Source organism: Monodon monoceros, unplaced genomic scaffold (assembly GCF_005190385.1).
Source record: "Monodon monoceros isolate NGI ecotype Baffin Bay Population unplaced genomic scaffold, NGI_Narwhal_1 Super_Scaffold_3, whole genome shotgun sequence".
In the NCBI taxonomy this organism is placed as follows: Eukaryota; Metazoa; Chordata; class Mammalia; order Artiodactyla; family Monodontidae; genus Monodon; species Monodon monoceros.
In genome coordinates, this window is record NW_021703780.1 from 55,994,433 (window position 1) to 56,123,401 (window position 128,969).

Below are 128,969 nucleotides of genomic sequence, written 5' to 3' on the forward strand. Positions count from 1 at the left end.
TATTCTGTGATAACCTGTATGAGAAAAGAATCTGAAAAAGAATGAATATATGTATATGTATAACTGAGTCACTTTGCTGTACACCTGAAACTAACACAACATTGTAAATCAACTATAATCCAATAAAAAAAATTTTAATGGTTTACAGCCAAGAGACTGATTTGACTGGGCAGTCTTGTACCACACTGGTTGTTAATATATTGACTATTTTGTGTAAATCTATCTTTATCTGCTGTATAAACTTCCAGTATGGACATATATATACAAAAATAAACTCTAAGTGGTTTAAATAGCTAAACATAAAACCAAAACTCTAACCACACCTTTATTTCCTTTATTTTTATTGTCCAAAATAAAAAGGTTTTCTTTTCTTAATCATACGGGGGGGGGGGGGAAGCTCATTCTGTAAAACAGTCAGTTAGTCCAAAAATGAAATTACTTGAAATCCTACCACCCAAAAGAAACAGTTGGTATTTTGATGAATTTTCTTCTAGGATCTCTCAATGCACATATGGGCACATATGTGTACATGTATTATGTGTACATATTAGACTAGACTGAATTCTGCAGGACATAGTCTATTATATCTCTTCAAAAGGTTCCCATTACCTAAAAATCCAGTTCACCCAGTACTATTCTTACTTACTTTAACAGATACCCAGGCTCCACACTGCCTTCTGATGGCCAATAACAATGGCAGTTGTGATTACTTAAGCTCTTGTTCCAAACGAGGCCAGAAGCCCATTGCATACCCTCTGAGGAAACACTTAATCACCTTTGCAATGGGTCTTCCAATAATTTACTATCAGTTTCTGACCGCTACACCATTAGAGCGTCATACTTAGCAGTTCAGCAAGTGGTTTCAGGGTGTTCCACCAGATGACTGCAGTTTAAGTTCATGTGATAAGAAATTACTGAGACTTCCCTGGTGCGCAGTGGTTACAAACCCGCCTGCCAATGCAGGGGACACGGAGTCGAGCCCTGGTCCAGGAAGATCCCACATGCCGCAGCTAAGCCCATGCGCCACAACTACTGAGCCTGTGCTCTAGAGCCCACGAGCCACAAGTACTGAGCCCGCATGCCACAACTACTGAAGCCCACATGCCTAGAGCCGGTGCTCTGCAACGAGAAGTCACTGCAACTAGAAGCCCATGCGCAGCAACAAAGACCCAACGCAGCCATAAATAAATAAATAAATAAATAAACAAATAAATTTATATTAAAAAAATTACTGCACACTCTGATCTATCCTATTACCAATTACTCCATAGCCTTCTTTCACAATAAGCCACTCTAAATCTGATTTAAGTAAGATGGTCCCATTTCTGGGTGGTTCTGTGTTTTCAGTCTGCAGGGTTTAGGTATAGTGGTCACTGCTGGGTCCCACCTTAGGTCTGCCTACTGAGCAGCCCCATCTTGGGCTCTCTAGTTAGATTTCACTTACCCAGAGACAAGCTGTTAGGAATACAAGTGACTACAGTTTGTCTCCTGGGGACTCTTCTCATGAGGAAGAGCAGGAATTTGAGGCACAGAGGGAGGAGAAAGAGCACCCATAAATTGTCAGCCTACTTCCTTCATACTCTGGATTCAAGGGAATCCAGGAATAGCCCATCCCTAACCAAATGAATATTTTAAATCTGAATGAATGTCCTTGTTCTCGTAGGCATGTATCACCAATGACAAAAAGTCAGTGAGATGTGACAATGCACAAAGAAAGAGGGCAGGTGCTCTAAAGGACCAAGCATCCTGGGGTAAAAATTCCTCCACCAGAGATAAGACTGGAGCCCAAAGGCACCTCCCCACCCCCAAACCTAATGGAGAAGTCACTGACTTCAGAAATCAAAGACTATGGGGCTACAGTAAAAGGCAGTGAGATAAGCAGTGGACTCAGTCAAGAGGTCTGGGTTCTAGTCTCTGCTCTGCCCCTAACTTGCTTAATGACCTGAAGCAAGTCACTCAATTTCAACTGTGACTTTTTAAATCTGTGAAATGAAAAACTAAATGATATCTAAAGCTTCCTCTAGTACCAACACTTTGTGATTCTTTGACTCTAAAAACAGATGGAAAAGAGCAAGAACCTCAAATCAAGCCCTTCCAGTCCCTCTTTGATTGAAGCTGGTTATTCATTTCTGTGAAAAGTACTAACTGAGCAGCTACTATGTGTCCAGCAGTGAGATGCCCTCTTGTTAAGAATAGGCTGAGTCAATAGCAGGGCAACACCCCAGCACTTAGTCTCCCACAATCAGAGGCCTATTAATTTCAGGCAAATAAGACTGCCTCGGTGTGAAGCAAAATCTCCAACAAAAGACAGGGTTGTCTGTTGGAAGATGTTAAGAACTCCTCCTAAAAGGAAAGGTTTTAAGAACCCCTCTGAATAGAAAGGAAAGACCACCATATCAAAAGGCAGTGACCCGGTTCCCAGTCTAATCCATCCCAATCCACTAGCACATCTTGACACTGAACAACTAATTATCTTCAAACTTCTAACTAGATTAAGTTACTCTACTAAACAATTTTAATATTCAGGTCAAGTATGAACCACTACATTTCTTCCTTGAGGAAAAGTTTTCTTCAGGCTTCCAAGGCACTTCCTCAACATTCTGGAAAAATTTCACACGTCTCTACTATAGCTCCTTCCACTCTGTGTTTAACACTCTGATTACATCCCGCTTTCCGCTACCAAACTTGAAAACAAATATAGCATGGGCTCGGGGCTAGTGGTCTCTGGGTTTGAATCCCTGTTCCACCATTTATTAACTAAGTGATATTGGGTAAGTTACTCTTTCTGTACTCCATTTTTAACAAATGTTAAATGGAGCTGATAGTAACTACTTCATAGGGTGATGATGCATAAATGAGTTAACACATGGAACGTATTTAGAAGAATACTGACTGATAAGCATTCAATAAATAGTACCTGCTGTTAAATTATTATTGATGTCTTTGTACAGCACCTATCCTGTTGCTATTAGAGAGGAATATAAACTTAATGAAAGGAAAGAGATAACTTGCACATATACTTAATCAACCCGTACAACTCTGTGAAGTGGCAAAGCGAGGAATAGTATTCGCTTCTGGAACACAGAAAACGGAACTTAGGGGTTCGCTGGCTCAAGTACATGCAAATGCAACCCCGGTCTCCCGACTCCCAGACCAGGGCTCTGGGACAGCCTTCGCCCCTCCCTCTTCAGGTGAGCCGGTCCCGGTCCCCAGGCCTCCGCTCCAAAGGGCCCTGCTCGGCCGGAATGAAGAGCGTTTGCGGCCGGCTGGGTTCCTCCTGGAACCAGCCGCAGCCGGGTACGGCCGACTCCGCTCACCACGCGCTCCCCGCGGCACCGCCGGCCACACCTCTCCACCCTCTGTCATCTGCGCGCTCCTGGGCCGCCCGCGCAGCTCTTCCTGGGCGCTCTGGGCCGCCATGACGTCACCAGTCCGCGCCGCGCCAGCAACCGCAGCTGTCTCCCTAGGAGGGCAGGGGGCTTCCTCCCCGGCTCAGAAACAGTGGCAAATCCATCAGTATACCTCCTCCCAGAATAAGGAGGCTGACCTCCTTATAAGGAGGCAAGTGAGACTGGGGGACGCCACAGGGAGCTCTTACTCCAGGTTAATTCACCCAGCAATTCGAACACACTGATCTTCCTAAAAACTTTTCCAGGTCACGGTCCTTTGGAGGTCTTCTAAAGGTTTTCCCAAAGCTTATAGAACACTCTTATACACATTCTCACCTGCTGGATAATTGGCTTCCTCAGAGGAACCGCAAACACCCTTCCGGATCTTTGTTCAACAATCAGCCAAAAGACAAGAGCTCAGATTCTCAGTGTGTGAACTTGGGCGTTACTTTACCCCTCTGTGCGCACTCCTTAATGATACCAAGTTTCACAGGGTTGTGAGGATTAAATGAGGCTAACTCGTGTAAATTACCAAGAATTTCTGGTACTTGAAAAATGCTCAATAAATGTTCGTCCTATCATGTTCCCCAAATCCCAGCTCCAGTCCCCCATTGACTGAATTGGCTTCCAGGACGTTTCAAGTCTTCCAGGTAGCACCTCTGCCCCCCTTTGGGGAAACTTTAGATCCTGCTGATCTTCATTAAGGAATATTTGCACATAAGGGCTCATCCTGACAAATGTATCCCAGGGATGAAGGCATGGGCAATGCGGCACCTGACCTACTTCCAGGCATTCCCACTGATCTGCAAGCTCAGGAAAATAGGGCTGTCTGCTTACCATCATATCCCTAGTGTGAGTAGGCTCTCAGTAAACAATTAATAACTGAATGAGATGCAGCAGTTACCTGCTCAAATTTCCAGATGGACTGTTTTCCCAACATGGAATCCATTTAGGATGCTGAAAACAGGAGTGGAGATGCCAGACTGAAACCATCACTAACCATCTTCAGCTAAAAGGGGACCCTTTGTAGAACTGTTAGCTGACATGCCTGGGAACAATGTTAGGCCTGCCAATGTCAGTCTCAGCAAGATAGCAGGTTCTTCCTCCATAGCCCTAACATCCCACATACCACAGAGCCTAGGCCTACTCATTTCCCCCCTAACTTTTAGGCTTCAAAGAATCTCTAAATCAGCAGGCTCCACTGGGTGGAAACTATCCCTGGAGTGGGGTACCCTAGGCAGAGCAGGTTAGAAACAGGAATCTGGGGCTTAACTGCAATTTGGGTTGAGATTTTTCAATGAGAGGTGGAAAATGGATTTGAGGAATGGACACCAAAAATATTCCACAAAACTAAAATGATCCTAGCCCTGCTCTAGATAGCAGCTGCAAGAGAGTGAAACTAGAGCTACCCGGGGTCAAGACTAGACTTCTGCATTATGTGGAAAGAAAGAGGGGGTCAAAATGTAAAATCAACTTATTTCTCACCCTCACTTATATGCAGTAAGGTCTTATTCTGTGGGCCAAAAAGCTTCTTGATCTAATGTGAGCTTCTCCTATTCTCAGGAGTAGGGCCTAACAGACACAAGTAAAGAGGCGTCATGGAGCAGAATTACAACCAGTAAAGAGAAATCTGAGGGGAAAGAAAGGACACTGGAGTTTCAGTTTTACCTGAGACTAGGTGTGTGACCTTGGGCAAGTCCAACCATCTTTCTGTTTTCCCTTCTGTTGTTTTGAGGATCTCATGTGGCCTCATCCCGTGTCCTTCTGAAGTCACAAATTACATTTCGGCACACTGAACATAAGCAACACATTCTAATTCTTTATCATTCCAGAGCCCAAGGAAAGACATAAACTTCCATGTTGGGGTTTCCAGCTCAAATGCTCTCCTGCCAGGCCAGCATCACTGCTCAGCTCCTGTCTCTCTTATTTCATGGATATTCCAATTGACATAGCTGTGCTTCTACACCTGCATGGATTTTCCTCTTCCTATTGACCCTGACATCAGTATATCTGAAAGCACTTTGTTAAACTATGATGCGACATTTAAATGCCTAATTTGTAACAAAAACAAAAAAATTCTTTGCTACATATTACTTTTTCTTATGAGATCCTCTCTGTAGGATCTCATAAAAAAAAGTATCAGAGTGGACCACACACTCTGTACCTTGGAGGAAGGTGCAGAATTCTTGCTTCTGGCAAACGCTTCATGACACATTCATGTATTCACCTTTCTGCTCAGGTATACTCATGTATACCTCCTTTCTGCTGATAACTGTGGACCTAAGTCATGACCTGTAGGTGGGCATGGAGAAATGTCTGACTTGATTTTAGTTGAGCTCAACAAATATTTATTGAGTACCTACAAAATGCCAGAGACTGAGGATACAAAGATGAATAAATTTCACATGGCTCCTGCCCTGATGGAGCTGACAGTTCAGTGGAAAGAGAAAGATTTGTAAACTAGCCATTACAACCTAACATGATACATGAAATGATGAAGTTACAAAACACAAAAATAATACAAAAATATGTGAGGTCAGAAACAGCTTTGAAGAGATGTTGCCTGAGCACATTCATAAGTGACTAATGGGAGCCTCCCAGGCAAGCAGAAGCAAGGAAGGCAAATAGGCCATAGAAAACAGTATGTGCAAAGGTGCCAAAGTAGAGTCCAGAGATGATGAGTCACAGGAACTTGCACTATGGAACAGAACATGCAAGGAATGTCCTCTGAGGATGGCAAAGGGGGCCTGGGCCAGATGAGGGGCCTCAGATGCCCGTTGAGGCTAGCACTTTATTCAGAGAGAGAATAACAGAGCTGCCACAGTTGTGTCTTGCAAAGACCACCCAGAAGAAATGTGAAAGATGGCCTAGTGGGGCAAGAAACTGCAAGACTGGTTGGGAAAACATAAAAATCGCCTAGGAAATAAACCAGGGAGCTGGAATAAAGCAGCAGCAGTAGAGATGGCTTCCAGACTTAGGAGTTACGTAATGTCAACAGGATATAGTTGTTGATTGGATATGACGAGGGAAGGCTGAGGAAGAGGACAATTCCTAGACTTGGGGCCAAGCTGGAGTGGCTAGGTATATGGTGGGCCAGCAACTGAGAGAAAATAAGGAGCAAATATTGCAAGGGTGAGAATATAGGATGAGAGTAAAGATGATACGTTCCTTTCCTTCCTGCTTCTCCAGGAAGTAAAAATGGTACTGGACACTCTTAACCTGAGGATTAAAAACTCCACTTAATCCATGTTCTCCACTCCATTTTAGAAAATCTTTCTAACATCAACTTAGGCATCTTTCACCCCTAAGGTTTTCCCATTTCTGTAGTGGAATAACTGAGGACATGGAAAGGAGACGTGACCCATGAGCTCGCCCCCCCCCAGCAAACTGGGGACTGGTGAATAAGCCAGAACTGCAAACAGTCCTGATTGCTTTGAGCCCCCCGCCCCGGCAAACCGGGGGCATGAGAATAAGCCAGAGCTGTGAACAGTCCTGAATGCTTTAAGCCCCCCCCCCCCCCACGGCAAACCGGGGGCCTGCGAAGAAGCACTGAGTGCTTTGGGCACTGATCCATGAGATGTCCTCAGTATAATCAGAGTGGTGGGAACTTTGTGCTGCTTTTGTGCTCAAGGACGAAGCACGGCATGTTTTCAAGAAAGCCTATTATTGCTTGTATAATTAATAAAAACATAGGTTGCTGCTTTGGCATTTCTGAAATGTTAAGAAAACAAGTCTTAAAGTGTAAACCTAGATAATGCTTTAATAAAAGCTACCACAGCAGGACAGACGGCGCTGTTTTGCCTGAGCGAGCGGCAGCCCTCTACTGCTGTGCTTCGGCACAATTCATCTCGTGTGATAAGCTTACTTTCGGCTCTGTCATAAGATAAACTACAACACATTTCTTCCTCAAGAAAATTCTCCCTTTCCTCTCTAATCACCACTCAAGACTCCAAAGATGGTAGCATATAAATATTACTCTAAATATCAGGAAGTTCCTAAAGTTTTTGGTGGGCAAAGTTTGACTAAAATATATTAATTCAACAAATAAAAATTTATTGAACATTTACTACATGCTAGCAATGAGTTTAGTGTTTTTTTTTCATTTAGAAAAAAAATACATTGACATTTGCTTTCAGTAGACTATATTTTTTTTCCATGAGCATAAAATGTAAAGTTTTCATAGGGTTATTTTTCCCCATATTAATTTACTCAATTATGAATTGTCCTATGGCAGATTTGAGAACATAATCTTTACAGCTGGAGAGGGAAAATATGTTATTTCTGCCACATTCCCATTATTGGTAATTAATTGCTCAAACCAATGCTTGTAAGATACTTGCTCTGGAAAAAAAAAATCGATGCTGAGTTCCAAATAACCATTCCAGAATTAACTTACTTTAGTTTTTAAAATCATATTTTTAAAACTATGTAAGCTTCAGAGCATAGAAACTATTTCAAATACTAGTCAAAGGCTAGTTTAAGATCACTTAATCTTCCAGAGCTGAATCTCTGAGTAGCAGTTAAGAACATGAAAGAGAATGGGGAAATAAAGGGGAAACATGCCCTTCCTTTCTCTCAAAAGAATAAAATACCATCACAGTCATGGCAAACCATGTTATCTCAATTTTCAGGGATTTGAAAAAGAGGTAATTCTCTCTAGAATTCTTTCCAAATTCATCCCACAAGAAGTGTTTCCCTAGATACTCCTAATCTGCAGGGAATGATAAATATCCTGGAAAAAGAGGCCCAATAAAAACAGAAATATCTGAGATCTAATGAATCCATGGTTAGAGCCACCAATGCCATGATTACACAAAACCTAGCCATCCCCATTATGGTGACCACTTCATCACTAATGCTTTCTCCTCTCTAAAGGCTAACAAACCAAGTCCCACTTTGTTAATCCTAGTGGGCCCCTCTCCCCTGGTCCCTGTGCACTAGTGTCCCAGCCAAACTTACAAGAGACAGGTGTATGCCCTAGTCTAGGACAGGGATATGTGCGTAGCTTGCTCAGTCACAGGCAGGCTTCCTGCTCTGAGGCTTCTTAGCACTAGCAGTCTAGCACAAACCATTTTCTTTCTGGGTAAGATAATATTCCTCTGGGAAAGAGGTTAGGTCTTCCTCTCTGTGACCCTCTGAGCAGATCTGACTTCCTTCCCACAAACTGACATCATTCAAGAGAAGTCTCTCTTGATCTCTTATTTCCTTCTTAGCCCCAAGTCACCCTCCAGCTTGAAAGGATCAGGAAGCTCTCCCTCACCCTGATAAAAGCCTTCTTCACCAATTTTTCTGTAGCAATCAGCCCAGCTCTTGCCACATATCCCCTTATTTGCTGAATAGATGAATGACTAAGGATTCTGTTTTCACTTGTTTCTATCTCCCCTTCACGGGAACGCCTCCACAGATGGGCAGCCTCCCCACGGTGGCATGGTCAGAGCGGCCTCAGGCATCTGCAGGCTACTCAGCACTACCTCAGAGCTGCTGCCACTTTCACACCGACAATCAATTTGGAAAAGCACCTCAGCCTATGACCAGTGAACACAGGTGACAAGTTGGGAGGGTGAAGCAGGGGTGTAATAAGGGAAACCCAGTGCTAACTTAAATGGCATCTCCAGGTATGAGAATGCCATGGAGACAAAGAAATGGCAAAGAGCAAGGATTTCTGTGAAAAGTAGGAACTTCTTTCCTACCCTGTATTCCCAGATGCCCACCTGGAGTAGGCTCTGCATTCTCCAAGCTCCCACCTCCATTTCTCAAAATACCCTCCTGAGTGCAGTATCCAAGGCTTCTTTATCCTTTCCTCTGGGAACTCTTCCTGTCCCTCTTCGCCAGCCAGATTCCTAGTCACTGTCTCTAGAGAACTGTCATAACCTGAATGCCAGGTTTATTCACCACTGTGAAGTTTCTGATGTCTGAAAAGGACTGAACTATGTCTGAAGAATTTTCCACATTCAAAGCATTCATAAGGCTTCTCACCAGTGTGAATCCTGTAATGTTCACTAAGGTGTGCATACTTGCGGAAGGTTTTCTCACACTCACTACACTTATAGAGCTTCTCACCAGTGTGAGTTCTATGATGTTCAGTAAGAGACGTGTTGTGAGCAAAGGCTTTCCCACATTCTTGACATTTATAGGGCTTCTCTCCAGTATGAATTCTCATATGCTGAGTGAGGCAGGTGTTCTGGTTAAAGCCCTTCCCACATTCGTTGCATTTATAGGGTTTTTCTCCGGTGTGGCTTCTCTGATGCCGAATAAGGCAAATGCTCTGAATGAAAGCTTTACCACACTCACTGCATTTGTAGGGTCTTTCCCCTGTATGAATTCTCTGATGTTTAGTGAGTGGGGTGCTCTGAGCAAAAGCTTTGCCACATTCCTTACACTTATAGGGTTTTTCTCCAGTATGAATTCGCTGGTGTTTAATAAGGGATGGGCTCTGACAAAACGCTTTCCCACATTCCTTACATTTATAGGGTTTCTCTCCAGTATGAATTCTCTGATGCTGAGAGAGGTTTGCCTTTGTATGGAAGGTCTTCCCACATTCATCACATTTATAGGGCTTTTCACCGGTGTGAATTCTCTGATGTTGTGTAAGATTTGAGTGTTTGCGAAACGAAGAGCCACATTCATTGCATAAATAAGGTTTCTCACCAGTGTGAATTCTCTGATGATGAATGAGGTGTGTGTTCTGACTGAATGCCTTCCCACATCTATTACATTTATAAGGTTTCTCTCCAGTGTGAATTCTTTGGTGTTCAGTGAGATGTGAATGATTGCGGAAGGAATTCCCACAGTCATTACATTTATACGGTTTCTCTCCAGTGTGGATTCTCTGATGCTGAGTAAGAAATGATCGACATCGAAATGTTTTCCCACACTGCTCACATCCATATGGTTTCACTCCGGTGTGAATTCTTTGATGTCGAACAAGGAATGAGCTACGACTAAAAGTTTTCCCACATTCCTCACATGTGTAGGGTCTCGTATGAGTTCTCTGATGCTGGGTAAAGGATGAGCTCTGATTAAAAGTTTTTCCACATTCACTACATTTCCAAGATTTTTTCTGTGTAGAGAAGATCGGACATTTACTTTGGTCTGAAATCTCATTGGTGTATATGCTACTTGTCTCCCACTGATGTAGGCTCTCTTCTGTAGAAACCCTGAGATGTTTAACAAGGCTTGAGGTCAAAAGCAGGCTTCTCTCAAAATTATATTCTTGTCTAATCATTTCTGGAGGTGCTTCCTTGTGGATGAAAGCTATTCCCCCAAAACCTTCTTGGAAAAGGCATGGTCCAGAAACCTCTCTGGGAGGGTTTTCCTTCATGCTCTCACATCCATATTTTTCTTCAAATGTAGAATCCTGGTATTCATCCTCTTGGGATCTCTTTGATGCTATCCCTGGCAAATCAATTTCAGAGCCATCCTGCTCTGGAGCAGGCTTGTTCACCCAACCTGAAAAAAACCACCACAGTGAGTATCTCTTGTGCAAGGCAGAGTGCAAGCCCCTGAACTTATAGGGACCTAACTTTGACAGGTCTCAGTAATGGCCTATGAGTAATGGCCAATAAGAGCAAGTGGGGGTAGGACTTCCCTGGTGGCACAGTGGTTAAGAATCTGCCTGCCAATGCAGGGGACACGGGTTCAAGCCCTGGTCCAGGAAGATCCCACATGCCGTGCAGCAACTAAGCCCGTGTGCCACAATTACTGAGCCTGAAAGCCACAACTACTGAGCCCCTGTGCCACAACTACTGAAGCCCGCATGCTTAGAGCCCATGCACTGCAATGAAGAGTAGCCCCTGCTCGCTGCAACTAGAGAAGGCCCGTGTGCAGCAACAAAGACCCAATGCAGCCAAAAAAAAAAAAAAAAGAGCAAGTGGGGCAAGTAATTCAGAGTTACAACTGGTGAAAGAGATCTGCATCAGGGTAAGGTGATCACCATTAATGAAAAATGAGTAGCTGCAGACACCAAGGAAGTAACAGAATCAGAGACCAGGGAGATAAAGGGAAAAAACAAACAATAACAGACTAAGATTCGGGCAAGACAAGAAACATGGATGGTTTGTATTCAAAGAGTGGAGAGTGGGAGAATGTAAAAGTGCAAAATAGTGGAAATGAGATCAAATGAGTACCAGGAAAAAGCTGGCCTCAAGAGATGCTCACTCAATAGATGCTCACTCACATTCACCCCAGCATTCCTAAAAGAGAGGGTAATTTGCTCTCCTGAGCTTCATTCAGTTTTTCTTGTAAAATTTCCAAAGCCCTGCTGTTTCTTCCACTGGTGATCCCTTGCTTACTCACCTGGACAAATCTCTCTTTCAATCTCTCTCTTTTCAGCTCCTTGCATATTCAACATCCACAAATCTTCTCTTTGCTTTGATTGTAAAAGACTTCAAGGTTGAAAAACTGGGAGCCCTGCTCATAGAGGAAAAAAAGGTGGGGGAGGGGATATCACTGTCCCAGTAAACAGAAAAATGAGATAGAGCTGTTGCCTAAGGATACTATCTGGTAACTCACACAAAACCTGTCAGGACAGCAACGTGCCTGCATCACCAAGAGTCAGGGGTGGCTTCCAGCTTTCTAGGTTAACAAACTCCATTTGTCAGCTGTCCAAGAAGTGGCAGCCAGACAGACTGACATATTAGCAAACACTCAAGTACTTGAGAAATAAATCAGAATGTTATTTATAAAGATAAAAATAACTATGAAGTGAATGGGAATATCCATGTCAATTAGTGCACTCTTTCCACTATACAATAATCTATATGAAAAGTCAATTAATATAGTCAAATGTTGTGTTGGGAAATGGCCTCATAGCAAGGCTAATGCATTAAGTCTGATCCACCCACCTCCCCTATATGTCAAGGAGTTGGATAGTAATTAGGGATTTCTATTTGATACAACCTAGAGATATGCTGATTGTCCTTTCTTCAAGATGTCTTATCAATTCAAAATCTTTTCTTCAGGCATAGCTCAATATAAGAGTGTAGGCTGCAGTTGAAAAAACAAAAACACTCTGTGAAATAATTTTTGACTTACAAAGAGTTGCAAAAATAGTATAGAGAGTTTCTGGTTTTTGGAAAGTCAAAATCATAACTGTTCATCCAAAAATGTCTCTCTGTATAACCCTGAAGTGAGAAGTAGAATTGGAAGCATTATTTCAAGAAAAACAGAAGGTAGAGAGATGGTTTACCATAATCAAGAGCTCAGAAGGCATGGAAGAATAGGATGTCTGGTGAAGTATATAATAAGGCTGGCCCTGTGAACTTCTCTTCAAGGTCTGTGCCTCGGTGTTGAGTTTTAGAGGTTTAAGAGGATCCTATCTGGGATTTCCTGATCCTCTTCCATAGCAGGGACATAAAGTGGACCCAATGCAGAATCCTACAGAGACTCATGAAGTAGGGTGGGGGTTTGGCTATAATCAGAGCTAGACAATGGAGAAAAAGTCAGAAATGCCCCCGCCTACCCAGAGCTTATGTCACAGCTCAACAAAGACACTAACACCAGTAGTTACAAATAAGGGAATTATAAAAGGAGAAATATTGGGTCCTGTAGAATGCAGAGCAGAGGGGACCTAATCTAATCTGGGATAGAGATAAGAAGATAAATAAGAATAGATAAGAAGAGATAAATAAGAATTAGACAGGTGAAGAGGGAAAAGAAGATACTAGAGAGATGAAACAGAATATACAAAAGGAATCAAGCCCCATACTTTGGAAGAATGAAAGAGATCTAGTAAGGCCAAAGTATTAGGCACTAGAAATAAGACATGAAGCCCAGGGCAAGCAAATATAACCCTGCAAATCACTTTAAGGAATTTACCCTAAAGTGAGCAAAAAGCCATAAAAAGTATTGGAAAAGGTTTGAAAAATATGTGACATGATTAGATCTTCTATTACACTTACACACACACACACACACACACACACAGACAACTTATCCTTTTGCTCATAGAGCAAAGCGTACAAGGGGTGGAAGGTAGGAGGCAAGGTGAAGGCTGCAGGACCCCTTGGGAGGTTGTTTCAGCAGTCCAATAAGGGGACTTGGATGACTAAGAGACAAAAACAACAGGACAGGATGACTACTGGAGCGAGATGTGAGGGAGAAGGAGAAGTTAATGATAATTTGTTGGTTTGGGGCTTGAGAGATGACAGTGACCTTTAGTGAGAGTGGTAACACTGGTTTGAGGAGGAAAAAGATACATTCAGTTTGAAATATCAGGCATACATATATGGAACAGAGGACAGAGGTGTGGGCTGAAAACTTGTATTTAGAGTTTTTGTCATAAAGAAGGTAACTGAAATTCTGGGGGTAACAGATAAAATCATCAAAAGAGTGTAGCTAGGAAACCTCAACAGGGAGTTTACACATTTATAAGGAGGTTTAACTCTGGTTTTTAATTTTAGAGATTCCTAATCCCTAAGAGAAATAAGTAAACTAATTTAATATATGATAAAAATTGGCATTTCTAATCAGAAAAAAATTGATTACTCACAATTTATGTTGGGACTGTTGCTTAAGTATCTGGAAAAAACAGTGAGATTCCTACCTCACACAACATACCAAAATAAACCAAAACCCAGTAAAGGGTTAAAAAATGTATTTTTGATTTATACATCAAGGAGTAGATAGACCTGATAGATAAAAGACTTCCTATTAACGAGTAAAGAAAAAAGATGAACTGACAGAAAAATGCAAAGTACAACAAATACACCAAGAATTACAAAAGGCCAATAGACATACCAAAACAAAGTTTCACCTCACTGGTAATCAAAGAAATGAGAACTGAAAGAATGAAGAATCAATTTTTATATCAAGTTGGAAACTCTTTAATGCTAAAACTCAAAACGGGCAAAGGTACAGGGAAAGAGAGCTTCTCACACACCACTGGTGGGAATGTAAACTGGTACCATCTTTCTAGAGCTAACTGGCAATATACTGGGTTGGCCAAAAAGTTCGTTCGTAAGATGTTACAGAAAAACGCAAATGAACTTTTGGCCAACCCAATATATTAGGTCTTAAAGTTGTAGGCTGAATGGCAGTTGGGACACCACGATCACCATTTTGTAGGTACAGAAAGTCAGGACAAAATTCTCAATCTGTACTATATACAACACCTGCAATGGATCTCAGAATATCCTCAGTCATCAGTATGTCATAAAAATGCCTATATTATTTAACCTAGTAATTCTACTGTTAGAACTTTTTCATAGAGAAGGAACCTCCCAGAGTGGGAGAAAAAAACCCAAGCTGAATTCTTTTGTTACCTGTAAAAAAAAAAAAAAATCCCCTGAAATGTTGTTGGAAAACACAATTTTTCTGTTGATGGACACTGAGGCTTAGCAATTTAGCAAAGTATGGTACTTCCACTTGGTGGAAATTATACAGACATCAGATAATTGAAAATGAAAATATGTGACAATGTGGAAAAATACTTATAGGCAAATGTGAAAAAAAACACAGGATATTAAAATTTCAAATACAATCTAACGTTATACATGTATGTTAAAATATACATATGAATAAGATCAAGAAGGAAAGGTAATCACCACTATGGTGATATAAATTATGAATGATTTTCTCTTCTATTTTCCAAATTTCTTCAATTATCTATATTTTGCCTTACTTTTAGAAAACTTAAATCTCTCAGAATATCTATCAATTTGTTAGCCATGATCATCTTGAGGAATAAGATTATGGTAAACTTTTTTTTTTGCAGTACGCGGGCCTCTCACTGCTGTGGCCTCTCCCGTTGCGGAGCACAGGCTCCGGACGCGCAGGCTCAGTGGCCATGGCTCACGGGCCCAGCCGCTCCGCGGCATGTGGGATCCTCCCGGACCGGGGCACGAACCCGTGTCCCCTGCATCGGCAGGCGGACTCTCAACCACTGCGCCACCAGGGAAGCCCTAAACTTTTGTTTTAAGGCCTTTCTTTTTGCAATGTTTGAAAGTTTTCCTGTAGAAATAAGTAAATAACTCTAATCACAGAAGACAAGTGAAAAAAATATAATCAGAGATAAGCACAGAGATTTATGTACAAAGATCACATTGTTACTATAACTGTAAAAATACAGGCAAGTAAACATTGATGGCATATCAATATGATAGATTATGAAACTATTAAGAGTCATGCTTTCAAAGAATATTCGTGAGAAAATACAATATGTTAAAACAGGAGACTACAAAACACTGAAACAAAAAACATGCACATATACACCAGTACTAAAGTAAGCATTCAATAAACAGAAACTATTATTGCTACACAGATATATACAAAACACACATAAAAAAGGACAGCGGAAAACCCACTAAAATGTCAACAACTGATCTCTAGGTCATTTAATGGGTTACTTTATTTTGTCCTTTATATCCTTCTACATATTTCATTTTTCCTGCAATAAACACGAATTACTTTTATAGTCAGTAAAACATTTAAAAATGAGAGATCTCACTCAGGGGTTTAAGCACCCCCCCAAAAGAAAACCTTTCTTTTTAATGCCACACGTAATGGATATGGTATTGGTTTCCCTTTCAAAATAAGATCAAAGTGGCAAAGTGGACTGGGCTGGGACTCAGGAAACTATGCTCTGCCATAGCCCACATGAGCAGGCTATTTATCTGAAAAAGGTGAGAAATTAGATAATATCCACGAGTCCTTCCAGCTCCAACATTCTGTGAAACCCCTAACTAAATTTTTTTTTTTTTTTTGGCTGTGCCGCACAGCTTGTGAGATCTTAGTTCCCTGACCCCAGGGATTGAACCCAGGCCCTCAGCAGTGAAAGCTCAGAGTCCTAACCACTGGACCACCAGAGAATTCCCTAAATGAGTTAATTAATTCACGTAAAGCATTTATAAAGATATCTGCCACATATCAGGCACTCAACAGGGGTTAGGTATTATTATGTTTGAGAAGGACAGGTTGGTGACAACCACTGTCCTCCAGTCGTGGATCATCTGAGCTGTTTGTCTACGCCAAAAGTTAGCAAACCTTGCCTTTGTAGTTTGAAAACAGAACTAGACAATATGTAAACAAGTGATCTTGGTTGTGTTTCAATAAATTTTTTTTAACAAAAACAGGCGGTAGACCAAAATTTAGCCCATGAGCCACAGTCTGCTGTCCCCCTGGCCTCTCAGTTGCCCAGAATAGGATGTATAGGTGGTTCCACAAATACATAATGTGGAATAATCTGTTGGTGATTTTAAGATGCTGAAAGGATCTATCTGAATCCAGATTTGGGGGAAACGGGTATTATGGTGAACGGACATATATATCTCCATCCTCATCTTGCTAAACTAAGAGGGATCTGGCTTCCTCCTCATGCCTTGTAAGCTTTCTCCCTGCTGCCACTTCCCTATCCCTCTAGAAGGATTCTGGGGAAGCCAGGTGGGGTTTTCCAAGAATTTGAAACTACAATTCCTTCAATAAGACCACACTTAAATGTACTCTTCTCTGAAGCCCTTCTTGATTTGCCTGTTGGCCCCAAGTAACGTATTCTTCTAGGCTGCAGCAGCACACTGGATCTATCTCTTCTGCAGCTTTGGGTCATTCAGTAGCAATGTGTCCTCGGATAAGTTACCTATTCTCTCGTACCTCAATTTCCTCACTAAAAACTAGATAATACGTTGCTGTGAAGGCTAAATAAATTAGCACAACTGCTTAAAACAGTGCCTGGCACACATTAAGTGCCAAATAAATGTGTTTTAAAACATTACCACAGAAATCTGCTCACACATATATCTTCCAGCACTACAGTGGAAGCGTCTTCCCATTTGGCAGGCTCCGAGGTCACTCATCCTGTAGCCCCGCCTCTAAACCCTGTGTAATATTTGGCAAGTAATGGATAGTAAATTTTTGTTGTTAGACGTTAACATTTCCATACGTGCTATCATGTACATGCTATCAACTGAGCTTTAGAGAGAAAAGAAGGTAGTGACAGTCCAACTTTATAAAGATCAAGAAACCGGCTCTACCATGGGTAATTATAACCCAGGTCTCGAGACTCCTTAGCTAGTGCGCTTTACACTATTTGCCTTCTGCTTTTAAGTCGGTCCCTTAAAAAAGTTTGAGTTGCAGGACTGGCTGGGGGAAGTAGCTGGTATCCAGACCGAGAACTCTGGCCCCAGGATTTCATTTCCGAACACGGGTCCTAGGCCTTGATCATTTATCCATCACTCAATCATCATTCATTCATTCATTTATTCACTCCACCATCTTCTTAGGCGTGTCCTCTGTGCCAGGCCCTGGTGAGTGCAGTGTTGAAGTTGCAAGCCGGGCCGGGCCGCCGGGAGTTCGGAGCCGCCACGCAGGCAGCAACCCGAGGAGAACGAGGCCCCGGCGGGCTTGCTACATAAACCTGGGCCGCCGCCACAGCCGAGACGCACCCGGAGCCGCTGCCTTCCCCTCCCTTGGGCCCCGCCCGCTCACCGTGATGTCCCGCGGCTCCCAGCGGGGCGGCGACCACGGTCCCGGAGGTACACGGAAACCCAAGGCGCAGGCTCACCCGCCCGGACCGGAAGAATAGCAGCGCGGCCGGTAGTGCGTCATCAGCGACCCCGAAGAGCAGCCCTCGCTCGCCTCTCTAGGATTCGGGAGGAGCCTCTCGATAGGGGCCTCAAAGAAGGCGATTGGGGCCTGGTTTCCTTCCAAGCCCAGTGCCGTGCCTGATGTCCCATGAAAGGCTGCCTTCACCTGGAACACAGTGACCACCTCATGTCTGGGGAAAACTGTAGATGGGGGCGTTAGGGTTGGAAAGAGTGCTAAGTGGGAGTCAGAATGGGCCATCTCGGGCTTCCCTGTTGGCGCAGTGGTTAAGAATCCGCCTGCCAATGCAGGGGACGTGGGTTCGAGCCCTGGTCGGGGAAGATCCCACATGCCACGGACCAACTAAGCCCGTGCGCTAAAACTACTGAGTCTGTGCTCTAGAGCCCGCGAGCCACAACTCCCGAGACCACGTGCCACAACTACTGAAGGCCACGCACCTAGAGCCTGTGCTCTGCAACAAGAGAAGCCACCCAATGAGAAGCCCATGCACCGCAACGAAGAGAAGCCCCCGCTCGCCACAACTAGAGAAAAGCCCGTGCGTAGCAACAAAGACCCAAGGCAGCCAATAAAATAAATAAATTTATTTAAAAAAAAAAAAAAAAGAATGGGCCATCTCAGCAAGGGAGTAGTACATTCCATGTGCTAAAAATAGCTCCTGATTATGAACCTTGACCTCAACTCTGGGCTCTGACCAGGGAGGCCGGCCTGGTGCCTCTTCTGGGTGTGAGTGGTCTGGTGGCAGACGAGATGGGAGCTCTGGCCCAAGGCCTTCCTGCACTGGGTGTGGCAATAGGTCTTGCCTGTGTGGCTCTGCGGGTGCACCAGGAGGCAGGGGCTTCAGCTGAAGGCCTTGCAGCACTCGGCACACGTAGGGCTTCACCCCAGTGTGCACCCTCTGGTGCAGATCAGGTGGGAACTGCACGTGAAGGCCTTCCCACACTCCCCGCACCCACATGACTTCTCCCGTGTGCATTCTCTGGTGGACCATGAGAGTGGAGCTCTGGCTGAAGGGCTTGCCACACTCAGTACCGTGGAGAGATTTTTGCTGGGGGCAAGAAGTGTTTTGTTTTTGTTTTAACTTTCATATACCCCCTGATAAAAAGGGAACAAGATTGGAAATGCACCATGCAAGGAAGTAGAATAACACTCCCTCTGGGATAAAGATATATCAATAACTGGTCTTTCACGGGCCTTCTACTTTTTCAGAATAAAATGAAAACACACACTCATTCACAAGAGAGGTACTTGAAAAGAGGTGAAAAGAGCAGAGTAAAGGCACCCATCTATCCACAAGTCTATCTGTAGCATCAGTCATATAATGATTCTACGTACATTAAATCAATATATTCCTGAATTGAATTCCCTTTGAATTAAAAATTACCATTGAAAAAAGTTCATTAACAAGTCTCTCCTCACTTACTTGTCTGCAGGCTGTTCAGAAAGCCCTGCTGTCCTGCTCCCCTCTTCTCTGGCTTCCCCAACGCACAGACCTCTGGAATCTCGCCCTGGAGTCTTTCAAAGAATTCTCCTTTCAGTTTGCTCTAGAATCAAATCCTCCTTTTCAACTTTGGTCTCACTATCTGAGCAAGGCATAGAAGATAAAAACAAATAATATATAGCAAAAAGAAAAGGAGAATCAGCTTTATATTCTAGACAGGTAAAAGAGACTATATTGGGATTTGAGGAAACCCAATAAATGACTTCTCTCTTTAAAGAAGCAACATGGGGGAATTCCCTGGTGGTCCAGTGGTTAGGAGTCCGTGCTTTCACTGTTGAGGGCCTGGGTTTGGGGAACCAGGATCCTGATCTTTACTTTAAAAGTAAAGAATCAACATAGCACTGGGGCCAGACTGCTGAGGTGAAATCCTGCCTCTGTCACAAGCAGTTACTTGACCTCTCTGTGCCTCAGTTTTCCTATCTGTAGAATAGGTTAATGCTAGTACCTATTTCATGATGTTTTTAGAATTAAAAAATTTAATGTCCATAAAGTGTTAGCTAGGTAAGTGTTAGCTATTAGTAAAATTCTCTGCTCAGTTGACAAATAAGATATGCAAAGACCAATATATTATCTTTATTACTGAAAAGCTGATATTGTTGAATGTGCCTTATAGTTGCAGGCAAGTGAGGTTACTAACACCGAATCCCAGGATTAGAGAGCACTAAGCACCCAGGAACACAGTGCTGGGCAACCATGGGTTTGCCCCTGTAACACCTGCAGCAAAGAAGAACAGGGCAGACACATGGTCTCTGTGGAAAAACTGGACCCTAAGGGTAGGAAGGAGGAGGGCTGGCTTTCACACAGTCCACTTCTTTTCCAAAGTCATCAATCAAATCCAATCCCTTTTTGTCCTAGGGCAAGAGTGAGTGTGGGATCAGAGAGAAGATACAAGTGTTACACCAGTGAGCTTCCTGAAACATCAGGAGTGAGGGAGTAGAGTACTTAAATTCATAATTTTTCTATACACGCACCATGGTTTCAGAGTATGGGCAGAGGAAGAAAAAAAAAAAGAAAGAAAAGGCAGTAAAGGAAAGCTTGCATTCTGGGGAAGAGGCAGAGATGGCTCTGTCACCAGAGATGTGCCCAGGGAGGACCAAGCCTGCAGATGTAAAGACTGCCAAAACAGGAGGGGACACACGGGATGTCTTGGGAACTGGCCAAAGCAGCAAGTGAAGGTCAGAGAAGGGCTTGGATGTGGACTGTGGGGTCCTAGGAGTCAAGGAGCTTGAGCACATCCCCCTTGCCAGCGAGAGAGAGGCAGGACGAAAACTCCTGAGAGGGAACTGAGGGGTCCATGCAATCAGGTAGGGCAGGGGAGCAGGGAGCTACGAGGTAGGCAGGGTCAAGGGCCTGCTGTGGGCAAAGCCAGGCACTGGGATTGGCAGTGGGGCAGGGAGGTGGTGCACAGAGGTGTGGATCCCCAGCCTCACAGCCTACAAGCTTAGTCTAGGTGGGAAGAGAGAACAGAGTGGCCGACCCTCCAAATCGGTGGGGATGGACACACTCTGCCCCTTTTCACCCCACATCTACAGGAAATAGAAAAGGAAAGAAGACCCACTCAAGGAGGTCCAGGAGACGGAACTCGGCCTTTGCTTCCAGGAGGGCTGCAGAAGCAGGGGAGCATCAAAATGCCAAGGAAGGGCTTCCCTGGTGGCGCAGTGGTTAAGAATCCACCTGCCAATGCAGGGGACATGGGTTTGAGCCCTGGTCCAGCAAGATCCCAAGTGCCGCAGAGCAACTAAGCCCATGCGCCACAACTACTGAAGCCCGTGCGCCACAACTACTGAAGCCTGCGCGCCTAGAGCCCGTGCTCCACAACAAGAGAAGCCACCGCAATGAGAAGCCCGTGTACCGCAATGAAGAGTAGCCCCCGCTCACCACAACTAGAGAAAGCCCCTGCGCAGCAACGGAGACCCAATGCAACCAAAAATAAATAAATAAAATAAATTTATTAAAAAACAACAACAACAAAAAAACCGCCAAGGAAGCTCCTTAGCGGAGCAGTCCTGTTTCCTCCGTTTGGGACTGGGAGAGCCAGGGAGGGAAGACTCAAGCCCAACACCGGGAAAGAGTGATACCTGGTCAAACTGTTTTTGAACACATTCTCGAAGAGCAAAGAACAGTTTGGAGGGTAGAGGTGGCCAGGGTCTACCTCAGTCCAGCCTGAGCCCTCACTGTGGTCTTATCTCCCATTCCCTAACCCCCTTCTCGGCTTCCCTGAACTTTCTGGTCATATTCATGCTCCCTAAAAAAGATTTCTTGCCTGTTTCTTTTCTCTCGTCTTCCTCATGGCCTGGAGCAGTCAATACCTGTCCTTCTACTCACCACAACTGCCCAGCCACCCAGCCATCCATCACCTGGGACTGGCTCAGGTCGCACCTGCCTCAGGGAGTCTTGGTCTGCCCCTCCCCAAGCTCCCAGTGACTGCCCCCCTCCTGTCTCCTCAACCACCTCGGCTATCCATCCCCACTGCTTTGACAAATGACTTCATATTTTTTTGTGAATTAGCTTTCTCTTTCCCATCTGTCCATTTTATCTTCCCAATGAGGCTATGAGTTTTTGCAGGGCCACAGCTGAATCCTACGATGCCTACAGCCTTCCTAACCTGGTGCATTGGTGCAGGTCTCCGTGAGGACACAGTGCTGGCTAGGCATAATCCCTGCCCTCAAATCTGCCAAGAGGAGGGACTTCCCTGGTGGCGTAGTGGTTAAGAATCCACCTGCCAATGCAGGGGACACAGGTTTGAGCCCTGGTCCGGGAAGATCCCACATACCACAGAGCAGCTAAGCCCGTGTGCCACAACTACTGCTACTGAGCCTGTGCTCTACAGCCCGTGAGCCACAACCACTGAGCCTGCATGCCACAACTACTGAAGCCCGTGCGCCTAGAGCCCGTGCTCCGCAACGAGAAGCCACCGCAATGAGAAGCTCGCTCACCGTAACGAAGAGTAGACCCCACTTGCCGCAACTAGAGAAAGCCCGCGCGCAGCAATGAAGACCCAGCACAGCCCAAAAAAAACCAACAAAAAAGAGGCATATGCTGAAGATTCATCTCCAGCAGGGGATGTGGGCCCCATACAGTCACAAAAGCATCCCTCCCAAAGAGCACACCTTCTCTTCTTGGACAGGGAGCTCAGCCTGACTAATGATCACAGCAATGCGACATGACTGACGGTTCACAGCCTCATCCTGGCCCCGTCTCCTTGAAGCTCACCACCCTGTGACGCTGTCTGGGCAGGTGAGGAAATTGACTGGGAAGCTGGCTGGGCTGGTGAGGAGTCTGTGGCTTCCCAGAGATGACCCAACAAGTCAGAGGAAGAGCAGGTCCTCAAAGGACCCTCAGGGCTGCCTGGCACTCAGCACTCAGTACGAGCTGGCCACTTTGACACTGGGTTAATAAGAAAGAAATGAGCCCAGTGCATCTGGGCTAATACACCTAAAGGTCCAGGACCCACAGGGAAACCAAGAATGGCTTATGAGAAGGCCAGAAGGTGAGTCCCACCCCTGCCCCGGCAACCCCTGGTCCTTTTCTCACCCTCTTCTAGGGCCAGCCTGTCTCCCCACCTCTCACGGCCAGCGATGGTCCACCAGGCTCCAAATGGGAGCTCCGCTCAGCCCTGCCGGTGGTGTTCCCAAGGCTAGAGCCACTGCCAGGGCTCCTCCTCTGTCAGGCTCACGGGGCTTGTGCTCACTCGCGCGCATCGCATTCTCACTCAACTCCCTGATGGCAAAGAAGAAACCCTGATGTGTTCCTGACTGTGACTTCCTCGGGCTCAGGGAGTGTCACCTGAAGGGGCAGTAAACACTGTTCAACACAGAGCTGGCCCATCCTGGGAGCGTCACTGGCTCTTGAAGGAGGCAGGGCCAGCTTTGGGACCAGGCCTCCTGTGAACACAGCTCACGACAGTGGGCACCCATTGTTCCAAAGGCCCAGTGGTGCCCAGCAGGCTGGAAGGAAGGACAGGTGCTCCAGGCCACCCCGGGCACTGGAAGCCACTCCAGCACCCACAGCTGTCTGGGACCAGGGCTCATCCATCCTGCTCTTGCCTCAGTCCAGACCCTGCCAGAGACTCTTACTTCCTGAGACATCCCCTCATGGCTTCTTCTGGCCTCAGGGGTCACAGAAGCACCTGGCTCCTTCCTCAGCACAGTGGTTCCTTGGACTCTCGTCTAAACAGATTCTACCTTTTGGGACCTGAGTTATGACTTTGCATCTCCCCTCCCTGACCTGTTTCCTGTCCTCTCAACAGCCAAGGCCTCTGCAAGGCTCTGCTTCTTAGTCTCAAGCTTCAGGTAGATTTGGTGTAACTTCCAGCAGCAGTGATGGGGGAATCCAGCCCAGCTCCAGGGGCAGGACTGAGCTTGGCTAAGGCCTTTGCGGTCCCCAGCTGCCCAGCGGCTCCTGCCATTGATGTCTATGCGTGAGGCAGTCAGCAGGAACTGCACCCCATGTTGAACTGCGAAAGTAAAAATGTTTTCCCAGTCAGGTAAAGCTTGGCTTCCTTTATCCATGCCTACCCTGTCCTCCAGCAGGAATATGGCAGGTCTCTGCAACCAGGCAGCTTTTTAACGGTTACAGAGCCATTTCAAACTCCTCATTTCATCCCAGCCTCCTACCTGGAGTGGAAGAGAGGACTTACGTTCGGAGACGTTAGGGATTTGTCCTGGGTTGGAGGTAAGTGAGGGGCAGGGCCAGTCTAGAATGCTCTCTTCCCCAACAAGAGGTTTGGGAAAATAATCCCGTCCGCAGCGGCACGCCTCCTTCGTGTCCACCAGCCCGAGGCCAGCGAAACAAGCTCAGCAGGACCGGTATCCCAGGGTCTCGGAGGAACCCGCCCTTGAGCTGGTATGAGCCCCTCCTCTTCCAACGCCCTGCCCCTCGCCCTCCCAACCCTGTCCGACCCCTTTCCCCGCCCCGGCACTCTCTCCTCCACGTCTCTGCTCTTGCTCATTCCCACCGCATATTCTCCCCGCGCGGGCCCCGGCCCCACGCCCACTGCCCCCACTCCCCACCCCCGTGGCAACCTTCCACCTCCCCTTAAGCTGACCTCAGGCTGCAGCCCCTCCTTCGCTTTCACAATACACACCCCGCCCCACCCCCCAGCGCCGGACTGCAGCCGCGTCCTCTCTCTCCCTCGCCCAGGACTGCGGAACCCGCCCTCTCCTCCATCCCCAGCAAGCCTGGCCCACCCCGCCCCTTCCGGCTATCCCTTCTTTCTCCGGCAGCTGCCCCTCCCCTGGGCCTCCACTCCCGGCTCATACGGGCGCGAGCCTGTCACTCCCAGACCGCGGACCCTCGGCGACCTGAGAACGGCCCAGGGAAACGGCCGGGGTGGGAGCACTCGGCTGCCGGCTGCTGCACCGCAGCTTCAGGAAGCAGGGAGGTGCCTCCGTCTTCGTGGTGCTTACGCTCAGTTCCCCCTGCTGGACTCCGAGGAAAAGGGGAGGGCTGCGGGGCCAGGACCCAACTCGGCCCTTACTACAAAATGGATTTCAAACGGACCTCTCAAAGACTAGGCGACATCACGGGAGAATGTATAATCTTGAAGAGGGCAAGTCTTTGATTTGACATTAAATCCTAAATATCCGAACAGCAAAAACTAAAGTAAAAGGACTAACTGTAAACTGGGGAAAATGTTTGCAACACATCTAGCAGATGAAAAGAGTAACTTCTTTACTACAGAATTGGTAGAAATAAATTCCTAAGAGGATCAACAACCAACAGAAAAACTTGTTAAGAACATGAACAAGCAATTCACACAAAAAAGAAATACACCTGGCTTTTAAACACAAGACATGATATTCAGTTTCACTCATAATTGAATGCAAATGAAAACATGAGAGCATTTTTCATTTATCAGATCAGAAAAGACAAACAATAGTTCTATAGAGGAGTCAGGGAAGTGAGCATTTTCCTACACATACTGTACTGGGAACTGCATTTGCAATTTCTATCAAAACATCAAAAGTACCTACCCTTTATCAATATATCCTGCAGACAAAGTCGTGCACATACCAAGGACAGTGTGCCGGAATATTCAGCATGGCATTGTTTGCAAAAGCAAAAGATAGAAAAGAACCTACATGGCCACCAATAGGACCCTTGCTCATGAATCATGGTACATCCATACAACAGACTATCACACGGCAGTGAAAAAAAGAATGAGGTAGATCTTACAGGGTAACACTGAACTGTCTCCAAGACACACTAAGCTTAGTGAATCCTAAGCTCGTGTGTGTGTGTGTGTGTGTGTGTGTGTGTTTAAGGGAGAATACAAAAGACTGTAAATGCATGTCTGGAAGGATCCCCAAGAAATTGACAACGGTTATCTCTGGGGTGCTCCTACCTAGGGTACTCTGGACTGGGAGGGAGATGACTTTTTCATTGTCTGCTCTTGTACCACTGAACTTTTCACCCCAGGCAAGCCCTGTTCTTCCAATTAAACAAAGCACTTTTAGATGAGGAGAGGGGTTCGTGGAGGCGCACTGAGAAAGTAGCTTGGGAAAAGGGAGAACGGGCTTTGGCCTCAGTTATTCTAATCCTCTGACTACTGACTTTGAAAATGGAGGTGAGAGAACTTCCCTCCTCAGGTGAGGTCAGAATGAGATAAGAAACATTTGGCATTTAGCACAGTGCCTAGCACACAGGAACCCCTCAACTAACAGAGCAGTTACAACCTTGCTATTGGCCCAGCAGGGGGACCTGGGTAGCCAAGTAGCCTGCTAGGACTTGGGTTTCCTCCTTCTACCCATGGCGACACAGGGCAGCCCCACAAAGAAACCAGGACCTCTCGGGCCTGGGTCAGGCCCCATCTGTCACAGGTCATGTCGTACAGGGTGTGGAGGGCTGGATTTCTGGCTTGGGAATTTGCTGCTTGATCTTCCATGCCCCAAAGGCAGCCTGCTCATCCCCTCTGTCCCTTCTCCTCTGGCCCCCGGTGCTGCTTGGGTCAGAATCTCAGGGTCTCTCTCGGACTCTGACAAAAGGTGTCTATATGGTCTCCCGGATCCTTTCTCCCCTCACCAGCCCAGCCTCCACAGTCCAGCCACAACTGCATGTCACAAACATTGGGGTTACATATATGCCCCAGCTGAATCCCTTCGCCTGGCATTAGGTCCTTGGTAACTGGCCACCTTATTTCCCCAGACCCTTATTCTGCTGTTCCCTACGACCCATTCCATACCCCACAAGGATGCCTTACCACTCCAAACAAGCCATGATCTTTTTATTAATTTTTCCCTTCTGATCATAAAAGTAATTCAGGTTCATTGTAGAAAACGTGGACAATGCAGGAAAATTCAACTGCTGTTAATACCTGATGCACTTATTTCCTTCCAATCTTTTCTATACATGTACATTTAAGGAAACTGCGCTGTCTGTACACACCACTGAATTTTATACTTTGCTTTTTTTATTTAATATTATTGTGAACGTTTTATCATATCACTAAATACTCTTTAAATTATGATTTTTAGTGGTTGCATAATATTCCATCACAGTGTAATTTAATCATTCCACTGTTATTAGTCACTTGGGTTGTTTCCATTTTTGTAAAATATGGACATTGATAAGTATATATACCATTGTCAAAATATTCATTTTTAGGATAGCTTTCTAAAAGTGGTACTACTGTATCAAAGGATATCAACATTCTTTTTTAAATCGTTCAGCTTCCCCTAAAACAATGATGTATTAAAATGGTTTAAAATATATAAATAACAATGATGGGACAAGGGGAACAAATTTCTGGAAAATGGAAAATGGATGAAATGGTAACTGAGAAAGTTGGGTGGAGTGAGTGACAGCTTGAAACACTTGTTGAGGGCAATATAGTGGAAGGATGCAGCTGAAGTACCTGACAAACCCCAGCTGACTTGGGACTTGGAAACCCCAGGTGCAACAAAGGGTGAGAGGGAGAAGTGGAGCTAAAAATAAGGGCATTAACTGAAGGTATGTAATAACATTTGATCCCCCTCTCTCCCACTCTAGAGAAGCACTTACATCATCCAAACCCCAGACAAAAACATCAGAGGATTTTTTGCTAAGAAAATGTAAGCACCCCAGCCAAAAGATCTCTGCATTCTGGCATTTAGAGGTCACCAGGGAAACAGCTTGCTCATTACCAACCACTCTAGAGGGAAGCCTTTTACTGAGCCAATCCCACTACCCACCTTCCCACCACACAGATATATCCATGTATTTGTGTGTGTGTGTATCACTAAGAATCACAACATATTTGAGGAAAGTCTCCAAAGACAGTCAACAAAATAAAGAGAAAAAAGGACCCAGAGCAGGCGAACGAAGATGGTGAGACAATTCATGTGACAGAAGAGACTTTTCGGAAAATCCTTGTAATTACAATACTCAGATTTGAGAGGTATCTCTAAAATGAGAAAAGTACACTACAAAAAAGGAACAAACTGAAAACAAGACTCTTAGAAATTAACTACTGCCAAAAATAAAAAAATTCACTAGAAAGGTTGAAAAATAATCAAGGTACTCTCCCAGAAAATGGCACAAGGAAATGGAGATACTAGAGAAAGTAGTTGACGATCAATCCAGAAGGTCCAACATTTGACTGACAGGAATTCCAGAAAGAGTGAAAATAGAAAAAAAAATATGGAAACGGAGAACTGTCACATAAATAACATGAGAAAATTTCCAAGAGTAGTAGTACCTGAGTCGCTAGATTGAAAAATCTCAGAGTACGTTAGGGAATTGAGTACATCAAGGATAAACAGGAGACTTTAAAAGCTTGAAAGGGGTGGGGAAACAGATCACAAAAATGTAAATTCTATTTATTGTCAGAGAAATAAGAATCAGACTGGAATCAGGCATCTCATTAGCAACATTGGATGTTATAAGTCAGGGAAGCAATGCCTACAAACTTTGGGGGAAATTTTTCAATCTAGAATTCCAGAGTCAAACTACCAATCAACTGTGAGGGCAGAGACAGTTGTTTTAGATATATAAGCACCCAACAATTTTGCCTTCCACATACTCTTTCTTGGCAAGTGACTTGACATGCTGCAGTGAAATGAGTATGTAAACGAAGAAAGGAAGAATGTGGATTTTAGGATGCAATGGAGCCCAGTGTAACAACTGGACAGTAGGCAGAGAGAACATAAAGGAGAGGGACTTTCCCGGCGGTCCAGTGGTTAAGACTCCGTGCTTCCACTGCAGGGGGTGTGGGTTCGATCCCTGGTTGGGGAACTAAGATTCCACATCCCACTTGCTGCAGGGCATGGCCAAAAAAAAGGTTAAAAAAAAAAAAAGAACATGAAGGACAGACTAGAGCAGAAGGCTGGAGGTCTCTGGAAGGGATATATACAGGAGAAAGGGGGACTCAGAAGAGTGTCTAATTGGACAGAGAATTTGAAAATAACTGAGGATATGTTAAAAGCAACCAGTACAAGGGAAAAAGAAAGACAACCAGAAACTTCGGTAAAAATTAAATGCTGCTCCAAAAAGGAAATATAATCACAATAAACTACTTAGGTCTGCAGTGAACAACATTTACACAGTCATAATAACATTCATGCTGTTTATTTCAATTTTCAGAACAAATCAATAAACAAAGCATAAAAGACTATGGTTTCAGAACAGAATTCAAGAATTATCAGACTTGACATTGTCAGAGGCAGAGAGGTGGACAAGGGGAGGAGACAGAAGCAGGGTGCATCCCCCATTCTACAAAATGGAGAATTGAGATACTGTTTACAGTTAATACAATAAAACTAAATTTGTAGTTACAATAAATAATTTATTTTTCCTGATTATAAAATTTTTGTTCCTTATAAAAAATATGGAAATTACTTTAAAAAAACACTTTTAATCACCCATAATTCCATTATCCCTAGGACCTGGGTTTGAGCCCAGGCTCTGCAATTTACCATTTGTATGGCTCTGAACAAGTCAACCATTTATAACATTTTCTTATATTTCCTTCATGTTTATCTATATACTTTCTCATAGTATACAGTGTACATAACATTATGTGAGAACTGTACTATATACACAATTTCGAATCCAGACTTTTTTCACTTTAAAGCATAAAGTAAAACTCTGGATACAAATATCATGCTCTTCGATACTTCTAAATATACTTCTTGGCCATAGGGCAGTCAGAGGTTTCCCAGAGATGGGCCTGAGCCAAATCTTAAAAGAAACCAAATGTTAGGCAAAGCAGACAGGGGCTGTGGGGTGTGGTGGTGAGGTATCACAGGCACCGAGGACAGTGTGAGCAAAGGCACGAGAAGAGCAAGCACGTGCCTCCAGGCTGCAGTAAAGGTGCGCGTGAAGTGAAGCGATGAGGCTGGGAAGAGCTCAGTAAATCATGTTGAGGGATCCAGACATCTTTCCCATGAGAGACATGAAAAGGGGGTATGGTAGGCCTTGTTTGCTTTGGCAACCCAGGACCTAGCACCATGTTTGCCACAAAGAGAGTGCATAATAAATATTTTTGTAATCAACGCACGATACATCGGAAGCCAGAAATGCCTCCTGGGTTTCCAGTCTGGGTGCTGGATAATGCCATTTGCTGAGGGAGGGAAGCCAGGAGAAGCAAGACTGAAAAGGTTATGTATCTGGGCAACATCCTCAGAGATTCCGTAATCTGACCTCATTTTTTAAAAAGCCACCATTTTGTAGCATGTGAGGGCAATTATGTAGTGCATCCCCAGGTGTGACTTGAGGCCCTGGAGGCTCCACGGATTGGCCTCGGGGAATTTATATGCCTCCACAAATAAGCACAGAACTGAGAGTGCAATCCGAGTTTCTCCTGAAGAGGGTCCACAACCTCCATCAGATTCTCAAAGGGGCTGTGACCCCAGAAAGGTTAGGCACACAACGGGAGAAGTGACAGAAGCGGGAGAGGGATGACCACCTAGGGGAGGGAGGGGATCTAGAGCATAGAAAAAGGACTAGCTTCCTGAGCCTGGAGGAATTCACAGCCAATTATGTTTGAGAGGGGTGTGTGTGTACGCATGCTGATGAAGAATCTCTCCCCACCGAGCCTCCAAAGCACCTATACGTGATTTCACTTTCTCAGCCCTGTGCTCCACGTAACATACATCTGTTGGTCTCATTTGAGGGTAAAAACAGACTTCTTGGCTCTACCCTTAATGTTCATCACTAGGTCTGACTCTGAGATCTATAAAACTGATAGCTCTTGGCAACTTAAGAAAATGGGGCTTCAGAGTTCCCATCTACTTCTGGCAAGACCAGCCCAGAAAGAAGGGAGATGACCCCAAGGAAAAGGAAAACCTAAGCCAAATCTGACAACAAAGGGTAGTCACTCCTCTCCTATCAGAAACCCTGTAGAAAAAAGTGGGAGGTAATTTATTTTGAGGGCTGGAATTTAATTGGGAGGGAAAGTTTTTATGAGTTGGGGAAGGAACTGATCTGTCTAGTAACCTACTAGGCTCACAGGATTTGTGTAGGATCGGGGGTCCTGAACCTGGGTGCAGATTGGTGAAAACCCAGACCTGGAGATGAAATATAAGCAAAAATGTAAAAAGTCATTCTGTTGAATGAGGAACAGAAAAGCATGTTACGTAGAACTTGGTTTGCTCATATAAATAAAATGTTTGGTATATTCACTTAAAATACAAATACAGGAAGTTAGGTCACAGAGTCCCAGCAGCCAAGGGTTGTCAGAGGCACGGAAGGCAATGTAGTTACTGTCCTGTTTTGCTGAAACAGAACAATGCGCATCCAGATCCTTATATTGGAGTTCCCCTCCACCTTTGATCACACACATTTGTGACCTGCAGGTTTTACTTGTCTGTAGTGGCTCATTCCCCTTCTAAGTTTTAAAAAATACTGAGGCCTAAAATGGAAAAAATTTCACGTGTCCTAGATGATTCTAACATGCAGCCAAGGTTAAAAACCACTGCTGTAAAACGGTGGGTCAGTGATTCCCAAACCTGGCTTTATATCACAATCACCTGGATAGCTCTTCTGAGCTCCCTATGAATAGAAATCTCTAGCCAGGAGATCACAATCAGTCATGACTGAGTATTCATTTACGAGGATAAATATACAACATGTGGCTCAAACAGTTTAACCATCTTAATGGTCACAAATCCCAGCTGATACCTTTCAGGAAAGCACATTTTTGGCCTCTTGGTGGGTCAGGGTCACTGATCTACCCCAAATCTTCAGACCTGCTCACCCTCTCTAAGCCTCCTGATCATGCAGGGGGAAAAACCTAACTTGTTCCTAATCTCAGCAGAGACATGTGGTGTTACCTTTGGGTCTTTCCACTCCCAGACAGGGGACAGAAAGAGTCACTACCAGGGTGTGTGAAACATGAGCATTTTTTTTTTTTGGTGGTACGCGGGCCTCTCACTGTTGTGGCCTCTCCCGTTACGGAGCACAGGCTCCGGACACGCAGGCTCAGCGGCCATGGCTCACGGGGCCCAGCTGCTCCGCAGCATGTGGGATCCTCCTGGACCGGGGCACGAACCCGTGTCCCCTGCATCGGCAGGCGGACTCCCAACCACTGCACCACCAGGGAAGCCCCGCATGAGCATTTCTGATTCTTACTTTTGAACTGTATTGAGTTTTTGTATTTGTGTCTATATGATTTAGAATGAAACTGGGAGAAGTTGTCACACATGCTTTGATGAAAGACTGTGGTTAAAGGGGGAAAAAAAGAAGTTAATAAGCTTTCTTGTGTATGCCTTCTGTATGTGAAAGTGCTCTGTAAACTACAAAACGCTATGCTAACTAATATTTAGTCTTGTAGAAATGACACAATAAATGCGTGGACTTATGCACGAGAGGTGCCCCCAACTGCTTTCACCAGGTATAGCATTTATGATAAACACTCTTGCTTGCTGAGAGCGGGAGTGGAGACAGACCCAGAAATTAGGAGACTCAAACCCCAGCCTTAGATTTGCTGCTTGCTGGGCACACTGCCTAAGGCAAACCCCCAAATCTGTCACCTCAGCTTCCTCACCTATATATATATACCTTTTCTATATACCCTTTTCTCAGGCTTTCCCACAGATCTGGGTGGGGTTACAGGTGGTGAGACATGGGATAAACACAGAAGAACAGAGGAAACCTGGATTTAGGACCTGGGCCTGAATACAGGCTGTCACTTGTTACTTGGTCTTGTGTTAAATGACCTCTCTCAGGTAAAGGGGGCAAACACCTCTTTCAGCGTTACAAGGATTAAGGTAATGATCTATCTGAAAGTATGAGGTAAGTGCCGGGTATCATGACTCTACACATGAAGGTACACAGACAAAGAATCAAGTTCTATATAAATACAAGGCAATATTATTCCATAACTCTACCTATTGCATAGTTGTAGAAATTGTTTTTCGGGAGTAAAGGCTCAATGGTAACAAAGGTATCTTACCTTAGCCAGTTTCTTCATCCTTCTAAAAGTTTGCATATTCCAATACCTTTGAACTACTAAAAAAAACAAATGAAGACCTTAGGAATCCCACTCTGCTTCCTCCCTCTCTTTTCATTTCCCTCTTGGCTCCTCTCAGAAGGGCTCCATTATTTCTTCTAAAGACCATCCAGAAAGTGACAATGACACCCAACTGAGCCCCCTGCTTGGGCCTGAGCAGAATGAGAGCAGAGACAAAGCGGGCATACCTCCAGGGAAGCTTTATTCTCTGATGCCTCTATCTGGGAAGGGGGCTGCTAGCAGCGTCTCACTCAAACGGAATGCAATGGCAACTGGGGTTAAGTTATGGGAAGAGCTGTTGACCTTAGCAAAGGGACACAGCCCAGCAGCGTCTGTGGCTGTCTCCATCAGTCCTCAATTGCTTGGCCATGCAGGCTGGGAAACGGTCAGAAGAGACTCTCGTCAGAGGTCCCCAGAGCTTTACCACACCAACGTTCATGAGGTACAGGTGATGAGGGCAACGAATGTTTCCTACTTCCATCCATGTTAGGAGCAGTAGATGGTTAGTAGGGTGTTTCAGTTTTTGTTTGTTTTTTTAATTACCTAGGGAATGGAAAACCTATAAATGTTCATAGGTGAGTTGCTGGTGAACTGCTACCCCAAGTGGTTTCCTTAATGAGTCGCTGCTTAACCCAAAATATTAGAATACAAGGTTCAATCCTCCGGAATTCCATCAGGCAGACCTCCACCAGTAACCTGCCCATTGCCCAAGAAATTACCAGAGTGTTCAAAAACAAAGTTAAGTGAAAAATGCCTTTCCCCCAAAGGGATCTTTATCACTGAGCTCTGTATGATCCATTTCTAAGAAAGCCACATTCCACTTCAGACACCATGACCACTTGGGGCACCAAGTGAAAAACAAAATCCTTGCCTTGAGGCCTTCATTTTCATTTTCTTTAAATTAGCCTCTGAAATGCCCCTCTTGTGTTTCGCACTGCACTCCTGAAAACTATTACTTTTAAGGACAGAGCAGGCCTCTTTTCACCAAGGAGGAGAAAACAGCCAAGAGGTGTCTGACTTGGGGGCGGAGGGCAGGGGCAGAGGTTCTGACTGGCGCCTGGAGGTCTCCCTCGTCCCTCTATGTGCTCTCAACGAGATGGGTTCTGTGGTGGCGCATGAGGTGTGAGTTGGAGATGAAAGCCGCGCCGCACTTGGCACACTCGTAGGGCTTCTCCCCGGTGTGGGTTCTCTGGTGCACGGTGAGGCTCGACCTCTGCCGGAAGGCCTTGCCACACTCGCTGCACGTGTACGGCTTCTCCCCATTATGGATCCTCTGATGAATCAGCAGGTACGAGCTGCAGGTGAAGGCCTTCCCGCACTCATTACACACATACGGAAGATCCCCGCTGTGAATCCTCTGGTGCACGATAAGGCAAGAGAGTTGACTGAAGGCCTTCCCGCACTCGCTGCAGTCGTAAGGTTTCTCCGCGGTGTGGATTCGCTGGTGCACGATAAGGTGTGAAAAACAACTAAAGGCTTTTCCGCACTCTTTGCACTCGTATGGCTTCTCACCAGTATGGCTTCGCTGATGCACGATAAGATTTGCGCTCTGTGTGAAGGCTTTGCCGCAGTCATTACAGGCAAAGGGCTTCTCTCCGGTGTGGATCCTCTGGTGGACAATGAGGTTTGAACTTCGAGTAAATGTTTTCCCACACTCGTTACATTCATAGCATTTTTCTGTAATGTGGACTTTCTGGTGCCGGGCAAGTTGTGAGCTGTAACTGAAGGCTTTCTCGCATTCACTGCACTTAAAGGTTTTCTCTAAGGAGTGAATTTTTTGATGTACAGTCAGATTTGAACTCTGAGTGAAGGCTTTCCCACACTTTGAACAAACATACGGTTTCTGTCCAGTGTGGATTCGCTGATGCACAACAAGGTTTGCGCTCTGAATGAAGGCCTTCCCACACTCATGACATTCGAAGGGTTTCTCTCCAGTGTGGATTCGCTGATGCACTACAAGGTTTGCACTCTGACTAAAACCTTTCCCACACACGCTACATGTAAAAGGTTTCTGCCCAGGCTGGCTTTTCTGATTTTTAACAGAGCCAGAACCAAGGCTATATCTCTCCTCAGATTTGTGACACTTCTGGTCTTCCTCTTCTTTGAAGTTTTCAGGTATGTGACAGTCCTTCACTGTCACTTGTCTGAAATCTTTCTTTTCCGTCTTTATTCTCTGCCTTTTTAACATGTTCCCTTTTTCACAGCCTTCTCCTAATTCAGGTCCTGGAGGGTCAACTTTCTGGATTCTTCCTGATATTATGAGAGGTTTTTCTGCTTCATCACATATCTCAGTTTTTGGAACCAATAACTGTGGGTTCTTGGTTTCAGGACCTGAAACAGCAAACAGAAAAAATAAATGTCAGGTTTTTTTGGCCTAGAAAAAGAATAGGATAGTCAAGTCATAACGGTCAGGAAGCGTGTGACTTCAGCTGTGAGCTGCAGGTCATGCAGCAACTGCACAGGGGAATCTAATGTCCAAAGACATCCTACTGGCACAGGCCAGGGCAACTCTCCAGCCAGTAAGATGAGTGGGTGGGACAGGGATGTTGTGAGGCACAAACCAATACTGGGCAAGGAGGACAGCCCAGTTTGGTTGCCAGGCTAAGGCCATCACAGTCATTCAGAAAGAAGGGCAATGTCAGAGAAAGGGAATGCCTGAGCACTGGATACAGCAAAGCCCTGAATGCGACAACAACAAAAAACCCTGAAAGCCTAATCTTTTTCTGGTTATTTCTATTACTACTGCTCTGATTTCTCAATCTACTCCACTTTTCTCCCTGCAGTTTAAAACTGCTATTACATCTTCTTTTCTTCCTTCTTATCTTACTTTCTCCCTGTTACCTCTTTCCCCTACTGCCTCTCCACCCTTCCTTTCCTGGTTTTTATGTAAAAACATTTTTTGTTTGTGAAATATTCTGAATTTTTCTAGATGTATAAAGGACATAAAAATAAGTTATGCTTAAAAGCTTAAAAACTTGGCTTTAAATGTATAAACTTTAATAAATTCAATATTAATGAATACATACCAAACTCACAAACATTAACTTCAAAATTTCCAAAGTACTTTCATGTATATTATACAATTTTATGATCAAGATGAAACTGTTCTCCTTCACTTGTATGGAAGCTAAAAAAGGGCAAGGCTGTTCTTACTCACTGCTATATCCCTAGCACCTGTCACACTGCCGGCACCCAGGAAGCAGGCCCCCAACGAATCCTTTATTTACTGAATCAATGCACCCCACTTTATAGAATAGGAAATGGACGTCCAGAAGAGAAAGGATTTGCTCAAGGTCAAAGAGTTATCAGAGGTAGGGCAGCAATTACACTCGTGACTCCCTCTCAATTCCTAGAGCTCAGTGAGCTCGCTATTACCTTTTTTTTTTTTTTTAATATTTATTCATTTGGCTGCACCGGGTCTTAGTTGTGGCATGTGGGATCTTCGTTGCAGCGTGCAGGGTCTTTAGTTGCAGTATGCAGATGCTTAGTTGTGGCCTGTGGGATCTAGTTCCCTGACCAGGGTTTGAACCCGGGCCCCCTGCATTGGGAGCTCAGAGTCTTAACCGCTGGACCACCAGGGAAGTCCCTTGCCATTACCTGTTACAACAGAAATGGCTCGCAGAAATATGAGTCCTGGCTAGGAATAGCAGAGAAAGAAAACAGTGGCCATTCCTGGTGGATGGGGGCAGCTGCTGGAGTTAAAACTATAAATGACTGACTGATAAAGCAAGGAAACAGAAAAGAAGTGATACAGAGGGGAACGCTCCAGAGACAATGGAGCAGAAAGCAGAAAGCGGGAAACAGAAGCTGCTGAGAGTTTGGGGAATTAAAGAAGAGACAAGAAAATGAAAGGTGGCAATCCTAGCCTTCCCTACAACACTGGTTTAAGAAACTGACTTGGTTTGCAAATGCCTGAGTAATTGGCTAGGGAGGAGAATAGGTTCAGGATATTCAGGCACAGCCCTATACTCATAGCATATGAGTACCAGAGGGGCCTTGGCAGTCATCCAGGGATTGCTTCCACAACACAGGACTCATGGCTACCACACTGTTGACCCACAGTTACATGTCACTCCTTCACAGGCAAGCTTCCGCTACTGCTAGCCAGATACATCCTGAGTCCCAGCTTAGAGAACCAGGTGATAAGCCAGCCATCAGTAGCCTCCATGAAGACCTAGCTTTAAACCTCATCATGGCTGACGCAAGTGCTTAAAATCCTCTAGAATCTGCACAAAGATCTATGAAAACAGAACACCTCCAGGGCATTTCCTCAAAATATCACCACAAAAGGTGACCCTTCCTACATTAGCCAGCTTCTCTTGCAGGCTCACCAAGCTACAATAAACACGAAGCATACTGAAGAGGACACGTGTCTACACAGGTGAATATGAAACTTGCTGAACAATAAATGTGATTAAAAGGTAAATTTGGAGTTCACCTGTGTTTATCTGGTGTCTTGAGACTGTGTGCAAAATAAGCCATTTCCTGTGACAAATGCATAGGCATCTTTCAGTATTCCTCTGTCCAGCTGTCCCTGACACTTTCAACACCTCAACACTCTCTGTTGCTGAGGTTAGGAGACGAGACCACCAGTCTCTGAAAAGATTATGAGAAACCTCAATGGTCAGATTCTGAATTGAGGTTGAACCTCACCTAGACAGGTCATGCTCCCATGAGTCTCCAGTAGCTCCCTCTTGGCCAGAGTCTCTGGTAATGAGGAGCTGCCGGGGGTTGATGCAGCAGACGCCTCCTGTGTTGGTTTCAGGACGACAGCCATGTCCCAGAACACGTTCTGACCCTAGAAACAAGCAGGCACAGGTGGGTTTATGAGGAGACTGTCACTGGGAGATGGTACAATTATAGCTTTGAGGTTGAGAACATAAGCACCCGTTCTTGGAGACCGTAAAATAAAAAATTTTAAAAAAGAAAGAAAAATACCAAACATTTAAAGATAAAGAAAGGAAAAGGAAGCCAGAGTCTTCCCTAATTCCCAAGGTGGGGTGGGCAGAGAAGCAAGCCTGTTACCTTCCTCCTGATCATTTTGATTTCATCTCATTGTCCACTTCAGCACCCAAACCTAACTTGCCAGTAAGAGCACAAGACAAGAGAGCATATGGGGAGATTCTCCAGAGTACACTTTCCCAAAGTCTAAAGATCAAAGAAGCAAGGTTCTAATCATATTATTACAGAGAGGCTTTGGGGAATCTCAGGCCTCATTTGGCTAGTGATAGAAAGGTGTGTGTTTGAAAACATACAGCCTCACAAACTCAAATCGTGGTCTGCAGATCAGCAGAATCACCATCACCTGGGAGCTTGTGAGACCTGCAGAATCTCAGACCACACCCCAGACCTCCTGAATCAGAATCTGCATTTTAACAAGATCCCCTCCCCCACATCCTGGTGATTCCTATGCATATTAAAGTTTGAGAAGTACAGGTTAGAGTTATCAAATCCTGCAGAAATCACCTGAAGAGTTTTTTTTTAAATACAGAGGTCTGGGTCCCATCCCCCAGAGATACTGGTTTAACTGACATGAGGTATGGCATGGGTATCATGATTTGATAAGAAGCTCCCCAGGTAATTGCAAACTGTAGCACAGTTTGAGAAGCACTGGTTTATAAAAAGTACCAAGTGTCACATCAATAGAATAATATAATGTTTCAATTATATTGCAAAAGACTAGAGGCCAGAGCCCTCACCAGACAACAAGACTACAGATGTGGGAGCAGAGGAATAGGGTCCCCTCTGAAATCACTTGAGATCTTTAGCTGTCTCCTTCCTCCTTCCTCCCAGACCATTGTTTACCTTTTCCTCCTGTTCTGATACATCGAGGCCTGTCTGAGGACACTCCCCAGGAGCCCAGACTTTGATGTTTTCAGAATGCACTTGTTGGCTGGATGCCTGACCCACGAAGGTTTCCTCCTCTTCCTCTTCCTTTTTCACTGTCACTGGGCCCCAAGGGGCCAGGGTCATGGCCTCTCTCAATTCTGTAGTCATCCTCTCTGCTCAGCAGGGGAACTCCTACAGCTGGGGGCTGCCCAGCAGAAGTCAAGCCCCATCTAATCTTTAAGTCTCAAAAGCTTCTTCTTGAGTTTCTTCCCGGGGCCAGGATGAGTAATGTCTACTGAGAAATCAGAAAACACTGTTAGCAGTAGAGCAGAGGTTTGCCTGGATGCCACCAAGCCCACAAGCCAATTTCACCAGTGTCTAGGCAGCAGCCACTACCGCTACAGGGTCTGCTCTACTCCTCAAGAGGATGGAAGGAGCTGTAATGTATACAAGCAATTTATCCCCATAATAATCACATTACAAACACCTTTATATAATATTTATTGATTTTCCCTCTGATTATGAAGTTAATATATTTTAATTGTAAAAACTTAAAAAATACAGAAAATGATTAAGAAAAATTACCCCTGGTTCATCTCCAAAGAGATAATCGCTGTTTATTAAAGAATTTAAGATATTTCTTTTAAGGAAAAAACCTCCAACCATACTGACAATTATGACTTAAACTTCTTAACTATGGTTTCTTTTTAAGAAAGGACATTACAATCCAAAGTTTTTCGTTTGCTTGGTTGGTTTTTTTTAATCACCAAGGACAATAGCACGAACAAAAGACTGCAACCTGAACTGTTTGCTTTTTGAACTCAATTTCTATGTTTCACAATAGTCTTAGGTAGATGTTTCAATATAAGTACATATAGCACCACCTCCTTCTACCATGGTACTCTAAGTTAAAGCTACATTATATACTTATCCAGCCCCTATTTATTTATTTTAAAGTATTTGTTTATTTGGTTGTGCCAGGTCTTAGTTGTGGCTCACTGATTCCTTAGTTGTGTCATGAAAACTCTTAGTTGCGGCATGCATGTGGAATCTAATTCCCTGACCAGGGATCGAACCCGGGCCCCCTAACCACTGCGCCACCAGGGAAGTCCCCAGCCCCTATTTATTAGCCACTGCTTTAGTAAAAGAACTTTTGTTTCCAGTTTATTTTCTTAATAATTGTTAAGATTCTTTTCATGCAAATAGTTTTTTTCTGCTGCTGAGTTATTCCTTTACAATAGTGGGATTACTGATTGAAGGATTTTATGAGTGACATATATTGCCAAATTGCTCCCTTTTTTTTTTTCTATTTTATTTTTTAAAATATTTATTTATTTGGCTGCGCCGGGTCTTCATTGCAACATGCACGTCTTTTAGTTGCAGCATGCAGGATCTAGTTCCCTGACCAGGGATCAACCCGGGCCCCTGCATTGGGAGCGAGGAATCTTAACCACTGGACCACCAGGGAAGTTCCCCAAATTGCTTTCTAAAAGGACTGCACCAAATCATACCACCACCAACTTAACAGTACCCCTGTATCATAGCCAAGCCAACAGATTGTTTTTTTGATTTGTGAGTAAAATAACCTTACCATTTTAGTTGATTATGAAGAAACTGAAATTTTCCTATTCCCCTTTAGATGTCTTATTAGGGAAAAACATGCTACATTTCATTAAGTCCCTTTTTGCTGCTACTGAAGTGATCACATACTTTATCCTACATTAACGTACTGGCAACTTATTGTATACACTGCATCGCTTCAATAATGCAATATTTTCAGTCCTGCAACACATCTTAATTCTGGAGAATTATTCTTTCCATGACTAGCTGAATTCTACCAGGGAGGAAGGCCCTTAACACTCGTTTCACCTATCTATACGCAAGATTGCCTACTTTGAGTATTGTCATCAGACTGCTGATCAAACTCTAATCGGCCTCCAGCCCTAGACAGCAAAGTCTCCTAACAAGGGTTTCCTTTCAATGTCCTTTCCCTAGCTCCAAACGTGGCAACGCATCTCCTCCTTCTCCAGGCCCCACGCAGCCCTGTTGTGGGGTCGACCCTGGCCCCTTGGGCGGTCCGTGTCCAACCTCCCGCGGGCTAGGCCCCCATAAGTAGGCGAGAGCCGAGTTTCCGAGGTGGCGGGGCGCGGAGCCGCCTCCGGACAGACAGGGCTGGGATCCCCGAGGGGAGGACGAGGCTAGCGGACCCTGCGATGGCCCCTCCCTCACCACCGACGTTCGCGCCCAGGCCACGCCAACCCCGCTCACCACGCGCGGAGAAGAAGCCCGGCCGGAGCTCGCGGGCTCTGGAGCAGAAGGCAAGCGGCCGCGACCCCTGCGCCTACCGGCGCGAGAACAATGAGCGGACAGGAAGTGCCTGGGGATGGGCTTCCGGCTCCCCAAGTCGCCAGGCCAGCCTCTCTAGGAATCTCGGAGGTGCTGTCTTCTCGTTGGGTGTCCAATATCGCTACCGACCAGTGATGGGGGCAAAAGCGATTAGAGGAAGAGTGCAGGTGGATTGGGGAATTGAGCCTCAGAGCGTGGGGCATCCCTAGGTCGGGTAAGGCCACTTAACCGAGGCGCGCACCCGACAGCCTGAAACTACAAAGCATCCATCTGTGGAAGACCCTGATAATTTTGCCCTAAATGTTCTGGAAATATCAAACAGTACAGAGAATGGTACAACGAATGCCTGTATCCTCCTTCTGTACTCAACAATTAACACTTGCTATGTTTACCTTACCTCTCTATATACTGAAGACATTTTTTTAAGTTGTAATCATCAAAACACTTCATCCCAAATACTTCGATATGCATCCTTCAGTAATAAGAATAATCTCCAAACTAACAATACCATCATTACAGGTAGGAAAATTAACAATAATTCCGTGAAACCATCTAATAACCATTTTCAAATTTCCAACTGTCCTAAAATATATATTTCATAATTTTGTTTTTCCAAATCAGTTTCACACACTGCATTTGGTACGGCTTTTCAGTTTTGCTTTTTATTTTGAATTTACAGATTCACAGAAAGTTGCAAAGATAATACCCCTCAACTAGTTTCCCCCAATGGGTACATCTTACATAGTTTAATATTTTAAAAAATCAGGAAATTGATATTGGTACAATGTGTGTGTACACTTTGTCATTTTATCATGTGTAGATTTGTGTAACCACCATCACAATCAAGATACACAACTGTTCCAACACCACCAAGGCCTCCCTAAGTGCTACCCCTCCCTCTTCCCCTGCTCCCTCCCACTATTCCCAACTTCTGGCAACCACTAATCTGTATACTTTCATCTGTATACTTTTGTCATTTTAGAATATTATATAAATCTGGCCATACATTTCAGATTGGATTTTTTTCACTCAGCATAATTCTCTTGGAATACACTTGAGTCACTGCAGGTATCAATAGGTCATTCCATTTTATTGCAGAATAGTATTACATGGTATAGATATACTGCAGTTTGTTTTAACCACCAGTCAGATCTTGACTATTACAAATAAAACTGCTTTTAACAGTCACGTACAGGTTATTTTGTGAACACAAGTTTTCATTTCTCTGGGATAAATGCTCAGGAGTGCAAATACTGGGTATATGGCAAGTGCATGTTTGGTTTTATAGGAAACTGCCAAATTATTCCCCCGAGTGGCTGTAACATTTCTCATTCCTGGCAATGTAAAAGATTCCGTTCCTTTGCATCCTTGCCAGCATTTGGTGTTAAAACTTTTTAAAAAAAGCTGATAGCTGTGCAGATTTTTAACTTGCATTTCCCTAATGGCTAATGATGTTGAACGTCTTTTCATATGCCATAAATATCTGTTCATGTCTTTTGCCCATTTTCTAATTGGATCTATTTATTACTGCTGAGTTTTGAGAATTCTTTAGTCTAGATACAAGTGCTGTGTTGCATATATGATTTGCAAATATTTTCTCCCAGTCTGTAATGCTTTTTCATCCTCTTTAAAGAGTCTTTTGGAGAGAAAATTATTTTGACGAGGTTCAACTTATCATTGTTTTCCTTTTATGGAGCATGCTTTTCATATGTCTAAGAATTCTTTGCTTAGTCTTAGTTCCTGCTGTGATTTTTATTTTTTGCCTATGGCTATCCAATTGCTGCAGCAGCATTTGTTGAAAGGCTATCTCTCCTCTACTGAATTGCTTTTGCACCTGTCGAAAATCCATTGGGCATCTGTGCGTCTATTCCTGGCTCAGTATCTTATGGCTCTTTAGTATCTTTTAAAAACAACCTTCTCCTCCACTTTTTATACCTTTCATTATGGAAAATTTCATACATATACAAAAGCAGTACAATGAACTCTCAATATTCACCCAGCATCAACAATTATCACCCCTCCCTTTTTCACCGTATCTTTTTGAAGAATCCAGTTTTCTTTTTGTTTTTCTTTTATAGCCGGGCCGCTTGGCTTGTGGGATCTTAGTTCCCCGACCAGAGATCAAACCTGCGCCCTCAGCAGTGAAAGCAAGGAGTCCTAACCACTGGACCGCCAGGGGATTCTCCCAGTAGTTTTCTTACACAATATCCCATGTTTTAAACTTGTTTCTCATGGTGTCTTTTATCTTGTTCCTCTGCCTCCTGTATTTCCTGTAAACTGGCAATCAGGTCTAAGCAGCTTGATAAATTCAGGTTATACTTTTGGCTTTATTGCATTACATGCGGAGAGGCACATTATGTGAATTGTCTCAGTCTTAGCAATGTTACATTTTGTTAAACTGATTAAGAGGTAAATGCCAACTCTCTTCATTGTTAAAGTACATCTTTCCCTGTGTAATTATTACATAATCCGGGGTGATTCTTCTGTATGGACATAAAGCATCTTCATATTCATTACCTCATAACAACTTGGTGAGGTAGATATTCTTCCTTCTGTTTAACAGATAAGGAAATCGAGGCTCCAAGAAATGAAGGCATTTGTCCAAGGAAGAGTGGCAGAATCTGACTCACAGGGTCTTCAGACTTTTAACCTGGACCCCTTCCAGTTTTCACTCTTGGTCCCTTCAGTCTGAGGAACCAGCCCTCAAGGAACTTTGGGGTTGAATTAATAACACTTATTATAATCAACACACAACTTCAATGCTGCTAGTATTAGAAAACACAATCCTAATATTAAGGTATTTATACTCCAGTGACAGAACTGGAGTTCTGAGAATTACAACATAAAATTATCAAATAAAGAATATAGGAAGAAATAAATTTACAAATGTACAAAAGGGTACAGACTGAATGAATGATTGGTTCACTGGGAGTAAATGGGCCTGACCACTCAGGTGGATTCTGAATTGGTTTAATCAGAGCTTTGAAGGGCTTGGCTCTGTGTAAAAAAACTTATGTAGTAAGTTGAATGCTGGGACAGAATGTTGTTTCTTAAGTAACAAGCTATTTGTATGTCAATAATGATGAAATGCTGATTAGAATTCAGAATGACAGTAGCACGGATAATCAGCTCAAGGGTTGGGGTTAAGGATTTTTTCCTGTCGACAAGCAACATAGGACTGTACTTCCATTTTGATACTCTACGTCTGCTAGTTTTAAAATCCAAAAGTTGAAAAATAAATTGTTTTTCTTGGCATCATACTAATAGCTGGACATACTATTTAATAAGCCAATATTTTTTCCATTAAAACTAATATATTATCTATTATCTCCCTTAGACATTTAAAAAGCTGTTTTAAAAAGGTCTTTTTAAAGTACAAAATTCCAAAGTTACTTATCCACCATACTTCCTCTTACTATAAAAATGAATCTTTTGAGGTGCATTAAGTCCTAATATTAACTTAATGAACAAGCATTACATTATGCCATGTTCTAGATTTTGTTCTAGATCATGTTCTTTTATCCAACTTTATTGACAACTAAATTGTTTCATAAGGTACTTTCACATGATCCTTTTACTGAATGCTCACAACAATGCTATGAAGTAGGCATTATACCAATATTTGATTGACAGAGAAACTGAGACTTAGAGGCTGACTTAATAACATCACAGAGCAAGTAAAAGAAAGAGCCAGGACCCAAACCTAGCTTTTCTGATTCCAAATATAGTGTACTTAAGTTGTCCTCAAACAGCAGACTCTTGCCCATCCAACTCCATGTTTGATATGTCTTAATCATACCGTCTGTAGAGACTTTCTCTAGCAGTAATACTATCTTTAAAATGTACAATGTATATATACCTTTTCAAAAATGTACACTTTTTAATACCAAGATATTTTTGCTATCATTTACAATGACACCATTACATCTTATAAAACATAACCCAATTTCTTCAGAATCTTTGATCGCTCCAAGGTCCTTTTCTAGGTTCATAACAAATGGTTTGGGACAGAGTATTTAACTAGAATTTGGCTTATGTTTTTGTAGTCTTGAAAGTCTAGATTAACTTTCTTCCTCATGCAACATACTTGTCTATAAAGGGGTGATCATGATTTATTTTTCCTTATAAAAACCATATGCTGCCATTTATCCAACAGTTACTTAAGTAGGCAGGGATTCTATTCCATTTGACATGATACTAGATTTTCTGAATCTCTGTCTTGGACTCACTGGCATTTTGGAGCCAAGGGAATTCCTCCACAGAATGGATTTTTTGTTGAAGATGAAGTTTTGAAGTCTGAGAGAATTCTTTTTCAGACTCATCACATTCACAGTTTTTTTCATCTGTATGAATTTTCTGATGTACAGTAAGGTTTTTTCTTTGCCTAAAAACTTTACTACAATCATTACACCCATATGGTTTCTCCCCTGTGTGGATTCTCTGGTGGCCAACTAAATTCCTCTTAGAAGTAAAAGATTTTCTACACTTCTCACACTCATATGGTTTTTCCCCAGTGTGCATTCTCTGATGTACAACAAGGTTTTTATTCTGACTGAAGTCTTTTCCACACTCATTACATTTATAAGGTTTCTCTCCAGTATGGATTCTTTGATGTACCATAAGATTTCTACTAGAGGTAAGGACTTTTCTACATATATGGCATTCATAGGTTTTTTCCCCACTGTGAATTCTTTGATGTTCAATAAGATTTCTGTTGTAAGTAAAGCCCTTCCCACACTCATTACATGCATAGGGCTTCTCACCAGTGTGGATTCTCTGATGGGCTATAAGGTTTGAGCGGTAACTGAAGACTTTCCCACAGTCATTACATTTATAAGACTTTTCCCTTGTGTGAATCCTCTGATGGCCAATGAGGCTTTTCTTCAGAATGAAGCATTTGCCACACTCATTACACTCATAGGGTTTCTCACCACTGTGGATTCTCTTATGTTCAATGAGGTTTCTGTTAGAGCTGAAAGCTCTACCACACTCACTGCATTCAAAGGGCTTTTCCCCGGTGTGGATTCTCCGATGTACGAGCAGGCTTGAATTGTAACTGAAAGCCTTCCCACAATCCTCACATTTGTAGGCTTTCTCCTGTGTATGGAGCTTCTGATGGACCATGAAACTCTTGCTCATAATGAAGGTTTTTCCACATTCTCGACATTCATAGGGCTTTTCCCCATTGTGGAGTCTCTCGTGGTCAATGAGGTTTCTGTTAGAACCAAAGACCTTGCCACAGTCTTTACATTCATAGAGATTCTCTCCTGTGTGGAACCTTTGATGTAAAATGAGGCTCTTTTTCAGAATGAAAACTTTCCCACATTCATTACATTCGTAGGGCTTCTCCCCATTGTGGAGTCTCTGATGGTCAAAAAGGTAAGCACTCTGAGTAAAGGCTTTCCCACATTCAGTACATTTATAAGGCTTCTCTCTGCTATGCATCCTCTTATGGTCAATGAGGCTTGACTTAGAAGTGAAAATCTTCCCACATTTTTTACAACCAAAGGTCTTCTTCTCTGTGTGAACTCTCTGGTGTAAGAGGAGACTTTTGCTTCGAATGAAAACTTTTCCACATTCTTTACATTTATATGGGTTCTCTGTGCTGTGGAGCCGCTGATGGTCAACAAGGTAAGTGGTCTGGGCAAAGGTTTTTCCACATTCATCACATTTATAGGGTTTTTCCCCCGAGTGGATTCTCTGGTGCAGAATGAGGCTCTTCTTCAGAATGAAAGCTTTCTGACACTTGTTACATTTATAAGGTTCTTCTCCTTTGTGGAGCCTCTGGTGATCAATGAGGTAAGCATTTTGAGAGAAAACTTTGCCACACTCATTACATTTATAAGGTCTCTCTCCAGAATGGCGCCTTAGATGTATAATAAGGCCTGAGTGCCTATAGAAGCCCTTTCCACACTCCTTACATTTATAAGGTTTCTCCCCAGTGTGGATTCTCTGATGGTTTAGAAGGTAAGCACTTTGAGAGAAGGCTTTCCCACATTCATTACATTTATAAGGTTTCTCCCCAGAATGGTTCCGTAAATGCATTAGAAGGCTTGAGCGCTGAATAAAGCCTTTTCCACACTCCTTACATTTATGAGGTTTCTCCCCAGTGTGGATCCTCCGATGGTTTATAAGATGAGAGATTTTATTGAAATGTTTACAACATATATCACATTTATAAAGCTTCTTTCCTTCAGTGCCTATTAAACTTTCAGAAAAAGCTGAATCTGAAGTTAAGCTTTCTCCAAATTCCTTCCACTTTTGGCCTCGCTTTTCTGGTGGAGTCCTTTTCCTCTTTTCTCGTTCACACAGGGAAACTTTCTTCAGTGTATCTCTTTCCCTTGTTTCATTTCCCCACTGACTTGCTAAAACTTGCCATTCATACTCTTCCTCAAAGTCAAGAACCTGGGGAACATTTCCTTGAAGTCTTTTTGATGCTCCTTTCTGAGAATCTGCTCTTTGAGATAGGCTTGACTTTGATGTCACCTCCTCATTCTCAGTCATGGTCTCCCACTCTGGTAAAAGGAATTAAAAATGCAAATATTATCATATCCCTGTGTTAGTGAGAACAAGATCTTCAAATGACTTTAAAACAAGCTAGATGGAAACTTTCATATGCATACAAAAAGGAAAAGATTTTTGTTAAATGAGGGTATAAAGCTGAATGCTAATGACAGAATGTTGTAAATGGATTAACATAAAATTCATTCTGAGATACTTCTAAGCTCTTTGCCTTCAGGGAGCAGATGTAAACATAGAAAGGATTCTGAAAAAACAGATGCAAGGAAGAATCAGAGAAAGAACATGGGATCTTTCGTAGGTGGTTCACACCTGAGGCTCAAGAAGTTGGATGGGACAAAAAGAACCATTTGGCTTATAAAGAGCTGTCTTTTTATTTTCTTCTTGCTAGGAAGATGGGAACTCTAAAAGAAAGAAAATATACCTAAAAACTTGGAAGACAATCTTTAATTTGTGAAGTCAAGAGTATAAGCACTTTTTAATTACTTGAAAGCAATTAACCTACAGGGAAAAAAAAATCCATGAAAAAGCAACTTAATGCTTAGAATTCTCCTTCCAAAATTGAGAAACAGAATTTTAAAATTCATTTCACAAAAATATCAGGTTTGGTTAGACTCCCTCACTTAATTAAATATAAAAGAGAAGAAATACAGAACAAAATGAAAAAACATAGACATTAAAAACGATGAAAACATCTATAAAATAATGAGGCTAAACTAGTTAACCTCTTTTCTACTCTAACATCTCAAATATTTTAAAATGTGAAATTATATATATTTTAAATGTTTTGGAAACTTATTTTCACCATCCAAATGTGAGAAAAATTATGAACTAGTTCCCCAAATTATCTAATAAGTAAAATTATGTAAATAATATTAACATTATCTTCTATTTGAGTATAAAAACACTATTCTTCTCCCTAAATAGAAAAGACATGGGAAAGGAGTGTAACTATTTTACTCTATTATGAACTTCTTTAAGTTTATGAGTATGAAAATGGAAAACATCCAATAAATGTTAAAGTGAACTACATTCTTAGATCAGGCCGTCATATCTCATCTCAACTGTCCCTCTCTCTGGAGTTTGGGTAGGACTGCCCATCACACTACACTGCTTCACTTGGCAGTAGGGATGGGCATGTGTCCTAGGCCTATCCAATACCAGTACTCCAGTTTCCTTGTCCACAGTGATTGTATCAAGACTGGTTTCACAATTTAAGCAGGATGCTGGTGGAAAGGAAGGTTCCCTTTCTTTAAGGAAGTAGAAGTGTTTTAAGGAATAGAAGTGTTGCAAGTGGTTAAACTGAGATGGAAAATCGTTAAGAAATGAGCAACTTTTATATACACAGTAGCTAATTAGCTGGTTAAATGATCTGAAATTTTAGTATAGAAATCAGACTATGTATGGGCCTATTGAGCTTTAAGGGACTTGGGAGAAAAATATGAGAATGAGAGAGGAAGCTGGTTACCTTCTGCAATCTTTGGTGAAGCCTGCAAGAAAAAGACAGGGTTCCCTACCTCCAGTACTGCCCACTCCTCTAATCCATGTCCACTCCATTGCTAATTATCTTTCCAATAAGTATATTTGATCATGTCACTCACCTGCTCAAAACAAATAACCCTTCACTGCTTATAGGATAAAGCACAAATGACTAGAACAGCCCAAGAGTTGCCTTCACCCTATATCTGCCTATTTTTCTGGCTTCACTTCTTGTTAGTACCCTTTATGCCCAGAGACTCTAGGCATGGAAAACTACGTAGAGATGCCCAAACATGTCATGTTTTTGCTTGCTTCTCTGTCACTGCCCTTGCCCCTTTTTCTCTTCCCAAATTGCTCTTCCTCGTCCCAATTTGCTACCTGCCCAAACCTACAGCCTTAAAAACTAAGTACAAAAGTCACCCCCGCCCCCGGAATTACCACTGATCTTACAGAAATAAAAAAAGGATTATAAAGGAATACCATGAATGATTCTGTGCCAATAAATTGAACAACTTAAGATGAAATGGCTAAAATCGTAGAAAGACACAAACCACTAAAATTGACTCAAGACATAGAAAATCTGAATAGTGAAATTAAATCAGTAACCAAAAAACTACCCACAAAGAAAACCCCAGGCCCAGATTGTATCACTGCTGAATTCTACCAAACATTAAAAGAATACCAATTCTTCACAAACTCTTCCAATAAATAGGAAAGGTGGGAACACTTTCCAACTCATTCTATGAGACCAGTATTACCTAGATACCAAAACTAGGCAAAGATATGACAAAAAAAGAGAAAACTACAAATATATCTTATGAATACAGACATAAGAATCCCCAACAAAGTATTAGCTAACTGAATCCAGCAACATATAAAAAAAGAATTATACACTATGACCAAGTGGGATTTATCACAGGAATGCAAATGCTGATATAACATCAGATAATCAATTAATGTAATATACCATATCAACTGTATAAGGGACAAAACTCACATAATCATCTCACAGATACAGAAAAAGTGTTTGGCAAAGTCCAAAACTCCTTCATGATAAGAACACTCAACAAAGTAGGAATAGAAGGGAACTTCCTCAACCTGATACAGGACACCTACAAAAAATTTAAAGCTAACATCATACTTAATGGTGAATGATTGAATGCTTTCCCTCTAGGAGCAGGAACAAGAAAAGGATGTCTGCTCCTGCCACTTCTACACAACAGTACTGGAGGTTCTAGCCAGGTCAATGGGGCAAAAGAAAGAAATAAAAGGCACCCAGATTGGAAAGGAAGACATAAAACTATCTCTATTTGCAAAATTTGTACATAGAAAATCCTAAAGAATCTACCAAAAAACTATCAGAACTAAGTAAGTTCAGCAAGGTTGTAGGATAAATATCAATATACAAAAATCAGTGGTATTTCTGTACATTAGCACTGAACAATCAAAAAACAGGAAATTAAGAAATAATAGCATCCGGGAATTCCCTGGTTGTCCAGTTAGGACTTGGCGCTTTCACTGCCAGGGCCCAGGTTCAATCCCTGGTTGGGAACTAAGATCCTGCAAGCCACACGGTGCAGCCAAAAAAAAAGAGACCAATATTCCAAAAGTTAAATGGGCAAAGAACAGTACTAGGTCGTTCATAACATATGAAAAGATACTCAACCTGACTAGTAATGAGGGTGCTCATGAAACCAAATTGAAACAGCAATGAGATTTCATTTTTTCACCCTCTGTAAATCCTTCCCTAAACCATCCACCCCTCCCCCCACCCTCCCAGTTCTTCCATCTAACCAAGCTCCTACGTGCTCCCGCACTCATGCATACTTTTATTATATAACATTTGTCACACTGTATTGTAATTATTTGTGTAAATGTCTTTTACTACAAGTTGAATGTACTTTATGGCAGGGGCTAAGTTTGATGTGGGAGATACTTAATATTTCTTGAATAATAACCTTCAAATCCTATTCCAATCTCTTAAATGAGCATATACAAGTCTTTTACATATTGAAGAAGTATGTGCAAGCTATCTGGGAGTCTGCTTTTCTACCAGCTTATCAATGCACAGAAACTGAGTGCACAAAACTGTCAAATATGATAGTGTTACAGTCTACCCCCAGGTCAAAACACCATGGGCTGTGTAGTACTTTGTCTGGGGGAATTTGGTCGTGCCCAACTTTTAAACATTATAAATCCTTCGTGGGGATGAGATTCTTTAGACACATTACTTATTTTCCCTCTTTCTGAACCATTTCCTTAAGGTAGCCTCCTCAAGTCAGAATTACTAGGTCAAAGAGCATAAACACCTTGGTATCTGCTTGCCCAAAGCCCTAACAGCATTGCAGTTAGAGCATATCTTACTTATTAAAGTTGATTCAAACTTCTCTTCCCTTAAAGAGTTGGAATAAGTAAGGAATTACATTTTCTTCTTAGTTTTTAAATTTAACTCCAAATTTAACTCCTAGACCCATCTGGAATTTATTTTGGCTTACAGCGTGAGGTATGGATGCATGGTGAGTGTTTTTCATAAAATTAATCAATTAACCCATAAAGCATGTTTTAAAATTCTTCAAAGAAAAGATGAATTATTGAGTAAATAGCATTAGAACTACTGAAAGCCACTTGGGTTAAAAAAAAAAAAGCAAACATACAAACTGGATTCCTATGTCATTCTGTATATCAAGATAAACTTTAGATGGACTAAAGCTTAAATGTAAAAACGAAACAATGAAAATGTCTGAAGAAAATACAGGTGATTTAAAAACTAATAATTTTATGGAGAAGGAGACCACAAAGGAAAATATTGCTGTTTGACTACATGAAAGATTTTCTAAGACTTAAAAAATAATGATAATAATAATACCACTGAAAGGCAAACAAATGGGAAAATGTGCAACATGTGACAAAGGGTTAGTAGTTCTAATAAATAAAAGAAATATGTAGAAAAGATATGAATAAGCAGAAAATGACCAATAAACATGATAACACTAATAATCAAAGAAATGAAAGAAAAATAAACAAAAGATAGTATCCTTCACCTAGCTAGCAAAGTTTTAAAACAGTGACCAGGGCTTCCCTGGTGGCGCAGTGGTTAAGAGTCCGCCTGCCAATACAGGGCACACAGGTTCAAGCCCTGGTCTCGGAGGATCCCACAAGCCGCAGAGCAACTGGGCCCATGCGCTATAACTGAGCCTGCGCTCTGGAGCCCGTGAGCCACAGCTACTGAAGCCCGTGTGCCTAGAGTCCATGCTCTGCAACGGGAGAGGCCACTGCAATGAGAGGCCCGCGCACCTCAATGAAGAGTAGCCTCTGCTCGCTGCAACTAGAGAAAGCCCGTGTGCAGCAACAAAGATCCAACGCAGCCAAAACAAAACAAAACAAAAACAAAAAAAAAACCCCAAAACAGTGACCAAATCATAAGCACATACAGGGGAAATGGGCCCTCTTGTACTCTTTTTGTAGAAGTGTAAATTGGTACATCATTGATAGAAAGCAGTTTGGGAATATGTATCAAAATATAAAATCTACAAAATGTTTGACCACCACACCATAGCTGAGATACTAAAAGACATATTCTCATATATGTAAAAATATATAGTATAAATTACTATGAACAATAAAAAACTTACTAAGGTTGCTGGGTACAAAATTAACATACAAAAATTAAATATTTTTATGTATGCAAACAATGATCAATTAGAAAACATCAGAAAAGTTTCCTATTTCAAAGAATCAATGTAACCAGAATATGTAAGATCCACCTGAATGCAATTTTAAAACAGGCCTGAAACAGACAAAGGCAGTATGAACAAATGGAACTATATGTAATGTTCTTGAATAGGAATTCAGTATCATAAAGCTGTCAATGTAAAGCATGATACTCAGACAATGAAATACAAAGCTACGTCCTTCATGGCCTTTCCTAATTCCCAGGAACTGGTACTGATTGTTTTGTCTTCTTCATTTCCATCTCAAGAGGCTTACGTCACTCTATTACCAATTATTTTACTCTGTCTTGTTTATTCTTTTTATGTTCATCTCCCAAATCATGCTACTTAAGGGCAGAATCACGTCATTTCCATAGTTGCCATTACGTGGTAGGTGTTTAATGTTTGTTGAAAACATAAATGGCAAACAGTTTTTAAAAAAATACTCTTGTTATTAATCAAAGAAATCCACTTGAGAATAAAGATATTATAACTTAAAAAATTATATTAATAATTTAAAAGAATGGGACTACTCAGCAGCAATGAAGGCAGAGCCAAAGGAGTGGTTCTTACGTACAGCTGGTAAGAGCAGAGAGGACTGAGATCACTATGGAAAGCACTTTGGCAGTATGAAGCAAGAGCCTTAAAACAATTCAAACACTTAGGCCTAGTATTTCTACTTTTAAAAAATAATGAGAAATTAAAAAAACAAAAACAGGGGCCTCCCTGGTGGCGCAGCGGTTGAGAGTCCACCTGCCGATGCAGGGGATACGCGTTCATGCCCCGGTCTGGGAGGATCCCACATGCCGCGGAGCGGCTGGGCCTGTGAGCCATGGCCGCTGAGCCTGCGCGTCTGGAGCCTGTGCTCTGCGACGGGAGAGGCCACAACAGTGAGAGGCCCGCGTACCACACACACACACACAAAAAAACCGTAGGCATAGAGATAGATTATTATTATGGCAATTATTTAAAATAAAGAAATGGCTAACTAAATTATGACACAAATTACGCAGCCAATACAGATAATTGTTGCAAAGATTTGTGATAATATGAGAGTGAGGTGACTGCAAAGAACGCAAGCTATAAAACTGTATATATTCATAAATACACACTCTCAAAACAATGTAAAAAACCTCAAACACACAAAAAAAGCCAGAAAGGTAACATATCAAAATTTTGATAGTAGCTGTTTGCAAATAGTGGGTTAAAAAAATTTTTTTTTCTCCTAATATTCTGTGTTTTCCAAAATAAGTATGCTATACTATGTTCATAATCAGAAAAACAAACAAAAGCTGGGACTTTCCTGGTGGTCCAGTGGTTAAGAATCTGCACTTCCACTGTAGGGGGAAGAAAAAAAGAAAAGAAAAACAAACAAAAGCTGATGAAGTTGTGGGGGAGGGAGACACAAGAGGGAAGAGATATGGGAACATATGTATATGTATAACTGATTCACTTTGTTATAAAGCAGAAACTAACACACCATTGTAAAGCAATTATACTCCAATAAAAACGTTAAAAAAAAAAAAAAGCTGATGAAGTAAAGGTAAGAATTATGGAAAGAAAGTGTCCTTACCTAAGGAAGTCACATTTCCATAATTCTCCAGCATCACATCCCAGTACAAAGCCCTCTGAATTGGGCCCAGACATGCCCATTCCTCTGAAGTGAAGCATACTGATACCTCCTCAAACATCACCAATTCCTGAAATAACAGGTATGTGTGAGATTATCCATGCCCAGGAAGCTCCCCTACTGAAAGGTCCCTTTCACTTATGGGGAAGACAGGTTGTGAGGGCATGAGGTGGGCAAGGGATATCAGGGAGACATAGGAGACCCCACATGAAGTCTGCCTTCCAATAGCATCGACCTTGATTTAGAGATGGGAGCTGACTGGACACCCAAGCACAAGGATGAGAGATACTCCAACCACAATTAGGATACTTCAGCCACAATGAGATAGTGCAGATAGGATCTTAGGAAGAAAAGAGGATGCAAATCTTACCTGGGGCTGGGCTGTCAGGAGCATGAGAGCCATTAATTGATTTCTTGGGTTCTCTTCCTGGGAAAGGGCAGAAGCTTCAGGGGCAGGAGAATCTGAAGGAGAAAAAGCTGCATATGAGATAACTGTTGTTCCTGCCCACTACTCCAAGTCCAATATCTTTATCTTCTATAAACAAGGAATTCAAAAAGACACAGAGCTCCCAGAACTAGGCAACGATGGCTATAAAATGACCTACAAATCTTTTCTGACCCCCACGTGCAGGGCTGGAATAGCACAAAGAATAGCAATAAGAATGGATAAAGGGGGACTTCCCTGGTGACACAGTGGATAAGACTCCGTGTTCCCAATGCAGGGGGCCCGGGTTCGATCCCTGGTCAGGGAACTAGATCCCACATGCATGCCACAATTAAGAGTTCACATGCCACAACTAAGGAGCTGGGGAGTCTCAACTAAGGAGCCCCACGAGCCACAACTAAGGAACCCACGAGCCGCAAATAAGACCCAGCATCACAAAATTAAAAAAAATTTTTTTAATTAAAAAAAAAGAAAGGGCTTCCCTGGTGGTGCAGTGGTTAAGAATCTGCCTGCCAATGCAGGGGACATGGGTTTGCGCCCTGGTCCCGGAAGATCACACATGCCACAGAGCAACTAAGCTCGTGTGCCACAACCACTGAGCCTGCGCTCTAGAGTCTGTGAGCCATAACTACTGAGTCCGTGTGCTGCTACTACTGAAGCCCATGTGCCTAGAGCCCTGCTCCACAACAAGAGAAGCCACCACAATGAGAAGGCCACACGCCGTAACGAAGAATAGCCCCTGCTCGCCGCAACTAGAGAAAGCCCGCGCACAGCAACAAAGACCCAATGCAGCCAAAAATAAGTAAATGAAATAAATTAATTTAAAAAAAAAAAAGAATGGATAAAGGGTCAGAGGGACCCAGGAAAGGACAAGAGGGAGAACAGGAAAGAGCTTGGTACCATAAGGGGTTCATATAAGGGCAGGAGAGGAAGCAACTATCTGGGAGTAGGGAGATGAGTCACAGTAAGAGTCCTGAGAAAAGTCCAAAGTCATAGCCAGTAAGTTACCATGTTGAGGATCTTGGAGCAAGTTGAACACCACTGGGTCAGTAAGAGGATTTGAGCGAATTTCAGCTGATATGTGGCTGCCAGTGGGTGCATGAGGAAGTGCTATTCCTGGAGTGCTCAGACCCTCCTGGAGAGTGTCCTGATCCTGGACAAGGACTGGAACCTGGGAACAAGCAGAACAAAATAAGCTGACTCTTCTTGTACCTCCAGAAAATGGACTCACCTAACATGGACCTCTTTCTGCCCGTAATCTAGAACTGTGAGATGAGAGTGACCCACCTCAAATATGGAGCATCAAAACAGCAGTAAAGCTTTGCCTTGAGAACAATGGAGCTGCCCTCTAGCCCCACTCATGGTACTGGTGACCTCTCCCAGAGGAGACTGAACACAACGGTGGAAACAGAAGCCAGACCTGGGTGTGGGTTAAGGAGGGAATGGGAAGTAACAAGCAATTAAGAGCTTCAGACCTCGTTTTAGATTACACCTGGGTTCAATACACTCTTCTACTTATTTACCCTTTACTTATCCCTTCCTGCTCCAATAGAAGGAACACTAGAAGTCTAGACATTTGCTTTTGTTGCTAACTAGATGTCTCACCTAAGACAATATAGTGAACCTTTTCCTGCCTCCATTTTCTTCTCTCTCAAATGAGAAAGATGGATTAGTGATTAGTACTGAAATATGTAGCTCTAAATTCTTCATTTTTATGATTTAAACAAATAAGCCCATCCTTGGTATCACTCCCAAGTTATATTCCAGACTTCTTATATAGAAATGTTTCTAGTGGGCTCCAGATTGACAGAAAGAGATCTGACACATACTAGAAACTATATCAAGATCCCAATTTAATAGCCAAGGATATAAAATCTTATCAGAGGCAAATATCTCAACCCCATCCCTTGGCTCACAGAATCCCCAGTAGGGGAAAACATGGGGAGGTCTTGCCAGATCTAGAAAGCTTCATTCATGCTTTCCCACTGCCTTTTATACTTCAGGCTTACAACATCACTCCAAACATACTTATACAAACAATACATATGTTTCTGTTTAGAGGAACACTTAAAAACATTACGTTCTTCAGATTCTTGAACCAAACTCAGCATTAGCAAGCATCACCCAAGGAGGCAAAGCAGAGTCAATGCCTTGTGTTGATTCTGAATTGGCCCAAAGACCCCAATCATAAATCCATTTCTCTCAAAATACATTCTGTGGTCTGAACAGCTCATGAACCTGTTTTAATTAGCATTAGGGTTGCTATTGTGTTATTGTTAATGAAAATCACAGCATCATCCTCTATCCCCTCTGTCCTGGGCCTACTCCCTCCTTCCACCTCAAACTCTTCCCCCTTCCCCTTTCTCACTTTTAGTGCTGGTCCATCGAGGTCTTTCTGCAGCTCCTCTACCAGGGCCACTGCCTCCTCACCACTCCCGGGGCGATGGATCTGCACCCAGGTCCGTATCTCTCCGGGCAGGATGCTCAGGAACTGCTCCAACACCAGCAGCTCAAGGATCTGTGCCTTGGTGCGTGCTTCTGGCCTCAGCCACCGGCGACAGAGCTCCCGGAGCCGGCTCAGTGCCTCCTGGGGTCCAGATGTCTCATGGTAACGTAACTGTCTAAAGTGCAGGTGGGAGGTCTCCCAAACAGAGGAGCTGCTCCCTTGGAAGCTGGTTCCCCACTTCCAGGTATCATCCTTCCCTTTAACAAGGCCCTCTTGTCTCAGAGCACTGTGGGCCCAATTTTCTCTTGTCATTGTTGTTATTTAAGAAAGGCTCCTCTCTAGGGCCCCTCAATCCTTGCTTGCCTTCTTCCTTAGAGCTTGGAGAACATCATCTATAAGACCTCAAGAAATCATTGTTAAAGTTAACCCAGAGAAACAATCAGGTTTTCCAGACCCCAGTTAGCTCTCACTAATGAAGAAACCTCCCTGAATGCAAAGTTCTAGATTCTGGGCCATGCCTCCTCTAACAGAGAAGCCCAGGCCCAAGGCTCTAGGGACACTAATACGCATGTTACCCAGACCATTGCTGATATCCAAAACATGAAATTCCTTTGGTCTTTTTTTTTTTGGCCACGTGGCATGTGGGGTTTTAGTTCCCCGACCAGGGATCCAAGCCTCACTCCCTGCATTAGAAGCACGGAGTCTTAACCACTGGATGGCCAGGGAAGTCCCTCCTTTGGTCTTTATTCACAGTTTCTCTTCCACCTAATTACAATAAATCCTTTATCCACCATTCTAACGATGGGCATCCTGGCTACTCCTGTGTGACCTTGAACAAGTTACCTCACTTCTAAGTCTCAGTTTGGTAACCTGTAAAATAGGGGCAACAATTCCTATCTTATGGGCTTGTTGTAAGCAATCGATGTGAAATACATTTCAGGCTTTTGAATAGTGCCTGGTATATGGATTCAAATGTTAATCATTATCTTTCTGCAATTAGCACCCTTTCCTATGTTCTTAGGCTTCTGCTTTCTAGAAATGGTGCGTTTTTTAGAAATAATATGTATCTTTCTTATTACAAAATGGAAAATCTGTAAAACCAGAAAACACATACAAAACCAAAGAACAATCACTGCTGTTGTTCTGGACTACATTCTTCCAGTCCTTTCTCCAACGGGCAATTTGGATCACAAAACTGGATCCAACTGTACTGCTCCATAATTTCACACACATTGTGTTGTAAACACAATATCAAATATTCTTCATCATTATGTTCAAGAGTACATCAGCCCATGGGACTTCCCTGGTGGGGCAGTGGTTAAGAATCTGCCTGCCAATGCAGGGGACATGGGTTTGAGCCCTGGTCCGGGAAGATCCCACATGCCGCAGAGCAGCTAAGCCCGTGTGCCACAACTACTGAGCCCGCGTGCCACAACCACTGAAGCCTGCGTGCCTAGAGCCCGTGCTCCACAACAAAGGGAGGCCACTGCAGTGAGAGGCCTGCGCACTGCGGGGAGTAGTGGTCCCCACTCGCTGCAGCTAGAGGAAGCCCGTGTGCAGCAACGAGGACCCAACGCAGCCAAAAATAAATAAATTTATTTAAAAAAAAAAAGAATATATCAGCCCATTCATATTTTAGTCCTCTGTTGTTAGACGTTTAGATTTATATTTTTTTCCTATTACAAATTCAGCTGCAATGACCATCTTTGTTAATGAATTTTTGGTTACATTTCTGCTTACTTCTTCAGGAAAATTTCCCAGAAAAGAAACTGTTTGGCTGAAAGGTACAAATAGTTTAAACTTTTAAGGTTGTAATAGTTACATTACTATCAGTAACATATAAGAGTGCCTCATTAATTTTATTTAACATATGGACCCTTAAAATTCATGCTTATAATGGAGCAGAGGAGGCCAAAATATAAACATAATTTCAATATAATGTGTGAGTACAATTAATAGGAGGACATATAAGCACAGTAAGAATTCATGAAGGTAATTTTGGGTTGGGCTGTAAAGAAAAAAAGACCACTGGAGTATTAGGAAAGCCATTCCAGGAATAAAGAAACTGTAATTTCAAAAGCAAGGGAGAGACAGCACATATAGCTCTGTTAAAAAGATTCTTTGCAAATCAGAGAAGGAAGTAAACTTTGAGGTAATTTTGTAGAATTAGAGTGAAGAGGTAAACAGAAGCCAATTCTAAAGGCTACTGAGAGGCAGCCAGAGGCATCCCAAGTAGCCAGAGTGGCACTGTCAAGCTCCTTCCACAGGAATTACACTCAGCATCCCAGCACCAAGCCACTGTAGATTTAACCTGTGTCTGTGAGCATCTGTGCTTTATCTATTTTTACTTTGTGCATCTGTTAGCAAGACGTGTCCTAAGGGAACTGCTTCTTTGCATTACATCATTTCAGCTTATGAAAGGTTTCATAAGAATACTCTACTTTCAGGGACTTCCCTGGTGGTGCAGTGGATAAGACTCCATGCTCCCAATGCAGGGGGCACAGGTTTGATCCCTGGTCAGGGAACTAGATCCCACATGCGTGCTGCTACTAAGAGTCTGCATGCCACAACTAAGGAACCTGTTTGCTGCAACTAAGGAGCCCACAGGCCGCAACTAAGGAGCCTGCCTGCCGCAACTAAGACCTGGTGCAACCTAAATTAACAAAACAAAACAAAAACAACCCTACTTTCAGACATTAGGGGAAACCTGTAGTCTAAACAAATAATTAAAGTTCTAAATTAAGTAGTAGTAGGGATAGAACAATTGAGAAAAACTGAGCAGTTCTTTGGTAACTGATCTGGGGGTGATGGAAAGGAATTTAAAAAAAGGATTTCTATCCCATGTTCACAGATAGGAAGACTCAATATTGTCAACGTTTCAGTGCTTCTCAACTTCATCTATAGATTCAATGCAACTCCAATCAAAATCTCAGTAAGCTATTTTGTGGATATTGACAAACTGATTCTAAAGTTCACATGGAGAGGCAAAAGACCCAGAATAACTAACACAATATTGAAGAAGAAGAAGAACAAAGTTGAGGGACTGACACTACCCACATCAAAACTTTCTAAAAAGCTACCGTGAAGTCAGCATGGTACTGGCAAAATTGTAGACAAATCAATGGGACAGAATAGAGAGTCCAGAAATAGACCCACATGAATAGTCAACTGATCTCTGAGAGAGAGTCAAGGTAATAAAATGGAGCAAATATAGTCTTTTCGGCAAATGGTGCCGGTACAACTGGACATTCACATGCAAAAAATGAATCTAGACACAGACTTTACATCTTTCACAAAAATTAACTCAAAATGGATCAAAGAACTAAATGTAATATGCAACACTATAAAATTCCTGGAAGATAACCTAGGAGAAAACCTAGATGATCTTGGGTATGGTGATAGCTTTTTAGATACACACAAAAGGCACGATCCTTGAATGAAATAATTAATAAACTAGACTTCATCAAAATTAAAAAATTCTGCTCTGCAAAAGGCAATGTCAAGAATGAGAAGACAGGGCTTCCCTGGTGGCACAGTGGTTGAGAGTCCACCTGCCGATGCAGGGGACATGGGTTCGTGCCCCAGTCCAGGAAGATCCCATATGCCGCGGAGCGGCCAGGCCCGTGAGCCATGGCCACTAAGCCTGCGCATCCGGAGCCTGTGTTCCGCAACAGGAGAGGCCACAGCACTGAGAGGCCCGTGTACCGCAAAAAAAAAAAAAAAAAAAAAAAAAAAAAAAAGAATGAGAAGACAAATACTTGCAAAAGACACATACTATTATCCTTCCTTTGTATATTTTATACAAAGAACTCTTAAAACTTAACAATAAGAAAACAAACAACTCAATTAAAATATGGCCCAAGGGGGAATTCCCTGGTGATCCAGTGGTTAGGACTCAGAGCTTGCACTGCCAGGGGCCTGGGTTCAATCCCTGGTCAGGGAACTAAGATATCACAAGCTGTGTGACAAGGGAAAAAAAAAAAAAAGTTAAGATAAAATGACTCAAAGACCTAAACAAATACCTCACCAAAGAAGATATACATATTTCAAATAACTGCACGAAAATATGCTCCACATCATATGTCATCAGGGAAATGAAAGTTAAAACAATGAGATACCTTACGTACCTATTAGAATGGCCAAAATCCAGAACACTGGCAACACCAAATGCTGGTGAAGATGTGGAGCAACAGGAACTCTCATTCATTGCTGGTGGGAATGCAAAATGGTACAGCCACTATGGAAGACAGTTTGGCAGCATCTTACAAAACTAAACATAATCCTACCATAAATTCTAGCAATTGTGCTCCTTGGTATTCATCCAAAGAAACTGAAGACATACATCCACACGAAAACCTGCACATGGATGTTTACAGCAGCTTTATTCATAACTGTCAACACCTAGAATCAACCAAGATGTCCTTCAATAGGTGAATGAATAAACTGTGGTACATCCAGACAATGGAATATTACTCAGTGCTAAAAAGAAACAAGCTATTACACCATGAAAAGATACAAAGGAAGCTTAAACATGGACTACCCAGTGAAAGACGCTAATTTGAAAATCTAATATACTGTACAATTCCAACTATATGACATTCTGGAAAAGGCAAAACTATGGAGACAGTAAAATGATCAGTGGTTGCCAAGGGTTGGAGAAGGAAGGGATGAGCAGGCAGAACACAGAGGATTTTTAGGGCAGTGAAACCATGCTATATACTAAAATGGTGGATACATTATACAAATCATTATAAATCTGTCCAAACCCATAGAATATATAAACACAGAGAGTGAGCCTTTATGTAACCTATGGACTTTGGGTGATTAAAATGTGTCTGATACAGGTTCACCAACTGCAACAAAAGGTACCACTCTGGTGGGGGATATTTTTTGGGGGGGATTGAAGTATAGTTATTACACAATGTTGTATTAATTTGTGCTGTACAGCAAAGTGATTCAGTTATACATAAATATACTCTTTTTATATTCTTTCCCATTATGGTTTAGCACATGATATTGAATATAGTTCCCTGTGCCACACAGGAGGACCTTGCTGTTTATCCATTCTATAAATACTAGCTTGCATCTGCTAATCCCAAACTCCCACTCCATCCCTCCAGTGGTGGGGGATGTTGATATGGGGGGACGCTATGCAAGAGAGGGGGCAGGGAGTATATGGGAAATTTCTGTATTTTCTGCTTAATTTTCCTGTGAACGTAAAACTGCTCTAAAAAATAAAGTCTGTAAGTAAATAAAACCCGGGGCGGGGCGAGAAGGATTTCTAAATAATTTTCTACAGTAAATTATCAGAATTCTATTTACTCTTACTTTGCAGATAGATACAAATAACAAATCCTTAAACATACATTTCGTTTGCTTCTCACAAAAGGTTTGTGAGCCACACGTTAAAAAGAACAAAAGAAGCCTCAAAGGAACTAAGTGATTCACTCAAGGCCACTCAGTTATGGGAGCAAATTCTGAACTCAGGGATTCTAACTCCAAAAGTCCAAAATAACTGCATCTAAGAAAAGACTTCTGAAACCCAAACAACTACTCTAAAGCAATGGTTTAGAATAATAATGACAACAATTCATTATAAAGCTTTAATCTGGCAAGCGGTAAAACGAAAATAAACCACCATACGTAGTCACTCGCAGGTTGGCAATGACCTTTCTTGCAAAAGACGGCGTTTACGCTGAGTTTACCATCTTAGTGCTTAATGTGAAAATACATTCTCTAAAGCAATGGTGGTACGGCTTGCCTACGTTTGCTTCTTAAATACCATTATATTACAAAATTAAAAGATGAGAACCGGTCCATACCTCAAGGGGAAAAAAAAAAAAAGCCCCCATTAGTCTGGGAGCCCCTGCTCCAGGGAAGTCTCAAGCTGTTTCTCAGCATCAGTCTCAGAGAAGATGGGAAAAGAGCAGAAAAGCCTGAGCTGGGGAACCTGACTACTGAGGGCGGTGTTCTCAAAGAGGCAGCACATTCTACTAACTCGAGGGCCGGTCCACAGACACACAGACTCAGGGGCTCTGTCTTCAATACCCTCCCCAAGCCGCAGCCAAGGCGTCCACCTCAACACGGAGCGGAGGGACCGCCCTGGGGGTAAGGGCCGGAGAGGGGTCGGCGAAGGCTGCGCTGCCCTGGCGAGCTCAAGCCGCACCCCGGGCCGCCCTCCCCGCGTGCCAACCTGACCCGAGCCCACCCCGCTCACCGGGGGCTCCCGCAGCGGCTCCGGCCTTGAGGACCGCCGCCTCGGCGCCGGGACGCCGGGAGATGACACGGGAACTAGACGCCACGGCACCTGAGGCCCCAAATAATGGCTGACCCGCGGATACCGCGATTTCCGGTCGCTCACCCCACCTCCCAGTCCCGGCTCTCTAGGAAGTCATAGCTCTATGGTTCCTAGTTTTTCCCGGTGAAGGCGAAGAAAAGCGGAGCTACTGGACCCTTGGGTCTTCATTCCTCCCAACCAAAGAGTAGGCGTGGCTGTGTTCCGGAACACAAGGATCAGCGGTGAATCACACGGTTCAGGCCCTCAGGACGCTTGTTGTCTCCTGAAGGAACGGAACCTTTTTGTTTTAACTTGCAGTTCAACTGAGGTTGATGGGGAGTAATTTTTCATATGTCTGAGTGACTTCGTGGGTGACTTTTCCAATCTATTCTTGAACCTGGAGCAGTTCTCACTGTAAATAACATGGCTTATAAATGACTCCTGTGTGAACTGGCTTACTGTCGAGTATCTCTTGCCCAAATGATGAGAGAATGGAGCTCTGGTGTTAAATATTAATCAAGCTGAAACTGCGATAGAGAGACACTGCCTCTCTGGAATGAGAAGGTTGTTGCAGTTGTCCATCACCCTGGGTAAAGTTAGGTCTGTGTAAAGGAAACTGAACTCTGATTCTCTCTTTGATACTTAGATATTTTAAGTTTGGACTCCTGGAGTCGTCAACCCCTATATAAGACAGACCAGAAAGAGGCTCCAAGAGGGTGTTGCAAAAGAGGGAAATGTCATGTCCTGGGACCCACAGGAGCCCTTAGGATGGACCATGGCCAAGTGAGGGTCCTTGGGTTGTGCAGGAAAAAATTCAAGAGCTCACCAAAGAAAAGTGAAAGCAAGTTTATTTAGAGCTATACACACTCCACAGGCTGAATGTGGACTGTCTCAGAAAGTGAGAGTGGCCCCAGGGCATGGGGCTGTAGTTTTTATGGGCTAAGTAATTTAATACGCTAAGGAATGGAAGGAATATTGCTGTTACCAGAAGGAATACTGCTATTTCTCGGAAGGGTAGGGATTTCCCAGGAATTGGGACACTGCCCACTTTTTGGCCTTTTCTGGTCTGTCTGGGAATTGTCATGGCTGAAGGGGCATGATTTTTAGTATTACAATGAAGGTATAATGAGCTAAAGGTCAATGACCAGACTTTTCTCAAAGCTACCTTGGTTACCAAGCAGGTTCTAGCTGTTCTTTATCAAATCCAAACAACTGCGCTCCATCTTCATTTATCTAGAGTTTGTGTCCTGCCCCTTTCCCTCCTGTGTCAAGGGCCAGGGCCATGTATGTCTGGATCCCTTGTATACTTGACACCTAGCACAAAGCCATACTAGGTGCTAGATGAACGTTTGTTGAATGAGCAAGGTGTTATTCTGTATATATGTTCTCTCCTGGCTTTCAATGAACACTTGCCTAAACATTTCAGCCTCTATTCTTTCATTCATTCAACAAGTATTAACTGAGTACTAACCATGTGCTAGACACTATTTTAGGCACTAGGGACATAAATGAAGAGGTAAAGTCCCTAGAAGCTTACATTTCTAGTGGGGGTAGACAGGAAAACAAATAAAAAATATGTCAGGGAGTGATACATGCTAAGCAGAAAGATGGTAAAGACCCAACAAAGGAGGCTTAGAAGCAGCAGCCAACCAAGTAGAAGGAGAACCAGGAGATAGTACTTTATAGGTCTCAAAGCACGAATGGGAGATTTTGAAATAATAATCAACGTGGTCCCTGCTCCCCCTACACTAAATCATTTTACTTGTAACCTGAGGCCCCTTCTCCTCCCCTGCCTGCCCAAGTAGACAGAGGTTATTCACTGTGAGACTAGAAAAAAAGGGTACAAAGACTATACTGTCAGGTCAATAGACACTTTTGGGAGATGGAAAGACATGCTTGCCAAACAAGTGTTTCTGCTGGGGAAGAAGAAAGGAATGAGAGGAGCCAAAATGACTAATTGGGCTGTGGATGACTGACCAGTGAGCCTATAATCATCCACACCCTACCAAGCAGTGGCCTGGAAGGATGTAACCAGAGTTGTCTGCTGGTGAGGACCACTAATTGCCAATGGTCAGCCTAGAGCCCCAGTTTTATCATTCAGTTTGTGCCCTGAGATTCAGCCTGGTGCCCATCTGACAGTCAAGGAATTTGAAGCCTCCTCATCCTCACCCCAAGATGAAAGGCTTGGTTATCTTGTGGGATGATGGTAGTCGAAAAGGGACACCCTACCTTTGAAGAAGATGGAACTATATGGAATCTGTTTAAAGTGGCCCAGAGAGCTGGGATGTTGGTGGAATACAACACATAGCCTCTGTTTTACGTACACTCACACGTTCTTAGCACATAGAATTCCCACAGGTGAAGTACACTGGATTTGGAATCAGAAAACCTAGGTTTGGGTCCTGGCTCTTTCTCTCACTAGCTCTGTGATGTTATTAAGTCAGCCTCTAAGTCTCAGTTTCTCTGTCGGTCAAATATTGGTATAATGCCTACTTCATAGCGTTGTTGTGAGCATTCAGTAAAAGGATCATGTGAAAATACTTTATGAGACAATTTAGTTGTCAATAAAGTTGGATAAAAGAGGTAATGGTCAAAATCTAGAACTTGGCATAATGTAATATTTGTTCATTAAGTTAATATTAGGACTTCATGCACCTCAAAAGCAAACAAGAATTAAACGAGTTTGTTAGGGCTATACAGTATATTCAGTTAATTAGGGACATAGGCAAGAATGGAACCGAGATCTTTCTGCTCTTTCTTTTGCAACAGGTTACATGCACCTAAACTGTCCAGATACCATAGAAATTCACTTAAACATAGAACATGCCAACTCTGAAACATTCTTCTGAACTAAGCCCCTACTTTAATGCCAATAAATAGCTTGGAAACTTGAGTTCTATTCTTAATATTGCAGTTTCCAAACATCCCTTCAACCATTCCCATAGTTTTTAAGGGCCCAGACTCTGGAGCCAAAATCTCTGATTTTAAATCCAGGTTCATATGTGAGTACAACCCCCTTTTTGTGAGAAAGAAAAGGACACTAAAAAATGAGGGACCTCGGACTTCCCTGGCGGTCCAGTGGTTACAACTCCACGTTTCCAATGCAGGAGGCATGTGTTCGATCCCTGGTCAGGGAACTAAGATCCCACATGCGGTGTGGTATGGCTAAAAAATAAAAAAATAAGAGGGACCAGACATACACTCACGGCTGCCTCACCTTCTCATGGACCACTTTGTCTCTGAGAAGCAAGATCAACACATCCTCCTATCTTTGTAGTTCTTCTGTTTAATTTCATTGTCTTGCCTTAACAGGAAGGAAAATTGACCCTTCATTTTGGGGAGGGAAGAATTATACCAGATCCTTTGTCATAGGTCAGTCACACACCAATTTGCATTTAAAAACAAACAAACAAACAGCCCCACAACACTGGTAGAGTAGGATTTTATAGAAAGATGAGAAACACGACCTTAACATTCAGACTAGGATTTCTGTTTTAGTTGACCAGTATTCTGAGGTCTTAGCCCCATCTTAGACTATTGGTCCTCTCCCTCCAGCCTCTTCTCAAATACCTATCTATGATGTTGATTGATGCTCTTACACCTCTAATTTGGAGAGGCCCAAAAGCGTACTTTTAAGTCAATCTAGAATCTTCCATCCTTAGCAGTGGCTAGGTGTCTGGGCAGAACAAAATGTAACTGAGGCCCTCCCCAGTCCAAGAGATTATGCAAATACTTCTCTTTCAGGTATTGGAAAATAATGGAATTAGTACTACATGGTTGAAGGGATTATTTCTAGACACTAAATTCTGAGTCAGGCATACAGAGAAGAGATCATGGAGCTCTTCAAGAATGCTAGCACTCCCTTTGCCAATTTATTTCTCATAGTATTGATGAAAGTTTTGTCTTCTGGACCCTCCCAGTGTGGGTGAGTAGGTCTTGAACGACAAATCCACTTTAATAATCCAATCTCCCTAAACCTTTGAATTCCCACCCCGTACATTAAACCAAGGGAGGGTGGGCATTTCTGATTCATTCACAACAGGCCATCTTTTGGTCCATGTTTCAGCCAGTCAGCCAAACTGTCAGAGCCCTTTCTAACTCCCAGATTGGCAGATTCAAATGCTAATCTCTTCTGAGAACAACCTCACAGACACACCCAGAAATAATGTTTTGCCAGCTTTCTGGGCAACCCTTAGCCCAGTCAAATTCAACATAAAATTAACCATCATAGGGCTTCCCTGGTGGCGCAGTGGTTGAGGGTCCGCCTGCCGATGCAGGGGACGCGGGTTCGTGCCCTGGTCTGGGAGGATCCCGCATGCCGCGGAGCGGCTGGGCCCATGAGCCATGGCCGCTGAGCCTGCGCGTCCGGAGCCTGTGCTCCGCAACGGGAGAGGCCACAACAGTGAGAGGCCCGCGTACCGCAAAAAAAAAAAAAAAAAAAAATTAACCATCATAATAATTATCCCTTTAAGTAGTGTAGAATCTCATCTAATTGGTGTCTTCTCTTTCATTCCTGACATTGGTATTTTGTGTCTTCTCTTCTTTTAGCCTGATCAGACTTGCTAGAGGTTTATCAATTTTATTGATTTTTCTAAAAGAACCACTTTTGGTTTCATTAATTTTTTTCTATTGTTTTTGTTTTCTGTTTTCTAGTTTTCCACTCTGACCTTATTACTTCATTTCTTCTGCTCACTTTGATTAAAAAATTTTTTTATTCAAGTATAGTTGATTTTAAATGTTGTGTCAGTTTCAGGTGTACAGCAATGATTTGGTTATATATATATATATGTTTCCTCATATATTGTGCCAATCAGTACTTGTGTCAGTGAAGGGGTCTAACGGCCCAGACCTCTCACTTCAAGTTTGGGCAATCTTGAAAGGCCATCCCAGTCTGAGTCTGAAGCCAGCAAAGGGAACATAGGTAACTCTGTGACTGCAACACAGCTATCTTCTCCCACTGCTAATCCTGCTTTCGTCACTCTCTCTACAGATGTTAATCCCAATAACGCTCTCCAATAAATTTGCTGCATATTATCCTGTCCCAGAGTTTACTTCCCAAAAAGTTCAACTTAAAACAATCAGATAACTCAACTTTTTTAATTGTTAATTTTTAAATAACTGTTCCAGGTGTACTTGGATATGTAAATACCTAATTTTATATTACTTTCTTGGTCTGGTGTTTACCAAATTTGAACCCTAAAATACCATGAGGATTGATCCATGGCTATAAATTATTAGGGAGACTTTTATTTTACATTTAAAGCCCAGGACAAGCCCCACAAGCTTCCTTAATGTCTTCCCTCTGCTCCTGACTCACTTTTTTTTCTAATGTATGCTTTCACTGAGGGTGTAGCCCTGTAAAGATCTAGGTTTCTTGTTAATCTAGGTTCCAATTTTCCACCTCTTTGTAAGCCCAAGGACTCAAATCCTGCCCTTGTGGCTGATAAAATCTAAGTCCCTTGGCGACCAAGATCTCCAAACTGCTGCATGGCACCCAAGGCCTTATCATCCACTTATCTTTCTGACTTCCATTTCCTCTTCATTCTAGGCTTTGAGGATTTATTTCACTTTCTTGAAAGCCCTGTAAAAGGATGTTCAAGTTTTATCCAGCATTTCTAGGTTGTTTCATAGCCAAAGGGTTTTATGATTATTTTGTTTGCCATATTGTTCTATTATAAATTTTTAAAACATGAATCCCTGTTCAACTCTGTTGTTAAACCAACACTGCAAATGTGACCGCATTTTCTTTCACTCAGTAAACTGGTTGCTAATTTGTTATGATTATACTAACTTTGGTATATGTCTCAATAATTTTGTGACTTATAGACTTTTCTGAGGGAAAATGGACAATCATCACACAAATAGTCATGTAAAGAGTCAAGGCTCCTAATGGAGAGTTTCCTTAAATCCCCACAGCAAAAGTTTTGCTTTATATAGATTCCTACGCCCTGTCCCAGAAATGCTGATTTGCTGGGCCTGGGAAATTACTTATATTACTTCTTGTGATTCCCAGATTTGGACTTCACCAGACTTAGAGACTGGTTATAGCTTTTTCGTGTCTACAAACCTTGTACGTCAAATTGTGCCACGTGGATTTGAAATGGTCAATGGAAAGAGTGTGACCTAGTCAAGTCCTGTATCTATGTTGCCCAGAAAGGCATCTGCCATATCCTTTTTGACCCCTCACCAAACTGCCTTCTGGAGCAGAAATGGACTTCAGGGAACATGCTGGTTTTATTCAGCCAAATGACGTCTACATAATAGTATAGGTTTGAAACACAGATGAGACCAGAGAGGGGGGTTGGGACAATAAGTAGCTGTTCAAGTTCTCTAAGGAAATAACAGAAGGACACTTTCTAATGGTTAGAGCTCTAGTTTATGTAGAGTTGGACCTCCGTATCTCTGGGTTCTGCATCCATGTGTTTAACCAACCACAGATAAAAAATATTAAAAACAAAAAAAAATTCCAAAAAGCTCCAAAAAGCAGAACTTGAATTTGCCACACTGGCAACTATTTACATATCATTTACATTGTATTTACAACTATTTACATAGCACTTACGTCATATTAGGTATTATAAGTAATCTAAAGATGATTTAAAGTATACGGGAGGATGTATATAGGTTGTATGCAATAGTTTGCCACCTTATATAAGGGACTTGAGCATCCTTTGAGTTTGGTATAGGGGTGGGGCTCCTGGAACCAATCCCCTGCAGTTACCGAGGGACAACTCTATTACGAGTGTGAAAATAACAAGCTTCATGTTGTGTTTGAATCTCAAACAACAGAATCATTCTTTCTAAAAACAGCTGCTTAAAAGAAGAGCAAACTGGACAGTTTTCTTCCCACTCTCAATAAAGGAAGGAAGCAAAGGGGAAAAAATTCAGTGATATTTATAACAAGTAAATAACAACAGATATTTATTGGAGGAATTATAGCTATCTTCTGCAAAAACAGTTTTATGACTCCAGTTTTATAACATCAGAGGTGACTACAGACAGTCTAGTTTCTAAACACAACCTAACAATATGAGCATACTATTTTATTTATATTGAATGGGAAAACATTTTATAAAGCAAGTCTGTCTCTCAGGATACAGAGCTGAAATGAAATATAGTCCTATGGGATTCATATTCAATGGAATTACTCAGCTATTTAAAGCTCTTTTTGGTTTCAATTTTCTTCTCAGTTCCTAATAAGACCTAACATAGTACACACCATCAATGAAAAATATCTCTAAGTCTAGGGAGACACTTTCCTCTCCATGCATGATTCTTTGTCTTTCATATTTCCCTTTAATCAAGGCTACATGAGATTTTAATTTCACACTTTTTCTCACAACTAAAAAGAGGCATGTATATTTCTAGTCCACACCAAAGCAATTCTCAATAACCAGGGTATCTGTGACTAAAAAATACTTGCCTCTTCATATTCCTCAGGAATATTTAGGGTACTAAAAACTAAAGTGAATAAATGTGAGTGCACAGGAAGCTGGCAGATGACAAGAACACGGATGGGCAATACACAGTAGTTTAGTGATGTACATTTCAAAAGAGCTGGGGTTTTGATGGAATAGAGAAGAAATGGCCGTACAAAGAGGTAAACGGGTTGGGGGAGAAAAAACTAGCAATTGAGGGACTGCAGAGGAAGCACTGCTGTTAGGGAACAACCAGGCTTCCATTAGAACAGGAAGTTGGAAAAAACACATTCAAGGAGACAGATCCTGAATTCCAGAGTGTATCATGAAAGGGCTTGAAAGGAACTGCAAAATTAAACTCTGGCTGAAGCAGGCAGCTGGTAGTCTTGAAAAACTTCTGGAGGAAGGTGGATGGTCAGTTCAAATTATATTGCAAAATATTTATATGAAAAGGTACAGAGACCATCTGTCAACATTTACTCCTGCAGCTCAAGACAGGCATCAACCTCTCAGACTAGAAGCTAGTGAAGGCCTCCTCCAGGGTCTGCTATCTTAGCTTGCCTGGGCAGGAAAAGTGAACGGATTCTGATCTCTGGCCACTCTCCTAGAAGGTATTTACTCTTGAAGATCACAGTCTTTTAAGATGAAAAAGAAAGCCTATTTGAAGAAAAAATTTCAGATGCTATGACACAGTGGTAGGAAAATGTTTTGGTCAGAGAACACTTGCTCAGCAATATAGGAAGCATCAACAACTCTGCTTAGCAATAATAAATGCTTAAAAAGTACCACCTGACAGGCACACAGGAAGCTGTTTGCCTATTTTCTTAAAGCAGTTTTAGCAGGGCCAGGAGACATTAGTCCTGGGAGTTTCCACATAGGTAATCAGCAGGTGAGGATGGCTGCCATGACAAAAGGCATGAATATTAACTACAAATCCCTTGTAGAATTTTAAAAGGACACATGACAAGGGAAAAATGATGGAAGTGCCCTTACTGCTGCAGTTCTGTTTAGCCACTGCCACATGTGGGTGACCCTACTCTCGTGTCCACCCAGACTCTTGGGGAAGTGCCTACCCAAGGGTAACCAATGTTACAAGAGTCCTACCCCCTGAATGCAGCAGATCTGTTCCAGAGCCTCCAAACCTTGCTTTGAATAACTGTGCAAAGAGGGACTATTACATCACAAAATAATATGTAAGCCATTATCCTATCAAAGTAGAACGAAACCAAACAATCCCTTTTCACCCAAATATACCCTTCACACCTTCCAATTCTTTCTAAGAAGTAACAGCAAGGAAGAAATATATAATCCTTAAAACTAAATTACAAGGTGCAGAGACAGGCCATAAATCTAACTCAGAGAAGACTGACAGCATCTTCCTTACGAAACCATGGTCAAATAACTGTCCAGATATAATCAACCACCTTTCACAGAAGTGGCTACTCAGGGGGATCCCAACTGGTCTCCCCCTCGCATAGAACCATCATGATGGACAGAGGCACTTTGGTATAATAAAGAAAGCATGGACTTGAAAGTCAGATCTGAGTTCACATTCTGGCTCCAACCACTTACTAGCCAGTCACCTAACCTCACTGAGACTCAATTTTCTTGTACCAATGTTATGAGGATTGGATGGGATATCAAATCCTCAGTAATCCCTGAAACAATAAATCACTACGTGCATAAGACAAATGGTGTTAGGTTTGGGCATTCACTGTATACAAAGAAAGAGGAATGGCTGCGTTAAGAATGGGGAGATTCTAAGGGTTCCCAGACGGATTCTGAGCTGTCTTAAAAGTTTAAAATATTGGTTGTAAACAGATTAAGGCCTTCTCAGAGGGCTAGACAAAAAGAAAGGCTTGTCACACATTTACATGCATTATCTCATTTAATCCTCACAACAACCCTGTGAGGTAGGTCGTTATTCCCATTTTACAGATAAATCTGTGGCTCAGAGCATTTGAGGGACTTGTCCAAAACTGACAAGCTAGGGCACAGCAGATTTGGAATTAGAACTCATATGTCTCTGACCCAAAAGTCTGCACTTTCAGCTACGAAACTCCATGTAACAGGTGAAGGCAGAGTCTTCTCCTTGTTTGAATTATGCTGTGTCTCTTTAAAGGCTTTGAAACTGCAATTGTTCCAATTTCATAAGGTGGCATTTTTTCTGTAGACATATATCGAAAAGGTGGAGCCTAGGTGGTTCTTTATTATCTGCGGATCCTTCTAAAACTGTGGGAGAGGAGAATGTAGTAAAGCTTTGCTGTTTTCTTTTAACCTAACAGTGATTAAGAAAGTGGATTATATATTCTGTTGACAACTGTAAAGTCAGTTTATCTCAAAACTGCAAAAGCCAACAACTGGTATTTATGATGTAATACACAGGAAACAGGCTCTAAAAGGAAGTGACGTGCTCAGGGTTCCCCTGCTACTAAATGTCAGTATTAGGGTGCAATCCCAGGACTTTAGAGTCTATGTTCTATGCGCCTTTCATAACCCTGTTGAGTGAAAATGAACATGTACTCGTTGTATTTAAAAAATACAAAAGTAGTACATTCTCACTGTAGAAAAATATAAAAGTAGTACATTCTCACTGTAGAAAATCTAAAAAGCATAGAAAAGTACAGAGAAGAAAATAGAAATTACCTATAATCCTATTACCCAGAGATAATCACTGTTAACATTTTGGTTTGGTATTATTTCATTCCCATTTCTTTCCTTTGCATAAATGTTTTTTAAAAATTTGGATCGTATTTCATTGTTTTTCTCTTTATCTTCCATTTCATCTAAATCATTTCCCCCATGGCATTAAATATTCTTTAAAAATGTTTACAATGGGTGCCAAACCATCATATGGCTAGACCATCATTCACTTAAACCCTGTATGGTTGAAAATCTAGTTTTCTTCCTCCAGTTATATATGATGCTGGCATGAATAGCCCTTCTGTTAATCTTTGTCTACTTCTGATTACTTTCCCTGTATGAATTCTTAGAGAATTAAGGTTGATGATACTGAAAAATTGCTTTTCCAGAAAGTAGCAATTAGCTCCACTTCCAATATATGTCATTTATGACGTTTCTTTCTCCTCATTATGTTTTCTCTGGTGTTGAATAAGCTGTGAGCTATAACGATAGGCTTTCCCACACTCACTACATTTATAGGGCTTCTCCTTTGTGTGGGTTCTTAAATGTAGAATAACTTGAGAAGTCTGCCTGAAGGTTTTTCCACACTCGTTGCATTTATAGGGTTTCTCTCCAGTGTGCACTCTCTGATGATCAATAAGATTTCGATTAGAAGTAAAAGCTTTCCCACACTCATTACATTTGTAAGGTTTCTCTCTACGATGAAGTCGCTGATGTTCATTAAGGGTCTTCTTTAAGATGAAAGCTTTCCCACACTCATCACATTCATAAGGCTTCTCCCCAGTGTGAATTCTCTGATGGTCCATAATCTTTGTATTAGAAACACATGTTTTCCCACACTCCTTACATTTGTAAACTTTTTTTCCTTTGTGCATTCTCTGATGTTGAGTAAGGTTTGAACTACGGCTAAAGGCTTTCCCGCACTCGATACAAGTGTAGGGCTTCTCACCAGTGTGAACTCTGTGATGTGAGATCAGACCAGAACTCCGACTAAAGGCTTTCCCACACTCCTTACATTCGTAAGTTTTCTCCCCACTGTGGATTCCCTGGTGCCGAATGAGGTGTGACTTACCACTGAAAGATTTCCCACATTCGCTGCACGTGTAGGGCTTCAGTCCAGTGTGGATTCTCCGATGAACAACCAGGTTGGAACTATGACTGAAGGCTTTTCCACACTCCTTACACTTATAGGGTTTCTCTCCTGTGTGGATTCGTTCATGTACTGTGAGGTTTGCACTCTGACTAAAGGCTTTCCCACACTCAGTACACACATACTGTCTCTTTTCAGCCTGACTTCTCTCATTTATTGTAGGGTCATCTTTTTCAGATTCTTGGTCACTCACTTCTGTGAATGTTTTATTATCCTTAACTGTCTTCTGTTTGAAGTTTCTCGTCTTTCTCCTCATTTTCTCTTGCTTGAAGCATCCCAGTGGCCCCTTGAGTCTTCCCTTTCCCTTCAGAGGAGCTTTCTAAACATTGACTTCCTTGGCAACACCTCTGCGGAGTTCTCTTGAAAGTATGAGATTCAGATTTTTCGGGAATGATGTTTTTGAATCAATACTTCCTCAATCCCCGTTTCACCATCTGACAGAAGAAAGAAAAGTTGCACATGTCACCTGCTCTCTATACTAGAGGAAGGAGAATTATCCAAGGATAACAAGATGTGGCAGAACACAAGGTCCCTCATGGAAAAGTAAGTGTTCAAAGGCAGGGGGACCTGATCAAAAAGATGAGAAAAATGAGGATAGACATAGAAGCCAATGGAAAGGCTTATGGAAAGCCAGGGGCTGACAAGAGCCCAACATGTCCAGCATCAGAATGAACGATGAGTAGTATAAAACCCATCCTGGTTTCTTCCTGTCTCATGCTCTACTCCCAGAATTGGAGCCATCTAACTCCTAATCTGATCCCTAGAAAAAATGCACTGAAAGATCCTTCGTTCAGTAGCTTAAGTGACTAATCTTCAGATCAGTTTGGCATTTAGTTCATGCTGACCTATTCCCCTAGTACCAGTGATATAGTGGCTGGAACAAAATAGGTGCTCAAAAATTGTTTTATAGAATAATAACTCGGATTTTGTCTTAAGGTATGACTAAGATTTCATCTTTTGCTTTGGTCGAGGTACTACATCCTTCTTCTTAAACTTTGTTGTGATAGGGGTAACACAATTCTTCCAATATTGGAGCGTAGTCATATCATAGCCTACTCTGTAGCGGCCGGTCTGTAGCTGGATCCAGCCGTATGTGCTAGTTCAGTCTGTCTGCTTTTCACCAAGCAGTCTATTGGGTGAACCTGAGAGGCTGAACTGGGAAACAGGGTTAATTAAAGCATGGCAGGGGAAACTCTAATAGGACCTTGCACAGTACAGTGGTAAAGTATCTAAAGATGGCAATAGGGTGAGAGCAGTGGGCAGCACAACACAGAGGGGCCGATACATGAAACCAGTGTCAGGGATGAGCAGGAATTTCCCAACTGGTTTGACATAAAGCTCTGAACATATAGATATCCCTAGCAGACCTCAATCTAGAGGGGGTTGAGTCATAAGAGAAAACTGAAAGATGACTCCATGATACTAACACGTGACTAATTTTCCTTTTACTATGTTCCTTTTCAGACTTGTCCATATTCATAATTATATAGTTGTAAATATACAGCAGATATAATTTTGCATCCTACTTCTTTTACTTAATTTTTATAAGTATGTTTCCATATTGCTATTAACTCTTCATATGATCATTTTCTGACTGCATAATTCACCACCAATTAAACTCCTTACAGTTTACCTACAATTTTGCTAGTCAGACATTTCTGTTGTACCCTGAGGTTTAACCACTATTAATAATGCTATCATGATCACTCTATACATATAAAGTTTTCTTCTCATTGAAATATATTCCTAGGATAAAAGTTCCACAAGTGAGTGATTGGGTCAGAAGGAATGACGTTGTTTTGTAGTACTACCTACTGCTTTTCAAAAAGTTTGACCAGTTTTCATTATCCCATAGCATTCTGATAAACTGAGTCAAGATCTCTGAAGGAGGGACATATTCAATGGTGAGTGCTCAAGGCCAGCAAGAAGAGAACTGTGGAGGTTAGAGTTCACATCTCAGAAGGGTGAGTGCCACTGATATGATACACAGGCACATATACACAGACTCATGCCCAAGATATGGAGGGCAGGCAGAGAAAATGGTGGGGGAGGAGGGGTTCTTGGCAGGAGCCTGAGCACACTCACATCCAGCTGCTGTTACCCTCCTAATCAAACAGGAGTTAGCAGGTGGAGGAAACTCAGTGAGAAGCCAGGGAAACTGCAGAGCAGAGTGGGACAGCAAGTGAAGCCGCCTCCAGAGTTCTGAGAAAGTTGATGGTTCTTTCTCAGTTTCTTTTCCATTTTTAATCTTCTCTGAAACTTTCTTTTCTTCATACATTTCTTAAACTAGTAATTATTGAACACTCTACCCTGTACATATCTCTGTCCTGGGTCTCACGCAGGGAAATTTTTAAAAAGCATTGTTGCAGAAAAGTGAAACCATTTGTGGTATGAATGAATGGATGGATGACTAGGTGGATAAGTTTATGGACTTGCTGTTATGAAAGCCTCCCATTTTGCTGGCAAATTGTCCTCTGCTAACTTGTGTTATTGTTTAATTCTTCTTCTTTCTACAGTATTACTTATGAAAACTCAGGAAATGACTTTAGAGGAACAAATTCCCATAATTACTAGAACAAAGTATGTTAGAGATTCAGAATGAGACAGTGCCCTGAAGCCAGCCCCCGGATGTCTCATTTCTAGGCATGGCTGATCCAATGTTCCCCAGTTAGCTAGTGCAGTAACTATTATATCCTTAAAGGCTGTTATGGAAAGATCAGTCTTGCAGCCTTCCAAAAAGAGGTGTTCAGGAAAAACATTAATAACCAGGTATTTACATGACTCCGTCTTTCACAAGCAATAAATACCATTATTGAATGCAAAAAAAAAAAAAAAGTTCTGTTACACACTGTGTCCCTCCAAAATTCATATGTTGAACCCCAAGCCCCCAATGTGACTATATTTGGAGATGTGAGTTCTAAGCGGGTAATTAAGGCTAAATGAGGTTATAAGGGTGGGCCCTGACCCAGTAGGATTAATGTGTCCATATAGGAAGACATACCAGAAAGTTAGCTTTCAACTTGCACTCCTGCCCCCTTCCCACCACATACACAAACTGAGGAAAGCCATGTGAGCACACAGAAAGAAGGTGGCTATCTACAAGCCAGGAATAGAGTCCTCACCAGAAACTGAATCAGCCAGTCATCATGATCTTGGACTTCTAGTCTCCATAACTGTGAGAAAATAAATGTCTGTTGTTTAAGCCACCCAATCTGTGGAATTTTGTTATGGAGGCCCAAGGAGACTAATATAAACGTGAAATATCATACCTACTTTTAAGGAACTTACAATGGAGTGATGACAATACACTAAGAAAGTAAATTACAAATTTACAAAGTACCCAATCAGGGGATGAAGGGCTAGGAGAGGGAGTGAGTACTGGGGCTTGAGACGCTTGTGGAAAGGTGCTTTAAAAAGGCAGAACTTTGGCTGAACCTGAGGATAAGCAAGAACTGTTTTCTCAAAAGGATGTTAGCACAGGGTTGATGTACTCAGAAATAAGTGGGAGGTTACACTATCACATAGCTTTATGAAGGCAGGGATTTTTGTCCATATTGTTCATTATTGTATTCCTAGCAAAGTTCCAGGCACATACCAAGCACTCAAAAAAAATTTTTTTGTTGTTTCATGAACAAATGAGGAAATGAAACAATCGAATTGCGTGAAGTGATACCAGCCAGAACACTGAAATCACGGGGCAAAAAATATGGATATAATCTGCTGGTCAACAGGAAACAAGTTCTAAGTGGAAGAGTGAAATCTACCCTTAATTTCCTCTCTGTTTTCTATATTCTTTTTTTTTTTTTGGTTGCACCATGGCGCAGCTTGCAGGATCCTAGTTCCCTGATCAGGGATCTTACCTGTGCCCCCTGCAGTGGAAGCTCAGAGCCCTAACCACTGGATCACAAAGGAATTCCCTCTATTTTCCATATTCTTTTTTCTACCTTGCTATTCTCTTTTCTTGTTACTTTCCTTCTCATTCTCACTTTTCAAGAACAAAATTTTTCAAGCATTACCATTCATTTCCCCTAGTCCCAGACTTCCCTCCACCCCCAGCACACTCATGTTTCTCTGGGCTTCATGAAGTGGAAAACAGGAAAGAGGCAGCTGGGGTATCCCATGAGGAGTAAACTGAGGAAAATAAAAGGAAAAAATCCAAGAGCTGTCACCTAGGAGTAGGATGATCATATACCCTGGTTTTCCCAGAATAGTCCTGGTTTATACCTGCTATTCCAGCATCATTATTCTTTATTTTTTTATTAAAAAATTTTTTTTCCAGCATCATTATTAATAGTGCCCCCCTTAATTCACAAAAGCATCCCAGTTTGGATAATAAACTTTGTATCACCCTACCCAAAAGTGAAATTAGGAAAAGAATGCTTTCGGAAGATTAGCCCAGATGGATTAGAGTTGAAAAAAAGAATGGAGGAAGGGAAATGAGTTGGGAGAGAAGTTTAGGAATGCAGTATGGGTGACCATTAGAGGGCCTGCGACTTTCTAGGTGCTGAATAAATGTTTGCTGAATGAATAAACAAATGTGTGAGATAGTGAGATCCTAGTCCAGAATTAACAACAGGATAGAAAACAAGTCCAGCTATTTCCAGGAAAGCATATGCATATATCAGACTGGATATAGAGGATGACTAAAGGAAAGAATTCTAGGCCATCAGATCCAGGTCTAAATATTGAGAATGGTACTATCACTAAGAAAGATGGGGATGTGGGAAAACACTTTAGACAAGAGGAGGAAGAATATGTCAGGAATACTAATTTGAGAATAAGACACAGGGGACAGATGAAGTCATGAAAATGTATAAGCTTGCTGAGATAGAGATTTTGGTTAAAGAGCAGGCAGAGAGAAAGAGAAATGCACAAGGACGTGCTGTAAGGATGCTCAGGGTGGTTCTGGGGGACCTAAGGAGGAAGCAAGACTTATCAGGAGAGCAGGGAGGGATAGTTTGAAGAGAGTTTGATCAAAGGAAACCTAACTATTTGCCCTCTGCCCAAATGGATGGGAAATTCCCTCAGAAATTCTGGAAGAATTCCCAGGCAGTAGGGAGGTGGGGTCTTAGCTAAAGAAGTAGAAGGAGGGACAGATGAGGCCATAAGGATAGCAAATCACTAGGAGTATCCAGGCAACTGGGCACAAAATTACAATCTCAGACAACCAGTAAATGGAAGAGGACCAATGAGGCCCCACAGGTCTCTGACCCACAAATCCCTGAGACTGATGGATGAGTGTCCTGATCTCAGGAGCACCATTCATTTCAGGCCGTGAGGAACCCACAAAGGGCAGAGTTCTATTCTGAGAGAGAGAGACAGAGGTTTTACCTAGAGACGTTGTATTCCTTTAATTCACCAGCATCACCAGCCTTTCAGGTTCCTCTGGGCAGTGGTCACATGGTCTTTGGTTACTGTTTAGCTGCAGTGGAGTGATGAATAAGAGGCAATACCTGAAAATAAATTCCAGAGAAACAGATGAGTGAAGTATAAAAATTTAAAGGAAAAAAAAAAAAAGAACTATTAGAAATTATCTTGATCTCAGGGAAAGGCCTAGGCCTTAAGCATAAAACAAAAGTTGACACCATAACAGAAAAGCTGATAGATTTGACCATATAAAAATTTCTTCACTTAAAAAAAAAATTAAAAATCTGTAACATAAAATAGTTGCCTTATACCATAATTCCTTCTGTGTATGTCTGTGTCCCTCCTCACATGTATACTTTAAGCTCTAAGCCCCCAGAGAACAGGGCCCATGATATTCGTATGTGGATCCCACTCAGTGCCTGGCACATAGGGCTCAATAAATGTTTGATTTGAAACGTTAAGTAAGTTCAGGATTCTATCTAATTCTATCTGGGTGTAGGGATGGTGAGAAGTGCACCCTCCACACATGACCACCCTCATCCCTCCTCTCCACCTGTTTATCTCTTTGGTGCTTCATATTGTCGAAACACCATGACAATACTGACATTCTTGGCAGTTCTGTCTCAACAGGGCCATCCAAGGGCTTAAATTCCCTAAGAGACTGACCTAGTCTAACTGCTCAGAGATTCTCAGAATGTCAGAGTTGGAAGGAAACTCCTAGACCACCTCGTCTCATATTAAAATTTTGAGCTGGGGAAACTGGAACTTAGAGGAGAGCTGGGACTCAAGCCAAAGTCTCCTGACACCCAAAATTGAGTTCCACTACATCACCCTTCCTCACCAAAACTCTACTCCTCAGGGTCCAGAGGTCCTCCTCCCACTTCTCTGTTTCTCTCGAGAAATGCTCCCTTTCAGACCTGGTTCCCATACTCTAGCAGGCAGAATTCCCGTCCCCAGACTAATTTCACAATAAAGATCTCACCTGCCAAAGAGAAGGGAATGGCTCACTTTCACACCTGTGCACAGTAGCCTCACTCCAAAGGACCTGCCCAGCACAGATCTTGCCTCATCTCTTCCTCCGGTTTGGTGAAAAAGTTCCTAGTGGGGTCTTGGATCACTGTAAACACACAGAAACGACTTTGAGAGTTCTCTGACAGCTCAACTGCAAGTGGACACTCAGGGCAATGTCCCATCCCTGGGTCACTTCCCTTCCTATTGAACTGAGAGCAATAAGGATAATCATTCCCATTTTAAAGATGAGGAAATGAAGCTCCCAGAGATGGAATGACTTGCTGAAGGTCGTATGGGTAGTAAGAGATAAGCCTTCTGCGTCGGAAGGAAATCCTCATTCCATCACACCACGGTCGCTCCTTTTCACCTGTTCTGTTGAAATCTAAGTCTCCACATTCTCCTCTAACTGAAAAATGCATTCCAAGTGAGAAGTTCTCTGCAATCCAGCTTTCCAACAAAAGTTTGCAGAAAAGGGATGAGGGAAACTCTGCTGAGTCAAATGTCTTTAAAGACAGGAAGAAATAAGGCTTTACAGGGATGTTAGAAGGAGAATTTTTTAATGATTACCCATCTCTCAGAATCACTAGGCCTCAAAATCGGTTTTGTGTTTCCCCCTTCAGATTCCCAGACCCCGCGTCTAACCCTTCAAGCTTGTTCCATTTCTTCCCTACCAGAATATAGCTCTGCCTTGTACACAACTGTAATCCCTGGATCTAATACACTGCAAGTTGGTGCTAAGTATTTTTTGAAAGAATGAATGAGTAATCTTCGGCAAGGCTCTGCCCTCCTCTCTGGGTCTGCTTCCTCACTGAGAACACAGCACGGATTGGATTAGTGATCTGAGCCTAATACTTAGGTGTTGCGGAGCCCTTTGAGAGCCTGAGCGGGATGTGGACCGCTTTTACCAGGGAGGCCCCATGGCTAGCAACGAGGATGATACGGTTCTGTCACCGCTGTCAGCTGGTCCGAGTGAGCAGCTACGCGGAGCAGGAGACGAGACCCAAGACAAAGGGGCAGCGCAGAACAAGGGGAGCGGGGCCCACGACGACCCCTTGACCTGCCGCGCCCCCGTCTCCGCAGCGGGCAGCGGTGAAGGAAGCCTGGCCCCCGGCCTATGTGCCCCACCCGCTCCCAGAACCGGCCCGAAGCCCCTCACCAAGCTGCCACATACCCCGCACCGAAAGCGCCCGACCCATATCTTGGAACAATGCGGAGAAGGAACTACGTCACCGACTCCCCACTAACTCCCACCCTAACCCTCCGGTCCTTCTAGGCATCGGGAGGTTTCTGCATCTCTGTGCCCGCTTCGCGAGCCCGCAGGTCAGGGGACGCTCTGGCCCCGCCTCCCGCCCAGTTTTACCCTACCATTGGCTGAGAGGGCGAAAGGGCGTGGAGAGTTCAGCCAATAGGCGGAGAGACCCTGGACGGGGTGGAGCCTGGGGAAAGGACTTGGTTAGGGCGGGAAGAGGGACCAATCAACTGGGCGGCCAGACTACCTTCCTCGAACTGAAACTCTCTGAAGTCACACCCCCAGCTCTGGCTGCTGAGCGGAAAAGTCATCCTTTTCACACATCCTTCTCCTTTCAGCCTCAAATTCAGGATCGGCTACCATTTATCGGCAGCATATAAAAATACGTGTCGAGTGCCTATTATGTCATTGTTCTAGGCTCTGCAGATACAGTAGTGAAGACAATGAACTTACTGCCCCATGAAGCTTACCTTCAAGTCAGGGAGACAGTGGATAAATAAATACCTAGAATGTAGTAGTGCCTATGGGGAGAGAGAGAGGGAGAGAGGAAGAGAGGGAGGTAGAGAGAGAGAGAGAAGGGGGTAGGTGGTGGTGGGGCTATTTTATAGATGACAGGGAAGGCAGAGACGGGAAGTGAGCAACTTAGGCATGTGGGTAGCTGGTGGAGTATTCCTGATAGATGGAACATCAGGAAGCAAAGGCCTTAAACCAGAAGGAAGGGGGCGCACGTTTTGGTCCATGAGGGATTTGGATATGTCCCAAATAACACTGGAGGGTTTTGGGAATGAGAAGTGACATGACCTTACCTTTTTTTTTTTTCCTGCCACATGTTCAAAGGTTTATTAGCGATCAGATATGAATGGAGCCAAGAAACCTGTTTTTCTATAAATTCTAATTTCTTGCTTTCAGTCCTTAGTCATTTTGACATAAACCTCCATGACATAACGTTTTAAAAATTTGCTCTGTTTGCTCTGCTGAGAACAGTCTGAAGGTGGGCAAGAGTAGAAGTAGAGAGATTAAGTAGCTACTGCACTATTCCAGATGAGAAATGATGGTGGCTTGGACGAGCTTAGAGGTGATTTAGGTGATGAGAAATGGTCTACATATATTTTGAAGGCATGTCCAGCATGATTTGCTAATTGATTGGACGTTGATTAAGGATGACTCCATGGTTATTGATCTGAGCAACTAAAATAAGACTGTCTTTTGGAAATAGAGTAGACTGAAAGAGGAACAGGTTTAGGGAGAGGGATCAATAGTTTTGTTATGGATGTGTTAAGTTAAAGATGCTAATTAGACATCCCAGAGTAAATGTCAAACAGGCAATTAGGATAGGAGTCAGGAGTTCCGTGAAGAAATCACAACTAGAGATGTAAATTTAGGTGTCGCTATATAGGGCAGGATGGGACAATCTAGGGAGTGACTGTAGGTAAAGAAGTCATCTGAGCAATGAGCTTTGAAGCTCATTAATCAATAGATGTGTATTGAATACTTAAAGCATACCAGGAGCATTCTTATCCATCAGTTCTTATAGGTGGCACAACATTTTCCAAAGAAGATTGAGGCACAGAGATTCAGAGAAATAATAAGACTTGCACAAGTTCATACCCCCAGTTGATGCTGGAAGTAGAACTCAGGAGCACAACACTATTGCCACTACATCAGGAAACACTCAAGAAGAATATTCATGTACATTATGACCGTAATGATCAACTTGGTCTTGCTTTTCACCTATTCTTTTATTTGGGGGAGGAGTTATTAATTCTGATTAAAACTCTTAACTCCACCTCTGGTCCCAGGGGGTAACAATATTTCATTAATATTCTAGCCCCAGCTGGTCTCTAATTTTAGAGAGCATAATGAGGACATATGTTAAAAATACAAATTCCAGGCCACCCTATCCAACTTGTTGCCTTTATCCACAAGGATATTTATTTTTTCTGACAAAACCTATTCATTCAGTCCAAAATGATGTCATTGTTCAGAATCAGAGTATTTGTGGGGTTCATAATTGCCTAAATATTCAGCAGTTTCAATCTTTATCATGACATCTGTCAACCAAAGAAATTACAACTCATTTTTGGGTAAATGAAATAAATATCCAGTTATTCAGGTCTTAATTTATTGGTCAAAATGGTGATAACACAAGGCTTCCCTCTGGTAATTCACAGTCTCTTTGAGGATATGACTCTGGCTTTACGAAAAGATCAGGGGGGAGTTTCCTGGTGGCGCACTGGTTAAGAATCTGTCTGCCAATGCAGGGGACACAGGTTCGAGCCCTGATCCAGGAAGATCCCACATGCCATAGAGCAACTAAACCCATGTGCCACAACTACTGAGCCTGCGCTCTAGAGCCCGTGAGCCACAATTACTAAGTGTGTATGCGACAACTACTGAAGCCCGTGCACCTAGAGCCCATGCTCTGCAACAAGAGAAGCCACCACAATGAGAAGCTTGCATACTGCAATGAAGAGTAGTCCCTGCTTGCTGCAACTAGAGGAAGCCTGTGCACAGCAACAAAGACCCAACACAGCCATAAATAAATAAATAATAAATTCACTTAAAAAAAGAAAGAAAGAAAAATCAGGGACTTCCCTGGTGGTCCAGCGGTTAAGAATCTGCCTTCCAATGCAGGTGACTCTGGTTCAATCCCTGGTCAGGGAACCAAGATCCCGCTTGCTGTGGGGCACCTAAGCCAGTGCGCCGCAACTGCTGAGCTCGCAGGCCACAACTAGAGAGAAGCCCGTGCACCACAGCAGAGGATCCCACATGCCAAAAGGAAGATCCCACGTGTGGCAACCAAGACCTGATGCAGCCAAAAATAAAACAAATAAATAAATACATGTTTTTTTAAAAAGATCAAAGGATACTTCAAAAGTATAAAAGTGAATGGGACATTACTGCCACACACACACACACACGGCTTCCATGGGCATTAAATAATTTAAGCCTCAGAGTAATTTTATGGCTTAATGCTGTCCTTATTTTTATTTATTTTTACTTTTAGTTTTTTTGGCCACGCCACGCAGCTTGTAGAATCTTGGTTCCCTGACCAGGGATTGAACCTGGGCCCTCAGCAGTGAGAGTGTGGAGTCCTAACCACTGGACCGCCAGGGAATTCCAATTCTATCCTTATTTTTAGATAAGGAAACTAAAGCCTGGATATGTCAAATGATTTGCTTATGGTTGCACAGCAGTAGTGGACAATTTGAAACTTGGACTGGGTTTTCTGACTGTAGATCCTGTGTTCTTTTGTCTACTGCCACACTGCCTCAAACTATAAATTGCATTTCTTCTAAAAGGTGTTGAGTTATAACAAGCCGTCCATAATCCCTTTTTACCTTTTTCAAACTTTATTTTGAAACTTTCAAACATGCATATACCCTCTAGGTAGATTCAACAACTGTTATTTTGCCATATTCACTTTTTCTCTCTACACACACATACACATTTTATTTGTTGTTATTGTTAGCCATTTGAAAATATGTTGAAGAGATCATGAGCCTCCAACCCTAAACACTGCAGCATGCATCTCCTAAGAATAAGGACATTCTTTTACAGAAGCAAAATATAACTGTCAGATTTAAGAAATCTAAACAATTGTATATTATCATCAAATGGGCCTACTATTAAATATTACATCCATTCCATATTTAGTGTCTCCATTGATCCCCAAATATCTGCTACAGCTTTTTAAAAAAATTCAAAGTTCACTCACTGCATTTGGTGGTTGTGTTTCTGAAGAGTCTCTCTTAATCTAGAACAGTTGACCAACTTTATTCATTTCACTGACTTTTCAAAGAGTCTGGGTCAATTGTCTTATATAGTGTCTCACGTTGTACAAATTAAAAATCAGTGAATCTGATTTATTTTCTCATCATATCCCCCTATATTTCCTGTAAATTGGAAGGTAGGAAAAGAGGCCTGATTAGATTCAAGTTATATCTTTGCTTCACTGGTGGTGTTAGAACTTATGTATTACATGCCATCCTTAATTTCTTTTTCTTTTTCTTCTTGTTTTGTATTTTGTGTACATTAAAATTTCTCCATAGTAAAAAGTAAAAACAAAACATTAAGGCTGGCAGAGGGGGGAATTAGGGGGAGGGATAGGTAAAAGGTAGGGAATCTCTTTTTGAGGTGATGAAAATATTCTAAAACTGCCTGTGGGGATGGTTGCACATGCATGTGAATATACCAAAAATCATTGAACTGTACATTTCACAAGGATGAAGTATATGGTATGTGAATTATATTTCAATAAAAACGTTAAAAAAAAAAAGTCAGGAACTCACCTCAGAGAACCATTCGTGTGCCTGCCATAGTGCTGAAATGTCCAGGTTTCAACAGAGAGTAAAATACAGATTGAGGAGCCATTTGGAAGACAACCCAGGAGGCAGCGGCCACAGTGTTCAACATAGGGGGAAATGTCTTCACTTAAGAATAAGGCCAACTCCCCACATTAGCAGGTCAATCCAGACTTGCCCTTCCATTAAACTGATACCATGGGCTACATTGTGTCCCCCGCAAATTTGTATGTTGAAGTCCTAAATCTCAGGACCTCACAATGTGATTATATTTAGGGATAGAGCCTTTAAAGTGGTAATAAAGGATAAATGAGATCATTAGGGTACATCCTAATTCAATACCACTGTATAAGAAAAGGAAATTAGGACATAAACTAACAGAGGGAAGACCATGTAAAGATAGAAGGAGAAGATGCCCATATACAAGCCTAGGAGAGAGGTTTCAGAAGAAATCAACTCCACTGACACCTTGATCTCAAACTTTCAGCTCCAAAACTGTGAGAAAATAAATTTCTGTTGGTTAAGCTACCCAGTCTGTGGAACTTCGTTATGGCAGCCCAAACAGACTAATACACCCAACTTCCTTGAGAAGCAACATAGTTCCTTGAGAAGCAACCAACTCATGATTCCCCCAAGAAGAGGAAAAGGGGTGTTCCAGAACCTGGAGATGCAGAGCAGGTGGCATGTCAGAAGATGGCTTTACCCTTGATATTAATTATGGGCCAAGACATTATAGCTTCTTGTTTGGGGTAGGGCACGTAGAGCACAGCTTTAGCTCTGCCCCAATGAAAGATATTCCTGACTCTTATTCGAGCATATTGCTCTGGGCAAATCAGAGGCCCCCAACCAGATGTGCAACTTCCTTAGTTCTTGCAGATTTGGGGGAATTGCCCAGCTGTTCCTGATTATACAGTTCAAATATCCCACATATCCACTCTCAATGGAAACCTCAGGGAGCCCCTGAGAAGAGGTGAATTGTCTAGACTTCTTCTAATGGTTCTCTTTTGAAAGTCTTTTAAATAACTCACTATCTCGTTATTTCAGTGCTGCTTATTAGGACAGATGTTGACAATGGATAGCGTGGTAAGTGCACAGCTTAGCCTGGAGAATACAGTTGCCAGTGGCTTTAATTTTAGCACCATAACAGCTGCCATGACCACCTTCCTCATAAATGGCCCCTGTAGTAGGCTGCACATACCTCAGATCCTAAGGGCACCAGTAGTGTGGCTCCCCAGTGAGAGCTTGAGTGTCATCGATTTTTGCTCATTGTTGAGGCAGCCCGACTAGAGGTTTCACTAGTGGCCTTTTTCTGAAATCAGGTCATGCTGACTTGCCAGGGTCCCTACAGGTATGGTGTAATTGCATCATTATGCTCCCTCCTTCCCTGGGGAGCAACACAGACAGTCTCAGAGAGGGGATATAGCATTTTTCAATCTCATCCAAATGGAAATCAAAGTATAATGTATACAACCTGGTGGATGAGCATGTACCTATGCACCCCGTGACCCTGAATATGCAGCCGCTGTTACCACTCCTCATTTAATCTTAGAGGAATATATATTGTCCTGTGATTACTCTGTCCTTTCATCTAATTGTACTCAAATCTTGGGTGACTGTTGGCCCTGCCCCTTTCCATCCACAATCCATATGGCACCAGCTTGGGAAACTTAATATCTTGTAAATGCATCATCCATACACAAGACATTGCAACTGGAAGGGACTTGGGGGAGAAGCCTGTTAGATATCATAAAATGCCAACTGTACATACATCTCTAGAAAAGTTTAAGTCATTGGACTGTGCCACCTAGGGTGGAAAAACATTACGTTTTCAGTCAGCTGCAAATTCCTAACCAAGAGCCACAGATCAGAAAAGGGGGTGGAACACCAAATATTTCTCTCAAACTGTTTTCACGCAGGGTATTCACAGGTCTTGAAAGGGAAAGCGCACTCATCCTACAGGGCATCCACCTGGGCAAAGTACAGGCCGTTGGTCCTGTGCATATATTAGTGGGAGGACTGTTGTGGTTCACTAAGGAATCAGTCTATAATGTCCTATCCTGGGTCAAATACCTGTACAACAAGGTACTTGGAGCCAGCTGACATCATAACACCTTCCCATTATCCCCCCTGGGCAAGAGTTTTATAAGGCCCCATCAGGCTAGAACACATCTTAATGTTAGGGGGGATAGGGGGTTTGTTTTTAATTTTCTATAGAGCAAAAGCCACCCTGTGGGTATTCACAATTTGTCCCTAACACCTAGAGTATCCTTTGTAACACTCCAAGAGGTCGACAACTTCACAGAAATGTCTTCCAGCATGGGACAGTACTCGTCAACTTGTCAGCACCCAAAATCTCTGGACCTTTCCTACTGGTCTTAGAAGTTGAATTACCAGGGTTTGGGATGCAGAATATAGTTGTGGAATATTTTCTTTGTGTTTAAGAGGTAAGAGGGTAAGTGTCCAGCTCCTAACACGTTTACCACCATATTTGGTCACCTGAACTATCTCCTGGGTATAAATTTTGTCTGTTTTTTTTTTTTAAATTTTTTGGCTGTGCCGCGCGTCATACAGGATCTTAGTTCCTGGATCAGGGATCGAACCGGTGCCCCCTGCAATGGAAGCATGGAGTCCTAACCACTGGAGCGCCAGGGAAGTCCCAAACTTTGATTTTTAAAAACAAATTGGGAGCTCTATCACACTGCTTACTGTAACTCTTTACTTGCATTGTGGACTCATGAATGGAGCAGAAGCCATGTGCTATAACTAAAAGCTTTTCTACACTTATTCCAGGAATAATATTTTTCAAAAATGTGTACAAAATAATAGAAGCTCTGGATGATTTCTTGTCCTCTAAAATCCAAAACAGATTATAACCCAGGTGGGTTTTGTTATGCCAAACAAGAAATAAACTATAACCAAGGCTTTCCCACACACGAATAAGTAGACTTCCTTGTAAGCATAAAGTCTCTGGTGGATGTTTCACACAACTGAATGTTTTCTCACACTTATCTCAGGAATAGTTTCTTTTCTCAGTTTGGAGTTGCCGAGGTAAAATAAAGTCTGAGTTGTGACTGAAGGTTTTTCCACATTCAGTTCTTTTAAAACAAAGCTATTCGCAACAGGTAGAGCACATGGAAGGAGCCTCCGCTGTACCCATAGTGTGAAGGCTGAGCGAAAAAGAAAAGAGGGCTCTGGGCGGAAGGTTTGCAACCAGATTAGCAAAATGTCGAGCTGCTCTTTTACTTCTTTACTGCTGCACAGCATATTAGTAATATAAATTTATAACTCACCTTCTAGCTCCAAGTCTAAACAGACAATTTTAACAGCATGCAAAGAGAATATAAAGCAATTCAAGGAAAACCCACTTTCCCTATCTTGGGGCAAATATTGTTGATTAGTGAAGAAAAAGACAAATGAAATATGAGGCTAATAAAAAGTCTCTGCAACTTAAGGCAGTGAAAGGACATATGAAAAAAATATATTCAAGGGACCTCCCTGGTGGTCCAGTGCTTAAGACTTCGTCTTCTAATGCAGGGGGTGCGGGTTGAATCCCTGATTGGGGAGCTAAGGACCCACATGACTCTCAGCCAAAAAACCAAAAATCATAAAACTGAAGCAATATTGTAACAGATTCAATAAAGACTTTAAAAATGGTCCACATCAAAAAAAAAAAAAAAAAAAAAACTTAAAAAGACCTCACAAACTTGGCAATCATGAAAGGAAAACTGAAAGGAAACCAAAATGTAAAACATTACGGATGGGGCTTCCCTGGTGGCGCAGTAGTTGGGAGTCCGCCTGCCGGTGCAGGGGACACGGGTTCGAGCCCTGGTCTGGGAGGATCCCACATGCTGCTGAGCAACTAAGCCCATGCGCCACCACTACTTAGCCTGCACTCTAGAGCCCGCGAGCCACAACTACTGAAGCCTGCAGGCCTACAGCCCGTGCTCCGCAACAAGAGAAGCCACTGCAGTGAAAGGCCTGTGCACTGCAGCAAGGAGTGGCCTCCGCTTGCCGCAACTAGAGAAAGCCCGCGCACAGCAAGGAAGACCCAGTGCAGCCTAAAAAATAAATAACTAAATAAAATCTATATAAAAAAATTGTGGATGAAACACAGCTCTAACTACATATACAAAAGAGAATAAAAGAACTTTACAGGGCTTCCCTGGTGGCGCAGTGGTTGAGAGTCCACCTGCCGATGCAGGGGACACGGGTTCGTGCCCTGGTCCAGGAAGATCCCACATGCCGCGGAGCAGCTGGGCCCGTGAGCCATGGCCGCTGAGCCTGCGCGTCTGGAGCCTGTGCTCTGCAACAGGAGAGGCTACAACAGTGAGAGGCCTGCGTACCGCAAAAAAAAAAAAAAAAAAAAAAAAAGAACTTTACAGAATACTAGGTGCAGCTTTATGCCACTCTCTGACAGTCCAGTAGAAAGGATGATTTCCAGATAGAGCTCACCAAAAGTTACAAAGAGGTAGAAACTTAAAGAGGGCAGTAATTGAAGAAATCAACATGTTGCTAAAGATTTATGCTTCTTGGGGTGGAGCAGGACAAAAAAAAAAAAGACTTGTCCCTCTCAATTCCCTCATCCCCCAAAATGGATCAAGCCCAGTTATTTTTACTGTTCAAAGAATAATTCCCACATTATTCAAACTCTTCCAGAGTAATTAAAGAAAAACAAATACATTTTGCAAGGCAGGCAAAACCTTATTAGTAAATTCAACTTGGTTCTGTACTTAAAACATTAACAAATGGATTCTATTCCAGGAATGCAAGGAAATTTCAATTATCTAGGAACTTGCTCCCCCTAAAATTACAAAAATAAAGGACATTATCCATGAAATTACAGATTTTTTTTTAAAAAAGGTAGAACTTAAAAACCATAACAAAAACTCAAAATACAAAATAATAATAATTATAGGGTATAGTATGTGCCAAGCACTCTTTTAAGTGCCTTACACTTATGAACTAATTTAACCCTCACAGCCCTGAGGTAGCTCCATTTTATATATGGAAGAGCTAGACACAAGGAAACTAAATGACTTACTCAGGATCACACATGTAAGAAAGTAAGGAGTCAGGATTTGAACCTCGAGTGCCAGGCACAAAAATCTATTCTCTTAACTACTGTATTATATTGCTGCTTCTAAAAATAGGAATAGGGACTTCCCTGGTGGTCCAGTCGTTTAGACTCCGAGCTTCAGATGCAGGGGATGTGGGTTTGATCCTTGGTCAGGGAACTAAGATGCTGCATGCTGTGCAGAATGGCCAAAACAAACAAAGAAAAAAATAGGAAAAAAAGGAAACTTCCTAAACCCAATAGAATATTTATGAGAAACCAATAATGAAGTAACAATAGTGAGACTTCCAGGGGTACACGTAGAAGGTATCAATGAGGGCTTTATATGAGATATCCTATGAAGAGATGTCACTTCTATCTTTAGAAGCTTCTAGTCTGGTGGGGATGGGGGGAGGGGAGATTGTGTCCAATTTAAGGATGATTCAATTACAGAGCTGAGTTTTCAAAAAGTATTTATTAAACTACCATATGAAAATTATTATCTATATACTAAAAGAAATAGATACTATACCCAACCTCAAAGAGCCTATAAGTTGGTATGAACACATATGCATTAAATACAGAATAATTTACAACGCAATTTAACAACAGTTGTACACATAGCACCAGCTAAGTCAAAGCACTGAGGTACAATGAATAGCAGTTTAAGATGAATGAAGACGTATTTGAAGAAGAAAGTCTTTCAGAGATGAGTTGGATCTGGCAGGTTCTGAGGGACACATATTAGCAAAAGAAAAAAGATTTTCTAGACAGGGAACATAAGTGATGAGGGACTATATTAGAAGTTCAAAAAGTAGATAAGGAGGGCCACAGCCAAGAGAAAGAAAGAATGAATCAGTACCTTGGAGAATAACTTTATGTAAATGGTAAAATGGAGGAAGTGGAACACAATAAGGAAATACCTCTGTTCTTGAGAAGTACACGTTCTGATTTTGGGACACCTAAGTAAGAAATGAGATAGATTTTTAAACACATGAAATAAAAGAAAGAAGGAAAGAAATCTACAAGCACATGAAATGTGTAGTCCTTAGTAGGGAAGGATGGTACTGTTACTCCCACTCTCCCACCTTCGTGACCACCAGAGAACGTTTAAGGAATGATCCACTTTGATTAGTGGTTCCAAGAGGAGACCAGGGTGAGCATACTTCTTCTATAGAAACCTTAACTCAGAGTTCCTTGCTGTCTTAGAGAATCACGTCTTAAAAAACAGACCGAGCCAGACCTGACTGCTTTTCTCCAGTGTGAGTTCGCTGGTGGTGATTGAAAGTAGAACGCTGACTGAAGGCTTTCCCACATTCAATACATTCATAGGGTTTCTCACCAGTGTGAACTCTCTGATGCACAATGAGCTGTGAGCTGTCACTAAAAGCCTTCTCACAATCTTTGCACTTATAGGGTTTCTCCCCAGTATGAGTTCTCTGATGTACCATAAGACTGGAGCTATAGCTGAAGACCTTCCCACATTCATTACATTCATAAGGTTTCTCACCAGTGTGAATTCTCTGGTGTATAATAAGATGTGAGTTTTGATTGAAGGATTTTCCACACTCATTGCATTTATAGGGCTTTTCACCCGTGTGAAGTCTCTGATGTCGAATGAGACATTTACTCAGACTGAATGCCTTACCACACTCATTACATTCAAAAGGTTTTTCTCCAGTATGAACTCGCTCATGGTCAACAAGTTGAGAGTTCTGATTGAAGGCTTTCCCACACTCACTGCATTTGAATGGTTTTTCCCCAGTGTGGAGGCTCTGATGTCGAATAAGACATTTACTTCGACTGAAGGCCTTGCCACATTCATTACACTCATAAGGCTTCTCCCCAGTGTGGATTCTCTGATGGTCAATAAGATTTCTGTTGGAACAGAAAGCTTTCCCACACTCATTACACTTGTAAGGTTTCTCTCCACTGTGAAGTACCTGATGGTGGACAAGGCTTTTACTCCGAATGAAGGCCTCCCCACACTCATTGCATTCATAGGGTTTCTCCCCAGTATGGGTTCTCTGGTGGTCAATGAGTTGAGAACTCTGAGTGAAAGCTTTTGCACATTCATTACATTTATATGATTTCTCCCCATTATGGAGTCTCTGTTGTTGAATGAGATGGGAGCTATGGCAATAGGTCTTTCCACAATCACTGCATTCATAGGGCTTTTCCCCTGTGTGGATTCTGAGATGGACTATGAGCTGAGAGGTCTGCCTGAAGGTCTTGCCACACTCATTGCACTCATAGGGTTTCTCTCCAGTGTGGATTCTCTGATGCCCAATGAGGTGAGAACTCCGATTAAAAGCTTTGCCACATTCATCACAGTGATAGAATTTCTGTCCCTTCAGAATTTCCTGATGTTCTGCAGGACTTGAGGACAGATCTGGATGTTCCTCAAGTTCCTTATATACATCACATTCATCTTTTGTGCATTCATTTTTATCCTCCTGTGTTATTTCCAAGAAATCACTCTTCAGTCTGCTCCCCTGTTCGCCTGAGGGTTGAACTTCTAGCTTCTCTAAAGCCTCTTCACAGGCATCTCCAGCTTCTGGTCCTCCAGGAATCACTCCATAGAGTACTCCTGAGGTCCTATCAGATGACTCTGTTTCTTCAGAAATTTCCTGCTGTGGAGGCAACTCTGAACTCTCCATCCTGTTCTCACCTGCTGCCAAAAGAAAGAAGAAAACAACTGTTACTCACTCTTACCCTACTGAGGAAATGAACTATCAGGAGCCTATGTACCTAAAAGAAAATTCGTATTATGGGTAAGGAATGAGGAGACACATTGAGAACAGGAGAGAAAATGAGAAAACAGCTCAAATTTCTCTTCATGGACAGAAAAACAATGAGGGGAAGCTGGTCAGTGGAGGAAGGCAGAAGAAGAGCTATCAGGACAGAGGGATGCTGAGCCAGCACAGCCAGGTGAACAGGCCAGTTGAAAGGCAAGAGACCAGACTGTAAAGCATGGTGTGATCTTCCAGAAGTCACTTAGATGCGACATCTCCTTAGTAAAATGATGAACTCTAAGGTCCTTTCCAACCATGACATTGTATGGCTCCACACTTCTCAGCAAAGATGTTGGGGAGAGAAAGTGGTGGCAAATACCTCAAATCAAATATGAGAAACAATGTGGGCAAACCTGAGAGTAGAAGGGAAATTTATATTATGAGGATATGATTAGGGAAAAGTGCATATAAAGGAGTGATTCTGGTGTAACAGGACAGTGACAAGATTTGGAGAATCCATGGGTAGAGAAATACTGGGGAAAAGTATTGAAGGGGAAAGCAAAGCTATAAAATTGGGCACCCCCTAGTCCCTGGAGCACTGACTGGTAAGTACAATACTGCACTCCTATAAAAACTAGGAATGGGGCTTCCCTGGTGGCGCAGTGGTTAAGAATCCACCTGACAATGCAGGGGACACGGGTTCGAGCCCTGGTCCGGGAAGATCCCACATGCCATGGAGCAGCTAAGCCCGTGCACCACAACTACTGAAGCCCACGTGCCACAACTACTGAAGCCTGTGCACCTAGATCCCGTGCTCTGTAACAAGAGAAGTCATCACAATGAGAAGCCCGTGCACCACAACAAAGAGTAGCCCCCACAAGCCGCAACTAGAGAAAGCCCGCTCGCAGCAACTAAGACCCAACACCGACTAAAATAAATAAATAAATAAGTAAATAAATAAAACTAATGGGGACTTTCCTGGCAGTCCAGTGCTTAAGACTTCGCCTTCCAATGCAGGGGGTGCGTGCTTGATCCCTGGTTGGGGAGCTAAGATCCCACATGCCTCCAGGACAAAAAACCAAATCATAAAACAGAAGCAATACTGTAATAAATTCAATAAAGACTTCAAAAATAGTCCACATCAAAAAAAAAACCCCAAAAAACTAAGAATGGCATCAATAACTTGAAATATAAATCAAACATGTTTTTGGTATCTTGATAATCAGGAATCATAAGGAAAGTGAGCAGTTGAATATTTGCTTTTAAATTCTAGGATTTTTCAGTACAAAAACTGGGAGAATGCAGAGCAATTATGGTTATAGCTTAACCTAAAAATGTTGGTTCCTTTCAATGACATCTACATCAGGGCTATAAACCTTCATGCTAATTTAGTGTGTGCAAGTTGTAGATGTCTGAATCTCTCACTTCTAAGCCCACCCTCTCCAGAGTAGGCTACTGTCCTAGACCGGTCAAGCCCAGAACCTGCCCTGACAACAGCTCCTTCCATGAAGCAGCCCTGCCCCAGTCTTTCTGAAGGAGAAGCTGAGGCAACCATGCTTTGTGTCAAACAACCCAGCTCATCCCATGATGGACAACAGGTGACTGGAACAGGGCCAAGCACTAGACCCAAGTGTGGCTTATATGTAGATTAATCATCCACCTCTGTGCAGCAAGGACCAAAGTTCTGCTCAAACAAAGATGTTATTTAATGGCTGAACCACCCTTGGAGCTCCTCTCTACATAAATTCTGAACTGAAGGTAGGACAAGATGAAGGAAATTACAAGTAGAAGCCCAAGCTGAAATGATGCATGGAGAGAAGGCAAGCCATCGGGAGCCAAAGCAAGCAGAACGTGTGAGGAAACAGAAAGTATGACTAAAAAGGAGCTCTGACAAAAGATTCAGAGTGAAGAGAATGGGTATCAGAGGGAGGAGAAAACAGATACACAGAGCACAGCTGTCTTACGACACTGGTGTAAAAATCCTTTCACTTTTGCTGCTGTGGCTCCCAGGCTCCCAAGTCCCTACAAGGCTTTGTTTCCCGAAGTCTGGTCTAGCTGGTCAGTTTGTTCTAGGTTTCCATTCCTTTAGCCTTATTGTAAGTAACTTAGCTCATTGCTTACAACTGAGTGGCTTTCTATTCCTTCCAACAACAAACTCTAACTAAACCAGCCCAGTTCAATTAATAAGAAAGTAAAAAGAATGTTAATAACTGTTAAAGTGGATGATGATGTAGAGGGGTTCATTATACTATTCTCTCCACTTTGTCTCTTTATATTTTCATAATAAAAAGTTAAAAAAAGAAAAAGAATATAGCAAAGAATATGTAAAGAAGGCTGACTCTAAGTTACTGGGTAACAGAGTCATTACCCAATGAAGCCAGGCTGCAGCAATTTTCTGGCACGATGTTCCGGTACAGGGCTGCTTTCTGGCTGAGTGCTGTACCTTTCCACTTCTTCTGAGTATAGTCCACAGACAGGAACTCGAACTCTGCAGCCTCCTGGAATGACAAGCTTCTACTGCTCAGGGACATTCCCAGCCTGGAAAGCAGTCATTAGGGGCACCAAGAGGACAGGGTCGGGGAATCTGGTGGTAAAATGGGCGGGGGGTGGGGGGGAGGGAATCTGGGAAAGACAGATTAAAAGGGGGAATTCCCTGGTGGTCCAGTGGTTAAGACTCAGTGCTTTCACTGTCATGGGCCCGGGTTCAATCCCTGGTTGGGGAACTATTATAAGATCCCACAAGCCGTGGGGTGCAGCCAAAAAAAAAAAAAGGACAAATCTAGGACAGGACCAGCTCCAGGGGAAGCCACAGGAGCAGACTCAGAATGGGCCAGAGGCCCGGAGATGAGCTCTAGCTATTCCTGGGCCACAGACTTGGAACTCAGGAAGCTCACCTGGGGCCTGACCATCCGGAGCACAGTTGCCGCTGCTTGGTCTCCTACGTTCCCCACTTGGGGAAGGGCAGGCACTGGGGAAGCATGCTGAGCTGAGGGAGGAAAGAAAGCTCTGAGTGGGACCAGCCCTGCTCTTGGCTCCAATGAGATCTGTATCCCAGCAAGTGGATTCAGGAGAACCCACACACACGGACCCTCATCCCTGTTCCATAAAGGCATTATCCTTTGTGAGCTGTGAACTTTTCCTGGAGGCAAGAAGGTCCCTGTTCAAACCGAACTGGCGGTTCCTTCCAGCCCTCTCTCTCCCACTCTCGGAAGGAAGCTACACTTCTGACCACCTTCTCTCCCATGGCTTCCCCAGCAGCAGCCTGCCTGGCCTCCCCCTCACCTCTCTGCCCCTCATTCCCTGGCTTCTCTTCCTGCACCTGCCCTCTCATCACGGACACTGCAGGCGTTCAGGCCTCAGAGCTTCCCCTTTCCCTCTCTCAGAGATCTCACGACTCCCAATCTCTGCTCTTAAGCTGTCAGTTCTCTCTGAGACCCATATCACAAGCCTCCAGTTGCCTATTGGACATTTCACTTGGGTGTCCCACAACACCTGAAATTCAGTGTCTAAAGTGCATGTTTCCATCTTCCTTTCCTGACTTCCCCAAGTTTTCTCAGTGATTCCAAACATTGGCCAAAACCCGCTAATTCTCCCTCCTCTCCATTGTCCCATGGATTCTTCGTTCAAATACGTGTCACATCTATCACTTTCCATTCCACTCAAACCCACTCAGGCAATTAGTGCCTCACATCTGTTCTACACTAGCCTCCTAGTGAGGCTCCCGGTCACTGGTCTCCACACTCAACCCACAGTGCTCATGTGCCACAGTAATCCTTCTGAAATACTGTTTCTAACGCTTCAATCCCCTGCCCCCAAAATCTTCCTGGCCTCCATCCAAAGGCCCTGCACAAGCAGACCTCAGGCTCCCAAATACGTCCTTCCTGACCCGACCTCAATGGGGTCCAAGGAACTCCCACCTAGCGAGTGTCTTTGCTCCAGCCCTCCATGATCTCGCTCACCGTTTACAATGTCCACATGGCTCATTCGTGACGGCATCAAATGCCTGCGGACAGATATCACTCACATGTATCTTATGAGGCTGCCTCTTCTTGCACTTAGGACTGACTCTCTGCCAACTAGATAACAAGCTCTTTGGAAGCAGTGCCGGCATACTACATCTCTCTGGTCCTCAACAGTGCCTTGCCGTGAAACGTGCTTGACAAAAATGTGCTAAATACACGAATGATTGGAGAATAAGCAAAAGGAACAAAGTCACTAGGGAAGGAAGACACAGGGCAGGGCAATAAGGGACTCCAATGGGGTGGGATATGGGGAGATGAAGGAAAGGAGACTCCAAAATAGAGAAGGAGGAATGACTTAAGGCCAAAGCGGGGGGAGTGAGTACCAGAGTGCCCACTGGGGAGGTGGTGGTGTGCCCCAGGGTCACCAGGAGGCTCCAGGTGGGCTCCGGGTGCCGAACCCTCACTGAGGAGTGAGGTAGGAGGAGATTCCTCTGTTGCACCCAAGGCTGTCATCTCCTCCAAATGCATTTCCTGTTCCTGTGCTGGAGCTGAAACCTAGAGACAAGGAAATAAAATTGGGTCCAAAAGAGCATCCTTGAAGGTACAGAACCCAAAACCTCTAAGAAGCACCCCCACGAGAGGAAGCCAGGGAAAGAAGAGCCAGAGGGTCCTTCTAGCCCCACCAGTAAGCCAACTGGGGCAAAAATGCCAAAGCAGGATCTACAGCTTACAATCCTATTTGCCATCCCTCTGTTGACCCTTTCGGTAGGAGCTTCAAGACCAGATTATATAACCATTTCCACTCCGTGTCAGTGTTTCAGACACACATTTGCTTATGAAGAACCCCCTGGAAAAAGGAGTTAGGAAAGTAATTCAGTACACTCCCTAGGGCCTCAGCCTACAGAATAGATCAATCAGAAGTACCAAGGAAGTAAAAAGTGACAGGTGTATGTACCTGTATGTGCACAAATAATGCTACTGAGGCCGACAGCTGGAGCAATACCCCAGAACAGCAGCTGACAAACCTCAGCTTTTCCAACGTCTCTCAGCAAAAGTGTCTCCTCTTCAGAGAAGCCATCCCTGACCACACTGACAAAGCAAGGATAGTCACACTCTCTCAAATTACCTGGTTATGTTTTCTAGAGCATACATTAGTCTTTAAATTATCTTATTTATACCTTTATTGTCTATTTCTCTGCCAATGAAGTATAAGCGTTTTGAGGGTGAGCACTCTGTCTTGGTCACTAGCTCCTAGAACAATGCTTAGCCCAATGGTGGTGTTCAATTAATATTTGCTGACTGACTTCCTCTCAATATTTTGCTAAGAGTTATCTGCAAACTTGGTTTTCAATATGTACTATCTCTCCCCAAAAATTTATACAAAAAGTCAAACAGAAAAAAAAAATTTAAAAAGAAAAGTCAAATAGGATCACATAACACCAATCTTTAGAGACCTCAAGAATATCTCAGAGCACAGACCTTTTATTTTCTAACCCTTGCTTGTTGTCATCAAATCAGTTCCTCACAATCTCATGGTTACTACTTGTACCAGCATTTGGAGCAGAAAGTCTAAAACATTATCTAAATAAATCACTTTTTTTTTTTTTTTTGTGGTACGCGGGCCTCTCATTGTTGTGGCCTCTCCCGTTGCGGAGCACAGGCTTCGGACGCGCAGGCTCAGTGGCCATGGCTCACGGGCCCAGCCGCTCTGCGGTATGTGGGATCTTCCCGGACCGGGGCACGAACCCGTGTCCCCTGCATCGGCAGGCGGACTCTCAACCACTGCGCCACCAGGGAAGCCCAATAAATCACTTTTTAAAAATTGAAATATAGTTGATTTACAATGTTGTGTTAGTTTCAGGTGTACAGCAAAGCAATTCAGTTATACATACACATATATTCATTCTTTTCCAGATTCTTTTCCCTTATAGGTTATTAAAGAATATTGAGCAGAGTTCCCTGTCCTATACAGTAGGTCCTTGTTGATTATCTTAAATAAATCACATTTATAAGCTCATTCACTCTGGCATGTGCATAGCAGAGCATAAGGTGAAAATAACTTCTCCTTCAACAAAACACATGGATTTGCCCTACTGGGTTACATCTGCTGAGAAGTTAGGGGGCTCTCTCCTTTAGTGTATATCTCTCCAATGGAATGGTAGGTCCAAGAGGCTCCCTGCAGTCTGGGGTTCCCCAGCTCTCCCATGGATGGTTCTTATAAATGGGACTTAGAGCTCTTAAATACAGCAGCTGTGGGTACTGGCAGAAGATAGAACTTAACTGCACTGTGATAACACAACCTTGTAATTCACTGACAATTAAATCCTGATAAAGTTCCTATTCATTACCTAGGACTCGTAAGTGTCCTCTCCTCGCAGGCCATGAAAACCCCATTCCAATTTTCATTCCAAGATGGCATTCCACAACAAGACATTAGGGAAAAGGTAGTGGCTTAGAATCTAGGGAGCTGGAAAATCCTGGTTCCCACACACATGGACAAAGGGACTGCTTACTAGCTCTGTCACCTTAGATGAGCCAATTAACTTCTCCGTGTTTGCATCGCTTGTCAAATGGAGATAATGATTACTATCTGCATACCTTGTAAGCCTGCTAGGACCTCAAATTAAAAAAGATATAAGAGCATTCTGTAAATTCTGCAGCCCAGTAGGGATGCCTCTACCACTCTCTCCAGCCCCAATGTGCACACATGTGCATGCTCACTCCTGCTGATCAGAATGACATTCCTTAATCTCCTCCTGGCAAACTCCCATGAAAACGCCTGTTTTTTCATTTAGTCGTAAAAACATTTTCTGAATCCAGGCTAGGTGAGATAGTCCTGTTCTCATGTCCTTATGTCACAAAACTTAAGCTGATGACAGTGGCAGAGTAAGAAATGGATTCCAAAGATCCCACTTCTAGGCTAGAGCCATGAGTGTTCAGCTGCCCTGACTGTCAACTGTTAGTCACTCTCTTGGGTTTGTGACTCAGTCACCTTTCTTCTGAGGCTCCCTGGATAAAAGACAGTTTTAATGGAGGCTATATTCTCTTCTGCTTAAGCAAAAGAAGGCGGGAGATAGGGAAATTTTCCTTCTACCCTCCTCACTAAATAGCACTCTAAACATTTCTTCAACCACTTGTCCTTGCCTATGGTTGGGCCTAGCTGCTCTCTAGACCCTACTGATAGTTGATTTATCCCTGTGTTTACTTGTTTAAACAAGGAAATAACGATTGACAATGTATCTGATACTGTCAGAGGGTACTGGCTATTACCTCTGGAAGAAGTCTAGCCCTAGAACTCCAATCAATTGGAATTAATTCCCTAGGCCTAGATATGTAATCAGTTTTGAAAAAGCACTGAATAAAAATGATGTACTGGGTACTAAGGAAATTTCACTGGTACTGGTTTTCCCTGGTAAAGCACAAAGGAGGAAAAGTAGAGGGGACCCTAATCCATCGTGCTCAGTTACAAGGGAGCAACTGGAGACTCATCAGGAAGAACTGACTCATCCATGGTGTGATGGTCTTTTGATGTCAGTTTAGCTCTAATCTAGGTGTTGCTGTGATGGTATGGTGTACAAGTATTAAAATTCATAATCAGTTTAAGTAAGGGAGGTTATCTCAGATAATCTGGACGGACCTGATTCAATCAGTTGCAAGGCCTTAAAATCAGAGCTGAAGGTTCACGAAGAAGGAATTCTCTTTGTGGACAGCAGCTTCAGCCTATGCCTGAGAGTTCTAGCCTGAACTTTCTGACAGCCTACCTTACAAATTTCTGACTTGACCTGTCAACTCCCCCAACGACAGGTCACTTTCTAGCAATATATATATGTATGTATATATATAATTTCCTACTGGTTTTGCTTCTGTGGCTGAACCCTGACTAATACACATAGTCACTGAACTAGTTAGCTCTGTGATCCTAGAAGCCAGATTTCCCACTGTTATGACACTGCTGACTCTCCAACTTTTCCTTTTGAGTTACCCTGGCTTAAAATTTGAGAGAACCCCAGAAAGTAGGGAAAATCAAAAATAGAATTAAAGAAGCAAAAAGATCCCAGTTGGGTTTGGAAAGCTAGAAAAGAACAAAATGATGATGAGGCCCAGAACTGTTATATCTCATAAGGAACCTAAAAGGCAGGAAAACAGCACAGTAACTTGGAGAAATCCGAGGAAGTAATGAGAACTTCTCAAATGAGGGCCCATGTTATCAGCATACCCTAAGGGCTACTTCTCCCTGACATGCTTCCCTATTCTAACCAGTGTGCGGATCCTCTGCCTGTCAGGAGCACTCTGTGGAGCTCCAGGCTGCAGCTAGGTTCACGACACAGCACTTCACAAAGTAATTCACAGAGCGTGGCTGGGATCTGCATTTTTGTTTAAGGCTAGGAGCACAAAACTCTTTCCCCTTTATACATGGCACTGGTTCAGGAATCCCAAAGGCAAACCAGCTTAGGGCCTAGGGAATGGAGAATGTCTATTCTCAGGCTACCCCAAGCAGTATAGAATGGTTCCAGATGCCATTCTAGACTCGGCCGCTCACCTCTCCTGGTCCACTAACGTGTCTCTGGAAATCCTCCACCACAGCCACAGCCTCCTCACCACTTTCAGGGTGATGCAGCTGCACCCAGGTCCGCAGTTCCCCTGGCAGGATGCTCAGGAACTGCTCCAGGACGAGCAGCTCCAGGATCTGCTCCTTGGTGTGCACCTCCGGCATCAGCCACCAGCGGCAGAGCTCCCGGAGCCGGCTCAGTGCCTCCTGTGGCCCAGACATCTCATGATAACATAACTGCCTGAAGTGCAGCCGGAAAATTTCACAGACAGGTGGGTGATTCTTTTGGAGACTGCAGCCCTGTCCCCAGCTCTGGCTCTCCGGCTCCTGTTTCACGGTCAAGCGCCCCTCCTGCCTCTGGAGAACAGCACCCCTGGGGATGAGGCCTGAAGTTCCCCTGCCTTGGGCGGCCATCGTGACACCAAAGAGAAGCTTGTTTCAGTTGTGGTTTGTCCGATTAAAATGATGGTCTGTAATTCAGATCTCAGAAGCTGTTGTCAGAGTTGAGGATGTAGGGTGATGGAAACATCACCTACAGAAACATCAAGAGAGAAATCAGAGTCCCCAGAGTGCTCAGCCCCAGGCGGATGACAGACCCTCCACAGTTAAAAAGCAAAGCTCTAGAAAAAAGAAAAAGGAGCACAACCAGGGCAGTCTCTCTAAGCATCTCTCCAAGTAACTTCCTTAAAGTTTCAGTGGCTCCCATCACCTACAGGATAAAACCTAAATGTCTATGCCTAGCATCCACAACCTGGCCTGAGGCCTCTATTCTAGCCACACCCCCTACCACTTTCCCCAGGTACCCACCAGGCTAGAAAGACTGCAATGATCTCCAAATGTGAGATATGCAAGCTAATCCAAAAGGTAGATAAAAAAATACTAGGTTGTTATTTAACTATTTAGTGGATGTTTTATAATGTGCACTGAAATTTGTACAACAGTACATACCTTTAACTCACAAATAAACCTATGTTGGAAATGCATGCTCAAAACTCTTCTACTCTACTCTTTTGTAATAGAGATGCACAATAAAGAAAGTTAGCAACTAAAGCTCTAAAGACACAGCTAGAAGCCACACATACTCTTTCTCTGGATTTTTCTGCTTCTGAAACTTTTGACAAACACCTACTCACCTGTCAAGACCCAGAACAAATTCTATTTTTCTCTTGAAGGCATTCCTGATTGCCCCATGCAGGAAGGGGAGCTGGTCACCTCCCTCTCCGTACTTCTCAGTGTAACATTGTATTTTAACGAATTTATGCACAACTCATCACTCACACGCTCCAAACTGCTGGATGGCCACAAAAGAAAAGGAACCCAATGGAGTAAGAAATGCCAGACTCTTTTCTACTCAACCCACTTCCCCTAGAAAGCCTTGCTGATCTCTCCAGGCTTAAGTGTGGTTACTGCCTCAGTGAACCCACAGTACCTTTTTCTTCAAACCTCTGCTAGAGCACTTCTCACACTGTGTTTGGGACTTACACGACTGCCTCCTCCACTTTATGGGAGAGCTCAAAGGGCAGAGCTGGTTCCCAGTCATCTTTGTACGTGTGTGTGTACTTGGCATACAGAGGCCCATATCTGGGAAGCGAACGAATGATACTGAAGTTGGGGGTGGGGGCGACTTTTATCCAGTTTACATACTGTAAAACCCTGAAAATCAGCACCTTAGTGGTAACTAAGGCATCTGTGCTATGCTTCCAATTCACCATGCGTCTTGGTACCTTGGGTAAGCTACTCTCTCCAGGGCTCAATTTCTTTAAAAAGACAAAGACAGACTTAAAAATCTGTGAGTCTGCTCTGAAATACATAGAAAGTTCAGGCCATTTTCCTACTTCCCTTACTGCTCCGAATGCTCAGCCCCTCATCTCATCTGGATTTTTGGCTCTCCAAGCTATACTTCACGTCTGAAATTCTGACTGCGTCTGACCCACTTCTGACGCTTCGTACTGTCTTCCAGCGCAAGGCTGGGAAAACGTCTATCTACATTTCGCGTTCGACCAGGCTTCTGCGGCGCCGCTCACCTGGCCACGTCTGCCCTGCTCATCGCTGTACCCGCAGGTGCTGGGCTCGGTGCCAGGCACGGCTGGTCAGCGCACTGGGACAAAGAGGCGGCTCTACATCTGGCGGCTTCTGAGCGTCACGGGGACCGCGCCGCCAGCCGCGGGGCGAAGAGTGGGTCGGGCTGGCGTAGCCGACCTGGGCTGTGGGCGGCCGCAGCTCCAGCCTAGCGGCCCCGGGCCCCAGCAACACTTCTCCCCCCGCCCCGGGCCCGCTCACCAGGAAACCGCGCCCGCGACCCCAGAACTCCAGATGCCGCCGCGGCCGGCGTAAGCGAAAACAATGGCCGGGCCGGAAGCGAGAGAGGCCCCACTTCCGGTCCCTCCAGGATCCCGGAAGTCTCGGTTGAGAAAGTGGGCGCCCGGGACCCCGCGACCCCGCAGCCACACAGCTGGTGACACCTTGGGCGCGGAGACCACCCCCTCCGGGCCTGGCTGGGGCACAGCGGCGGCAGCGGGGAGGGGGCTCAACTGAGGCCTCAGGCTGCACACGTGTCGCTCTCAGACCATTCTAGGACTGGGCGAACCTGCCGCACCCCAGCTTTGTCGCTTCCCCTCCTGGTGGCCTTGGGAAAGAAAACCTAACCTCTGAGCCTGTTTTTTCAAATGAAAAATGCAGAGCACAGCGTGCGCCTGACACGGCTGTGAGAGCTGAAAGGGGTAACATAAGGACACTACACAGCAAAAGACCTGACATCCTGAGCACACAGTCAGATATTATTATACTGTATGTGATGCCCAGGGCATTTTCACCCAATGTGAGTCTTAATGAAATGAGCAACAGGTATCTCCGTCTTACTAAAGAAGGAATGAGCCCAGAGATTGTGATATTTTGGCCGGCAGGTGTGGTTAATCTTTCCTAAAACAAAACAAGCACTCTGGTGTCCAAGGAGAGGCCCCCTAGGGAGGGCCAAGAAGCCAATAAAAAGTGGGAAGTTATGAAGACAACATAATCTAGATGCAATTGTCTAGTCTAATATCTGGGAGGCAGGTGTTACCCAGGTGGACTTCACCTGGAAGAACGGTTTGCATACAGAAGCATGTGAACAGGTCCCTACTGCTAAAAGGATTGAGGAGGCTCTGAAGGCACAACCTCCAAAAACGAATGATATATGGGGCTAACGAAAAGCCTCTGCAACTTGAGGCAGTAAAAGGACATATGAAAAAAATATATTCAAGAAAAACTTGAGTTCCAAAGAGAAACAAAGGGCAAAGGATAACATCAGCCACATTTCCAGTGGAGTTAACTATGTATCTTATGCATTGGGTTGGCCAAAAGGCTCGCTCGGGTTTTTCCATAACATCTTACAGAAAAACCCTGATGAACTTTTTGGCCAACCCAATATCTTGTTGTAGCCCAGCAAGTAGTTCCTTTACAGGGTCCGAAGTAACAGTAACTTGTGCTGTCCAGGCCATCAGCAATATCCCAAGGATGTTCTGGGTCTACCTCTGGACCTGACATGTGTCCATCACATCTCTGCAAAAGCCAGGACAGAAATGAAGGCATAAGAAGACCTACTGCAGGGTTTTTACAGTCTTTAAAGAGGTCTCTTAGAGCAGTCTTTGCCCACTGAGCCTGATGAGTGGCCTTCTGATATCAAGGTCACTCTCTACATTTGGAAACCTCACAGGGAGGTCTTGGCTATCTGGTCCTAGCTTCTGCCTGACATTGCCACTGCGTGTGGCCACTGGCCCATTAAGGCCTCAGAGACTCAGGGATATTGAGAAGGAAATCTCTTAAGGCCAGGCCAAATGCTATCATCTCTTTTTCAGGTTTCCCTGATGATGCGTTGTCCTGGCTGCCTGGTATGTAGGAGACTTAGAGATCTGGAAAACAAGATTAAGCTTTTTCATTCCTCAGAGCTGTTTCATGCCCAGGTGGTTGGCTTTCATTGTCTGTGAGAGCCAGCTTCATCTGGGAAGTGTGTCCACACTCCATAGGTTCCTCTGTGGCCAGCACTGTGGGTCTAACCTACCATGACTGGATTGTGTTCCAGTGGAGGAGACATGCTCCATGACGCCCCTCATATAGCACCTTGGGAAACCTATATTTGGGCCAAAGACAGTCCCAGAATACCTGAGGGAACACCACCCCTGACCTCTCTGGGAAACTATCACACTAGCTTTGGTATGAGAGCTAATAGAACAAGTAACCCAGTTCTATGTGCCTGAAGCGGAACTCACCATCTACCCCCAACCCTGAAGCTCCATTCACATTCACATCACTATAAAGGGCACTATCATTCATCCAAGAGCCCAAACTAGAACCCTGGATGTCATACCATGGGCTGGGTGACCATAGGAGAGCTACTTAGCCTCTCTGTGCTACAGCTTCCTCATCTGTAAAATAAGGAGAATAATAATAATGATACCTAAATCATAGAGTTGATATGAGGATTGGATGAGATTATATATATATATATATATATATATATATGGCACTTAGAATGTGCCAGGCACATTGTAGGTATTATAGGTGTTTTCTAGTATCATGTTTACTCACACTTCTTTATACCCTGTATCCAGATTATTGCTGAGTCTTTGCCCCATTTATATGTAATCACAATAATAATGACAACAAAAAACAATAGAAAATACCTATACCACTTACTATGCTGCTCTGCATCGTCACCACTGTTCACTTCCCTGTGTTAAGTCCTGCCTGGTGTGAGGGCAGCTGTGAGAAGGATGTTCCTAGGGACCTTTGGGATTTAAGGAGACCACAAAGAGAGGAGCATGGTCAGGTCTGGAGATTCTTTGTCCCCAAACTGCTCATACCTTCTGACATCATCTGTGTGGACAGTCCCCTTTTCAACAGCCAGGACACCCTTACACACCCTGAAAATAAGATGGGGGTCCTAGAACTGTCCCTTTTGGGGGGGGATAGTTGTAATATGGGCAGGAGACCCCAGCTACTATGCTTGAATGGGAATGTATGAGGCCCAAGCTCTAGCCAAGAGAGCAAAGAGACTGTCCTATCACCTTGAAAACTTCTCCTTATCCTTCAAGAATTAGCTGAGAAACTCCATTCTCCAGGAAGATGTCCCGGGACCCCATCTCCCCACCTGGATTAGGTGCCCCTTCCTTTGTGCTCCCGTGGTGGCCTGCCATGTGCTTGTCACGGCCCTTATTTGTCACACCAGGTTAACACTTTACTTGTCAGCTTCCCCCATGCACAGTAAGCCTTACATGGGCTGCCACCATGTCTCTCTGGTTCACAGTTGGGTCCCAAGGCACAAACTCTAAGCCTGGCTGGTTTGAATATCTGTCTTGGACGGAAGACAAGGTCAGTCCACCTTTATTTCCCTGGTGTCCAGTACAGAGCCTGGCCTAACCTCTAAGAAATGTGTCCTTGATCCAGGCTGCTGTGGAAGGTTTTTAAGCAGGGAAAGAATCTGTTCAGTCTGGGTTTTGATTGCCAGCTATACTGAGGGGCTTGGAAGGAAAGAGATTGAGACATCAATTGTATCTGCTTATCTGCTTTGCCACCCCAGTGCCTCTGTAAGACAGAATCATTAGTTTACAGTCGAGGATTCTGAGCCTCGGCAAATGTCCTGCTTCCTGGGTAACAATTTTACTGGCTGAAAAGGGCACGGAAGGCTTTGAATTCAGGTCTATAGACCACCTCCTCCTCCTCTTTTTTTTTCTGTTTTAGGATCCTATCTCTAACCCTCATTCATTCCTCATTCTTTAATTACTCTCAGATTTCTTCCTGCTGGTGGTGTGTCAACGATGGTCACAGAACATGGCCTCGTGGTAGACTCGGGAAAGGCAGGGATTCTCTAGGTCTTCTGGCCTTAGTGATCCCGCGAGGAGCCAACCCCTGGCGCGGAGACCAACGAGATAAGAAGGCCTCCGAGCTTCCTAGACAGAACCGGAAGTGGCTCCAAGGGCCCGAAGGTCGGAGAGGAATTCGCTTCTGGCGCATCTTTTGTTCAGGAATCGTTGGAAGCTGCTGTTGGTGGGGAGGTCATTGGGCTAGTCATGGAGCTTCCTCAGGTTGCTAGGAGTGGGAGCCGTGGTCCCGGGCTGTTCCTGCCTGCTGTTGGCGCTGGTATTGACCCTACCCCGTGACACACGTGATGAGACAGGCCCAGAGGGCAGCAGGAAACTTCCGGGGATACCAGCGCATCCCCGACGGGGTTTGGTGGGAACGCAGGACTGTCTCCCCGCCTCATACCGCTCGACTCTCCGTGCTTCCTTCCCGGGGTTTACCCCAGAGGTCTTCGGAAAAGCGGGGCACTGTATTCCGTGTTCTTTGTTCTAGCTTAATCCCCGTCCCGAAACCCCTCAGCCCGGCCCTCAGCTCATCCTCTGGCCCCACCAAACTGCAGGTTTGCCAAGTGGAAGGAGCGTTTTCAGTCTGTCCTACCCACAGCTCCCACAGACACCAGGGATGTTATTAGCAAGGACTCGTGGATTGCACAAAGGATCCTTAGAGTCGCTGGTCCAGCCACCATCTTCCTACCTGTTACGGGTGGGGAAACAGGACCATGGAGGGATTTGAACTGAGACCTTCTGCCTCCCATTCCAGAGACCTCGTCTCTTTCTGAGCCAGTGTCTGCGACCTTGAGTCTCCTAAAGCACAGTTTTGGTCTTGGAAATAATAAACTTGATACTATTGGCTGTAATCTTTTAGTTTCTGTGTATTGTTGGGCCTTAGGTTTGAAATCCAAATTCTTCCAGAAGCATCTCAAACATAGATTGGAATTTCTTTCCAGCCTGTGAGTATGGCAGAACTCAACTTTGCAACTTACAATCTGGGATTTGCAATTTGGGCAAGTTATATATCCACTGAGTCTTAAGTTTCTTCATGTGTGAAATGGAAAAAAACCAATCCATGCCTGCTTATCCCTCAGAGTTGGGAGGATTGAGTGAGGTAAGTTGTGAGTCTTGACATGTCTTGTTAAGCACTATTCAAAGATTAACAAAAACACCTACACAAGAAACTTTGGATTCAAGGAGGGAGATGGAAATGACCGGACATTGGAAACATGAAGGGCAAGGGTCAGGCAGACACTGGTGACTTACAAAAGGCAGTATCTGATAACAACGTAAGAGAAGTTCAGAGAGCCAAGGAAGGGATTGATTTTGAAAGGGATCAGAAGCAGCCTCAGAGGGAAGAGCACTGAGTTGAGCCTTGAAGCGGGATTTAGGGAGGTTTGGGAGGGAGAAGGAACAATATGATCAAATGTTGAGAGATACACATTTCTGGGGGGGTGTCGTTATTTCAGTCCAGTATTATAAGCTGTAGGGAATTTAAAAACGGTGATGAGATCTCTAGTTTAGATGTATAAAATCTATGTGCCCCCTAAGCCACCATAATGTCCCCTGATGATCCTGTTTTTCCACCACTTTAGAGGACGGGTGATATTGTACTTCCATTCCTTATTGCTAGTTGAACAATCGGGAGAAAGCCAAGAAGAAGCTGAGCCCTGATACTCCAGGGAAATTGTAAATTCTCTTCCCATATTAGGCCTCCAGGATGTCTCCATCTGCACTTGGAGGGCTTACATGACTAAGCCTAATCTTTTCTAAGAGTATCTAGCAGATTACCCTGTGCCCCAATAACACCAGTGTTCCATACACTAATATTTCTATAGAGTAAGCATACAGAACTTGCTAAGTGAGTGGATGTTTCCTACTTAGAGAAAGTGTTCCAGAGGGCCAGGTTGGTTCTCCCAGGAGGTGGACAGGAGTATTGTTCTCTCTTTCTCTCTTTCCTAGCAGTGTCTGGAACAAGGCTGTCTCCAAGGGTTGCTCACTTGAAATATGTTGAGCCTGTTGCTTTGTCATCCTAAATCTCTGTCATTTCTGGCTTCCTTCCATTGCCCAGAAGCTGGTGGAGCCTGGAAAGAGGATAACAGTGAAGAAAAGTCTGATATCTCTCTAAGTACCATTTAGGGTAGAAAGGGCTTGTCATTGGCATCAAGTTTACGGATAAGGGAAGCACAGTAAAGTTCGGAGAGTAAAGCTCTAGTGGAAACTTCTCAATGTGAAAAGGTCAGTTGTGTATTGGAATTTAGCTGTGTTTACTCTTTGCTTCTTGGACTATGATAAGTGCTACAACTCTTCTTTGGAAGATGCACTTCCCTCCCCGGAGTTTTAATGTATCTTTTCTTTTAGGACTTTTCTAGCCCTCTTGCCAGAATTTTGTTTCATTTCATTAATCCTAATCTCACACCTTTGTTCCAGTTTCACTCTGCTGTGATGTCCTCCAATTTCAAAACTCAGATCAAATACTAACCATTAAAAATTCCTGGTAACACTGTCTGAAAAATGAACTTTTAGCTGGCTTCCGCATTTGTCTTTTTTTTTGATATCTATTAAACTTTCTTTTTTTTCTGTACACGGGCCTCTCACTGTTGTGGCCTCTCCCGTTGCGGAGCACAGGCTCCGGACGCGCAGGCTCAGTAGCCATGGCTCATGGGCCCAGCCGCTCGGCGGCATGTGGGATCTTCCCGGACCGGGGCACGAACCCGTGTCCCCTGCATACTCTCAACCACTGCGCCACCAGGGAAGGCCAGCACAGACTTCTTGAAGCACCTGGCCTGTGAAATGGGTTACTTGATTACTATGAAGTTTAAAGTTAGTCACATAAGAGGCAGTAGGCTGTCTGCAAGGGAAGGCTTCAGTCCAGTGTGAAAAAGTGCAGACCGTGACTAAAACATACTTATATCCAAGAGACAAAGGAAGTTGTATGAAATCCATTTGCCAGACCTCGAATGGTCCATTTGGCAGTTTAAAATGTCCAGGAGCAGTATGAACAGGTTTCCCTGGGTTGTATTTTGACAAGTGGGACAAGTGAGGTAAGCACTTTTTGCAAATTTGTTAATGTTTCCCCAGCAACATTGATTCATGAAGGCTATCATTTTGTCAGTAGATCAATGGTTTAATGCATGTACAGTGGTGAGGAGTGGGAATTTTAGAGCCTCTAGTAGGACTGGATTGTTATTTGGTACAAACCAGAGCTTTCTCTTTTGAACAAACCAACAGTTGTTGAATTTCCAATCTTGTTTTTCCTTTTTTTGAGGCCAAATGCTGGCCAGTTTTTCTAAATTATCCTTTGGTGAACTAATCTCTTTGGACCATGACAGAGGTTTGGCTGCTGTTGGTCCCTTTAAGGGCAGCATTCCTTGCAAAAGTATCAGAGGTGATTTCCCTTAGCTTCCAGAGAGTCAGGTTTAGAATGCCCCAGAATCTTAATAATAGCTAAAGCAGCAGGTAAAGTGTTACATTCAGTAATTCCCGAACATAGGACCATTTAAAATTTTATTTCTGCTGGAAGCAAGGAAGCCACGTTGCTTCCACAACATTCCAAAGTCATGAGCTACTCTGAAAGCATATCTACTATCAGTATAAATATTGGTAGTTTTGTCCTTGGCTAAAGCACAAGCCCGTGTAAGAGTGTATAATTCAGTATGTTGGGCTAAAGTAGCCATAGTTAAAGATGCTACCTCAACAACATCAAAAGGAGTTGCAATAGCATACCCAGCACAGTATTTGCCATTGTCACCTTTTTATTTTTTTTGGCTGCAGTGCACGGCATGTGAGATCTTACTTCCCTGACCAGGGATCAAACCCATGCCCCCTGCAGTGGAAGTGTGGAGTCCTAAACACTGGACCATCAGGGAATTCCCCATTGTCACCTTTCAAATAAGAACCATCGGTGAACCATGAGAAGTCAATGTTACCCAGTGGAATTTCCTGTAGATCATTACAGGAGGTGGTCCGTCAGTGTTATGCACTTGTGAGGTACGTGATTAGTGACAAGGGGAGAAGAGTAGCCGGGTTAAGGTTAACACCAGGTAAAAGTTATGTGAGGAGCAGTTAACAAAAGGACTTCGTAGGGGGTGAGGTGGCTGACAGAAATATTGAGTATGATGAGAATTCTCCTTTAAGGCCTTGAAGGCTATATTGTCCAATTCTTCCCATTAAGTTGGGTTGGATCGTTACTGTTAAGTAAAACATACAGAGATTTGGCCATAAAAGAGAAATTTGGAATCCAATTTCATCAATAACCAACTAGCCCAAGCAAACCTCACAGTTAGCATTTGGTTTTGGTTTGGGGAAACTTACAACACCATGAAGTCTATTTGGTTCTAGGTATAGGTCTTGTTCTGATATCAGATGCCCTAAATATTTTTTAATTAATTAATTAATTAATGTATTTTTGGCTGTGTTGGGTCTTTGTTGTTGCGTGTGGGCTTTCTCTAGTTGCAGCGAGTGGAGGCTACTCTTCGTTGTGGTGCGTAGGCTTCTCATTGCAGTGGCTTCTCTTGTTGCAAAGCACGGGCTCTGGGTGCATGGGCTTCAGTAGTTGTGGCTCGCGGGCTGTAGAGCGCAGGCTCAGTAGTTGTGGTGCATGGGCTCTGTGGCATGTGGGATCTTCCTGGCCCAGGGCTTGAACCCGTGTCTCCTGCACTGGCAGGCGGATTCTTAACCACTGCTCCACCAGGGAAGTCCAAGATGCCCTAAATATTGAACCTGGGTTTCAGCAAACTGAAATTTTTCTTTGGGAACCTAATGTACTTTTTAAAAAAGCTTTAGTAAGTGTATGCTGTATTCCTGTGAGGAGGCTCGGGAAGGAAAGCAAAGAAGCAGATCATCCACATATTGCAACAAAGTAGAACCTCGAGGGAGCTTTATATCATATAGATCAGCTTTCAGGATTTGTGAGAAATAAGGACTCTCAATATAAAACTGAGACATTATTGTTCGGGTGAATTGTTTTTCTTTCCAAGTGAAGGCAAAAGGTATTGGCTAGCTTCATCAACTAGAATACTAAATAATGCATTATCAGTTACAGTAAACAATTTACTTCCAGTGGGAATGGATGTTAATAACTTATGAGAGTTAGGAACAACAGTGTGTTGAGGGATAACAATGTTGTTTATTTGCTCTGAGGTCGGAGACAAACCCCCATCCTTGGCCCTTAGGTCTTCTCACTGATAAAAATGGGAGTATTACAGGTGCTAGTACAAGGGATAATGAGGTTTAACCCTCGTAATCTATTATGGGCTTTATGCCTGGAAGGGCTTTTTTATTTATAGGGTATAGACTAATTCTGGGAGGAGGTTTTGAGGGGCCTATTTGAATCTTGATGGAAGATGTGCTGTGAATTTTGCCAACATCAATTGGAGGTTTTGCCCAAAAGGAAAGTGGTAGCTGATTCAATAGGAACTAATGATCAGCGTTTCCAGAATCAGCTTTAGTACAGTCAGAGACAGAAAAAAAAAAATGTCAAAGAGTTATTCAATTCATGTGTTGGTTACTTTAATGGCTACTGTCAATTTCTAGAATTATTTCAATTTGGGGGGAGAAATTCCATCATAATACTTCTCTAATAATAAATAAATGGATGGGCTGGAGGAACTAAGGAGAAAATGGTGTATATCTCTCAAAGAGCCTAAACAAAAGGGAATAGGGGAACCTCTTAGAGACCCCTACTATTTGAACTGTTTTAGTACTCCAAACCGGGGGCTGTTCCATAGTGGTGGGGTTGAGCACCAAGTGTGGGGCTCTGGTGTCAATTAGGACTGGAAGAGATTTATCCCCAATCTGGAGAAATGTTTCTCCAACCAATTAAGAGGGAGGATTAGAAAGAGCCCCCTGTAGTTCCTCGGAACCCCATCTTTGAAAATAGGGAAGATGTTGGAAAGGCTGGTTGGAGGGCTGAAGGTGCCTAAAGTGCTTATATTTGTAACAATCTCTTTTCCAATGTCCTGGCTATTTGCAATAATAGAAGAAACTAGGAGGGTTTTGGTTTCATTTCTGAGCCTTCATTTGTTGAAGATTAAGAATTTTGGCAGTCTTCCTTGGAGGTGACTCATCTAGAGTACGAGAGAGCTGGCTTGCCAGATTAACTAAATCTGGAGTGGACATAGTTTCCCATTCCATCCTGGTCCTTTTTACTAGAAGGGAACGGTCTCAGTTCAGCCCATTAATAGACACAGTTAAAAGCTACTTGGATGGAATCAATATCTGAAGGAAGACCAGAATTTCCTTTAAAAACAGTCTGAAGTTGATTGTAATAATCATGAACAGGTTTGTCAGATCTGTGTGTAAGCCTGAATTTTGTTCCAATTAACAGGCCCCAGGGATTGCTTGATGAACTTGCCTAGCGATTGCCGGAGCCTGATCATGTAAGTTAGGTGGCTGGTCTACCAGTTGTAATTCTAGAGACCTTTCAGGACTTTCCTAATTGGTGGTTTTCATCCAAAGCTGGGTCTGGCCTTCACCAACAAGCACATGCACTAGATGATATAAGTCAGAGAATCCAGGCTGACAAGTTAGAATGGCTATATGAAATTCCTCATCAAATCTGTGAGGAACTTCAATTACTTTGGGAAAATCTTTGACTGTGGCTCGCAGTTCAGCTTCACTCCAGAGATTATAAGAAATTAAGGGTTTAGCTTCTGGAACCTTAGAAGGCTTAATTTTAAAGGGACAGCTTCTGACAAGTTCAGAGGAAAAGGGGGCCGAAATAGTTTCAGAGAAAAGGGGAAGTATGGTGGGAGAATTACTAAGGGGGAACTGAGAGTATAGAGGAGGCGTAGGCAGCATAGATTGCAGAGAGACAAGATGGTGCCCGAGGCAGAGCCTGAGGCAAAGAGGCCAAGGGAGAAGAGCCTGAGGCTTTGGGAACTATTTCATCATTCTTTAATCATTTGTTTGCCTCAGTTGATCTCAGAATCTTACTTTGCAGAGAGGCAATTTAGACTCTTGATAATGTTGGAAAGCCTTAAAATATCAATTGAAATAAGCATTCCACTCAGTTCTGGAAATTTTTGAGCTCTTGTAGTCCATTTCAGTTTTAAGGAAATTAAGTTTGGGGATTTCAGAAGTTCCCCATAATGGCCATTGATATCACAAGTTGCCTTTAGTCAGGTCAGTCCACTTAGTTAAAAATGCACATGAGGGGACTTCCCTGGTGGCGCAGTGGTTAAGAATCAGTCTGCCAATGCAGGGGACACGGGTTTGACCCCTGGTCCAGGAAGATCCCACATGCCGCAGAACAACTAAGCCTGTGCCACACAACTACTGAGCCTGCGCTCTAGAGCCCACGAGCCACAACTACTGAGCCCGTGCACCACAACTACTGAAGCCTGCAGGCCTAGGCCCCGTGCCCCGCAACAAGAGAAGCCACTGCAATGAGAAGCTCATGCACAACAGTGAAGAGTAGCCCCTGCTCTCCGCAACTAGAGAAAGCCTGCGCAGCAACGAAAGACCCAACACAGCCAAAAGGTAAATAAATAAATAAATTTATTTAAAAAATATCCCACAGCATTGTAAGTAACTATATTTCAAGAAAAATTATTTTTAAAAAATGCACATGAGGAAGCCATAATACATAAAAACATAAAATTGGCCCGAGTCCCTGTAGGCACCCTCCAAATATTTAGATAACTGGGATCCCATTTCTCAGAGGTTTTTCTCTAGAGTAAAGAACAATTTTCAAACAGCTCCAAGAGCTTACAGCACAAACAGCTCAATATGAATAGCTTGCAAGCCTGAATACCAGCCAGTCCTAAGGAGATAGTTTGGTCTCGGAGAAGCCAGGTGGAAAGGCTTTTTCAGCCAGTTTCCAGAGAATGGCCCTTTCCAAAGGAATAGGCCAAAGGAATAGGCCAAAGACTGAAAAACCAGCAGTTTCAGAGAAGCAGCCCCTGTTTCTGAAGGAATCAGCCAAAGGCCTTTTCAGCCAGCTTTGGTTGACAGTCTGACTTGAAAATCAGACCAAAGTGCCAAACATACAAAACAAGACTTCAACCAGAAAGATGAAACCTTTAAGTAGATCCCAAATAAACCCTGTGGAGCTTCAAACGCAAAGACGGCATGAGCTCAGATCCAGGAGAAAGACGTGCCTTCAAACTTCAGGGTCAGCAAGAAAGCAATGAGCTAGAAAGCTCAGTAAGCTAAATTGTGGTTACCACACCTGTTTGCTCACCAGCGCGGAAGCCATGGGAGGATCTTCAATGGTCCCTGTGTGGGCTACCAAAATTTTGACCTGAAACAAATAGACTGCCAGATATTTCTCCAGCAAAGGTGGGTTTATTCAGGATCAGCAGAGATTTTCAACTTGAGGTCTGTAACCATGGCAAACCACATGCAAGTTCCTGAACGACAAGGGAAGGAGAACCCTTTCATAAAGGAAAAGGAAGTAGGGCGGGTATAGTAAACAAAGAACCCATGACTTTTCATTGGCTGAGTCCTTGCCAGGATATAAGAGGAGTATTTCTTCTTCCTATTGGGCTTTGCTATGGTCACAGGGCGTGAGAGCTCCCTCTTCTGGTCTCCCAGCTCTATTTAACTGAGTTTTCTGTTTATTAATTTTTAAAAAGAGATTCGGCTTTTGCTCCTTTAAGTGTGGCGCTCGGAATAGCAGCCCCCCCATTATCTGGGAGCTTGTTAGAAATGCAGAATCTCAGGCCCCAGCCTAGTTCCATGGAATCAGTCTTCTTTTTAGCGAGGTGTCAGGTGATTTGTATGTACCTTAAAGCCTGAAAAGCCCTGGTCTGGGTGGAGCCTTCTGTTTACAATTCCTGCTTCATCTCTAGGAGCCCCAACAGTCCCAAGGAGGAGAGGTTGGGAAGCAAAGGGCACATATGAGGTTAAGGTCTTCTAATCAATGGCACCTGTGGACTCTAAAACCTAGGGACAGAGGGCAGGAGGCTGAAACCATTGGCCACCCTTGGGGTCAAGCACAACTTAGGTGGAGTAGATTTTTATACAGCCCCACCCTCCAATTCGACAAACAGAGGAGGTTCCTATCACTTTTTCTTGAGAAATCCATGTGGAACTTTTCCCCAGGAAGCAAAACAAATTTAGGGCAGTGCTTCTCTACCCTAATGCACAGACCTTTTTAGAACTTCGTAGAAATCCAATGCCTGGGCCCTGCCCATGGGATTCTGGTTGAATTGGTTTGAGATGGGGTGGAGGGCTGAATTAAAAAAAATTCTCCTGATATTCTAATGTGCAACTAAAGATGAACTGCCAACTTAGAAGCTTTCCATTAAGATAGTGGGTTTCCAAATGTGGTGCCCCAAACCGCTGCATGAACATCACCCAGGAACTTGCTACAAAGGCAAATTCTCAGGTCCCACTCTAGACCTACTCAATCATAAACACTGGAGTAGGGCCCAGCAAACAGGGCCTCCAGGTGAGGCTGATATGTTTCAGAACCACATCATAAAGGCAAAAGAAACAGCACAGGATGCAAGCTGAAAGTCCCTTTTGTAGATCTTTCTAATAAACTACAAGTTCCAAAAAGAGGTTAAAGGGCTTAATCCATATTCCTATTTATTTAATGTCATGGCCAGCAAGCTTCATAGGGGATTGAGTCTGCCTTGGAAAGCTGTCATAGTGCCTGTTCTTTTTTTTTTTTTTTTTTTTTTTTTTTGCAGTACGCGGGCCTCTCACTGTCGTGGCCTCTCCCATTGCGGACCACAGGCTCCGGACGCGCTTGCTCAGCGGCCGTGGCTCACAGGCCCAGCCGCTCAGCGGCATGTGGGATCTTCCCGGACTGGGGCACGAATGCATGTCCCCTGCATTGGCAGGCGGACTCTCAACCACTGCGCCACCAGGGAAGCCCAGTGCCTGTTCTTGAAGGGGTTCCGAACAAGTCCCCGAAAAGATGCCACTTTGGCATGAGGATTATTTTGCTTAGAGGTCAGTCAAGACCCAGCAGACTCAGGCAAAGCTCTTTACCTCCCCCTTAACTGCCTAAAAGAAGCAGTCAGTTCCTCCATTTGTGGGGATGTTACCGAGCAAAGGGCTTGCTTTCTAATGGGCTTGGAAGCCAGTACTATAGCACCAGCTTTTAGGCTCTCAATCTGCCTTCCCCATCTAGTGTTTGGGGCAAAATTTAAGAGGTAGGGGAATTTCAAACTTGGGAGCTGGTTGGCTAGTCCTGAATTAGTCCAGATAAGCTACTTGTGCTGCTGGAAGCCAGATTTTTTTTTTTATTAAAGGACTTCTCGCTTCCTAAAGGGCTTCAGTGCCAAGACTGAAGATTCTTGGTTCCAGGGTCATCGTGGAGGCCTGGGTCCCTGCCTTACACACGTGTGGTGCTGTCTCTGTAAAATAACTCAAGGTTTAATTAATCAACCACCTATTTAAAGAGGCAAAACCGGTTTAAGCTGGTGCTGTTTCACTTTGATTACAGGATTAAGAAAGGAATGTTATCTCCTAAGGAGTTATCTTGCTGGCATCAGGAGAAAACTGCTTTTCGGTCAATCAGTCATCCCTGAATCTTCTAAGGAGGTCTGGTTAGTGTATAATGTAGATGCACAGTGCACACTTAAAGGGCTTTTCCAGAAAGCAGAAAAAGAAAACCAGCATTGAGTCAAGCAGTGACTGATAAAGTATAATTTTAAAGTAAAAGATAAATTTGCACAGCAACGAAGACCCAATGCTGCCAAAAATAAAAAAAAATTTAATTAAAATAAAGAAATTAAAATAAATAAAATAAAGCAAAAGAACTATCTAAAAGAAAAAAGATAAATTTGTATTATTCTAATATTGCCCTAAACATATCTTTAATATGAAAAAGGTAGCTTTCGGTATGAAAATCTAAGGCATTTTTATGACTAAATCAGGCTTTTCTAACTTCTCTGTTCTTATGCCCAAGAAAGATCCTCTGTAAATATCTGACTCATGAACAGCTCCTGGACTTGGATTAGCCTCGGAGAAGCCATGATTGATTTCAGTTCGGGCAATGTGGAATTTTGCCTGAGCCCTGTGATCCTGGTAAACAGTGAAGGTTAAGAAATCCCCTCACACGTTTGTGTTCCAGAAAACAGCTTACTGCACAGAACCACCCTCCCATATACGACTCAGTTAAGACCCACAGACACCCTCCTTGGTACTTAAGACGAAGCGAGATACAGACTGGCTAAATTCCCATTCTTTGTCTCATTAGCTGAGCTGCTTGTCCCCACTGATCAATCAGAACAAAATGCTTGCTAGCCAGACTTCAGTCAGGCTTCTCTTTCCTCCAGGCCCCTGACCTCTGCTGTTCCCCAAGGCTGAACAAGCACAGAAAAGTGGAACATGCCCCCTTATCAGCTTCTCCCGGGAATCGGGAGTAGGACCCCAGGGAGACACTTTTCTGTCAGACCCCACTAGTCATTTCACCTTGCTCGTCCAGCTTTCCCCCCAAAGATTCTGCTTATCTTTGCTTCCTCTTACCCTGTAAAAGAAAAACCATCTTCTGTTTGATTGGAGACACTTGCAGACCCCAGGGTCACGATCTCTGTCTTGCAACAGTCCCCCTCTCCCTCTTGCATCAATTTTTTTGAATACAAGTCTCTATTTACTAAGTCTGGATTGGTTTTTCTCTGGCAGTTTCCTACCATGCTGGCCGTCTTTCAGTTTGTAAACACACCAAGCTCGTGACTACCATGGGGCCTTTGCATGCTGCTCTCTTATCTGGTACATCCCTTCCCACCTTCTCTGACTGGCTTCACAGCCCTCCTGCCTGTCCTGACCCCGGTCCTGCTCACTGTATACCAGAGCCTAGGGTCATAGTCCTATTCTGCACATTTGATATAAGTGGAATCATATAATATGTGGTCTTTTGTGACTGGCTTCTCTCACTTAGTATATATTTTCAAGGTTCATCCATGTTGGAGCATCTATCAGTACTTCATTTTATTGCCAAATAACGTTGCATTGTATGGATATACCACATTTTGTTTAATCATTCCCAGTTTATTCCCAATTTGGGTTGTTTCCACTTTGGGGCTATCACATGAATGCTGCCACAAACATCCATGTACAATTTCTGTGTGGACATATGTTTCCATTTTTCTTTGGTATTCTATTAGGAGAACCACCAGTTTTCTCCTCCTGAGTAGGGAAAAACCCATTTCTTCCCTAATGTGTCTTTCTTTCCTGTGTGTCTCCTTTACTACTCACACAAAACACTTAACTTCTGATACTTTTGGTCACCAAATGCATGAGGTTTCTCCCCACACCAGTGTTTCTCTGAAACACCAGTTGGGTGTCCTACAACTTAATTCTGACACTATGTACCCAGAGATAGTGTTAGATCCCACAGATTAAGGGCTCAGTCCCACAAGACTGCCCCACCCCACTTCAGATGCCGATCACAAGTAGTAGGTCCCCAGGTTACCCACAACTTCTGTCTGCATTGTCTACAAATCAGAGGTTCCCATGACCCCCTCCTTGGGTTGGATTAATTTGCTAGAGCCACTCACAGAACTCAGAAAACACTTACTTATATTTATTTACCAGTTTATTAAAGGATATGATAAAGGATACAGATGAACAGTCAGATGAGGAGATAACATAGGGTGAGGCCTGGGAGGGTCCAGAGGGCAGGAGCTTCTGTTCCTGTGGATTTGGGGTGCATCACCCTCCCAGTATGTGGATGTATTCACCAACTTGGAAACTCTCTGAACTCCACACTCTTGGGATTTTATAGAGGCTTCCTCATGTAGGTATGATCAATTATTAACTCCATTTCCAGCCCCTCTCCCCTCTCTGGAGGATGGGGGGCAGGGCTGAAAATTCTAAGCTGCTAATCATGGCTTTTACTTTCCAGCGACCAGCCCTCCTCCAGGATCCCATTCGGAGTCACCTCATTAAAACTGAAGATGCTCCTAGTGCTCTTCTTATTACTTAGGAAATTACAAGGGTTTTAGGAACCCTGTGTCAGGGATCAGGGACAGAGAACAATATATATATTTTCCTATAGTAACACTATGTTTAACATTTTAAGGAATTGCCAAACTTTTCTCAAGTGGCTGCGACATTTACATTCCTACCAGCAGTGTATGAGGGTTGCAATATCTCCACATTTTTGACAACATTTGTTATTATCTAACAGTCATCCTAGTGGGTGTGAAGTGGTATCTAATTATGGTTTTCATTTGCATTTCCCTAATGATTAATGGTAATGAGCATCCTTTTTATGTGCTTATTGGCCATTTGTGTATATGTATCTTCTTTGGAGAAATGTCTATTCAGATCCTTTGCCCATTTTTTCAACTGGATTATTTGCCTTTTTATTGTTGAGTTTTAAGAGTTCTACGTATATTCTGGATATAAATCCTTTATCAGAAATACATTTTGCAAATATTTTCTTGGGATTTTCCCTCATTCTTGAATGATAGCTTAGCTGGGTATTGAATTATAGGTTGTAGCCATCTTCCAATGCAGGAATCAGAAAACTTTCTCTGTAGGGCTTCCCTGGTGGCGCAGTGGTTGAGAGTCCGCCTGCCGAGGCAGGGGACACGGGTTCGTGCCCCGGTCCGGGAAGATCCCACATGCCGCAGAGCGGCTGGGCCCGTGAGCCATGGCTGCTGAGCCTGCGAGTCTGGAGCCTGTGCTCCGCAACGGGAGAGGTCACAGCAGTGAGAGGCCCGCATACCGCAAAAACAAAAACAACAACAAAAAAAACTTTCTCTGTAAAGGGTCAGATAGTAAATATTTTCAGCTTTGAGGGTCATATAGTCTCAGTCATAACCACTCAACTCTGCCACTGTAGCAGGAACACAGCCACAAATAATACATAAATCAATGGGCATGACTGTATTTCAATAAAACTTTACTTATAAAAATAGGCAGCAGGCTTGATTTGGCCCATGGGCTGTCGTGCAGCCACTCTGCCAAATTTGGCATGTATGTTGAGATTAGTGATACCACACATTCATCAAAGGTTTATTACTCACATAATGAGGAATTCTGGGAGAGTAGGGTGACTCCTACGCACATCCAAAATGGCTTGAGAGACTTCCCTGGTGGAGCAGTGGTTAAGAATCCTCCTACCAACGCAGGGGACACGGGTTTGGTCCCTGGTCCGGGAAGATGCCACGGAGCAAATAAGCCCATGTGCCACAACTACTGATCTTGCGCTCTAGAGCCTGCGTGCTGCACCAACTGAGCCTGTGTGCCACAACTACTGAAGCCCACGTGCCTAGAGCCCATGCTCTGCAACAAGAGAAGCCACTGCAATGAGAAGCCCGTGCACGGCAACGAAGAGTAGCTCCCACTCGCTGCAAAAGCCTGCAAATAGCAACAAAGACCCAACACAGCCAAACAAAAAAACCAAAAAAACAAAACAAAACAAACAAAAAGGCTTGAGAGAGCAGGGAAAGGAAATTGGTCTGAGGTTTTTATGGTGGTTCAGGATTGGGGCCAAGATAGGGTTCTCACAGATGGGCAGAACCTGAATGGTTTGAATTTCCTACTGGTGTAAATGGAGGAAACACCTGGGATTTCTTACCAGCTTGCTCAGATGTAGGAGAGAAGTGGAAGAGGAGAGTTAGGCTTAAAAGATGTCACTTGTCAAACGTAAAAAAAGATGAAGCAGACTCTATTACAGGCTGTAGTTGGCTGACCCCATATTCAAGGTTTTTGAAGATACCACATTATCTTCTGACTTCTATTGTCTTGTTGAGAAATCTCTTGTCAGTTTAATTGTAGTTTCTTTGTAGGAAGTCCTTTTTATCTTTGGTTGATTATAGGATCTCTTTAAAGCCTTTGATGCCCTGCAATTTCATTACAATATGTGTAGGTGTAGATTTGTATTTATTTATCCCATTTGGGATATGTTAAGTCTAGGGATTTCTGAATCTAAAAATTCAGCCCTTTAAACAATTTTGGAAAATTATTGGCTATTCTATCATTGAACATACCCAGATATTTTTTATTCTTTTCTGAATTCCTAATTGATGTAGGTGAGACCTAATTCCTTCCCCTAAGTCTCTTAGTATCTCTTTCACATTTTCATTCTCTTTCATATTTTCAAATCTCTACATTTCTGTGCAGGAGGGCTTGTTTTCAGGTTATCTAATATGTAGAATTACTTGAAACAGAAATCCTGTCCCACCACTCTTGACTGATCTCAGAATGAACGTGCAGCCTCAACCTGGATGTTCCTGAGTTTTTTGTTTTTAAGATTTAGTTTTTATTTATTTTTCACTGCATCGGGTCTTAGTTGCGGCATGTGGGATCTTTCATTGCGGTGCACGGCCTTCTCTCTAGTTGTGGTGTGCAGGTTTTCTCTTCTCTAGTTGAGGCGCGAGAGCTCAGTAGTTGTGGCATGTGGGCTTAGTTGCCCCACAGCATGTGGGATCTTAGTTCCCTGACCAGAGATCGAACCTCCGTCCCCTGCATCGTAAGGTGGATTCTTTACCACTGGACCACCGGGTAAGTCCTCTAAGTTTTTAAACTGCAACTGAGAACAGACCTATTTGATATGTTCTGACACTTTCTGGTCTTTTTCCAGTGGCTGTTAAGACCCAGCTGCACCTCTGTTATTCAAGTGTTTATCTAAGTTCTTTTCAGTAATGTTCCCTTTTGCTCAAACTATTTTGATCTGTGTCTCTTATGTGTGATGAAGAAAGTCCTAACTAGTGCAGCGGACTATCTCAAAATTTCCAAGTGCCATTTCAGAGAGGGAGTCAGGAACTGCAGACCAAGGACAATGTGAGAGATTTGAGAGTTCTTAAAAACACTGTGTGTTCGTTATCTATTGATACATAACAAATTACCCCAAAACTTATTATTAAACAACAATTGTATTATCTCACAGTTTCTGCATTCAGGAGCAGCTTAGCTGGGTTGTTCTGGTTTAGGGTCCCTCCTGAGACTGAAGTCATGATATTGGTTAGGGCTGAAGTCACAGGCCTTCCATAATGCTGCTCAAATTTTCTCAAGTTATGGAAGCTAGCTTACCTCAATGTGAGTCATCTCAGAAAGACAGAGAGCAGAGAGGTAGCCTCAAGGCCTTTCTACGACCTAGTCTGAGAAGTGACACACCATCACTTCTGCCTTATTCTATTTGTTAGAAGCAAGTCACTAAATCCAGCCCACACTCAAGGGGAGGGGAATTACGCTCCATCTCTTGAAGGTAGGAGTAGCAAATAATTGTGGACATATTTGAGAAACACTACACTTTGTCATTCCTCCATGGGTTATAAAGGTGACACTACCTCCACAGCTCCAACTAGACCATTATTCCATCTGAATTTACAGCCTCTCTTGTTTTGAAGTTCTTGGTGCCAGATTTAGCACCCACTACGCCTCATGTCAGGAATTAAAACCCATGTTTTGCCATTCATGAAACCTGCATCTTAGCCATGGCTAAGCCTGGGAGGCTCGAGGGAATGTAACAGTTATTTCAGACCCCCAAAACCCTCAGATGGGTTACCCCAGACCTCATCACTGACCTACATCCCTCACAGGGTGGCAGTAGATAGTACTGACACACTTCACGCAAGTTCCCTGTCCATGTCAGTCCTGGCCTACCTGTTCATCAAGGTTGTACCCTGCTCCTATGACTCCCCAACCACTTAATTTCTGAATACTGTCTCCAGTCTGTCTCCTGATTTTGGAAGGAACAGTTGAGTCATTCTGACTCTATATTTACCCATTCCCCGCCCAGTTTCTACTGACTGAGGACCACACATGAAGTGTCAACTGTGTGCTCAAGAACATCTTCCTCATAACTCTCCTGGTTCTCTCATCTTGCCACCTACAAGACGGCATCCAACTTGTACTCCATCATCCCCAACAGAACAATTATGGCCTCTACATCTCCCTGCTCTGTACACCCCTAACCCCTCTGACACCCCGGCAGTTGGGTCACACAAGGGAATCTATAACTTCTGCTGGTCTGGAAAGTAAGGTAACCAGAGCCAGGCCATGAGCATGGAACACATCCGTCTCTCCTTCTAGCAGGCACTCCCACATCTTCCACCCATGCAGTGAATAATTATCCAGGCTTGTGGAGAATGGATGAGGTCCTTAACCCCATGGCCCTATGATACCAGCTCTCCCTACCTTCCTTTTCTTTTCTTTTTTTAAAAATATTTATTTATTTGGCTGCACCAGGTGTTAGTTGTGGCACGCGAACTCTTAATTGTGGCATGTGGGATCTAGTTCCCTGACCAGGGATCAAACACGGGCCCCCTGCATTGGGAGTGCAGAGTCTTAGACACTGGACCACCAGGGAAGTCCTCTCTCCCAACGTTCTTAATCTACTCCATCTTTCATTGCTCTACAATCATGCTAACCCTGATCATCCATATGATCCAGCAACTAAGGAGTTAATTAGGAGATGCTCTTCTGCGGAAGGAAAATAAAAATAGAGTCTGTATTGCCAAGAGAGCTCTCTAACAAGCTATTGAGGAAGCGTGACTTATGCACATCTTAGCCTGTGGAACCTGACCTTTTGACCTAATGAAGTCATCCAGAACATCTGCCAGAAACAATATATCTACTTATTGACACCCTAAAAAAATTTGTGATTCCTGAGGACAAATCTTTTCCGATCATGTCAGAGCCAACCACAATTCTTGCCAGGCAACTTTTTTTTGTTTGTTTGTTTTTTTGCGGTACGCGGGCCTCTCACTGTTGCGGCCTCTCCCGTTGCGGAGCACAGGCTCCGGACGCGCAGGCTCAGCAGCCATGGCTCACGGGCCCAGCCGCTCCACGGCATGTGGGATCTTCCCGGACCGGGGCACGAACCTGTGTCCCCTGCATCGGCAGGCGGACTCTCAACCACTGCGCCACTAGGGAAACCCCACCAGGCAACTTTTAAGAGCCTCGTACCTTTGTTTTGTTTTTTTTTAATAATTTTAAAAAACCCACATTTATTTATTTATTTATTTATGGCTGCGTTGGGTCTTCGTTGCTGCATGCGGTCTTTCTCTAGTTGTGGCGAGTGGGGGCTACTCTTTGTTGCAGTGCACAGGCTTCTCATTGTGGTGGCTTCTCTTGCTGCAGAGCTCGGGCTCTAGGCACCTGGGCTTCAGTAGTTGTGGCACGCGGGCTCAGTAGTTGTGGCTCACAGGCTCTAGAGTGCAGGCTCAGTAGTTGTGGTGCACGGGCTTTGTTGCTCCGTGGCATGTGGGATCTTCCTGGATCAGGGCTCAAACCCATGTCCCCTGTATTGTCAGGCGGACTCTTAACCACTGTGCCACCAGGGAAGTGCCAGCCTCGTGGCTTTTTGTCTTTATAAGCCCCTGTTTCTCTTCCCCATCAGGGAATACTCTTTCAAGAGTTACCTGAATCTGTGTCTCCCAAGCTACAGTTATTGCAATTGCAATAAGATCCCAAATAAACTGTTTTGTTTTTCATCCTCCTACATTATTTTTTTGGTTGACTCATTCTACCTGTGAGGAGCAGCTCCAGGTAGGGAGGGATATTAGGCCCCTTCAAAGACTCCAGTCCACAGACAGAACTGAAAGTGCTACTTAGGTCTCTTTCTCACTTAGGGGTGATATTTAAATTATTAACAATTTACTAGCCTAAATGGATCAAAGCAGATCTGAAGGGTCCTTGATGGGATAGGCATTAACTCTTCAATTGTTGTCTCACATGAGTGATCCGTGAGGGGTTGGTTGGCGGGGAGCTCCTGTGGGGTTCAGCGTGTGTTTAAATAGTTCAGCCGCTATTTACCAACTGGAACATGGGAACTTTCAAAAATGGTAAGAAAAAAATGGTTGGAACCAGAATAGCTATAACCATATGTACAAACTAAAATTTGTACTGCTTTGTACCTGCTTCTCCAGCTGATAATGCCACAAAGTCTTTTCCAGTTATAGCCTAGGAACCAGCCTGCTCTGACTTTCTGATGTGAGTTTTGACCTTCATCCTTGCCTGTTGTTCTTGATATACTCTTGGCCTCAATATTTTGAATCATCCCTGATTCTCTGGGTGGTGCCCATTCTTGGACACGGACTTTAGTTTTCACTGGAAACTTGTCCTTGAGCCTAACTAGCCCTCCTCACTACCCTACCCACAAACCCCTTTCTGTAGCTTCTGGGATCCCAGGTCAGAGCCATGCCATCCCCTGCTCTTCCTCTAGATGGAGATGGAACAGGATATGATGGAAAGCTGTAGTGAAAAGACGGAAGGATTTGTCCTGGGTGGCTATTCCACTTACCCTACTTCCTAGGGCAACCCAAACCAATCTGTGGCAGGCAGTGTGCTAGGAGCTACAGCAATTGTGGGTGATTAAGGAAATATACAGGCAAGGGCTTCCCTGGTGGCGCAGTGGTTGAGAGTCGGCCTGCCGATGCAGGGGACACGGGTTCCGGGAAGATCCCACATGCCGCGGAGTGGCTGGGCCCGTGAGCCATGGCCGCTGAGCCTGTGCGTTCGGAGCCTGTGCTCTGCAGCTGGAGAGGCCACAACAGTGAGAGGCCCGCGTACCGCAAAAAAACAAAAAAACCCCACAAATAACCCTGTTACTTTATTTCTTTTTTTTGGCCATACTTTTCGGCTTGCAGTCTCTTAGTTCCACGAACAAGGATTGAACCCATGCCCTCAGCAGTGAAATTGCAGAGTCCTAACCAGTGGACCAGCAGGGAATTCCCTACATTTTTTAACTTAGCATTTGTAAATATTTGATGTGAAGTTATTAGTGAAGTGGCTTATCAATTTTCCACACTGGACCACTGGCTCTTTTCATAGTAGGTACTTGAGTGCCTTATGTCTTTAAAGACAGGGCCCAGATTTGTGGCTAGAAAAAGGGTGAAAATCCCAGCAGGACATTTTACTTTCTGTCACTTGGCCACAGCTGATTCTCAGGCTTACATTCTGATCTATTTTCTCTGGCCACAGTCCTGACCACATTCCCATTCCCCATACCCAAACTTCAAATAAGAGGGAAAAAATTAAGCGGAAGATTTTCCCCTTCTTTTTAGAGGCAAAAAGCTGATGCATTTTTAATTTGAAAACACACAAATGAACAAAACGCTTCAGCCTGTGGCTTTTGCACACTGCAGGATATCAGGGTAAAAGGAAGGATCCTGCACTCCCGGGTTGTCAACTTTGGCTACATGTTGGGATCACCTGGGGAGTTAAAGAAGTAGGAACGCTTGGGCCCCACCCACAAAGCTTTGCGCTTAGCTGATGTGCAATATAAACGCTTTAAGAGCTCCCCAGGGGATTATACT

The 128,969-nt window shown here is 43.3% G+C and overlaps 4 protein-coding genes across 10 annotated transcripts; all 4 read right to left on the minus strand.

Moving 5' to 3' along the window:
- Positions 1-6,909: 6,909 nt before the first annotated feature.
- ZNF502 (zinc finger protein 502) lies at positions 6,910-12,110 on the minus strand. The gene is made up of 2 exons (XM_029242069.1): positions 11,685-12,110; positions 6,910-10,838 (listed from the first exon to the last, which is right to left on the minus strand). Exons 1-2 carry the CDS (start codon positions 11,737-11,739, stop codon positions 9,274-9,276), a joined length of 1,620 nt encoding a protein of 539 aa, XP_029097902.1. The 5' UTR covers positions 11,740-12,110; the 3' UTR covers positions 6,910-9,273.
- Positions 12,111-28,968: 16,858 nt separating this feature from the next.
- On the minus strand, positions 28,969-41,000 carry ZNF35 (zinc finger protein 35). 2 transcript variants are annotated; one of them, XM_029242070.1, is made up of 4 exons: positions 40,949-41,000; positions 38,657-38,972; positions 37,505-37,649; positions 28,969-35,182 (listed from the first exon to the last, which is right to left on the minus strand). In XM_029242070.1, exons 2-4 carry the CDS (start codon positions 38,846-38,848, stop codon positions 33,930-33,932), a joined length of 1,590 nt encoding a protein of 529 aa, XP_029097903.1. In that variant the 5' UTR covers positions 38,849-38,972; positions 40,949-41,000; the 3' UTR covers positions 28,969-33,929. The 2 variants fall into 2 exon arrangements, with proteins under 2 accessions (XP_029097903.1, XP_029097905.1); XM_029242072.1 differs by having other exon boundaries at positions 38,657-38,975; positions 40,949-40,981.
- Positions 41,001-42,711: 1,711 nt separating this feature from the next.
- LOC114906999 (zinc finger protein 197) lies at positions 42,712-60,793 on the minus strand. 2 transcript variants are annotated; one of them, XM_029242068.1, is made up of 6 exons: positions 57,178-60,793; positions 56,097-56,229; positions 55,818-55,980; positions 54,735-54,826; positions 54,308-54,434; positions 42,712-47,541 (listed from the first exon to the last, which is right to left on the minus strand). In XM_029242068.1, the coding sequence occupies exons 4-6, from the start codon at positions 54,765-54,767 to the stop codon at positions 45,224-45,226; spliced, it is 2,478 nt and encodes an 825-aa protein (XP_029097901.1). In that variant the 5' UTR covers positions 54,768-54,826; positions 55,818-55,980; positions 56,097-56,229; positions 57,178-60,793; the 3' UTR covers positions 42,712-45,223. The 2 variants fall into 2 exon arrangements, with proteins under 2 accessions (XP_029097901.1, XP_029097900.1); XM_029242067.1 differs by lacking the exon at positions 56,097-56,229.
- Positions 60,794-72,829: 12,036 nt separating this feature from the next.
- LOC114907802 (zinc finger protein 660) lies at positions 72,830-105,185 on the minus strand. 5 transcript variants are annotated; one of them, XM_029243774.1, is made up of 7 exons: positions 104,107-105,185; positions 102,965-103,505; positions 98,808-98,979; positions 97,357-97,448; positions 96,831-96,960; positions 92,979-94,401; positions 72,830-74,871 (listed from the first exon to the last, which is right to left on the minus strand). In XM_029243774.1, the coding sequence occupies exons 2-7, from the start codon at positions 103,385-103,387 to the stop codon at positions 74,019-74,021; spliced, it is 3,093 nt and encodes a 1,030-aa protein (XP_029099607.1). In that variant the 5' UTR covers positions 103,388-103,505; positions 104,107-105,185; the 3' UTR covers positions 72,830-74,018. The 5 variants fall into 5 exon arrangements, with proteins under 5 accessions (XP_029099607.1, XP_029099606.1, XP_029099602.1 ...); XM_029243769.1 differs by lacking the exon at positions 72,830-74,871 and having other exon boundaries at positions 92,193-94,401; positions 104,107-104,261; positions 104,998-105,185; XM_029243770.1 differs by lacking the exon at positions 72,830-74,871 and having other exon boundaries at positions 92,193-94,401; positions 104,998-105,185.
- Between the last annotated feature and the right edge of the window lie 23,784 nt (positions 105,186-128,969).

What these genes read in the sequence shown, in the direction of transcription:
- ZNF502 (XM_029242069.1), bottom strand. Translation starts at nt 11,739, where the DNA reads ATGTTGAATATGCAAGGAGCTGAAAAGAGAGAGATTGAAAGAGAGATT. An exon ending in TGAAAGAGAGATTTGTCCAG is followed by an intron (nt 10,839 to 11,684) that starts GTGAGTAAGCAA and finishes GGTTTTTTTCAG; the next exon opens with GTTGGGTGAACAAGCCTGCT.
- ZNF35 (XM_029242070.1), bottom strand. Translation starts at nt 38,848, where the DNA reads ATGACTACAGAATTGAGAGAGGCCATGACCCTGGCCCCTTGGGGCCCA. An exon ending in TATCAGAACAGGAGGAAAAG is followed by an intron (nt 37,650 to 38,656) that starts GTAAACAATGGT and finishes GCTTGTTTCTAG; the next exon opens with GGTCAGAACGTGTTCTGGGA. An exon ending in TGGGAGCATGACCTGTCTAG is followed by an intron (nt 35,183 to 37,504) that starts GTGAGGTTCAAC and finishes TTGCTGTTTCAG; the next exon opens with GTCCTGAAACCAAGAACCCA.
- LOC114906999 (XM_029242067.1), bottom strand. Translation starts at nt 57,567, where the DNA reads ATGACAAGAGAAAATTGGGCCCACAGTGCTCTGAGACAAGAGGGCCTT. An exon ending in TCGATGGACCAGCACTAAAA is followed by an intron (nt 55,981 to 57,177) that starts GTGAGAAAGGGG and finishes GCTTGTTCCCAG; the next exon opens with GTTCCAGTCCTTGTCCAGGA. An exon ending in TCCTGACAGCCCAGCCCCAG is followed by an intron (nt 54,435 to 54,734) that starts GTAAGATTTGCA and finishes CTGTTATTTCAG; the next exon opens with GAATTGGTGATGTTTGAGGA.
- LOC114907802 (XM_029243774.1), bottom strand. Translation starts at nt 103,387, where the DNA reads ATGGCCGCCCAAGGCAGGGGAACTTCAGGCCTCATCCCCAGGGGTGCT. An exon ending in CCTCCCCAGTGGGCACTCTG is followed by an intron (nt 97,449 to 98,807) that starts GTACTCACTCCC and finishes TTCCTCCCTCAG; the next exon opens with CTCAGCATGCTTCCCCAGTG. An exon ending in CGAACTCACACTGGAGAAAA is followed by an intron (nt 74,872 to 92,978) that starts GCAGTCAGGTCT and finishes GGCTGAAAAGAG; the next exon opens with ACAGTATGTGTGTACTGAGT.